Source organism: Paralichthys olivaceus, chromosome 16 (assembly GCF_024713975.1).
Source record: "Paralichthys olivaceus isolate ysfri-2021 chromosome 16, ASM2471397v2, whole genome shotgun sequence".
NCBI classification, from domain to species: domain Eukaryota; kingdom Metazoa; phylum Chordata; class Actinopteri; order Pleuronectiformes; family Paralichthyidae; genus Paralichthys; species Paralichthys olivaceus.
Window position 1 is genome coordinate 18,813,445 of NC_091108.1, and position 107,764 is coordinate 18,921,208.

The following is a 107,764-nucleotide window of genomic DNA, read 5'->3' on the forward strand; positions in this document are numbered from 1 at the left end:
CCTCATTTTCAGAAGCTTACAATATCTGCAGAGTTACAGATTATGATTAAATTACAAATCTGCATTTAAAATGTGTTTAAAAGATTTTACAGAGGCAGCAGAAAGAGTTGGTGAGATTGGTTCAAAGTCACGTGTGTGCTTGTTAAAGCTCACATGTATGTTGCAGTCCCATTGGTGTCACCCTCAGCTGATTCACTTACACCTGTCCACATCTATTTCACTCTACCATAACCAACTATGATGCTTCTAATCTAACCAGGTTAGGCAGAAATGTTTGTGAATGTGAGAAGATACACTAGTGTTTGTCTCACGCTGTGTTTGCCGCACATGTCTTCCTCTCTTTATGCAACACACAGCACAAAACTTTTGCATCAAAGCCAACAGAAACACTCACACACACACACACACACCCCTTCATGCCTGCTTTTCTCATGGGAGCCAGTCTTTCTCTCTTTCACTTAATTTTCTTTCTCTCCCCTTTGCACACACACCCACTCATGCTGGGTGACACCCATGCGCACACACACAAGGTCAAAATTTGTCTTTCGCAATTAAATTCCCTCTGTATATACTATCTTTCACTCTCTCTTGTTCATACACTTTTCTCAGGCACATAAACACACACACACACACACACACACACACACACATAAGCTACAGTTGCATCACTAGTGAATTACGATGCCGTTCCGCGTTATTAAACATGACACTCGGCCCAGATAATGGAGCCTTTCTTCATCTCAATTTGGAAGGCTAATCTTATTGCTTTGATTAGCAGCAGCTTCATTTGCATATCAAGGCCTCCCCTCCTTTAATTCCTCCATCACAAATCCCCCCTTTATAGCTGCAGATAAAAGGAATCTATCTATATGTATCTTTCTTTAGAATCTTCTCTCCCTCCCCCTCTTTCCCTCGTTCGCCCCTTCCGTCTTGTTCATTTGTTCATATCTTTGTTTTTTCTCGTATTCCTCATCAGTTCTGCTGAGTTGTCTTCGATTCGCTCTCCAAAAGTCTGAGACCACTGTGGCGTACATCTGAGGATCATAAAACAAGAGCAGAGGCAAAAGTGTTTATTGACATGAGGTTATGGTCAATAAAGTCAGTTACTTATTATCTACGATGATTCACACTTTCAGGGATTAGAGAAAAAAAGGAAATGTTTCACCAAATGATGAAAGTGCAGTTTACTATTAAGGTGTAACCACAAGGTCACAACGCGACAATAAACTGTAAAAAAATTGTACTTTGCACACGTTTAACTGCCGAGAGCGTTTCTGTTTGGAAGAACTTTGACATGAGCAGAGAAAAATGAATTTAGAGAGAATTATAATTCACATTTCAGCATATTACACATAACACTTTAATATTAATTTCAGTAGATATACTGCAAGTCATTATTCTTCAGCCAGGAACCAAAATGCTACACAACTCCATAAACACTGCCATGACTGTCAACACACCACTGAGATTTATATCTATACATGTGGAATCCATGTTTATACAGAAATTCACGTCATTTCATACATTACATACATGAAATAAGCTGCATGCAGAAAATACGAATGCCTTGTCCTGCAGGTGGTGATGATCACTATATAAAGACAACACCCCCTTCCATGTCCAGTCTAACAGATGTCATTTATTAGTCATTTATTAAAAGTGGTACAAACAGATTTTAGGAGGATCAATATACAAATTCTAGCTCAACTTTAAAGTAAACTCGATGACCTGAAGCTATAAGGAAGTTTCCCTAACTCAGTGAGAAACCTTGTTTTTAATGAAAGCTTCACCCCGTGAGGCCCGTGGACAGCTGTGGATGTGAAGCAGCCCTCACAGGAGATGTTTGGAGACACAAACAGGAGATTAAATTAAATCTGAAACCACAGAGAACCAGGTAGAAGCTGCACAGCACTGAGAGCTGAACCAAGAGAGATTTTATTACACGAGAAGTGAGTGTAGTATCCAACACAGTTTACAGGTCAGTGTTGGAGGACTGCAGCTGTGCAGCTTGGTTGGATAAAGTGTATCAGTTTGCACTAATGGAAAACCCTGTGCAGTTAAAAAATGCCCATTACAACGTGAACTAATATATATTTTCATTACCTGTGTGTTATCTTCACACCAGTTATATCATGGGAGTTTTACCCACATTATCAGACAGTACACTATCACAGATATTGATGCTAATGCAGGGAAGAGTCATGTCCTAGCTATGTTGTGACTGCATACAGTAAAAAATAGCAAAATTCAAGCATTCCTTTTTTTTACGATCTGGTTGAAATACAAGTGATTCATTGGTATTTAGCAAAATGATTTGAATCACTACAATAACTGAAAGAAATTCTGGGTATGAATGATGGTATTGATTCAGCCACTTCACCTACAGTGTAGTATTCAGGAGTATTCATACATGAATGCAGTGTTAGCAACTAATTACACACTTGAGGCACCAATAGCTACATTATGCATAATGACCCAATTCAGAATTATGTAGTATTATTGATACATTCATGTAGATCAGATCATGTAGACCTACTTTAACTACTTTCTACACTGCTATACTGCTGCTATATATTCATTTTTAATCACTCTCAATCTTCAATATTAAAACATTTATTAGTTGATTGTATTTTGTAGTAATAATAGTATGAATGTAGTTGAGTGAAAAGTAGAATATTTGCCTCTAGAAGATGTAGAAAGCAGAAGAAAATGGACATTATATTGTACCTCCAAAGAACCTCAACATTCTACTAAAATACTTTACTTGAATACATTTATCCTTAACTCGCCACTGCCTACTTCACACCCTCTACCAGTCGGCCACAACTGCTTCTCTTTAGCGAGGCTATGATGTCAGATGGTAGAGATGATGATGATGAATTTCCTCTGACAAATCGTAACCTTACAGAGTGTTTGCTTTCTCATATCAATCCAACAAAATGGACCAGACCACTACTGTTCCATTGCGAGCCAGAGAGAAAAAATGGAAATTCCTTGCAGTGTCCATCAGTGCTCTTTTAGTATCTTTTGTCATATCAGCAACCGTCTCTGTGATGCTTCTTTAAGACAAACTGACACTTTGGAACATTTTGATTCTAGCAGCTCCACAGCAGCAAAGAAGGGTCCTTCAAATGGTTAACTTTCTTAGATTCGAGCTCACTCACAAAACATATCTGCATAACATTGTTTCATTTAGAATGTGGCCTTGTTGAACAACCAAACTCTACAAAGAGTGTTACATTTATCTGGGTTAGTTGCAGCAGTAATGAGGCTGAGATCTGTCTTTTTTGTCACTGTGAGCAACATAATGCATCCGTCTTTCTTTTTCTGACAGTCGCCATGAGGCTTGACGGCGATGACACGGGTGATTCCCTCACACTGACCATGACCTGACCGTCTCACAGCCAGGAGGGAGGACCCTGAAGGACTTGCTACTCTAGTATTTTATGTTATTGTTTTCTATTGTGGTGAAGATTGGCACAAAATAAAATTAATAAATATGGCTTTATTGCTTATATGAGTTGTCTCATGCGTCAAATGAAATAGTCTCTGTGAAAGGTCCAGAGGCTGAAAGGCCCCTGCCCCTTTTCTAGAAGGTCAGGCAGTCAAAGCACTGACTGAACCTGGTGACACATCACGTTGTGCAGCACAACACACACGCAGATTGTGCACAAAAAAATCTAAAGGTACGGATCATGTGAAATCTGATGAAACAGGGTTTTTTTAAACTGCATTTCATCACTTCAGCACACTGACCCCATGTGCGAGTGTGTGTGTGTGAGAGAGTGAGCAGAGACAGTAAAGAGCGAGAGATAATGGTCTCTTTTATAGGATGTTGGCCAATACGATGTTTTATGTATCTATAAAGACCTTCAAGGCCATGGTGACTTTTCACAGGGCAGAAACACTATCAGTGGTCTGTGAAAATGGCTGCATTGTGCCAGATCGAAGTTAAGTGCAGCATCAAAAGCTTTCATCTATTCACAGTTTGGCAGAATTGAAAGCCTGAGGTGCTTCAGTCGTGTAGTCACCTTAATGGACAATTTTCAGCATTACACTGAAATTCTGTTCACTGTGTGGAAATGGAATGTGTTTGTCTTAACGGAAGACTTGAGAAGTCCTGATTTTATTCAACAGTCAAAATTATTTATTTTATCTAAAGGACGAAATATTACTCCTCATTGTGTGTTTTGTTATATAGATTTAGGTTTATGAGGTCAAATTTACTTTACCTACTTTACATACTATTTTAACACTGGTAAGAAAACCAGTTATTCAATTTTATTAGTCCCCAGAGAATGACATGGATGTGTATTCATACCACTGAATTACATGTAGTTGCAAAAGATGAGGTAAAATGATCAAATAAAACAATAGATAAAAAAGATAAAGGAATAAAAACAATTAATTATCCCCCATTATCCAATTTAAACTTTCTTGAATATAAAATTATGCATCAGGTTGTAATAGCATATATGCAATGAATGCAGTTGTAGTACATGTACATGTACATTGACCCAATCCCAAGTTGTGGCTCGAATAATATATTTGAGAGCCCATCAACTTGTATTAGTTGACTGGCAGCTGTTTTCATTCATGCTGCTCAGCTACCAGCTGACAAGTGGAGTTCAGTCGTGTTCATGTAAATGAGCTGGATGCACATTATTACAATGTAACACTAATATTATGCTGATACCTTCAGGCCCATGTCATTTGCCATTAGCGCCTTATAAAAATGATGTGACCTAATTAGGAATTTACTTTGACTTCCATTTATTGTGGACAGCCTAACCAAAATCTTATCACGAACCATAACCAGGACTGTTTCATGTTTAACCTTAACCTCATTAGGACCGGAAAATGCGCGCGCACACACACACACACACACACACACACACACACACACACACACATAAGTCTTGTATACTGTGCATTGTGTACGTATTTTAACATCTCCATGTTGCCTACAGGTACAATACACACAGCTTCCTATAGATAGCAACTTCATTACATTTTGCCCGGAGACTTAGAAACCAATCATTACACCTACAGGATGTTGCAGATGCAAAGATAACACCTGGCCACAGGGTTTCTGTGCGTCAGTTGCACCAGGCTGTGGTCAGCGAAAGTAAAAGACCAAAAACAGCAAACATGCCTTAAATATGTCTCAAAAACTAATAAAATACATAGTAGCAGTTATAAAAGCTGTTGCAGCTAAATAAATCAAATTTATGACAAATGCATTACAAATTGTTGGTTTTGCCCCATCCTTTACACAGACAACTTTATTATGAGTTTGTATCATTAAATAGGGTTTTATTTTTGTCACAGGTTCCTTCAACCTTCAGGTCCACAGGATGGTGTTATAATACTATTTAGAATAGAAGATTTGTTTGTGTTGTTAGATGCAAAACTCCCAAACAAATGTGCAATCATTTAAATTAGACACCCAGGGTACGTGATGTTCTCGGGTCCGAGGCAGTTGCTCAACTTGTAATGCAGCCATTAACAAATTCCAATGAAAATATTTATGTGTACAAATGTGTAAATTATAAAAAGCTTGTAAAATAACTCGTATCAGTGCTAATCTATCTATGAATAAAGATTCAAGGTCTAAGAATAAAGACCTTGAGTAAGTACATGGTGATCTCATTACAGATGAGACCGTTCAAATTCTAAAGATAACAAACTACGTCAGATCGAGGGATTAACTCTCAAACAAAGCTCTTTATTTAATTTTAGACTGTGCAGCAGTAAAAGTGGAGGATGTGACCATAAAGCCATTGCAGGAGAGTTCATCGACCTAGAGGTGAGGTACCAGCTCGCCGTGATGAGCAGTCAGCTTTTTACTCACTGCCTCGGCGCTCCATAAACACCCGTTTACGCGGGTTATTGCCCTCTCTCTCGTAGCACTCAAAAGATGATGTAGTCATCATCTTCGGCTGTAATTACCCTCTTGTGTCACCACATGCAGATGAGGGAGGTGGCGTGTGGCGTTCAGTATATAAACAAGGAGCAGTCTCAGTTCCAGTACCTTGCTCTTTCCCTCAGCTTGTCTCATTATCTCGGCTCACACACCTCCACCCACCAAAACTACCAACATGTCTTTCGCTGGAAGATGGGAAACCGAGACCCAGGAGGGATACGACGAGTTCTGCAAGCTGCTCGGTGAGAATGCAGACCAGAATCTGACAACACATGCGTTTTACTCTCTAGACCAATCAGAGCTATTTCAAACCTCACGCTCCTCTTGTCTTTCTGCCCTAGGTATCCCCGATGAGGTCATTGAGAAGGGCCGCGACTACAAGCTGATCACAGATGTCACCCAGAACGGCAATGACTTCTCCTGGTCCCAGATCTACCCCACAAACGCCACCGTCACCAACAAGTTCACCATCGGCAAGGAGTGTGATATGGAGACCATTGGAGGAAAGAAATTCAAGGTAGGAGGGAAAGAATCCAGATTTATGTGCAGGGCAGAGAAACAAGACCATGACAGTGATGATAAACCCAGCAGAAAGCAACAGGAGGACGGATGTACCCTGGTTACCTGACTGATTGTAACCTGTATGTTTTCAGGCCACTGTGCAAATGGACGGAGGCAAGCTGAGTGTGACCTTCCCCAACTACCACCACACCTCTGAGATCAGCGGGGGCAAGCTTGTTGAGGTAAACACACGCTCTTATGCTTTCACTGCAGAGAACCTTTAGTGTGATGACAGTTGCTCTGCTCAGCACCTTACAGAGAACATTACAGACTATAATGTTGTATTTCTGCAGCTGGGGAGCACCTTTAGCTTAAACTGTCTCAAATATAGCATAGTGCAAAAGTTATTGTTGTGCAAAACCTTCTGTTTCCATTCCAACTCTGGCTTTTCAGAAAAATTACATTTGAGTATTTGGAAGATTAGGACAAATTAGGCACAAACTCATAGAAAAACATCTCTTTTGATGACATGCTTAAGTAAAGCAAGGCACTGGAACAACATGTTTCCATCTTTAATAATTGACTTACTTTTTCGTCTCCTTCCAGACCTCCAAGGCTGGTTCTGTAGTCCTGAAGAGAACCAGCAGGAAGCTCTAACTGCTGACTGACCCTTGACCTCTGTACGAGTTACAACAGTGACCTCAGAACTACTGCAGTTAATAAACTAAGGCAATGAAAGGAACGTGAATGTGTGTTTCCATCTGCACTTTCTAGTGTGTGTCCATGTGATTGTGAGTGGGTGATTTTTAGAACATATGTAAATTGAAATGTTTTATGCCAGACTTAAGGAAAGGCATTGGATCAGTTCCATAGATTAAAAGGAGCCAGTGGATCCAGCCTCACAGGAAATGACAATCTAGGTGTTTTCGGCCATGTTCCTAACTGGCCAAATTCAAAGTGTGTTAGAGGTACAGTGTGTAGAATTTAGTGATATCTAGTGTTGAAGTTGCATGTTGCAGCTGAACACCCCTCACCTCACCCTCTCCTTCCAAACATGAAAAAGAACCTGTGGCAGCCTTTAATTGTCATAAAAACTCAATAGGTGTTTGGTTTGTTCAGTCTGGACTACAGTAAAAAGAGGGCGGCCTCCGTAGAGAGGACCCCCTCAAGGTGTTTGGTTTGTTCAGTCTGGACTACAGTAAAAAGAGGGCGGCCTCCGTAGAGAGGACTTCCTCAATGTAAATATAAAGTATTTAAATATAAAGGGCTTTTTCTAGGGGAAAGAAAACTACAACTCATACAATTTAGATGAAATGAACTAGTGAAAACATCATGAGAATTATTCTACATTAAATTTCTGCCAGTAGATCCCTTTTCACCTAAATCTTACACACTGGACCTTTAAATTATCACAGTGGACCTCTCTTAGTGCATTGGTTCACACCTGGCATTGGAATACTTCTCCACATGTGTTTAGAGTGACCACTTGTGATGGGATCTCACCTCCCCACTTTATATGCAAACACGTACATAGTTTCAATTTGCAAAGACGACAGGAGTCAGTAATGCACTTTAATCTAGTGCAAAGTCTGCCAGAAATTAAAAGAAGGGGATAATACAAAATAAAGCCTGTATTGATTTCTTAAAAAGAAATTAATTCAAAAGCTAAAACAGGCTATCATTGCCTCAAGCTATGTATATAGTTGTTACTCACATTGTGCTGAATTTAAAAAAGTGTGTCTGAGGTTGGGCCTGGTTTACCTCATCTCACATGCTATCAAATAGCTCTCTGAGATCCAGTCTAATAAAGATGCATCCATTCAACAGATCTTTTGCAGAAAGGACAGAGAGGACATGATAACGTTTAATACAACTAAACAATAAATCATTATAAATACTAAAATAAGCATTTCTAATCAAGAAGTCTCTGGAGAAAGGATACTCCATCTTCTCTTAGCCGTACACTGTTTCACACAAGTCAAACATTTCTCTACATAAAACGCAAACCGTCGCACTTTATGTAGATGCATATCTGCATATAACTGCTGATAAATTAAAAAAGTGGATGTCCTATACATTTCAGTCAATGCGTTCTGCCTCTTTTTGTAATCACAAAGACTGTAACCCTGCTCACACATGAGTGGTCAAACTACTGATTGGTCTTTTCCCTCGCCTACTGATTCTGTCTTTCTCACCACTGAAACATGTTGCTGGGCTTTAGCATCAAGATTCTAGGACAGACAAGGTTTTCTTACTCATTCACTGACCTGCCAGTAGCACCAAGCTCAGTGCTGCCACCGGTGGCTGCAAGCTGTATAACAACAGAGCAATTGATTAAAACAGTATCCTGAATACATCCTCTGCATAAGAACTACTACTACGACAATTTATAGTTTTTTGCCTTTGTCTTAGTCATATCAGGGTCGTTCTACCTTTTTTATCCTCCTATATACTCATCATCTATTCTCCTTTCCTGTCCTTCTTTCCCACCATTCTTTCTTATTCCGCTTTGCTTTCCTCCCCTTTTATTCTTTTCACCCTTTTCTCTCTTTTGTACTTTCCTCTCGCTCTGCCCCCTGTTCCTCTTTCCGTTTTGCCCTTCAGTATTCCCATTCTCTCCTGCCCTCTCCCCTCGTGTCCTCTCTTTTCCTCTCCTTCTTGTCTCCCTCCACATCTCCTCTCTCTCTCTGTGGCTTCCAGCCAAGCAAACAATCAGTTAATTAACCAGCTCATTCCCAGGATCATTGTAGCAGCTCTCAGAGGAGCACTGCAAAGGCTCTCATGTCTCTAAATTTACAGCTTCATTAAGTGGACCAAAGTAAGGTACATATCTTTTGTATAAAATTGCCAGACTACAGCCTCAGTGCATTTGTGTGTGTGTGTGTGTGTGTGTGTGTGTGTGCAGTCCTGGCCTTGACTCAAGAGCTGGTGACTCCATAGCTCCCTAATGAAAACAAACCCCTTTTTTTGCCTCTGAGGTGGCGATTGTTTTGGTGTAATAATGAGACGTCCTCTCTTGCCAGCATCGATGCAATCAAGATCTCACGCTCCTGGAAAATTAGGGTTGGAAGGCAACAAGCAAGGTGTCATTTGGGCATGTTTGTGTAGCTGCGCACTGCTGCAATCATTCTGCAATATCACTTCCTTTATCCTCACAGACAAAAAGGCCTAATTGGCTATTTCCAAGGCTACTGTTTCTGATTGGCCATTCTGCCTCTTTCTGATTGGTTTCTATCAAGGCAACCCAAAGTGGGGAGAAAATGGCTTGTTACCATCTCCAGGTTGTGTTTCTCTTCCTGTTTTGTGATTTGCACCTCCATGCACACTTGAACCATGCTGTCCTCAAAGCATGGTTTACATGGTTTTGCCTATTTTAGTGTAGATGTGTTTTCTATTTTAGAGAAATGTATGATAATGTTAGAAGTCATAAAACTAGCCTAAGATAATAAAAACAACACTGTCAGAGCTGTGGCTAATATGTATATTACCAAAATACACATTTGCCCTCTGAATTTTTCGCTTTTGCACAAATTGTGTATGAAGGATTTTTATCCTTCATACACAAAAGGGGACAAATAAAAAAACCTCTAACTTTAAACCTCTAACTTTATTGAGCAGTCTTTCCATTTGAATGGATGTAAAGGAACCAGTTCACTTTGTTAGTTTCCTTGAATTATCATTATGGTTATTATTATTATCAACAGCAAAATGAATGTCCTGGCAAAACTACAAGCAAACCTGTGAGCCACTTCCACTTCTATTTCTTCTTCTGTTGTTTATCGCTGTCTCAACTTCCTGCAATTGATCCCCCCCCAAAAAAAATGTTTCCACACTGCAAATGATCCATTGTTCAGTTTGATCCAGAGACCAGTTATTTTGGTTTGACAAAATTTTGGTATGTTGGTCCGAGGCACCTTTAGCAACTGTTAATTTGGTTTGGACTAAACTGAAAAGTCCAAAGGTTCAGACCAAGTAGGTGGGTGTGTAAGCCCCCTAAAGTTGATCTTTGGTTTGTAGAAATGACTTTCAGATTTATCCGAGAGAATGTGCACTGTACTCGCAGTAAAGACATGTCACTCATTGCACCCTAGCAGCCTTCACTACTCTAAGAGTCTGCTCACATTAAGCCATTTAAATCTACAAAGTGTCAGACTGTGCCACAGCAGTTTCCGAATGACTGCTGGTTAATGTCGTGTTTATAGGCCGTGGTTAAAAAGCTGTTTCAACTCTATGAGAACCTGCAGTATGGAGACAACTGTGTTCTTGTGTCTCACAGTCCACGAGATCTCCAGTTAGTGCTTGACGTCACCGTCAACACAATCAAAACGCAACTAATCTGCCAATGGAGCGGAAACATCCCACCCACACCTTCACTGTTCACTGTTACTGGTGATTAAGTGTCCGTACTTCCATCACACACATATCTGGAGAGTATTCTCTGTGAACACAACAAGTGCAGAGCTGAATCCAGCAGGCATCAGCCACCTTTGAGAGACTCTGGCGCGGTCTTTGAAAACAAGAATCTATATCTTCGCACAAAGGTTTAAGTCTCCTCCCTGCAGAATACGGAAGAGGAACCCAAGCAGGGCTGGCGCTACAACTACCCCCAAAATATTGACACATGTCCCACCTGCACTAGAACATGTAAATAAAACTATCTAGCATAATCACATTCTGCATGTTAGCAGCTTCCTTTGTATCTGACAGCATGAAGTCTACTTCAGTCCGGTTCATGGAACAGACCCGTAAATCTTCGTGTTATTTTTCCCCAATTTCTGTAAGGGGAAAAAAAGTTTTTTGCTGTTTGCTGTCATTGAAGTAACTCTATCATTCTCCAGCTCCAATTTCAATCACAGAAGCTCAAATCACAGTGCTTTAGAGGATACACAGAATAACAAGACACAGATAGACAAAAAGAAGAGTGATTCAGTCGGAATGAGTGAGGAATTGAGACAATAATAAAAAGTAGAAACAGCGAGCGGGAGAGAATGCTCTGGGTAGGATAATGAAGGGGTGACATGCCACAATGTGATTGGCATGTTAGGCATTAATAACCTGGAATTACCTGTAATAACCATGGTAACACTGGCAATTTGCTTGAAGATCTCCTGTCTTGGTGAAAGGTGGTTGGTCCAATTGGATGGAGGAAGAAAACCACGGAGCTCAATTTAGTATTATACTGTGCATTTTCAGCCTATAGCTGTATTCTGTAACAAAGAACCCACCACTTTCCTCTCACTGAGTTTCTATTGTTCTTTGGAGTTGTTCTATTAACTAGCACAGAAGGAAATGTATTCCCACTTTTGAGAAAGCTTTGTCCGACTTTCTCATGTGTTTCTCACAAAGTGTGCAAGATGGTTCGTACCTGAGCAAAGCAAATATGAAATTGCAGCATTTCAGTGTTTCTTCAGAGTCCTCTTTGTCCATACAATGAATCTGAAAGCACCGTTAATTGCATTGTATTGTAAAGGGATTAATATGCTTCCAAGAAAGTGGTTGTTGGATTGTCTCAACCATAATAACATGACATCTTTCTGACCTCAGAGGTGCGTATAATTATCATCGTAACTTTCTGATAATGTCGATGTTGTGTCGAGATTGGATGTCAGCAGGATATGAGGCGTTCTCTCAGCATACTGTTGTCACGTTGACTGTGTATACACACATGAAGTGCCATGAATGCCTCTGCACACCATTATCAACCTAAGAATGGTTAGCACGTCTCTCCCCCTCTATGACAGCAGGCTCTACACCCCACCTTTGAGTGGTGCTGTCTGGAAATGCCATAAACACACTGACCCTCTGGTCAATATGCTTGTCAGACACAACTTCTTAATTGTGACATCAGAAAGCTAGGGGGAAGACAAGGTGTTCAACATGGTTTGATCCTCCTCCGAACACTTAGGACGATATTAACAATGAGCATCAGTCATTGGAAGCCCCCCCCCCCCGCACGCCTGACCTACCCACCCATCCTCTTATAACACTGCTTTTAGTCCCAATGCCCCCCACGGCATCTCAGAGGTGATCTGACCTTAAGCTGGTGGCTGTAAGGACAATTGAGCCTTTGCTGTCAAACCCCCTGGACCATGAAACATCCCACAACAGAAGAGCCACAGTTGAAACTTCAAATGAAAACGTCCAGATTCTACAACAGTATTGACAAGTATAAGGGCCATTAAAGGGATTTGATTCTTATGAGAATAATATTCAACTGCGCGTTCTTGTTCAGTTCTACTTTACTGAGTTTCACAAATGACAAAATACTGAAGAGTGTTAGAGTCCGACCTCATCAGCTCCACATGAACTTTTTAGATTTTTTTAGTTTTGAATTTTGAAAAGATTGAGAGCCTATTCTGAAGAAAGAACTACTTAGACTTGGAGGAATCTTCTGTAGAGGAGGAACTATTTGGTAGTGGTCTACAGATTGAGACAGAGGATATCGGCGGTTACATTTGAATGCTATTCAAAAGAGTTGCATGGAAACAATGAGATGAGTTAAAGATTTTGGATCCAGTAGTGGAACTCTGGCAAGCACAGCCTCTCATTGCTGCTTACTTCCTACAATATTCTCTTCTTCATTCTTGTAATATCATGACATTTTTCTCATGAAATTATGACTTAATTCTCGTAATATTACAACTTTCCTCTCAATTACAACCTCATTCTCATAATATAGCAACTTTAGTTAAGTTAACTCAAGTTGCGTTTTTTAATTCTCAGTTACGATGTAATTCTTGTGATATTAGAACACTAGAATTTGTATCTTCAATTTCACTCCGATACTCTGTTATAGTTTTTAAAGTTGTATAATTTTTTCTTTTTTGTCCCACTATTTCTTTTATACCTTTGTTGCTTGTTGTTACACTGACTCTGATTTAACAACCTTTCCTTGGGGGTGTGAACAACCTGACTTATAATAACCCGATGGTAGACGGACAACCTGTATCAGCACGTTTGATAAGATTCTGATTTTGACAGACCAAACATCTTTGACATCGTGTCAAAATTTCTTATGGTCATATTCATGTTACAACGTTCATGAAAGCAGAGCGCACACAAATGTATTCTGCATTAAAATTCTCGTACTGTTTACTGCGTCTGCTCCTTGTCTCCATCTCCCCTCATTTGCAGCTGTGTGACCTATGTGTGTGTGACAGACGACCTGCAGCTCTGAAAGCATGTAAATTAATGCAGGGCTATACTTTATGAGGGGGTAAGTGCAGACCTCAATAGCCTACATGACTGAAAGCCTGAGTGACTCGATGTAAGGTTGAATAATGTAGAATGTGAATGTAGGACTGAATAGCACAGTTGTGCCAGCACGTTGACAGTACCCTCCTTTATTCAGGGAGCGCCCCCACCACCTTTACTGCCAACCCACTGTTCTCTTTAGTGCTGCGTCTAATGACTGAAAAATGTCATAGGAATTCTTTATGATTAACTCTGATTATTGAGCTGTTTGCAACAGAGGGACTTGAAGGTGGTGATTTTAGAAATTAGAGAAATGAAAGACAAATAAAGATGAGTTGTGGAAAATGTTTGAGTGAGGACTTAAGATGACTGATAAAAGACTCATCACCACATTATTCCTATGAAGTAAGAAATGCACATGGTGGCTTCTGATCCTTTTTGAACGATTGGTAAAGTTTTCCCCAGTGAAAGGTTTGGATATGTTGTTGTGAATGTGTCTGACTCCTGACTATTTCCTGCTGCATTCTTCATATGTAAAAGGAAAACTCTGGAAAATGAAAAGTTCATCTTTGTCCGTATCATCAGACACATGATGCACAGTTGGAAAACATCTGGTTTTAATATGAACTGCAGCTCTGACCCTGCTATTAGTTTTCGGGTGGATATTCAAAGTGATTTTTAGGTCCAACCCTCTGCAAACATTTAAGATTTATTCAAGAACTTCGTTCAAGCAAGTTCTTACTCTCATACGAGACCCAAGTGCGCTCAAACTCTTGTTCTGCTTTCTTGTCAGCCATCAGGCCAGCCAGTCATTTATCCCTCCATCCAGAGAGGCTGCCTTCTCGAGCCCTGCAGGCCAGCACAGGGCCTCCCTCCTGGGGACAGTAGTCGGCTTTGTTCCTGTATCATGCTTTGCATTCCCCAGACCTGCCTCGGTTCCCTTACATGCCTGCTCCGTGGGCAAGCAAGCTGGCCAGCCTGCATAGTTGAGGGACCAGCATCCATCCAGGCTATAGCCTGTCAGCCATCCATCTATTCATAAACAGAGCGGCTGACTTCTTGTACCCCCCTGGCCCAGAACAAGGACTCTCTCTGGGGGACAGTAGTCGGCTTTGTTCCCCCCCTCATGCCTCACATTCCCCAGACCTGCCCTGTGTCCTCCACCCCAAGGCACTGGGCACTGGGAGGGGCACGGGCCTCTCAACGTCCCCACTTCCCTTTCTCTTTTTGATATTATCACTCTTTTAACTCCCCCCTCCCTCCACAGCTCTCCCCAGTAAGCTTTTACTAATGGCCTTTCTTGATCTTTCTTTCTTTTTTTTTTCCAAGCCATAAAACTTACAGTTAACAACCTTGTCTTTCCTCTCAAGTCCTACATCCATTCTCTCCCACACCCTCCAAAACACACCGTATCACTGCTACTCTCACAAAATCCTCCTTTATAATTGATTTGAAGTAGCTGGACTAGCATATCCTGAGTGTATATAAACCACAGTTATACTTGTTTATTATATATATATATATATATGTTATGTTATACAACCACATAGTTTCACTTTCTTCTCTTCATTTCTTTTTCTAAAAATACTCTAAAATCCACGTTTCCATCCTTAGATCAGTTATTCATCAGTCTGTGACGCTGGTCCACCCTCCACCAGCACCACCTCCTTTTAACCGCTCGCTCAACACAAAACACAAAAACCTGATGCAGCGCCAGTGGCTGTCTGTACCTACAGCCCACATCTATTCACCGAGAAGAAGGGTGGGGGTGTAGGCCATAATTAAAGATGGCGGCCTTGCCGCCGCACAATGGCACTGCACAGAGAAGGCTTTTATTGCATGTATTTTTCTCAACAGGAGAGTGGGCAGTCAACCCTCTGTGAGCATTTAATTGGTTTAACAGCTGGAGAGGAGGAGGAGGAGAGATGGAGGGACGAGAGGAAACAAAGACATCGGAGAAAAGTGCGAGTCACCACGTTTTAAAATGTGTTGTGTCTGATGTTTATAAATTTATCAGCGGCAGTGTGACTTAAGATATTGTGCATCAGAGTGGAAATTGATAATTTGCAGCCCTGTCACTTCCCATCAGCACAACGTTCATTAGCAGGCATCCACATTCTGACCAGGAGTGAGTTGCAGCTGCTGGAGGAGAAATGTGGCAGGCGTGGGCTCATTGGCAGGTGACATTTTCCCTGCAGCATCAATGATACTATTATTATTTAAAAAGAAATACACAGAGATTAGAACATGTAAGGATGTGATTCTTTTTTTGCAGGATTTTATTACAACCATGGCACATTACTTCCCACCCACTTGTGAAGCTGTGTATGTGCATTTCTTTTTTAGAGGTTTTGTTTGCGTGTTCGCTTGGGTGCATGTGGGTGCTGACAAGTGTCTTTGTCTGTCCTCTTCCAATAAATGAAAACTGGAGCAGAGCCTTGGGGCAAGGTGAGGCCACGACGTTCCTCTGGAGGTTTTAACTAATGGAGATCCAGTGTTTGGTTGGTGGACTGGCCCTCAGGGGCTTGGTTGGGGATTAAAAATGTAATCCACTGCACACATTAAAACACAGAGATGAGAAATTAAAATATAGGTTGTAAGAGTCCACAATTCTTTACTTTTGCTGCCATATTTTGATATCCCTTCCTGTTTTCAGCAGCACTATCATGATTAATTTTTTTTCCAGATTTGGTTTTTGTTTCTGCTCACCTGTGAAAAATATGGGATCATATTTTAAACATAAACCCTTTGGGCATATTTTCCTCTAAGTGGAGATTGGGTACCCACGTTAGACTCTGTTGCATCCGTGTTTAAAATGAAACAAGACAACACTGGGGGATGATGCTCAGTTGCAGGCAAACAGGCTGTTACTGAGCTCATGTCAGTATAAAGGTCTTATTCTCTGTTAATCTCATTTACTTTGCTTCTAGAGACAAATACATTTCTGATGTGGCTTAACAAACACCAAACATCTCAGTGTCACAACAGACCTGGAGTAGTACATCTTGTTCAATGAAACCGAAAAATGTTTGGAGCTGAAGGACGTTTCAAAGTGACTCATGTCTACAACTCCAAGAAACCCTGCGACGGATTGACACTATAGACAGCAGGCTACTCTTTAACACATTCATGAGAAAGGATTTAAACCACAACTTAAAACAAAGCATCATTAATCAGTTTTAACCACGTGGGTCTGTTAAAGTTTTCACCAGCACCTGAAGAAGATACTTTAGCTCTTTGGACGTTATGTATCATTTGATGTGGAACCAATTTTTCAAATGTATTAGATCTTACAAACCAAAAATAAGTTAGAAGTCAATTTGAAAACATAATTTAAAAACAGAAAATCACTGAACAAATTACATTAAGACTACACACTTTTACAAGGGTGATTTCCCTTTCCCATTTGCACTTCAATTTCCCAACCGTTTTTCCTTTTCCTATTAGCTGTTCAATTTACTAAGTCAATTAGCTTCTTCTTTTAGCATCTTCATTTAACCTCACCATGGGACTTTGGGCCTTGTGCTGGTAAAATAAGGGGAAACAATACAAACTAGAAAGCCACTCAAGCCAAGGCCAAACAATCCACATGACTGTTTAGTTCTAGTTCTTGTGTGTTCGGTGTGTGTGTGTGTGTGTGTGTGTGTGTGTGTGTGTGTGTGTGCGTGTGTCGGCAGAGAGTCGAGTCAGGAGAGTCTGAAGGAATCTTGTGAAGAAAGATTTTACCAATTTTAAAAAAGTATCGATTATCATGTGGTGATCAGTGTTGATATTGTGGCGGTGGTCATAAACTAATCAACGAGAAGAGACAAAATATGACGTCAGCTGAGTAGGAGTTCCTTCATGTGTGGCGCAGGACAGACTTGTGTTCACACTGCGAAAAGAATGTGGACACATGTGGCCCAGACTACCTCCAAATGTGGTCTCTCGTGATCGGATCTACTTCCAATCTAAGTGTGTTCGCACCTATACTTAGAGCTTTCCACTTGTGATCGGATCAGTAATACCACACCGAGGCCTCAGTCTGTCTGTGTTAACTTGTCACTACTCTGGTAGCAATACACTACTACTTCCTGCAGTTCAGTATTTTCCACATTACGCATCAGAAGGGGAAGTAACAGTTCGTTCCAAAACAGACTTTGTAGAGGGTTTGTAAATCATTAGTGAAAGTTGGGACAGTTGTAAGAATAGTTTGCATTAACTTTCAATTCTTTATTCATTGACAGATACATCCATAAATAAATACTTGAGTGATCCCATGGAAAATGTATTTTCATTGCTACAGGATGAAACATTTGTCAATCCCTGAAATTACTCTCTTTCTTATGAAACGTACCCAATTTTCAGTTTTTTGGTGACAAAAACTACTTCACTACTCATATATATGAAAACATTGGTGTGTTCTAAATCTTTGGACTTGGGGTGTATGTAAACTATAAAAGCCTCCCTATTGTCCTCATGTCCCTGTGTGTTTATTCATCAGCATTATATCCATGATGGTAAATCCACCTTGTCACTCTCAACCGTTAGCTTTAGTGGAGGTCTAATGGGCGAGGTGGGAGGCTGCGTGGATGGAGGGATAGATGGTAAACATGTGTGATGTGTTGAGAGGGGATTTCCCACAGCCACACTCCAGAGACAGAGGAGCTTATTTCACACTTCATTTCATTCTAATATCTAGAAACAGCACAGGAAAACACACTTATACACAGACACACACTCGAGTACACAAACAAACAGCTCCTTAATATATGCCAAATGTGGGCAAACACACACACTCTCACACACACACACACACACTCACACAGACACATGAAGCTATAAACATAAATTTCCATGTCTGAAGATGGATCCATGAATTCATCTGACAGATATCTACACATCTAACAATGTAGCATAAGTAGGAGGGAGGAAATCAATGAATGAATAAAAAGAAAGAAGCACACGGTTATGTTCTAGCAAGGTGTGTGTGTGTGTGTGTGTGTGTTCAGCTAATCTCTAAATAAAAATGTTGTTTGTGAGCTATAACAAAAAATCAATACAGCGCATCTCCTGACCTGTAAATTGATCCTTTTTGAAATTGTATTAAAGTTTTCTCTGAGGTGTTGCAATCGTGCTAACAGACACAGCGGAATTAAATTATCTTTATCTAATATATGATGGCAGGGAACAAAAGCAATGTCTGTACAATTTCTGAAGGATTATTAATAGAATTACTGTCACAAGTCTTCTTGATGGAAACAGTTACGACAGTGTCAGGTATATCTGAATTCGAGCAGGTCACATTTAAGTTTCAGTACAGAGCGGTGGTTGAAAATACCACGGACAAGCACGGAGCGTGAGGTAAAGAGCTGAAGCTGGGACGCAGGAAATCCATCCAGGCAACAAGATATATTTCGAGTGCAAGCGCACCAATAATTCACATTTCAGTCTATTCACACTTCGATAAGGTCTTTGTTCTTCCTTTTCAGATCCACAATGAAGGCAGATCAAAGTTTAATTTGATACTGTGTTTAATCATCAATCTATTAAATCACGTTATCACATTTCATGCAGGAGCAGAGGAGGGGAGTGGGGGAAAGAGAGGGAGGGAGGCGGGTTGGGTATAGGATGGATGCATTACACACAAGCAGCATCTTTATCCACTATTCCACCTCTGACGGCTTTTCTTCAGCTCCATGCAGGAGCCCTGTTTCTTATTCTTCGTCCCTGCAGTCTCCACCTCCTCACTGCTGCTTCTTTGTTTCTTTTTGCAGATTGTTGTCTTTCTTCTTCATCTTATTTTCCTCCTGCTCATCCTCAGCTGAAGAGCCTGCAGCTCTCCTCCTCCTGCGCAGTCCTGCTATCTTAGTTCTTCTTGCTCCAGAAGCCCTCTGTTTGCAACTCCTTCTTTTCAACTGTTTCAGGTTTACTCTGAAACAAGCTCCTCTAATCCAAAGAACCATGATTCCAAACAAAATGTTGAAGTTGAACCTGAGCTCCTCCTCTGCTTGGCTTGCCTGTCTTTTTATGGTATCCTCTTTTTTTGGTTTCCTCCAGTAATCTGTCATCTACGATTGCACCTCTCTACGCTCTCCGCACTGGGATGAAATGAGGCTGCTAACTCTCCAGCGTCTCCTGCAAGAAACCATTGGTCAGTCTTGGGCTGATTTCCTCCAGGATGGCACACTTCTGTTTCAATGCAGCTCTTTCAGAGGCCATATTCAAATTCTCTCCTTAGCTGAAAGAAGAGCTTGTCTGAGGAAGAACGCGTCTGAGCTGGGACGCACTCCTACAGATGGCACATAATGCTGGAGATACTGGAGACTGTTTCCATTCTGTAGTGAATTGCATTAATATACAACAAGTGATACGCCAAATATGTCCGATCCTCCCTGGTGGCGTAATCAGTCAAAGCCTTTTATAAAATGATTATTGCCACTTTGTTCATTAAATTGTGTAAATTACAAGTAAAAGCACAGAATCCTTATGGCAAAAGAAATGGTCAAATGCAGAGTGTTTCTTTGTATGATGTCCAATAGATTGTATATTTATAGCAGCGGCTGTGACTCAAGGGTAGAGTGGGTCATCCACAAACCAAAAGGTCAGTGGTTCGATCTGTGGCTCCTCCAGTCTGCATTCTAAATAGTATAGTACAGTGCTTGTGGGTGATTGGAGAGTATAGTAATAGTATAGTACAGCATGGTAGAGTCGTATGAATGTGTGTGAGAATGAGTGAACTTGTAGTGTAAAGAGCTTTGACTGGACAATTATAAAATATAACATTGCATCATTCTTTATTTCCTATTCGCAAATGATTGTAATGGAGTAAAACTATAAAATTCCCCTTTGAATCTTTTTGTCTGAGCTCCAAAGTGTTTAATAAGTATGTAATGTATGTAAATAACTTGTAAAAATATTGATGAAAAAATAGTTTGTGTAAAACTCGTTTAAGGAATGGACGATTGGGTTTATTCAGTGGTTAGACCAAATATGAAGGAGAAAGGGCTGCAAAAGTTTGTTCTGCAAAATATCCACATAAGTGTGTACAGAGTATAAATAGATAGAATTAAAGGAATGGAGATTTGTTCCAGTTATTAATCTTGCTCTGTTGATAGTTAACTAATTAGGATAACATATAGCTTTCATTGTGCCATTGTTTGCGTATGATGTACAAATATAAAGGTAAATATGTGTATTGCTGCTTAAAAGATTATTCTCCTCTCTCTCCCTGATCTATACCCCAATCAGGCAATCTGATCACACACAAACACACACGGTGGGGCACCCATGTAACAAATGAAAACATAACGTCCGTGTGGTGCGTGGAAAATAAAATGTTCCTAAAATAAAAAGCATAATATTTTAGATTTATTTCATGTTTTTTCGAAATTGTTTTTCAAAGTTTTGGGTTTGGTGCATTTTTAACTGCTTGATCTTGTTGCACTAAACTGCAATGGTTTTAATAGTAAACTACTGTCAGTGAGCAACAACCAGTGAGAATGCAGCACATTGAGTGTCGTAAACCAATAACACACACACACACACACACACCCATGCTGCCTGTCATGTTTCACTCATTCATCCATCGTTGAAAAGAAAAAAGAAACCATTTAAACACAGCTTCACAGCTGAGCCTGATTGGATTAGTGTTGTTTGGGATCAGTTTAGTCGTGCACACCATATGTCTGTTAACACACAGCCACGCACAAACTCAAGTGTATGGTGTGTAACAAGGAATTTGTTCACCAACGAGTCATAAAGCCGGGAATGGCTTGAGCAAACCTTTGATGATTATTAATAATTCAGTATTTCAATATGCTGAAGCAGAAGAAAATCTGCTCTGTAATGACAAATACGGTTTTGTCAAGGTATCCATCATTTCATCTCAATCCCCAGCTCATGGTTTCTTCACTGTGTCTTTTGAAGGGACTTGGCTTTTATTGAAAGCTTTTATTTTTACATGTTTTGCTTTTTCTTTTATCACACAGCTGAAGTCTTTCACAGTTTTGCTGGGGTTTCAAATAAAGACATTGTCATATGAAGTCAAGCAACTGAGATGTCATGTTTCTATCCATGGAAAGAAATAGATTCGATACAATGAATCATAAGCAATGAGATGTGTTTCATTTAGTAAAACAAGCCATACATCATATGAATACAACAGTTTTTAACCCTTATCACCAAACACTCGAATCTCTCCTCTCCAAGTTGACATCTTCATTGGCGTCTTCTTTGTGTGTTTCACCTCTTTTTCAGCTTTAAATAATTGCATTCTTCCAGTTTTGTGTCTGTTGCAGGTTAGAAATGTCAGCAACACACCTGTTCACATTATGGTTTTCATACCTTTTTCTGCTGCACTCTCACATGAACTCACTCTTTCATTTCCTATAGGCTATAAGACTAGCAACTAATAGACATTTGCATCCTAACATGCAGCCCCTCTGGAAAATTATAGGAAAAGGTCCTGAGTTCATTGATCGTCTGAAAGCAGTGGACGCAGAAGAACTACCTAGAATCTTTCTGAAGCTATTGAAATTGCTGGGGTTGTGTTAGTCTCTCAATGCGCTACACAGAAGTCAAAGTTCGGCAAAGGTATACAAGGTTTTGTGCCACCTGCCACAGTAAACACATTCTTAACAGTTGGAAACATGCATTGTCCCTGTTCTTGCTCAGCACATCTCTCTCTCTCTGCTACGTCCAGCTCGCCACTGTGTTTCAGAGGAGGGAGTCATTAGTTAACTGAAGACAGCCGAGCAAGTCGTCTCACCTGGCGCTGGCCTCCTCGATAACATGGAGGATTTGTTTTGTGCAGAGAACCACCCGATGTGTTGTGCATGTATGAAAGGCAAACTGCAGGTAAAGTCCGTACCAAATCTCTGGACTTTAACTGCAGGTCATGTCTGACATGGCTTCAGAGGTTTATAGCGATGAGTGGTTCAGGCATGGGTTGGTTCGACTGAGGTTCTAGACTGAGCTGGACAAGACAAGACGAAGCCGAACAACGTGAGCAGGCAAGTCAACCTAAGGCACATGCATTGGCCTTTACACACAATTGTGACTTGGAGTTTTTTATACACTTCATGCATGAGCAAAATTGTGATGCTCACAGTGCCGCTATGAGAAGTGTCATAATGTTCATCCTCTGAGGACAATAAATATCTGTAAAACTCTTCCCATCCAACCAGTAAATGGTTTTCCCGGATAAACAAAAAAAAAAATACATTGCCAACTATCAAATGGAAACAAGATTTAATTTTAACTTTTACTAACTTTTCCTGGTCAAACTTTTTTCATTTGAACACTATACCACTTTATACCACAACGGTGTAGGTCTGCACACACAGGCTTTTTGTAGGGTCAAGGAGATACTCCCTCAGATCGAGCGTTAGCCTTCCGGTAGAGTGTGTGTTGGTGCATAATACTTTGAATGTGCTGTAACTGACATATTCTTATTTCAGTTTTTATGTACTGCTGTTGGAAATGTAATTATTTCTTCTTTGAGGAACAAATTGCTGTCTCAAAAGCTGGAAGATGTTTGAACTCAGGTCCTGACAGAACATTAACCTGAGGCCATTTCCTGTCTCATTGAGTAAGGCCTCTCCTTCAGTGTGGTTTCCACCAATAAAAACATAAACACAGGAAAACACTTCATAGAACATGTGCTGAACCCAGGGACCAAAACCAGGGCAGAGTCCATAGAATTTATAAGGTGATTGGGGAATTACTTAAAAGATTCATTTTCACAGGACTTTTTTTATTTAAAAAAATTAAGATTCCTTTTTATTAAGGCGAAACAATTCTCAGCAGAATCAGACTCTACCACCATTAGTAGATGACTGCTGCATGAGAATCTTTTCTCTAACAACTTCGTTAAACCGTCACAGATTGACAGTCAGTAGAGCAGCGCTTCACAGCAAAAATACTTTCAAAGAACTTTGTTCCACTGGATCACCTGCGTTCATCCAACATGGAGAATATCAACTGCTCAGGAGACAAAGTAAGTTTTGTTCTTAGCAGGAAAGACTTCAGGTTAAATTGTTTTTAGTTTTATCCACAAAACACAATTGTCATTTCTTTCTTCATCTTACTTTACTGTAGTTTTACAGACTTTAAAAGCAGACGTGTGTAAATGACAAAAAATCATTCAGCTCTGTATCTTTGAATATTTCTGAGGTTAGTGTGTTTTGTGTTTTTACCTGTTATATGTATATTTGTGTCTTTCAGTCATTTGAACAAATGCAGTCTTATAAAACTGCCCAACAAAATGGCTGCAGCGTTACCAAAATGCTGCAAGCCCTCCGCCGAGCCCTGCTGGACTCAAAGAGGGAGAACAAGGAGCTTGCTGCTGAGAATGCAGCTATGAAGGAGCAGGCAGCAGAGATAACTGCTCTGAAAAAGCAGGCTGCACAGAACACTGCTCTGGCTGCAGAAAACGCAGCATTACAGAAGCTGGCTGCGGAGAAGCTTGCAGCTATGCAGAAGCAGGTGTCAGAAATAACTGCTCTGAGGAAGGAGGCAGCGCAGAACATTGCTCTGGCTGCAGAAAACGCAGCATTACAGAAGCTGGCTGCGGAGAAGCTTGCAGCTATGAATGAGCAGGCAGCAGAGATAACTGCTCTGAGGAAGGAGGCAGCACAAAACCCTGCTGCAGCTGCAATACAGTCTGCTCTGAAGAGGCAGCTGACAGTTCAGAATGCTGCTCTGGATAAAACCCTAGACTCTTCTGTCTCACAGTTGTGTCAGGTCAAAGTTGACTTGGCCAACATGATGGAAGAGTTGGAGAAGGAGGTCAGAGAGATTCAGCTCCAGCATGTGGAGAAGCAGAAAGTGGAAACTCAATGGAAGGTGAAATTCCAAGCTCTGCAGAAGAATTCTGAGGAGCGGCTGAGGTGCAGAGTCCTGGAACAGGAGGCCAGCTTCCAGGAGAAGAACAAGAAGCAACTGGAGGAGATACAGAAGAAGAAGGCAAAGGAGGAGAGAAAAGAACTGAAGAAGAAGGAGAAGGAGGGGAGAGAAGGGACAGAGAGAAGGAACATGTTCAGTTTTCTCTTTACATGCTGGCGCTCGTCCTAATCTCATTTTTCCTCTACTTCAACCATCCCCTCATCCTGACTCCACCCCATGAGACATGAGAGTACACTCTATATATGTGTGGTTGTATATATGTGTTTCTTGTGCTGGGGGGTGCAAAGAGAATCTGGACAGTCAGGGCACTATCAATCCAAACAGCGGTCCATAACCCATAGATCATCTATACACAACCCCCACCATCCCCTAGGAACACACATACACACTCCTAGGACATCAACTCAAGATGCCCTTTGGACAGTGTGATGGTTAGCTGTATTAACAGGATGGGGTGTTGGTTGGTGGGAGGAGGAAGAGAGGACGCAGAGTGGAGATGATAAAGTGTGGTGGTGAGATGGAGCAGGGAGAAGAGGGCGACTGAGGGTAAAATGATGGCTCAGGGCAATGAAGATGGAAGTGATGGCTGAGGTGAAGAAGAGAGTGCAGCGAGGCGATGATAGAGTCAGACGCTGGATTTTCTCCTGTGTACCCTCATGATATGCTCCATAACCTCTGAAATGAGAGATATGTCCTATACTCGCTGAAATCATTATACTTCTTCCTGCCGACTTCTTCGCAATGCATTACTTACAAAACATGTCTGAAGACTTCCAATAGATGTTGAATTGTACAATACAACTTAATGCACTCTTGTTTTCGGTTTGCACGTTGCACGTCCTGTATCATTGTACCATGCTGTATGACCCTGCCGCAGGTGCTCTTTCCTCTCCCCCACTGACCTGCCCTCACTTTGCACGTTGATGGTGGACACCGTCACTGATCAGAGGTTCTTGGGACTCGTGCTGTGCTTAGCGTTTGCTTTGGGTTTCTTTGGTCTGCTCTGGATTTTATGAGACATGTATTTAAACAGAGCAACAGAGACAAGCAGACCCTCCTGCAGACAGGAGAGAGGTTCTTCCTGCAGATTGTGAAGCAACACAGTGTTTTAACTTCATTGCAGTGGAGGCGACACCACGTTCGAAGATTTGTTATAAAGTGTGTATAAAGACTGTGTGTTGAATTAAATGCGATTTATTGTTTTGTTTCAGTTTTTTGCCATGGTATTGAATTGGGTAAACACTAGATTAAAGATCTTTTGCTTTTGTGTCAAATGAAAATTTCATTTATTTCTGTATCATTGTGATTGATGAACTCTGGTGGGACAAATATAGTGGGCTATACATAGTTTAGATATAGTGACTCATATACAATATATGTGCAGGTAATGCTACTATGCTATTAACCAAAACTACATTCTTTCACTGACCTAAACCAAAATGCTTTCATTACCTGAACCTAACCACAGACTGGACTGTGGATGCATCTGGTGGATGCTGGACAAATGAGTTATACACCTGATGTCCACCCCAGAGACCTCCTGGCTTCATTCAGTATTTCACTAAAAGGAATATTCAGCCAGATATGATGTTACAACCACCATATAACTGACCCGGTTTAGCAGTATGCCAACACGGTCACTGACCGCTGTGTGTACAATCGTTGATGCCAGCAGAACAAAAACAACAGACCCAAGGCATAGTTTTAACAGTGTTTTAAATCTGTAACACTCAATATTTGCTGAACAACAACCATGGGTTAAATGACTATGTGTTAAGTGAACCGTGTCACCTGTGGTCACAAACGCACAGAATGATCTGTGGCCTCAAAATAAAACAGGAAATGAACCAGAAAACATTAGAAGGGTAAAGGAGCAAAGAGAAAAAAAAACAACAGCAGAAACAAAAAGTCCAACAAAAGATCGAAACAGAAAAATTAAAGGTCTCAACTGCAGAACCATCATCACTGCCTTGTAACTGCAGGAGGCAATAATGTGTTGGATGCCAGGTGTACAGTTTAGAATGATGTTGTCCCAACACACAATACACTGAAATACTGCAACAAATAAAATAAAAAAAAAATGTAAAGGCTCAGTGACGTGCTAGCACAAAGGTCCTGTGTACAAACTAACAAGCTGCACTGATTTGGACACACTCATAGATATTTTGTTCATCAACATATGCATTATTTATTGAGAAATCCACAGAAATGTTGAAAAAGCTCTGTCTAACAATATTAAACAAGGTTATAAAGACAATTGTGCTTCCTCCTTCTTCATGGAATCTGCTTCAAATGTTAATGAATCTTCCTTGGTCCATATTCAATATGCAAGTTTAAACAAAATCAGTTCAGTAATTTGTATGTAATCCTGCTAAAAGACAGACAGACAAACAGACGGACATTCTTGGCAGAGGTAAAGATATGACTTCCACTCACTTTGGAAAATCTCTGCATTCCTGCTGTTATCAACAGTAACAATAGTAGTTCCCGGTGGAACATTTCAGATCAAACATCCAAGGCCTCACGAGCAACCTTGTTCAGAAATGGTTACACACTCCAAGTCATCGAATAAAGATCTTTGGTATTCATCTAAGTTTAAATGCCAGTTAAGGGAGTTCTGTCTCAAATTCAACATTGAAATATGATCATGTGAGAATGCGTATGAAAGCCAGAGTAGAGACAGGAGGTTTGTGCAGGACAGATCAAACTGGTGAGACTGTTCACTTGATAAATGTTGCATGATGAGCACGATCATTAATTTACAGCAGGGCTCTGTGATGATGAAACGCTGCCTCAGGTGGACTGAAGGAAACTCCCAAATGTAAACACACAAACACTGAGGCATTAGCATACAGGTGCACGTTCTCTCATGCAAGCACAGGCAACCACTACCTATGTATCTGTGCATATACAGTACACACAGAAGCGCACATGCAATTTCACTGCCTGTCAGATTTCATTTTCCAGATGACCAAACAGAGAAAATACATTTCATACCTCTGATTGGTTAATTACTCTCTGTTTATGTGTGTTTGTTCTGTAGAAACCCACATTAACTTGTGGCAGAGTGGTTTGTAGAATGACCTGCAAAAAGATTTAACAATGCTGCTGGTAGGCTTCTCCCAGTTTGATAGATATGTCCAACAATTGATTCAAAATTAAATGATTGCACTCAACGCGAAAGTGAATTGTAGTTAATTGTGGTTTTATTAAGTCAATTATGTCGTCAGGGTTGAATCAGAATAGGTTTGTTACATCATTAATAGAAAAACCATTCAGTTCAAAGTATGTGTTTGACAGACATAGGCGACATTGGATCTTAATGTGGCTCTGATCAATAATCTAGAAATGTGGCTCTGATCAATAATCTAGAAATGAGAGCATGTGAATTAACAATGTAAAAACTGTGTGACACGGTGAAAGGCTGGCTCACACTGTTGAGTGTCTAGCGTTGTTCCGCTCTGCTTTACGGAGCTGTGAGCTCATTGTGTAGCTGTCCAGTCCACTACACAACAGACAGACACAGTTAGCGACTAACTAGTTGGTGATCTTTGTGGATCATTTAGCTGCTAAAGAGCCACATATTTCCCTCAGGTGTTCATAGAGACTAGAAACCAAACCAATCAGCAAGCTCGTGTTTATCCGCTCTTGCAGAAGGGTTTGGTCTTCCATTTAGACAGTTTTCCATCTGAGGCAACATCCATACGATGACATTTTAGTTTGAAAACAGCTTTTTCAAACTAAAACAATCTCTTTCCACACAAGTATTTTGGCTCTGTATTAGGTTTAATCCCCGTCCACATGCCTGAAAACACATGTCACATGACCGCTTACATACGCTGGGCATGTGCTTGCTGGTGTACAAAGGAATTACTTGAATAATAACTCCTCTTCTACACATGGAAGCAGCTGTATTATTGTAACAGCTGTTAGCAGTTAATGTGATAGGAGTCTGACGAATCAGCAAAGGCTACATGTGATCGAAAACACCCAATCAGCGAGCATCGTTGTTTCCAAACATCTGTTTTTGTCCATCCAGACTAACTAGCGCAGGAGTTTCCAAACTAAAAAGGCCCCAGCAGAGTTTACAAACCTCTCAGTTTTAGTGGTTAATACATTTGCAGGTAAAGTGCTTCATTTTAGTTTTTACTCTGCCACATGTTTTGTTTGCTTATTGCAGTTTTTAATCGAGACTATTGATCACAGTGGAAGGCTGTGGCTCAGGAGGTAGATGGATAGAGACACCACTGGCCAGAAAATTGGTAGTTTGATTCCCCGTTCTATAATCTCCTATAATCTGTTATAATCCAGCATTATGTAAATGGTATGTGATAGAAACAGCGCTGCACATAGGAGTGCTGTATGAATGTATGCATTTTATTATGTCGATAAGGCTCAGCGCAATATAAATACAGCTTATTTGTTTTAGTACGCTCCAGAAATAGAAAACCTAAACTAACTGGATAAAATGTAAACAATGTCACAGAGACTTCCAGGTGTAAAACACCCCAATACATCTTTTACATGTTTGAAGGTAAATCTGCTAAAAAGAGGCTATTGACTCCTCCCTGATTTTTTATAAACTACTGCATCATGTTCAACATGCTTTCTAGCCAAATTAGCACGTTCACCCGGGTGTCACGTTTCCATAGCTGCTGATCAGATCCACAGACGACAAAAAAACAATGTCTACTTCAGAGTCCCTTGACCTGGAAATTGCAGACAAAAGCCAGATGTTTGTGAGTGTTACTGGGTTTTTGCCCACATAAGAAATTAAGAGAAAAGTGAAGAAGCTCAAGTCGAATTCAAGTGGTCGAAACATGGTGTTTCAGTTGCTGCTGTAGCTGCAAACCATAGCTACATTTCTAGGAGATTCTCTGCAGCTTCGATGATACTTTCCTCAGGTTCCTCAGAGACTTGAATCAGCACACAGCAAAGATCGCTTCCCCTCTTGTTATCTGATCTGCAATGCTAATCTGCTGAGTTTGTTTCCTGTCAATGAAATGTTTATTCTCTCAATACACTTAATCCTGTTTGAACATGCAAATTAGATATTGAGGAACAACACATGATATACACACAGATATACACACATACAAACAATCAGAAACATACAGGGGGTTTATTCAAACAAGCACCATGAACACCACACACTCCACTCGCTATCACACACACACACACCAGACAATTCAACTCACATGAGTCATTTGGTTGATTTGGTGGCTGATGAGACTATAAGGCTGCTGTGTGTGAAATCAAGTCCCAACACACTTCACTTCAGACACACTAGCCCTGCAACTGTTAGAGACATCACACACCCACACACACACACACAGACACCAATCAGGGCCCAATGAGCCCATACTGAGTGAGAAATGGGCTGAAATGGGAGAGTTGGGGGTTGGAGAGAAAGAAAGACATGATTGACACTGATTTCTGTAACTCTGAAGTAATGTCTGCATTTTAAATATACCGTAACCCTCTCTCATATTTGGTGTCAGGCCATTTTGTTGTAATGAAGCCGGCTGAAATTCAGTGTCAGCTTTTACCTAAACATGAATATTTCCTTTTAGTTTCACAATATCCTCTCCAATCAATTTACTTGTGATAACAATTTTCTTTATTGTACACGTCCCCTTCTGCCATCTCAGTGTCTGACTCCATCATTATCATGGTCACTGCTGAGTTGGAGCAACAAGCAGACAAACCTCACCCTCTCCTTCCAAACATGAAAAAGAACCTGTGGTAGCTTCAGTTGTCATAAAAACTCAAAAGGTGTTTAGTTTGTCCAGTCTGGACTAATGTAAAAAACATGGCAGCCTCCGTAGAGAGGACCCCCTCCATGTAAATATAAAGTATTTAAATATAAAGGGCCTTTTCTGGGGTAAAGAAAACTACAATTCATACAATTTAGATGAAATGAACTAGTGAAAACATCATGATGATTATTCTACATTAAATTTCTGCCAATAGTTCCCTTTGACCTAAATGTGCTTCAAAATAAATTGCGGTCTGTAATTCAAGTACAATCATTACCAAATTGGATTACTTTGTGAAAGCAATTTTTTTTTTTTATTCAAATAGGGGCCTGCTTTAATGCTCTCAGCCAAAAGATCCACTTTGGTATTTGGCATTTCTCAATTCTCTTTACATGGGACTCAGATTCAGCTCTTCCATCCTTCCTTTTCTTCCCACCTTTATTCTCTCCTCCCCTCCCTCCCCTGACCCACAGTTTGTTTTTCAGCTCTTTCTCCTGCTGGATGTCCCACTGGGGGCTGAGAGTCTCCACAAAGCCCTGGCACCCAGAGTGAAGGAGAAAAGGTCTGCGAAAAGAGAAAAGCGTAAAGAGAAAAGGCGAGGGGAAAATAGAGGGTGAGAGGTCGCAGAGGAGGAGAGAGGCAGAAGAAGAGAGCAAGCAGAGGGGAGCGCTGTAAAGCGGGAAAAAGAATAGAGGACAGAGAAAGAGCGAGGAGAAGACTTGAGGAGATGGTGGATATTGAGAAAAGCAGGCAAATAAAAGAGATAGTCTGCAGTGAAAGGGATAGAAGAAGAGGTGGAGAAAGGAGGCAGGAGGGAAGATAATGGAAGGAGGACAAAGATGTGAGGAGGGACAGAGGTAGAGGCCAGGAGGGAAGCGGGGATTGGATTTGACACAAACAAGAGTATCCAGCAGAGTAGAAAGGTGGAGATGAGAAAAGGGGGAAGAGACAGAGTTGATGAAAAGAAATCAAGCTTTGAATAAAGAGGGAGGGAGTGAGTCAGTTGCCTGGAGCCTGTGTGTGAGTGTGTATTGTAGGAGAGCGAGGGTCATAAGAAGCTGCTAAAAGGCAGAGGTGCCACCTCTGCTGAGGAGAAGCCCTTCACAGAACATCTCATCAGCTGAGTGTGTGTGTGTGTATATGTGTCAGGAAGCAATTTGGAGAGGAAGTGTTTTCAGGCGCAAATGGTGCACTCATGAGTTCGCCATCGGTTAGGTGATTGCACACTTCCCCTCACCCTTAACGCAGACGCATATATACACACTCACACACAATGCACACACACATACACACACACACACTCTGTGTCTGGCCAGTCTGCAGCCTGTTGACACCTCAGACTTAATCATCACCTCTGTGTCAGGCTGACAAAATGTTCTGCTCTGATCTGACTCTGTCACACACTCGCTGCGTTTACATGCACTTAAGAAAAATCTTTCTTATCCTCGGCTTTCTGGTGCTAACGTCATTTCTTTGATGTTATGTAAATGAGACACCAGGTGTCGGGCACTTAACAAGGTTAAAGGATTAAGTAAAACCTCATTAATAGAAGTTGATTTCTGTTGGAATAAGGTGGTGGTAATGCACCTAAAAGTGGTTTGCCATAAAAACTAAAGAAGGATTCTGTGAGATTCCATGTCTCTGGAATCTTCACCGTGAAACTGTTTCCTACAAATGTGTGTGTGGATTCAAAATCGCCTAAATCTCTCTGTAGTCTTTTTAAAATTGGAGTTGAAAATCCTGTGGTGAGCATCAGGCTTTACACGTGTAGGAGACAAGCTATTATTCAAACAATCTGTGTACACATGACACATGAGTGGCCATGTGATATGTGTTTTCAGGCGTATTAGCTTGGATGGGGATTCAAACTAATCTGGAGCCAAGAAGCTCGCGTGGACAGGGATTATTTCATAGTAGTAGTCCATACAGCCATCTTGTGTATTAAATCGTGTAGCTGTCTTGAATATGTTATTGATTATATGAAGGAACACCACTGTGAAACAGCATTCTCTGGGGACCATGAATGTCTGTAAAAAATCTCATGGCAATCCATCCAGCAGATGTGTTGGCGTGGTGGACCGAACAACAGGCCCACATTCCTATCCCTATAGCCACGTTGGCTAAAAATGGAGAAAAAAATATTATTATAAACACACAAAAGAATTTAGGAATTTAGATTAAAATAATGTTTACTGTTACAAAGTGCTTAACAGTGAGACAAACAAAACAAAAAAAGCAACCTACTAAAAATCCCATCAAAAACAACCTAGAGTGTATTATATGATTCACTAAAAAGAAAAGGATGCTTTTTAAGAGGGATTTAAAAGATGGAACAGAGTCACCCTGGTCAGCTCTGGTTGTTGAGGAACTTTCGTATATCCTCACACATTACTCTATAGTTAGTTCTGGGTCAGGTGAGTCCTATTATATTACATTCAATCTGAACACCATTAAGAGAAGAGTGCCTGTCTAATTCCACAGATCCTCCTTTCTCTCTTTTAGCAGTACCCAAGGGTCAGGTTATAGAGAAAGGACCAACCAACAGAACAGTGTAGTGTCTACACTCAGGGACTTTCATATCTGACTCAGATGCTCCAGACAGAGAGGCACCAACTTCAACTCTTTTAGTATTTCACCAGTGGCAAGATGTAAGAACACAATGTGTTTTAGGAATGAATAATTAAACTTAACTATCCAATAGTATGCAAACACCTGCATGTTGCATAGAGAGTGACAGCAATTCTAGCCATTCATGGATGTGCTGTTAGCATGGGTGACACAAGTAGAGGGAGATATATGGGGATACTGGGGGAGACATCTTCGGACTTGGGGTTTACAATTGCTCATGTTACTCTGTCAGCGTATGTATATTGTTCCACCTTCTGGTCTCCTTGATGCATCAAGTCCACATTAAAATCTTCTGCATAAGACATCAGCTTCTGCTGAGTTCACCAGCTTCCACAAAACTTCCATAACACTGGTCTCCTCAGGCAAGTCAGTCAACTGACTTCAGCTCAAACTGCCATGGCTCTATCACCTTTGTGTCTACGTCTCATCTTTGGAACAACAAGAAGAAAGGCCTCCGGTGATCTCAGGGGAGGGGAAGGGTGGGAGGACAGAAGGCAGCACAAGGTCAGAAATATAACTCAGGGCGAGACCACACTGAGGCCACAGTTTTTGGACTTTAGTACATGGATATACTTTGGATTGTAGACGGTAGACACTTTGTGTTCTTAGTCTTCTATGTGGCTTCTGTTCAGATTTGTGTTTTAATTTCAAAGCCCTATACTTCCCTGAAGCAATGTGAATCATTTCCACGATAGAATTACCAATCTCGCATACTAGTTACTGGTTTGAGGGCAAAACATTCCTGAAGGTTTACCTGTCAAGCTCCCTTGCAAAGATCCACCTTGAGGAATGTGGCAGCAGTGCAGGATTACAGGAAAGATCATTAGTCTTAGCTCTGTACTTGTATCCAAAATACTGAAATCCCCTTCAGTCACCTGTTTTCTTGTGTACAGGTGATTATAGTGACTGTCCTGTCAGCACACCTGCAATCCAGAGGTCAGGTTGCCCCTTAAAACAGATTTGATTCCGGATAAAAGGAGGAAAAAGAATTTTCCTGGAATTAGGACTTTAAATGTGTCTATCTTGAAGGTTTGATTGCTATGAAGTACCCACTATCCTCTGCTATCAGGAGCATGGGGGCAATTAAAGAGGGGCAGTACGGCTCATACACGACAAGAGGCCACAGGGCTACGCAATGACCCATCTCATGTCAAGCTGATTCTGAAAATCTGAATTTGCTGGCACTTCTTGTGAGGAAATTTTTGTGTTGCCATAATTTGTCACCTCTCAACAGTTACAGACTTAACAAGATGTCAACTTTGGATTTACAGCGTCAACAATGTACATGAAAGTTATTTTGTTACTCTCATCCCCACACTAGTGTATAGAAATGATCGTCTTGAGGCCTGAAATAATCAATTTCCTCCTTCTTCAGCTGTCATGCCCCTGCCACCAGAGCCAGTGGCTGCAGGCATTACGTTTTCAGGTTGTCAGTCCATCCATCCCATTCTTGTCAGCTTCTTTGGTGCATTTCTTAAAATTTGGTGCAAACGTTCACTTGGGCTCAGGTGACCTGATTAGATTTTCCTAGATTTACTGTGAATTCACAAGCTCATCGTGACAAAATCTCACCCAAATGCCAGGAGTATAAAATCATGAAGTGATGACATTTTGTATCTAAAGGGTCAAAGTTCAACTTTGCTGTGACATCATCATCTTCTGCTAAATTATATTTTGCTATAACTCATTCTCATAGCTCAGGGTTAGAAGATCAGAAGAATTGATTGAATCTATATTTCCTGTAACGTGACTGTTTTGTGAAAATATACAACCATTTGATATGCTCATTTAGAGAACAGAAACAGCACAGACTTAACATGAGGAGACCAAAACTATCTTATATTTGTTTGAAGCAATATTAGCATAGTTGTCGTCCAGTACAGTCCAGGAAACAGACATAGAGCATGTTGAATAAAACAGGATGTGGCGACAGGAATCAATGCCAGTAACTCAGTGGGATGTGACATGAAAAAGAACCATCTTGGGAATCATTGACCAAATTGGACGTCGGGAAAAACCCATGCGTCATTGTTCTGTCAGCACTGCACCTGAAAAACACCAGTTTTTATGACAGAACTACCACAGGTTCTTTTTCATGTTTGCAAGGAGAGGGTGAGGTGATGGGTGTCCAGCTGCAACATGCAATTTCAGCACTTGATATCACAAAATTCTACACACTGTACCTTTAAGATCCTGCTTGGAATTAGTAATACGAACAACTAATGTCACTAAAAATGTCAAATTCGAATAAAGACCTGATCAGACCTTGTTTCATATCACCCCCACAGGCTTATATGAGCCCTATCAGATTTGTTACCATTGCAACTGAGCCACTGGGAGTATCCACATTTCCAAACAACATAACAAAATTAGGGCCCTCGTGAGTCCAGAGGACAAACACAAGTAAAGGACAAGAAACCCCTTTGGTGGGGGTGTCTGGTAGCTCACCTTGGTGACAGGATGCCCCATATATTGAGGCTGTTGAGGGACTCAGTACGTCCTGGATTCCAACAGCGGCTGTAGATTTGACTCCAACCTGTGACCCTTTTCTGTGTTTATTTCTCTTTTGCTCCCGTTCATGCTTAATCTGTCCTATCAATCTAAATATCCCCTATACACAATACAGAATATGAATCTGACAAGAAAAGAGTAATACTGTAATTCACTATATGTGCAATAGTTATGATGCAGGTCTGAAACCAACTGAGCTTTAATTTAAAATCAGGTCAGTAGTTTATGAGCCTTTGCATGTGACCAAACACACTAAGATCCAGGTGCAGATCTATTCTCTGTCCTGCTTATTTATTTACAGCCTTTATATCGTTGTACAATGAGGTGGGGCTCAGACAGGAAAATAACTGCGGTAGAAAATAAATTGAAACGATTACAGGCAATGGTGCAGAGAGAGAGAGAGAGAGAAAAGAGGGACAGAGGCCGAGAAAGAAGAGGCAGATATTTTTGCTCTATTGTCCCCCAGTGCTGAAGCTCAAGTGGAGTGTTTATGGTGAGGAAAGAGTGTTCCCGAGCTGTCAGCCCCTTGGTTAGCCAAATTCTGGGAGACAAAAGGTGTGTATGCATGTGGCTGTGAGTCAAGGCCAGCACACACACACACACACACACACACTTTTTCTGTTGAATGTCTTCACACTGTGGTGAACCTGTTTTTTCCCCTGCTCACACATATCTATTTCTATTTTCCTACCGCTCTTCAGGACATAACTCTTGTCCCTGGAGGAGTGTGTGTATGCGTATGTGCATGTGTGTGTCTACTCTGAATGTGTGTGTGTGTATAAGCTCCACAGTGTTGGCCTTAGAGCAGCTGATGCCTGCTGAGTGAGTGTATGGTCGAAGTTGTTGGGCAGTAATGCAATATTTTCTAATGTGTTAGAGAAAAACAACTTTGAGAAATTCCAAAGTTCTATTCAAATGATATGCGGTAAATATTGACCACAGGTATTTGTGTACATTCAGTCGCCTTGAGGAGTAGGAGGGCGTGTAACTGTGCTTCTAAGATTATTAGTTCTTTTAATTAAGTCGTTAACATATACCAAACTAAAAACTCCTCCATCCTTGTATCTTGAGGCCCTGTCTTCAGAAGAGTCCAAGGTAACAGTCGTCTTTACAAACTTTACATTAATATATTGCTCATTGTGCATTGGACTTATTTGATGTATAATCTTAAATACATTTGAGAAAACTGTCCCTCCTAGAATACAATAAACTTGTGTTTGAATTTGGATTTTGTTAATGAAGTAAGACAAGTGAAAAATCTACAACGAAAAATCAGTGTAGTTAAATATAAAGTGGTCTGTCTCATCACAAAAATGATGCTGACAAGATCCTGTTCAGCCTGGCATCTCTATATAGCTTCAAAGATGCACTGCATGTGAGAACACAAATGTCTGAGTCAGTTTTCAGAACTTTTCCTGCCAGCCGCCTTGTACAATAGGTGAGGCCATGTGAGAAAACTCACAGCGAGTGAGTGGGCATGTCGAAAACGTGTTTCAAGATGATAAAATAGGTCCCATACATGTAGAAGACAAAGACTAAAGGCCAATTCATGCTTCTGCATTGAAGCTACGCCGTGGCCTACAAATAGAAGTGTACCCTAGGTAGAGATCTACGCCGACGTGCACCTCCCCAACAATGTAACTACGCATCGAGCTGACACAAGAGCAGTGATTGGTCCACTTGGTGTGTTTCTGGACATTTTTCAATTGAGTTGATTGGAACAAACCCAAACTTGCTTTCTTTTTTTGTGGCATTCATGTGCCATTTCCACAGCGAAAATCACAACACCATTTGTCTGCAGCATGCTCCTCTCCTCGCCCAGACATTTTCCTGTTCTTGCGAATGTGTCTGATCCGGACAATCTCCTCTTATCCTTCATTCTTCAATCTCCTCTTATCCTTCATATGAGAAAGGCAAACTACGGGGAACGTCTGTGAATGTTATATTTAGTAAACGATCACGTTTAGTTTTCTAACTAAATAACTTTACTACATGTTTTAATTTTTAATCAGCACATTCAAGTTCATCTTTGTGAGCTGACCAGCACAAATACTTTTTTGGGCAGCAGAGCTGACCACAAGCTCATTGCCTTGCTCAATGGCAGCTTCTCTGCATCATATTTCTCAGTCTCCTCACCTCACCTATAATCCCTGATCTGCTCTCTGAATCCTCATAGATGACGCACAATCCTCAGTCTCCTCCCCAATCTGACACACCACGTGTTTACGTCCCCAGGACACTGTGCGTGTGTGTGTGTGTGTGTGTGTGTGTACACGTCTGCCTCACACAGGGGTATCTCCTCACTTTAAAGCACCTCCCTGTTCTGAGTGATAATGAGAGGGATTACACACAATGGACCCACTTTTTTCTTTGGAGTAAGGGGGGAGAAATAATGGGAAGGGGAGTCTTAGAGAAACAGGATATGGAAAAAATTATAAGAAGGGCTTATACAAGGGGAAGAAAGAGAGAAGAGGGAGTGACTGCAACAGCAAGAAAGAGTGATTGCCTATTGACTTGATGAGAGAGAGGATGCATCATTATATAATTGTAAATCCCAAAAAGATGGGGTGTAATAGCTTTCTCTCCTCCCACTGCTGCTTTGGTAATTTATCCCTCTCTCTTTCCATCCCTTTCTACCTCCCTCTTTCACCCTGTCACCCATCAATCTTTTTCCAATTACCTGCTCTGTCTATCCACAAATCCATCATAATCATTGCCATGGTAACGGGTTGCATCCTCCATTGGCTTTGGCCTATTGTTCAATATAATTGTATGCCAAAAAGCAGTCTTTAGCGGAGGGTGGGGAGTACATGGAGAGACAGATCTGAATATTGTCTCTGTGGTTGATGACTACAGCGTCTCTCCCTCATGTGTTCTAAAGAGTCAACTTCACAGGAGATAGTCTGTTTCAGTTCAACCATGGCGTCCATTCATCAGACATTTTCCTTATTAGCACTTGTGGTGATAGGCTTTATCCCAGGCTTATGAAACATTTTCTCTGCTTGTGCAACTGTCCATACAAGGCCAGTGAAAAAACTAAATGATAAGCATTTGTTAGGAGCAAATGTAAAACAAAATATAACGGCCATATTGAAGAAAACTAAATTATGAGAAAGTTGTATCAAAGAAAAAGTCACCACATATTATGATAGTCATTGAGAAGAAACTCATAATATTATTAGAGTAAAGTTGTTATATTAAGAGAATAATCATAACATCATGAGCTAATGTTGTATTGTTATGAGAATAGTCGTAATGTCATAACAAAAAGGTTGTCTTTTTACGAGAATAAGGTTGTAAGTTTGCCTGAATAAAGAAGAACCAACCGGGAAATAATCGAGAACCCATGCTTTCACTCCTAGATCCCAAATTTTGATTAAATAAAATGATGACTTATTTCTTATGACATTCAGAGGGCTCTATTCTGCACCACACGAATGAGAGAACATTCTCTTAAAAAAATCTATCAGGGTGGTTTGATTTCATGTAGCTTTTTGTAGGTTAATTGTCACGGTCACTGGTGCTGGCAAGGGAGAACCCAAAAGCACGACGATAGGCAGGCAAGTTGCAAGGGAAGATCCGTTTATTCAGTCCAAGAAACAGGCAGAGTCAAAAGCAGGAAATCAAAATCAGGCAAACAAATCTGTCAAGGGACAGACAGGTATCCAAAGTACAAGAAGGCAAAACAGGGTCAGAACAAGAAGGCAAAACAGGGTCAGAACAAGAAGGCAAAAGTGTAAATACTGGAGAGCTTAGCAAAATACAACACAAGACAATCTGGCAGGGATCAAGTGAGAATGACTGGAATATATACTGAGGAACTGATGAGCCAATGGACTGCAGGTGAGGAGGTGGGCGGGGAAAACCAGGTGAGGGAAATGAGATGATTGCATGGCAGAGAAGAAAGGCAGGCTCTGAAATGACAGGAGAGATAGTGATGAGACATGGAACCAAGAGAAAAAGACAAACAAACTAAGAGGTTTTTTTTCTCCACATATGGCGCACATGAGCTCTTTTATCAGACAAAAAACAACTAAAGACGACAGGATGAAAGATAGAAAACAAAGAGGGATTCAATGAAAAGAGAGGACGAGTCAAATTAATCTAACAAACACGCACACTGAGGGGTAGAGTGGTCGTCCTCCAACCAGAAGGTCAGAAGTTCAATCCCCAGTCTTCCCATCTGCATGCCAAAGTGTCCTTGGGCATGCTGCTGAACCCCAAATTGCCCCATAAAACAACAAAAAGCTTTGAGTGGTCATCAAGACTAGAAAAGCACTAAATAAATACAACCATTTACCATTACAGTACCTGTTTTATTTTGTATTATGCTCCTTGTGTGTCTGTAACTTAACTTCCTGTCTTTGTCCTGTTTCACACCCCTGTGTGTCTGTTCCTCGTGTTTCACCTGTGTTCAATTATATACACAAGGGAGGCAGGGATAAGTGTTCGTGCTTCCCTTTGTCTTTGTCAGATCGTCGCATTTAACTCGCCATCGTCATTCACTCGTCAACATCTTTCTAAAAGGGGGGTTTCAACATCCAGATGAGTTTTTTTCACTAGGTTTGTTTATTTCTGCCCTAAATATTCATCAAAAAATACATCTGAACACAATTTGTTGAACTTTGTCTCCGGTTCCGCCAAGTTAGCTATTTGGCTGACACACAGGAACCAGGTTCATTACACTGGCAGTGTGCAGCCTGTGCCAGTAATGGTGGGACATCTGAAAGCACAACTCAGAGTAGAGTACGCCTACTACAGTTGTCTGACTTTTAGTCATATATGGGCTTATGCTCTCGGGAGCTGATTATTAATCCCCAATTAGAGTTTTTTTTTATTGTTTTTTAATAAAAACAACCTTATTTATTTACCTTGTTTTGCATTTGGTGGATGATGTGATGAAGCTCTTGTTTGTTTCCAGTAATGTACAATAAAGGGAGTTTGAAAACCGTCATTCCTCGTGTTTACTTTTGATCCTGTCACCTTGCTCCCTTTTTGCTGTTTTTTCTGGTTCCCCGTGTTTTTTGGTTTGTGTATTTTTTCAACTTTTGCTTTGGAACCTTGTTTTCTACAAAGACCATTCGTTTAATTAAACACTTTTGTTTTGCTAACTGCGTTTTTGGGGCCACCTGTACATCTCATCCTAACAGATCTGACAACATAATTATTTTTTTTTTCACCCAAGGAGCATCAGACCCCAGACAGACAGTCTTGGAGGGATACTGATGGCTCCACTGGCACAGCCACCAAAATGATCAATTTGTTCCCAGCAGATTGGTCCCTTTCCTTTGTTTAACACATCATGCTAAGTGATAATTGGTGCTTTGTGCAAAACTAAATCTTTTGTGTTGTGGTTTTATCACGTGGCTATTATATTCCTTAATTTCCTATGTTTTGTGAATGTTTGAATGCAGCTCACTGAAAAACCCACCAGCCAACACAAGTACCGGTGCAAGTTACTGATTGTCTCATACAGTCTGATTCACAGCAGACATTTTGACATGTCATAGAGTTCCAATCAACTGCATCAGTTTCCAGGACTCACTGTCACAGTCATTTGTTACTGGGAGACTTGAACTGAATAGAGTCATTGTTAATGTTATCAGTAACACCTTTTCCTACAAGGACATGACAAAACGTCTGCAGCAAATAGAGGCCTATCCAGTGCATCCATCCAAGCTGTAACCGTCTCTTAGCACAGAAGCCAACAAGACAGCTGTATATGAATACAAATCAGTTACCATTCATCCCCTAGATATATGTTGCTTTCTTGCACTCATGGCCCACAGTCTTCCCAAGCAACAGTAACTTCCAACAAGACAACTTGCCAACAGCCATTTTCAGACATGTCCTGTGGAGGATCTTTGGAGAATTAGGTCCAGACTTTCTCCACAATTTACATTTCACACATGCACAATGCAGCAGACGATTCTGTGCTCAAACACAACAAATCCTCCACAGGATTCAGGTGAGAGCTGGTGCAGCAGGCAGAGGAAGAACATAATGATATTAATTCCACTGACGAGATCACGTGATTTTATTTACAGCACATTGACACCGGTGTCGGCTCTTATCACCACAAACTCACTTGACATCTTCATTGGTGTCTTCTACGTGTCTGGCTCTACTTTTTCATTCTGCAATATTTGTTCTTGCTGGCGGTGAATCTAGCGGGGGATCCACTTCTGTGTTCTCACTTTGGCTCCTACGCACTTTCTGTGGACTTTACACTTGGGGGCCAGGCCGAGAAAGTCCAGAGCTTCTCACTCACACTTTTGCGTTCGCACTTACACCTTCTCTGGAGAAACTGCCGGCGATCTCTGGCGTTGTCTGAAAAAGCAGTCGAAAAGTTAAAATGTTTAGTGTGTAGAATTTTGTGATATCTAGTGAAGTTGCATGTTGCAGCTGAACACCCCTCACCTCACCCTCTCCTTCCAAACATGAAAAAGAACCTGTGGTAGCCTTTAGCTGTCATAAAAACTCAAAGGTGTTTAGTTTGTTCAGTCTGGACTAATGTAAAAAAAATGGCGGCCTCTTTAGAGAGGACCCCCTCGATGTAAATATAAAGTATTTAAATATAAAGTATTTAAATATAAAGGGCCTTTTCTGAGGTAAAGAAAACTACAATTCATACAATTTAGATGAAACGAACTAGTGAAAACATAATGATGATTATTCTACATTAAATTTCTGCCAATAGTTCCCTTTCACCTAAATCTTACATACTGGACCTTTAAGACATTGATTACAACTTAACATAGTGTGGTTATACTGTATCATTTAAATCATCAATCTAAGTGCAGTAATACATTTTAGTGTTATCCACAATACTATAGAGTTTTACAGCCTTTAAAACTTGACACTTTTGGAGACACTGTTGGCCAAACTTTAGTTTGCAAACTCTGGGGGTTGAAGCTCCCTCTGATTACCGCAATCACCTCTATCACAAATACAGATGAAAATACACCAACACTACAATATATTAGAATAAACTGCATTGCACAGTGTGTTAAGTAGTTTGGTAGACAAGGCAAACCTGCAGTTGGCGCACTGTTGAACACAGTTTAAGTGGGAAACCAAACATATAATTGCGTGGATGGAGTGTGGACGCAAGAGCGGACAGCTTGACAGGATTATATCATTTATCCAGCAACACGCTCTGGAATCTATTGTTTTAGAAAGATCTGCAGCATGTGTGTTGGCAAATGATCAAATCACAGCTTAGCAGGCGGTGGTGCAGAGGTAGAGGACTCAGTGATGCAGAGAGCAGATACAATCTTTAAAACTGTGAATTTATCTGCCTCTCATTTCACAGCCCAGTCATAACTGTCAAGTTTGTGCATGTGTACGTAGAAAATGACTTTATGATAATCATGTTCCTTTCGGATACCCTATTGACAACATGCTGCATCATCCTTTACTATTAGATCTACAGCAAAGTTTGTAAGTTAGATAAAACGATAATGATGTTTAAAATCTCATCCAAAAACTGTCAAATGTGGTTCCTCTTGATTATACACTACCTTTTACAATATTTCCACAATACCATTATAGTTACAAAATGCAATAGACAGCAACAAGATTACTTTTAACTGTTTGCACGTGTACGACTTACTTTGAGTAACTTTCGTTGTAGATTTGAGCTCCACAATATTGCACAATTACTTTGAAAGGCTTTAAGTTGTGGGTGTAGCCTCAAATATACAAGCAGAAGGCTCAGTCTCCTTGTGAAATAAGCCTCAGCCAAACTGTTAAGTTGACAGTTGGCTCCAAACCCTCCCTGTGGCCTGCTGTGGGAAACAGACTGCAGTGCTGCGCCCACTCCACCAAATGTGTATTCTCTGAACGGGGGTGGCTGATATTTACAGGACACGTGATGGTGTGAATTTAATTTGCAAAACAGTGACATTGCGATTTGCAGGGAGAGGTTGGGGTCGTTATCTGCATCAGTCTGAAATTCACACATCAAGGACCTTGCTTTCACTTCGAGAGGAAGAGTGAAGGAGCGAGCGAGTGATTTACAGCAAGAAGGAAATGACAGGAAAACACCATCAGGAGAATTTGTTGGCTTATTAATGTTAATTGATATTTACAATGATTTTCACCTCATTTATCCACCAGTGAATAACAACTAGTCATGTGAACATAAAGCATGCTTGAATCCTGTAGAGAAAATAGGAGCTGTAGTGCCATGCTGATTGGAGACTGGAGTGTTTTGTTATTGTGTTGGTTAGTGATGTGTAAAATCCTCCACCTACCAACAATTTAATGACCCTCTCTCTCTCTCTCTCTCTCTCTCTCTCTCTCTCAACTCTATGCTGGCTCTGTCTGCTCAGTCATAACAAGTCACACAGACATATAGCCACAGAAACAGGAAAAGGAAAGATTTGACTTTTAAAATAAAAGTCCTGCTGTTACTCACTCATTCATTCCAACAAACCAACGATTGCTGAATATCTTACACATTACGTATGAGATTTATATTTTTGTGTTTGAATAAAAGATATTCCTCAACAGAAACAGGTAACAAAAAATGGGAGCACTTGTTTGTCCGCTGGCATGCCAAGTGCTCCGTGCCTCTCTTCAAGTCTAATTAATCACTGATACTATTGACTTAATAGTCCAAAAAGGCTGTGAGAAGACAATGGTAGTAGGGCCACATGAAGATGGTGCCAGCAGTGGAAGTAACAACAGGGCAGGGCCACGCTACAACAGATGATAAAAATAGCTGCAGCTGTGGAGAGTGCTGACTTTTCACAATGCAAAACATTATCTTCAGGTCCAGAACAATACCACACCCACATCCAAACTGGGTGTGGCATTGGTGAGTTATGTGTTAGGTTTATATTGTCAAGTGTGACAAGAAGTTGAGATTGTATATAATCAATGAGCAGCGATACCTGATTGTTGTCAGAATGGATAAAGATGAATGAAATGTTGAATCGGAAATAGCTTTGTTGAGCTGGCTCATGTTCCGACAGTAACCATCTGATCAGTGGGTGTTGGAAAAATGGTTAAAAAAAAGGAGGGTGTGACAAATTCAAGGTCCAAGCTTTTTTCAAAATGCTTTCACAGTCACTATGACCCGAGAACGTCCTATTATACCTCTTTCACACCAAAATTAGCAGAAAGACGATTAACTCCTTTTCCCCCCAGTGTGAGACATCACTAACACAACTGAGACGCTGTCTCATCTTGCTGTCATGCCAAATAGCACTTTCACCTGGGTGTCATGTTTTCATCCCTGCTGATTGGAGCTGATTAAAACCTATCTACAGTCTTTTGAACTGGGAGTGAATACAGATTAAATCCATTCCATTGCAGACAATTGCCAAATGTTTTTAGCAGGTGTCATTGCGGTTTTTGACCAGTGGAAAAGTCTCTGTAACAAACTCCTGTAGAGAAGCATGGAAGTAAGAAGAACGATAGAGAGGGAAACCCAAGACGGAAGGTTACATAAGAATATTCTCCTTTACCTCAGACCTCTATTGTTAGTCTGTTGGTAAGTTGTAAATATGAATGGGTCTGGAAAGATATAGGAATGTCATTATTCTGTCCATTCTAGGGGCTGCTGGGCTCCTGTACTGGATTGCTAAGCAACACTATTCAGCATGGTCAGCTTGCTTTATCCTGGATTTCATTCAGATTGATTACAACTAAAATGATGAATAATTTTGTCCATTGACTGAAACAAAATCAACAGCTATTGTGTAGAGACGACACTTTTAGCGCTGTGAAGATGCATTTGGAGCGGCTGTGGCTGAGGGGTAGAGCAGTATTCCTCTAACCGGAAGATCGTCAGTTTGATCCTCTTCCCCATCTGCATGCCGAAGTGTCCTTGGGCAAGATGCTGAAATTGCCCCTCACGGAACAAAAAGGTGCTGCTAATAGATCACTGTATGAATATGTGTGTGAATGGGTGAATGGAAAACTGTACTGTAAAGCACTTTGAGTAGAAAAGCGCTTTATAAATACAAACCATTTACCATTGACTTTTTATAGGATATCGTGATTAATTGTTTGCAGATCAATCAATATTAACAATAATCGTTTAAGTAAATATATAAAAATAAATTTGATCTTATCTAATCTTCACATCCTTGAAGCATTCTTAATTTTGATATTATAGGTTATCCAAGAATATATGAAAAACATAATTTTCATTGCACAATAATAAATTGATTGCTACAATACAATTTCAACTTTCACATCTTGTGAGAAACGTTGATGAAGAAAGTCTATGGATCTAAATTAAATACAATCTTGTGTCAAAACCAAAACCATTCGGAATGAAATATCTCGGTTGTTGTTCTGGTGTTTATTCAAAAGGCTCGATAAACTCGTAATAACCATAGACTGTGGTAATAACGAGTTTTATTTTGAAATCTCAATCGGAAGTCTTGATTGTTTGTTTGACACAGGCTGACAGTGTGTGTGTGTGTGTGTGTGTGTGTGTGTGTGTGTGTGTGTGTGTGTGTGTGTGTGTGTGTGTGTGTGTGTGTGAATGTGCGTGTGTGGTTTGTGTGGGGGGGTGCATGTGGTGTGTGTGTATGTGGGGGGTGCATGTGGTGTGTGTGGGCGTGTGCATGTGGTGTGTGTGTGTGTGTGTGTGTGTGTGTGTGTCTTCCTGCTGCTCGGTGTCCGCTCACCGTCCGTCTCCTCAGTGTTGATCGGCTCGCCATGGCGGAAGGACGCAGAGAACAGCCGCCTCATCCCCTCTTCTCTATACCACCGGCCAGCAAGCGACCCTGCCTGCGCCCTGCACCGCGGGGTCCCGGGCCGGGGCCCGGCCACGGCATGCCCAGCTCCCGGTATCGTTCCCCAGAGTCCCTGCTGGACTGCGCCGCCAAGGCAGTAGCGGAGAAGTGGGCCTTCGAGAGAGTTGAGGAGCGCTTCGAGCGGATCCCGGAGCCCGTCCAGCGCCGCATCGTCTACTGGTCTTTCCCCCGCAACGAAAAGGAGATATGCATGTACTCGTCGTTTCAGTGCCGAGTCGCCGGCGAGGAGGGTCCGGTGGCGGCTACCGGCGGCGCTGGGAGCGCCGGCTCCGGAGCAACTACCGCCGCTGCTGGTGGAGGATCCACCGCCGGTACGACAGCTACCGCGGGGGCAGCCGGAGCGGTGGGAACCGGAGACGGACTGCCTTTTCGCCGCGGTATCCGGCTGCTGGAGACCGGCTGTGTGGAAAACGTTTTACAAGTCGGTAAGTGGAACATTATACTGTAAAAGAAGCGACGCTGTGGGGTTTGTCGGCTCAAACACCACGGACCGTCCCCGGGTGTCACCACCGGGGCTGCTGGATCTATTCGGGCGATGATTGATGGAAGTTTTCCCTGCTATCGTGGAAAGTGTGTAAAACGTCGGTTTTCGGCGCAAATGAAGCTGCACTTGCTTCTCTGTCCCTTTTTATTTCAGTTTAACTTCAGAGGAGACATTTGTTGTCGAATTACGAGTTTGATTTTTCTTTCCCACCCCGGGTCCGGGTGAAACGGGAAGCGGAGATGAGGTTGCCTGTTAGCTTAGCCGCGACCAGATGCTGTTTAAAAATTAAAGGGCTTCTTCCCATTGTGGCTCCGGAGCTCAGCCGCTGGCTCCCGCGTCTCTCCCCGGTGTTACCTTCAGTTTACTCGCTGTATAATTTGGGCTTTGTTTTTTTGTTTTAAATACAAGAAGCCGTGTTTCGCGCACTACCAGCCCCGTTCCTCCGGAGCTCCTTGGCCGGGGCTGGCTGGAGCTGTGCGCCCGGCGGAGGAGGAGGAGGTGGGCTGTGACAGACGCGGATACAAAAGAGCCAGCGTTGTAGCGTCCGGACTTTATTTGTGTTTATGCGGAGAAAAAGTCGTTTATTCTCGGCTCACAGTCGGTTGGCGGTGGCTTAAGCAGGAGACAAAGGCGGTTATTGGGTCTCTTATTATGATTAATCCAGCGTTAATCCGAGAGAGAAATCCCCCACAGTTTTGTTTATTCGCTGCTCGGACCGGACAAAGAGCGCAGGTCCTACAGACACACATCGGGACTGTTTAATGTTGGGTTATTTTTTTAAGTGAATCACATATAAACTGTGTATAAATCCGGTGTGGCTGCGCTTGTCCGCAGCCTCTCAGCACAAAAGGCTTCCAGTTGAAAATGATCGATAAGCGTCTCGCATTTCCAGAGCTGCAGAGACAGAGAGAGAGAGAGAGAGAGAGAGAGGCTGTTTCCAAACAAAGGGCCATTCCGCAAAGCTCCCTCTGCCATTCACTCTCATTAGCTTCATCCCCTGCGCTCCTCACGCTCACCAAACGAGCCCAGACACCAGGGAAATTGATGAGATGAAACCGATGGATAGTTTAAAAGAAGAAAAAAAACTGCCTTTTATGGTCACTGGCTGTATTTTTTCTGCGGCCATATGGTGCGAGAGCCACTGGAGCTTGTCTGGGGGGTTTCATGTTGCTCCAGTGTAGAAGACACAAGGGGGGTCGACTGCTGCTGCTTTGACTGCTCTATGTAATTGCATCTCATAAATGCTCATCGATTCCTCCCCCATGTACCTCGATGAAATGTGAGACGTGTGAATATGAAAGTGGGATCTGTTGATAAAGTTTTTTTTTTTTAATTTGATGTTGTGGTTTGCAAGGAGAAGAAGTTTTAAAAGTCAAACATGCTTTGGTTGTTTTGTGTGGATTGCCTCAAGGTCTTTGCACAGTATGCAAAGGGTTGACAAGAAATGGAGGTTGGGTGTTAATCAATAAGCAGATTGTTTTCGGGAGTGAAATATATTATATGAGTGATCGGATTAATTAATCGTGACCTATGGTGGCTGGCTCAGGTGCTCACTATAATCATCTGATCAGTCGGTAAAAAAAGTCTGAGCTATTCTATGAATGTATTGCTACTTACTAAAAGTTTCCCATCTTGGTGATAAACTCCTGTAATGAAGTTTGGAAGCAAGAACGGTAGCTTTTTGAACTCAAGACAGAATTATACACCCCAGAATATTTCCCTTCTCACCATTACATGAGACTTATGTTGTTTGGCTGTTGGGAGGTTGTAAATACAACCACTTCTGGAGAGATCTGGAAAGAGACAGTTTGAGTCTGCAGGGAGGGAGTTGGTATGCAAGAACAAGTAGTTTCTAAAGTCAAATATGCCTTGACTGTTTTGTTTCCTGTCCATTGCCACAAGGCCTCACATTTGCACAGTATGCAAAGGGTTGAGGGAAGGGTGCTTGCAGAAGTCAACAGAGGTGAATTTCTTCCACCACTTCTACAGAAACATATAAACTTAATGCTCCCAGGTGGAATCAGATTAGTAGATCCAGGGAATTAATTTGTTAATGCTGCTGTGTGCATCTACAGAGCTCCATTTAGAAATATCGGTAAAGTCAGCAGAACTGCCACTTGGTGATTTTGGATGCCATATCCAATGGTTTCAGTTAAAATTTAAATGGTATGGAAATTTTAAAAAAACATACATTTGTGAGCAAACTCCAGCGAACCCCCCAAGGTCACTCATAGCCGGCAGGGCACATGGTCCTGCTTATCTGTCAACAAAACACAAGAGGGGCCACATAGCTGTGTGACACCAGGATAAGATTGGGTTTGTTCTTCACTTTGTGGACCATGGGAACCAGTTTACTTTGTCAGGTTTACTGACTGGCTTATCAGAACAATTGTTTTTTTTCCTTTCTTTCATTCGTTCGTTCTTTCTTTTCAGAGCTGGCTTAAGATAGGTTGATCAACCATGCACGGCGCTTATACACAATGCGCTCATTACGGATCGTGTTCCACACCTGTAAATTACAGTCTTAAGACTGCTTTCACCTGACATGGCACAATATAATCACCACTTAAAATAGTGGCAGTGCTTGTTCTTAAGAAAGGGGGATGGAGGTGCCTCATGTACTCTGTAATAGGAACTTGCCAAGGAGCGATTAGGAATGAGACCGGGCTGCGTGCTGACACATGCATGTTGATGCATGGTTTGAAATATGGCATCTCTGAGTCGCAGGCTGAAAATCTGGTGTTAAACCTTTGAACCTTGTGGTGTGCATCGTTATTAAGTTAGACCTGCAAAGAGCTTTTCTTTTGAGTCACTTTTGAGAAAATATAATTTTCTAAATAAATCGATCTATGTCTAATCCCTGTCCATACTAGCAAGCCAAACAGAGATCAACTAACCAATCGCACACACTGGGCATGTGCATGCTATTGTACACTGTCTACAACAGTGTTATTGTAGAATTGTCCCAGATTACTTAACTAATAGCACTTGTCCAACACACGAGAGCAGTTGTAACATCATAAAATACAGAATTTAACCGCATAACAGTTTGTAATTGATTATCCAGGTTGCGTTCTCTTTTGGAAGGAGCAGCACAGGCTATGCCATGATTGAAAAGACCCAATCAACGAGCCGTTGTCAGTGTCATCGTTTCCAAACATCTTTAATTAGCTCTAAACCTCCAGAGTAGTGTGGATGCATGGTGTATAGCAGAGCTGATGCATTTAATGCTACAACTATAATGGTAGTTTTGTGGACAGTGTCAAGTTGAGATGTGTCGGCTTGAGTTGTTATCCAGCTCTGTATTGTGTTTGTGACTTTTAAGGAAGTTAAAACCACAATTTCCCACTGGTATTTGTAAGGTTAACAAATAGCTACGGTTGTCGGGCACATCTGACTTAATGAGAATTGAGAAATCAAAATTACACAACCGTGATGCAAGAAAGAGCCAGAAACACTGAAGACACTCAAGCGATAAGATCACGAGCTAGACTATCATAAGATGTCATTTTTTTATTATTCCTCACAGCTATCACAAGCCCAGCAGGCGCTCCTGTTCCTGTAAAACTCCCCTTTAGACTTGTTTTTGTCCCACTTTGTCGGTAAGGCCTAGAGGCTGATCTGGAATTGCTCTTGTTTTTTCAGGTAATTACTAATGGGATCTGGTGGTGGTGGTGATGGGGGGAGTCTGTGATCTGCTTTTCTACTCTGCAGCACTCTGTGAATTCAGTGTCCGGGTCACGGAAAGTTTAAGACCCGACTATAGGGTGTGTGGAAGGAGGAGGACAACGGTTGCCTGCTGGAAACACAATGGTGGAAAAAGGTTTAGGCAAGACAAAATAAATTGTAGCGATGCAAGGTTATATCATATGTTCAGGAAAAAATGGAATGAACACAAGATAAGATCTCTTCTTGCTTTTTGCAATTGGGTTATAATGAGGTGATTTATGAGAAGATAGTAATTTATTACAAATGTAGAATATTTACCATTGAGGGCATCTGTGTGTGTTAACAGTTACAAAATGAAAAGGGGACGTGTTGTCCCTCAGACGGCCTCCAGCCCCGTACATTACCAGTAAAGGCCCCTCGTAACGGTAACAGAGGAACTGAAGGGACGTGAGCTCATCAACAACTAGTCTGCCCATGTGTTCATAATAATCTACTCCTCGCTCCGAGTCATAATTAGAATAATCAAAGCTAAGCGTGCTTATATTTGTAACCCCCCCCACCCATCTTGTACACACCACATACACACACACACGTGCGCCCACTTTGCCAGAGCCTTATAAAGTCCTCAGAGAGCGGGAGGAAGGGATATAAGAGGAGGGAGGGAAGAGGGGTGGTGGTGGGGTTCTTTAGCTTTGAGTCAAGCTTTGGGATTATTGGGTCATGCTTTGTTACCCAGCTGTAGAAAACCCCCTTGTTCACAGAAAGAGGTGTGTGTGTGTGGGAGGGATCTGCGCGTATGTGTGTGCACGTCCTTCATCTCCACGACGTTACATAAAGCTGTAATGGGTCCCCGACGTCTCTTGAAGCACCAGTGACAAAGCGAAGCAGCAAAGTTGAACGGGATTAAACTGTATGGGAGAGTCGGGCAGTGGGCGGAAAACACACACTCCTGTGATGCTTCTCTCACTGCAAACGTCTCAGGTTCTGGAATTAGTCCTTTAGTCAGAGGCACTTCTCGGCACTGCTGGAAATATGTCTTTGTTTTGTCTGATAATTGTGTGTGTGTCTGGAGGCGTTGGTGACTGGTCTCACTAGGGTATCCTCAAATGTGATTTCCCGTATAAGAATGGCTGGGGGGGTTCCATGTTGTTACCATCAGTTGCTCAAATGTGACTGATGAGTGGATTCACCTCCCAGTTTTTCTTCTCTCAGGGCAGAGTGCGCTTACACCGCTCAGTTCTCATCTCTTGACGCTCTCCTGCTCTTACTTCTACTTTGTCCTCTTTGTTTTTCTTTCTCTCGTTCCTTAACTGCTTATCACTCATTCATGAATCTCTTTACGTAGCTTCATGTCTGTTAGTTATGTTTCAACCTCTTTTATGCTGTGCACACGCACTCCCCCTTTATGACTCTGTAGCTTACATCAGTCAAAGATGACTCGCCCTTCAATCTTTTTCTGTCTGTAGGCTCCTGCAAACACAAAGAGCTGTTAGTCGGCCAAAGAGAGATCTTAAAGTTTTTCTTCTTCTTTACTTTCCTGCTGTCATTTCGACTGAAGCCGGTTGAGGAAGTGTGAGTGGTTTTGATGAGAGGACCGAGGGGGGAAGCTGGAGAGAGTCAGTCATTGATACTGAGTGAGAAAGAGGTCAGACAGTTGACAGCAGTGCTCCGAGTGTGAGCCTCTGTGCTGTTACCACACCGATAGGATGTTGGCTCATGTTTTTCTGGGAAACTGAATACATTTCACACGTCAGACCTCTGTATGAGTCAGCAGATAATACTCTATGAATATTATTGCTCTTTTGCACTGTTTGCTCTTTGGTCCCAGTCAGGGAACTTGAAAAAGTCTGAAGTTATTTATCAATAGACATTGATAGAATCCAAATATATATGACATCAACATGCAATTTGGAGAATGATAGAGGATGAAATTGCCATGTCATTTACAGTTATGGACATACAGTGAACACAGTGGTGCATTTAGCATGTAAAAGGCCTGATATTTACCCCAGGAGTAAATGACCATGTATGTTGTTTTGTCAGATGGACAGAAACAACTGAAAGAATTAATGATGAAGTTTCTCAGTATCTGCTGTGTACGTTTGCTATCTCAGTAACTTAATAACTTAATCAAGTGCCCAAAAAGGTAAGTAAAGCCACCTTAAAAATGTTAGTTCTTTTGCTTTAAGTCTCATTGTATCTAAATTAATTTCATACATATATTTTTCTATAAGGGCTGTGGATATCCCCGAAATCTCATTTATAGAGGTAATTTCCTATTTAGAGAAAGATATGTATATTTGTTACCCCCTCTCAGGAAATAATGTTGTGATCAGACATGTTAATGTTGCTGTAATCTATGACTACGACTTCTTTTCTCCCTTAACGTTTCTATTGTAAAAACTATAAACATACCTGTGTGTAATTGTTTGGCCTTGGCTGAGATTTGCACCCATCCATTACTGTTTAGTACATTTTACATTGTCTTTTATCCTGTTAATGTAAATGAATGTTATTTGGATTTCCGCCTTCTAGTTTTTGTTGTAAACCACATTTCTAACTTGGTTTAGTGAAGTGCTCGACGAAAAAGCTCTTGCGACTTATATGCACATCATTGCTGTCATGTAAAGAATTGTCAACTTGTAAGTGCTTTAACCTTCACTGCAGAGGTATAGCTATGTATGAGCATTCATTTGTGTATTGGTTCTTGTACAGCAGAATCCATTCTGAGACACAACTTTAGCCACTTAGCGCACACAGGCATTCATACACACACACACACACACACGGGGTCCACCCTCAGCTCTTCCCCAGCACACAGCACAGACAGACAATATTTAATCAGTGTAATTAATTCCACGCCCGCCACACTTGAAAAGAGAAAATCGGTAAAACAAATCGTCCCCACACTCTTATTAGCTCTCGGAGAGGCTCGTGAAAGATGAGGCCATTAGGAAGATGCTCTGTTGTTGTATTCATCAAGGGGAGAGGCACCTGTTCACATGCATGTGTGAGAGAGGGTGTGCGTGATGACTGATTATATAAAGTCATTAATCAGAGGTGGTTGTTCGAGTGTTTCCCCCACCAGATAGCAAAGCGACCCTTACATTTACATGTTGGGAGAGGAATAGGAATCTTCTTTTTCAGTCGTGTTTCTTATGCTTGTGTCCAGTGATGGTGACGTGACCTTCCTTTGATTTGCGCTGATTAACACTAATTTCTGATCAATTTTGAGTGCCTGTCGAGTGGTCTGTCGTTAAGACCAGCAAGAAAAAACTGAAAATTAGCAGTATCAACACTGTTAATGTAGAAACCAACAAATTCCAATACATTTCCACATAATTATTGAAGAAGTATGTTGATAATTTCTTCAAAGTCAAATAATTGTAGAAGTGTACAATTAAATTCTCAAGACCAACTTTTTCTGACCATAGCACAATGTTCTTCTTAAACCCTTCTATTCGTTGTATCCTTCAACATGTGCAGCTTTTTTTTTCTTCCCTGTGTCTCTTTGTCCTCATATGCTTTCTGTTCAAACCTGGGCTCAGGTGTTTGAGCGACATTTTTGCTGCGATTTCCAGCCATGCCACTTCCTCTCTGGACTTGTTTGCGATAATAAAAATGGCATCCTTTGCTGTTGATGCTGTTTGCTCAGTGCCATCCCTCAACAAAATAAAAAGAGAGTAAACACTCCTTTTTTTAACAACTCCTGTCCTGTTTGCTTCACTATCCTGCGTGTTGGTTTGTGTGCCCCCCCCCCACTACCACCTTTAGTGCTTTTACCTTGGGCGGTGGGTGTTCGGTTATCAGCAGAGATCAATGGTGGCCTTGTCCTTTTAGCTTTTGAAGCTGACAACCGGCTGTATTCAGTTATTACACTGTTCCACACCTGTCTTTTATTGGCCTGTGTGTGTGTATTTTCCATGGAACACATTTGGCCCCTGTCTGTGTTTCTGGGAGAGGCAGGACTTAAAAGAGAAGGCCGAGGCCTGCACACTGAACTATCGTGGCCTTGTTAGGTTGTAATTGCCGAACAAATGTTGGGGAGAAAGCACAGAAATGGACAGACATGGAGAGGAAGTGGGTATTTTAAATGCAAAACAGACCCAAATCAAACTCTGTCAGCCTCATCAGCTTCAGGGATCTTTGATAGAAGGGAAATACTATATTTTCCAGACCACTTCATGTAAAGTTATCTCCTAAACCACATGAGATTAAATGACGTATTTTCCGAAAAAATAAAAGCAATGCCTGGGGTGAGGAACATGGCAGGAGGGGAAATCCAGGATGACTTAAATGGGGGAGGAAAGCAGTGACAGGTAGCATTGTTCAAAAAAAAAAAGAAAACCTCTTGGGGGTAGACCTATTTGTAGACGATGGGATTCATTATGTGAATTTGCACATGCACCAACCTAAGCCTAACTAGTCATGCCAAAGATGAAGTAAGTGTCTTGAACTTGAGGAAGTTTAAACCTCAGTCTTTGCCAAAAGCCAGTTTAACCCAGACGAAAAACATAAAAGCGGCCTTCATTTTATTGACCCCCCCAACCCATTTTCCTTCCTCTTTTTTTAAATTGGTGTTAGAAGAAGAAACAGCAGCTTTATTCTGTTCATCACTGTACAGCTATTGATTACTTGATGGTTGGATGAAACTCATTCAAGCGTAACTCACATTCAAGGTGTGTGTCTTCTATTCTCCTCCCTTCTATTGGCTTCAGGCGATCTTGGAGGCGCCTTCAAACTTAAAGGGATAGTTTGTTTTTTTCCCATGACGTTCCTGCAGTGATATTTCTATTGGGTTGCAGCTTTTCAAATAAAAATGAACTGCAGAACATAGGACCAGCTAGAAAAAACAAGTGAAACATTACATTACACATTTAATAATGTTCAGATTAGTACAGGATTACCTTTTTTTTATACAGATCATACTCAATATACTTTTTCCATGCCTCATTAGCTGTATTTATTTTAATAGTATATTTTGCCATGTTGCGAACTGCAAATGTACGAACTTTGTTTTGTTTGCTTAAAAGACTGGTGCCACTCACATGCCTTTATGATAATATAAAGCTAAAGCCAGGCAAAGCTTAGCCCAACAAAGCCTAAAGACTGGAAACAAGGCTGTGTCCAAAGTCCACTCAGTACCAGAAACCTTCACAAACATTAGCATGAAACAAGTAGATTTACTGGCAGGCATACTTTTTAAACTTATGTTGAACTAGCTATTTAGCGTGTCTTCAGTTTTCATGCTAAGCTAACTGGCTGCTGATTGAACCTTCGTATTAGTTGATGAGGTGGTAGTCATCCTATCATTCAACAAGAAAGTTGAAAAATATATATTACAAAATGCTGAATTATTCCATTAAGAATATGCTCAGCATAATCCAGTAGAGTGTGACTCTTCCAGAGCCTATACGAACCAAGTATACGACCTGTCTTAACTGCCCCGATTCTTGCTGCACTTTGCCTAAATTGAAAACATCTGAAAACATCAAGGTAGCGTGATATAAAAAAAAGTCTATCTATAGTACTGTCAGGGTATACCAGAAATGTGCTGCTGCTCCCACTGCTTGAGAACAGCAAGCCATGAGAATGACAGAAATGATAGATATGGCTGATATCAAGATTATTACAAACAGGCAAACACTTCAGTGTTGTTATCTGTGTATTTTTAGTTTCAGCTGGTCAAATATAGCTTGTCCTGACTCTACACCAAAGATTGTATCTCTTTTTTAATTCATTTTTCTGCCGGGCAGGCGTTCTGTCTCACTCGTCCTGTGTGCTAAGAGAGCAGTCAAAGAGCAGACACAGAGACTACAGCATAGCACTGAAAAGATCAGGGATTCTCAGAGCCAATTAGATTATATTTGACCTTTTACACAGCACAGCATTGTCTGCTGTGGGCACTTAGTTTGATCTGTGTGGCAGAGCAAATACCAGTGGAACCAGTTTGGGGGTACTGCACTGTGAAGGCTGTGACCTTGTACATATTACAGTTGCGCTCAGCATGAAACCATAACACTGTGTATGGCGGCAAATTGAAAGCAGCCACTTTAAAGAACCTCAAAATAATGTGATCATCTTTCCTATATCAACATCTGTGGAATCTTGAACATGGTGCTCTACTCAGTGTCACTTCTAATTGAAATTCCTCTTCTTTCTGTTCCCATAATGCCCTGCTTTGTGTTAGCCAGTCCTGCCTGTTTCTTGATCTCTATGCGGATGATCTCCATTGTTCCTTTGAATGCAGTGAATTCGCTGCATTAGTGTGTTGCCCATCTCAACTTGAAATGACCAGTCGTAGATCACAGAGATCAGACACAGATAGTCATCACTCTTCTCTTTGAGTCGACACATGGTTGTGTATTACAGTGAGTGCCTGTATCCTACGTGCTTCCCTCATCTCTGCAGCACTCAAAGGCCCTCACAATAACAGAGCTATTATTGCCAACAAGACAGACGAGGGCCCATAGGACTCCATTGTGTGTGAAATAACCATCATGGTTGGATTAGGAACTCTTTCCTTACATTTGGTCGTCTTTGATCTCAGGAAATGAGAGTCAACAACCGTGCTGCATGTCCATTTCCGTTCTGCACATGTGCAACTCGGTTTTGTCATGGCCATCTCTTTATAGCTGTGTCGTGGTCCTTTCAAATGAAAACCATTCATCTGTCCCTACCTGCATTCCTGTCTTTAATAGTTAATTTGTAATTTGTCAGCGCTGATTTATTCGAGTGATTGGATCGATGTTGATTGCGAAGGTTTGTCTGTCCCTGGTCATTCTGTTCTTTTTGTCATTCTCTTTCTCTCTATCAATCCCTTTCCCCAAATGTGTGGATGAGGCTTTAAAGGAAGCACTTAGTGCTAAAAGTACGAATAATTATATCACTTAGCAACCAAGTCCCCTATTATGGTGATTCACACTGTCAGTGTGCATTAGCAAATGGAGCAGGGCCTCCTGTGTGGATGAAGTATTCTGAGTCGTTCACTGTATGAATCTGAAATGTGACCTGCCCCCTGTAGGTTCAAAAAAATCTCAACCGCTCCCATTTCTCTTTGCTTCAAGTATTCAGGTCCACTTTATCTCTATAGCATTGTTTACAGCTGCTATGTGAAATAAAGGTTCAAAATGAGGCCAGAAAATATAAGTGTAAATATGAAGGTCTTTTGGGAATTCGTTGACAATGCTTTCAGTTGATTTTCATAGTATTTCTGAAAATAAAATCATCTTTGTTGTTTTAACAATTGCATGCTAATGTATTTCAACCAATATAGAGACTTGAAAATTGTATAAACAGCATATCAGCGCCACAACTAATAGACAGTAACATCTGGCTTTTGTCTGCAATGTGAATGGATCGTCATTCACTCTGGGCTCAAATGACTCTGCAGTAGAGACAGGTTTTTTCAGCTCTGGCTTCGGGATCATCCAGGTGAACACGCTCATTTCTTCTCCGAAAGGAATACTCCTCTTCTTGTAAATGGATAGTTGTCAATCACCTTTTTAGCATGTTTAACTGGGACTGAAAAACCTGTACATATCTAAATATCAAATTATTAGAATAATTGAAACTATAATCTGATCCATATATCTCTAAACCAGCTGGAAGAGGAAAGAATCATGTCATGCCGCGTTCCCCTCAGTGTGACTCACCTATCTGTTCAGTAAGAGGCTGGTGGGTCATGCAGCTCTATAAACAAGCCAGGCGACCAGCTGGTTGGACAGATCCATCATCCTATCAGACTGAAGAGAGGAAGATGGCTCCTCAGCACTTATTAATTGCATGGCATGTTGACACGAATCACCTCCCTGTACCTTTTCTGGACATTATTTTCCTCAACGCTCCCCTTCTTTCTTTCCTTCTCTGCCTGCCTCCCTCCTTCTCTTCTCTTTCCCTCTCTTCCTGCTCGCTATTAACAGCACTCTGTGTGGGTTTCTTTAGTGGAAAACCTGCTATGGCCCATTAGGCTGCAGTCTCACCAACAAATGAATGTTAAGATGACTGCAGAGAGGAGGAGGAGGACAGGAGGTGAGGATGATAAAGGGCCAGGGCAGGGATGGGATGGATGACAAAACAGATGAAGGAAGGGGACAGAAGAGAGGGAGAAGGGGGTGTGAAGGAAAAGGGAAAAAGGGGGGAGTGAGAAGGTGCGAAGCAAGGAAGAGGGGAAGTACATAACGAATCTGTCACCTCTGGCTCTCCCCTCCCCCTTTACACACACACACTCAGCAGTCACAGAAAAAGCCAAAGAGGAGGGTGGGACCTCATTAGGCTCTCAGCAGTCCATCACACACAGGGAGAGAGAGAGAGAGGGAGAGAGACTACCACTGTGCCCTGTGGTGGGGGAAGGGGGTTGCCCTTAGAAAAGAAGGGAGCAGAGGAAGGAATGAAATTGAATTGATAGGAGCAGTCAAGTGCAGCCACACACACACACACACACACACACCACTCCTCTATGCAACATGATTAATGTGGTCAACAGCCGTGAGGATAAGTCTGGTCAAGACCTCTCACCCTCTTACACGCATGCACACACACAAATGTTGGCCTCCTCCACTTTAAGTGTCTCTGTGGCCTTTTCTGGCTCGTCTGTTCACACACCCTCCTCACCCCAACCAGCCTGCTGTACCCTTGCTACACCCAAACAAAGATAGAGGAGACAGACAGGCAGATAGACACAGAGGACTTTTTTTTTTCTCCTCCCTGTCTTTGTCCAATTTTATTACACTGTTAAAAGCCTGGTATCCATTCAGTGTCAATTCTAAAGGTCTATTAAGCTACTGGACACTGCCGGTGTAGATTTCTCAGTTTTAATTAAAAAAAGTTCTAATGCTCACTTAAGAAGAAACATTTTTTATCAATAGACATCGTGAAATTAATGTCAACGTAGAGGAGCTGGTCAATGAAATAATGAATTAAAATGATTTGTCAAGTTCAGGTGTAAGTTTTGTGTCAAGGTTGTATTCCTTCACTCTACCCGATAAGAAGAGATACATTAATTTAATGTGTCCACCACAACTGTGGCTACAACTAAGAATAGATAGAACAATCTAGAATAACCATCTCTTTCATAAAATGCCCATTGAAATTTCCCAGAATGCATATTAGTTTACTCTCACTTAAAACTAATAAAACAATTTTTTTGTTGCTGATTGATTTTCTGTGGATTATCCTATTAAATTAAATCGATGTTTCAGCTTCAGTCACAGTTGACGTCAAACATTCAGGAGGTTTGTTTATGATTGAGTTGCGAGGACAATAAATGCACATAGTTCACTGTTGAATTTTGAAACCCACTTTTTAGCAAAACAAATTTACTGTCAAAATTTCCATCCACAGCAGTTTAGCTATTTGTGGTAGTATTTTATTTTATTTTTTTACAATTTGGGCTCTATTTGGTTGCCACTTAGGGTAATATGATTACAGCAAGGTTTCCAAATGGGAATGGAGCCTTGGAAATATCATGAGATGGAATCTGAGCCGCATGTAGACATCCTCTTATCACAAAATTACTAGTTTTAGTTCTTATGGAACACAGACAAGGAAAATCTCAACTTTAGGAAACTGTACAACGTCTTTTGACTTGTTGCTTTGAAGAATAATTGATGAATAAATGATTGGCGACAGTCTAGTTTTTTAATGTAAAATTGATTCGAGAAAAAAACCCGGCAGACCTACAGATGCATTCATGTCTGATTGTTGAGGGCACAACATTTATTAATATAATTTCCTATTCTTGACTGTGCCTGAGCCCAATGCTGTTACTGAACTCTGCTGCAGGCTGAGCAGACAGACACACTCACACCAGCAGATAGACGGCTTCACAGCTGTAAATATATTTCTGCAGATAACGTAATGAGCAAATGGATCCTGGGTAAAAACCTGTCTGGCTAATGCAGCTGTTTGAGACATTACCTATGTTCGATGGCCTCAATACGCTTGAACCCAAACCACTTAAACTGTCAATTTAGATGAGGCCAGTAAACTGTCCATCACTGGAAGCACATAATAGGTTACTAAATGTCCACTTTAAGGCTGTGAATTATTCCCTACTTACTTTGCTGTGTGTGTGTGTGTGTGTGTGTGTGCGTGTGTGTGTGTGTGTGTGTCTAGTTGTCACGGTGTAACAGGATTAGGTGCCTCCTCCACTGCCTTACACCAGGGAAGCATTGCACTATTTGTGTTTATGCGAGTCCATGTGTGTTCAGGGGTCCACGTTGTACTTTAGTCCCTGGGGGTCTTGCTGTGTCCAGTAAACCAGGAGTCCCAAAAGTGTAATTTCTGTGAATGTTTTCAAAATGTAGATTTTATTCTGAAAATCATGAATTAAGTGTATCTCTATTTACTTGCAGTAAAATCCCATTTACATTTATTATGTAAATTTGAAGTTGTTTTATTTCTTTGACCTTTCCTTGATCTGTTTGATTCGTTTGTAAATTCGGTTGAATTGAATGCTAAAAATCTTATCAGAAATTCTGCTCCCTTCTTTAACTTTTTGTTCCTGCCTCAAACACACAAAAGCCTGATCTGTGTATTCTTTTCTTTTTTGATTTTAAAGTCTAATTTTCACCTAGTTAAATTTTGCCTCAAAAAGAGGAGTTTGTGGCACACTAAGCACTTTTTCTGCCACGACAGCAGAAAGGACATCTTTGTGTGTGTACATATACTGTGTGCGTGTGTGTCTGTGTGTGCGTAAAGCAGTGTTCAAAGTGTTGTGAGTTATCAGTGGGATGAAACACCACTGCTGTAACAATGGGATTAAAGCTGTGCTTATGAAAGAAGTAATTAAACGCTATCTTATCTCATCTGCTTCTAACACCAAAAAGCACTTCAATATTTTTCAAGTTTTTCTCCTCCTCCACTACTGCAGAGGCATCTGCAGGTTCCCAGAAGGCTTTGCTGATTGGTTGATGCTTGACCTGTCCTTCCATTGGTCAGCTAAACCTGTGAAACGTACATATGCAACACATTTTTTTTTATTCATTTGAAAAAAAATCCATTACTTGCTGATATTGAAGATAATAAAAGCATTTTCACATTCTAAAAAAGTGTATTTTGGATTGGTTGCAATGTGGTAAATGACTGTAACATGGAGCTCAATATTGATTTTCATTATTGATAAATCTGCCAGTTGTTTTCTATATGAAAATTAGTAAAAGAAACGCCTGTTCCCTCCTAGAGACTAAACTTGCATCTTCAAATGTGTAGTTTTTCATGTGACTGACATTCCAAAGCGCAGTGATATACATTTTACGGGTGAATGCTACCACAGAAAGGAAAGCAAAGATGAAAGACACAGGCCCTAAAAGATATAAGCTTAGATAGTTGTCCTCTTCTTGTTAATTGCTTCGTTCATTGCTCCTGCTGGTGTCACACTGTTCAGAATCGTTATATTCTGATGGCAGAGTCACAAATGAGCTGATTTAAACCTGTATTTTGTCATCTTCATTGACACCCATGAACACCCACTCTCGACCCTGTTCATGCCCACCTCTCCTGCTCTTTGCCTGCTCCCCTTTTGAATTGAGGTGAATTCACTGCTTTTAATATGTCCAAGACTTAATCATCTTTCCTGTCTTCATTCCGAGTGGCTGAGAGGAGAATAAGATGGATAAAAGAAAAGTGAAAAGATTTAGCAGTGGGGGAGAATAGCCGTGTGATTGCATAGGGTTTGTCTGGATAATTCTCTCTGATTGGCGTCCTTGTGTCCTCTCTCAGCGTCAGAGCTGCTACATAGCCTCGACCTGGCCTCTTTGTCCTTTGTGTTATCCCTCTCTCCCTCCTTCCTTTCTTTCCTTCCTCTGTCCATTAGAGCCCAAGACTGACTTTTTCCTTGCAGTGCGTCATTAAGTGATTGTGTTTGTGACCGGGCCACTTTTTGTTGTGATTTATGGTTTAAGATTAGGATTAACAATGATAAAAACTTTTGGAAAAGCAATAGACGTTTTAAATTCAGTGAAACCCGTCATAGGTAGAGAATTTTCCTTCCAACTGATTGTGATGATGAAGCCAACTCAATGCACGGTGGCTGCCTGCATACAGCAGCTGATTGCAGCCTGTTTTCAGCACGAGCCTTTTTGCAGTTGGAGCGTATCCCAGAGTCGTGCAGATTGAGTTTCACTGACCTGACCCGGCTGCTCTGCAGCTGATGAGCTTTTGGTGAAAGACATTTAATCCAATTTTGAATCCAGCTGTTTTGTCTTTTCAACCTTTTAAGAGAAGTGCTTTGTTGATTGATTAAGTTAGTATTTGATTAGTATGTTCCCTTTGTTTTTGAGCCTCCAAATATGTTAGTCACTGTGTGATTATTTATTCACGCCTTAAGTTGCATCATGAACAGATCATCATCAAAAACAACAGCGGAGAGTAGACAAAATGTTCTAAAGCCTAAACCTACAGATATGTGGCCCATGATGGGCTAATATGAGTGTCAATAAGTGGAACTAGCTGAATGCAACATATGGAATGTTAGTATAGCTAATGTCTTACCAAACAATTCCTTTTTACACATCCAGCAGTCACAGAGCAACATTAACATTGATTTGAAATCTTGTTTGTGGCCACTGGATGGATTTAAATCCAGTATGCACTCCCTTTCACATCTGCTTGATTTTCTACAAACTCCTGAGAAAAGTATCCGACTCTTTATTTCCTTAATTCTCTACCATGGTCACAACCTACTTGAGCTTCAGTGCAGCATGGGACCTCAAAAGAAAATATGCAAAAACTACAACATGCAAGTCGAATTGTATATTTTCCGTCATTTTGAATATACTGGCTCAACTATCATAACCAGGGTCCATTACCCTGTGCAGAGGCTGTGCGGGATGCAGCGAGCAGGCACTGCCTGGGTTTTAGGGTCATGACAGAAAACAGCAGAGACCCCACAGTAACAGATGCCTGTTGATATACATAACTATCAGCTGCTTCACTTGGGGCTGCCAGGATATCAGCCCAAACACTCGTAAACCACATCGACACACACACACACACACACACACACACACACACACACACACACACAACCCTGTAGATTTAGTACAGTCTCAATTTTGTCCCCATATAGACTAAACTAACAATATTTAACTACACACACACATACCCTTGCCCTCCTACCCATATTGTATACACTAACTGACCCTGGCCTACACCCCTAGGGGGGTTCCCATGCTATTTAACCACTGCTTTTGTTGCAGGGGTCTATAGCCGAGTCTGGCACACCTTTTAACTTACAAAGACCATTTCATTTGGAAGCCAATGGTTACTGAGGCCTTGGGGCACTCAGTGTGTGTGTGTGTGTCGTGGTGGGAAAACTAAAAGGCTGTGATCAGACCCTCCCCTTCCTGCTCTTTTCTTTCCTTTTTTCACCTCGTCTCCACAGTCAAAGCATCCTTCAAGTTGGGCTTTTGCAGAGTCCAGTGTTTCTTCCCTAAAGCCAGTGTTTTACTGTTGCCTGAAGAATTACGCAAATCAACAAATGAAACCTGAAGCAGCCCACTGTGGCTTTTCAAAATGAGGTTGCTATGCGTGCTACTCAGTGGAGGCTCCATTTGTCTGACTCAGTATTTTGAGTCTTTGAGTCTCCGAATTAACAACCATGTACACGTTTTTAGTATGCTGCCAGGTGACTGATACAACCAGCTCACTACACGGCAGCAGAGCAGCAGTGACTGGTGAGTAGAGGGGTTGGAAGAATGCTTTTGATATCACACACACCACAAAGCCAGCAAAGAGTCATTTTTCCAAAAGCCAAGAAAGGCCGCGCAGGGCCTGCCAGGACCGGCTCAAAATGCTGTTGGCTCTTAGTGAAAACCAGTCATTTTATTATCACAGGAAGCTGCATTTCCCATGGCAACAAGAAACAGAGATGAACCCTGTGACATCTTTTTAAATATGGAGGGGCAGCACTGCTGGTCCTCCAGGCCAAAAAATAAAGGCTGATGCTGGAAGAATCTCGTCTGTTTTTCTTTTAAATCAAAACGATGGGATCTGGATCAGGACATTTACATACACTTGAATAATTTGACTGTAATCAGATTAAGGCAACAATCTGACTGTGGGAACTCTAATATAAAGGCCTTGGTTGGATTAGTTCCTAAGCTCATGATCTGCATTTGCATAACGTGATTAAGACACCTAGATTTTTTACTAATTACAATTACTCATGTTTTTGCATGGTGCATCTTGAATAATGCAAAACTATTTGCTACTCAATCAATCTTGGAAATAATGTAAAATTGAATGGTAATGATTCTGATAATCAATTAAACCTTTTAAAGAAACTTTTTTGACATGATTAATTTAATTGGAAGAGTAAAATACGTTAAAATAAAGTTGGAGCCATAATTTAACTTTAACATTTTATTATAAATACAAATCGAACAGCGAACAGGGCTGTGCTTTTATATCATGACCTGCTCTTTCACAACAGTGTTTTAAAAGGTGCCACATAACTATCCACCATCCTCTACAGTCAGATTTACAATCAGATCTGTATTTTTGTGGAATCACCTGCCCTAAATATTTTATCATCTCTTCCTGCTTAACCCATAACTGATTAGCTAAGTCAGGTGTGGTCTGCAAGCTCTGGATTAGCTGAATACTTTATTAACCTAGTCAGGTGAGGGCAAAAAAGGTGGGATACTGCATTTCAGGGGCCCCAAAGGAAGACTGCTCTACATATATTGTATCATATATTATAAGTACTTCTATTATAAAATTTGATTAAAAAAATGTTTTGATATATTATATACTTGAATGAATTATCACGCACCCCTCATCGGTCCCCCTCACCTTTAGCCTCTCTCAATTGTCTGTGTTGGTTTTACAGCCCTGCAACTTGGTTGTTGTGGTTTAAGACACATCCATACTACTACTAAGTTTGAAAATGGAGCTTTCAAACTAAAAATATCTCCGGCCACACAAGCATTATGACTCTGTATCGGTTTTAAACCCCTGCCATACTTACGCGCCAACTACTGAGTAGCATGGGCGCCAGGCGTATTCGTAGCAGAGTTGATGCGTTTTCAAATGAGAATGTAGTATTGTGGATGTAGCATCAGCCTCGCTGCTCTCATCGGCTGTATTTTTCACTGAAACATTTCCAATAAACCAGCAGCAAAAAGCTACATGTGATGGCTATGGCAGGTGCAGTTTGTCAGCACTGAAATGGGCTTCATGTGGCTCTGTAATGAAATGAGCTTCAAACATGCTATGCTGTAAACTAATGTGGTGAATTAGTCATCTGGTTGTAGCTTGCACGTGAAGATGTGAGATCATATTCATCAGAAATTGTCCAGACTGATTAACACTGTGTAATAGACATGAATATTTTCTTCCATGTGTCTTTGTAGTCATGTCTCCTGCCCTGCTCCCTGCGGTACTGTGTCATAGCTGTCTGCTAACTTGAGGGGGAGTTCCCCCGTTCGTCTGTCTCTTCTCCCTCAGGTCCTCACACTGAAAGGACCTCTTCTTTTGTCATAAATTTAGTGTGTGTGTGTGTGTGCGTGCACAATAGGACAGGCTACTGTGACATTTCTATTGAGTTCAAAGCAAAGAGAGGGAGTGTTTATGACACTAGAAAGCAACTGTAAGATCTGAGTGTCTGAATCGGTCGCTCTTTCTCACACATGGGCACACATGCACATGAACACGTTACACACACACACACACTCTCTCTCTCTCTCTGAACCTGCCCAACCCCACAGCTTGAAAACCTAGAGCTTCTCTTTGTGGTCCATGTTGCTGCTACTGCTTTGAGTGGTGTTTCGTTCCTAGCTAATGATCACCACATTGACTTCCTATTATAGAATAAGAGTCAATGGGGTTTTCCTTTTTCTAAAAGAGATACAACAGAAGATACTTGAGCTGCAAAGAGGGCTAACACACACAGACACACACACACACACACACACCCTGTATGTACTGTTTCTGGTGTTTGTTCCCTGTGGGGTTCACTTGAGACCAGGATGTTTTTGTGTCAAAGGAAAGATATTCCCATTCACACATGAGCTGGTGTATGAGATGCACAAGTGTGGTCAGCCATTGCATGTGTGTACATGTGTTAGTGTGTCATGTTCTTTGATGAATATAATAGAAAGTGAAACATCCACCCCACCATCACCATATCTTTCTTTTAATATCTACAGTCCAAGCCAAGGACTTTCTCTCGCCATCCTTTCCTCCCTATCACCTGCTTTGATTCCTCTTCTTCTAAACCTGAGAGGTTGTGAAGGGTGTTTTCTCCGGTCAATCCATCACTGGCATCCTTCACTGATCAGCCTGCTGTGCACACAAGAAGCACATGAGTGTGCACGGCACACCCTCCACTTCTGTCTGTGTATCAGAGTCAAGTCATCTTTACATGTTTTTTCCAATCTGTGGATGAATATTGGTGATTGTGTATGAAAATAAATGATCCTGTCAGACCTGAATATGAAATCCCCCTGCCAATTTAAAGGGACAAACCGCCCTACAAATAGGGTTAAGAATAAACATGGAGTAGACTGTCTTCAGCCCTCTGTGGTATGGGCATGTTGCTGCAGAGCACTGCTGAGATGATGAAATATACTGAAGGAATACCATTTGAAGGCTTATCAAATATAGTATATAAGACACAACACTGACTCAAAAGGTATTTCACCTAGAATGTGTACTTACATGTATTTGATTACCCCCTTCAGTGTGTTGCCCAATCTGATGATGTAGGCTATAACAAGAGTTAAGTCAACTTATTAATGAAAACACCTCTTCTGTACTAATACATGTATATACAGTCTATGACTTATACCCAAGATTCAGACATGTCACTGAATCTTTTGTGGGTTTTTTTTGCTGCTGTTGGTGTAAACTCTACAGAAGGAACTGAGGATTAGACTTCCATTTGCTTAATCTGACTAAATTCTTTTGAATGCAGCGAAATGTCATTTCCAAATGAACCAGTACATTTATGCTCAGCAAGTTAATTAAAGCATGAAACTAAACAGATGATTGAAATATACAAAATCCATATAACAAACTCATTGCTGTACAAGACTACTTCTCTGTGGACTTTCTACATGCTCTCCATAATTTCCACTGGGAGTCTGATTAGATGAAACTTTAATGGCCCCTGTGGGTAAAGTGGGTCTGATCACAGATTTACCCTGCACATCACCATACTTTACATTACATTTAGCACTTAGTTGAGGCCCTTATCCAGAGAGACCTATACGCTGTTTCTAGTTCATCACTGTTAAGTAAAGTGTTGCCTATTTTCAGTTTCAGTAGAAAGCACAGCTTTTACCCAGAGTCGTCTTCTTTTTCTGTGGAAGAGTGAAATTACCCAAAAGATGAAAAAAATGCAAAGAAAAGGTGCTTCACTTCTTCCTTTGTCATTTAGCTTAGGCTACACTCTACCATTCTTTATGAAAAGATAGGAGATAATGACTTCCCACAAATCCTTGTGGCAGCAACATTTTATTGACCCATGTCAATAACATCCTCTGTCGCATATTTGCATATCTTGGTAGAACTGCAATTGGATTATTTTTAGCATAAGTCTTCTCCTGCACATCTTTCCTTGAATGATGAACAATGTTCAGAGTCAAGGACAAATGGTTGGAAAAAGACTTGGTCATAATCTTTTAGACTTGTTTCATAGAAGACTTCATAGCTATGTGTGGAGAATCCTCCCATTGTTTTGTGATAACTTCAGCAAGAGCAGACGGGCCTGTGAGCTCACTGGCTTCCATGCAGGGCTGTCGCCGAGCACTGTCTTTCCGAGCTCTATTCATTAATTCATTTCTTATTGGGACGAAGATAACAGGATTAGTGCTCCAAGCATCCAGGAGTCAGCAGGGAGGGAGGGGGACCCCTTAACCCTCCTCCCTCCCTGCAGACAATAGCTGTGTGTGTGTGTGATTGTGTGGGCTTGTGTTTGTGGCCTTGCCAGATGGGACCAGTGCTTCTTCCAACTAAAAAAATCAGTTGTGTGCACACACACACGCGCACACACACGCGCACACACACACACACACACACACACACACACACACACACACACACACACACACACACACATTCTCCAGCTCTCATCCTCCTTCTTCTGGTTTGTGTCCAATCATTCACTTCTCTCTATTGTCTATTGGCTTCTAGCAGCAATTTCTCGACAAAGCCAAGAACCACAATGTTTTTGACCAAATTCTGTAATAACTATTATTGTTAATACAAAATTGGCAGAAAGGAAACTGCTAGCCCTTTGTGGATATGATAATCAAACAGAGGCAGTCATAGTTCATTTAAATCTTGTAGAACAGTGAAGTAGCGCAAAAGAAACCTTTTAATGTATGCATGGGGGGATGCATATATATGAATATAAATGTCATCAAGCTTGAATTTCCAGTAATAAAACTCATATAACCTACTTTTAATATATACACTTTTGTGATAATGCATATATAATAATACAAAAAAATAGCACATAATTCAGATTGTGATTTTGATATTGGTTGCCATGGCAATGACCAAAGCTTTAGGCTTCTTATAGTTATTAGGTCAGTTCATAATATGATGTGGTGTGATACTTACAAAAGGAAGTGTACACTTCAAAGTTCCAGCCCCATTTGCATAAATGCCACCCTTCCCCTTTTTTGCACTGTAGAGCAGTCTTCCTTTGGAGCCCCTGAAATGCAGTATCCCACCTTTTTTGCCCTCACCTGACTAGGTTAATAAAGTATTCAGCTAATCCAGAGCTTGCAGACCACACCTGACTTAGCTAATCAGTTGTGGGTTAAGCAGGAAGAGATGATAAAATATTTAGGGCAGGTGATTCCACAAAAATACAGATCTGATTGTAAATCTGACTGTAGAGGATGGTGGATAGTTATGTGGCACCTTTTAAAACACTGTTGTGAAAGAGCAGGTCATGATATAAAAGCACAGCCCTGTTCGCTGTTCGATTTGGCTCCACCGCCTTCTTACACATCCTTCAGTCGCTACCGGCCCTCCCTCTGTACAGACAGTCTATAGCCTCCTCGCACTGTTACTGTGGAGAAACCGACAGTGTGCGTCGCAGGAATGCAAGCAGGCACACATTCCTACGCACACTTACACACACTCTCTCTCACAACCACCCAGTGTCCTGCCAGCTTTGCGGGTCATTGTATTTGGCACGTGGCCACTACCTCCCCTATGTTGCACACACACATGCACACACATACTCGCCCCCTGCCTGACTCCTGCCTTGGCAGACAGCTCCTGCTGAGTAAGGAGGCCCTCACTCTCTTCCTTTCTTTCTCTCGCCTCGATTTACTTTTCAGGCTGGCCCTTCTCTCCCCACAGAAGTCTCATCTCATCCCTTCCCACATATTTAACATCTCCTTAACCTGCAGAGACTAAGTAAACCCAAGGCACCCCCCCCACCCCGACACCAGCCCCCATCATTCAAAAGGTTTAACTGTCAGTTGCATTGCAGCAGAGCTAAGCCGTGCCGCATGCTTTTGAATTGACGCATTGTTACTGGATGTGAAGATTTAACTTTGGCCATTAGTCATGTCTTTATTCTCCCGCTGGCAGTAATGTCTCAACAGCTCAGAATTAGAGGTGGGGCATTGGGGATTCAGACAGCTACATTTAGCCTTAAGCTATAGATGATGTTTCACAATGGCAATTTATGGCCAGGATTGACAAATCCCTTCACAGTGACTCGCATATTAATTACAGATGCAGGCTGCTGCAAAAACAAAAGTGTGGCTTCAGACGAACAAGTAGAAACTTCAACATACAGAGGCTCTTGTTCTTGACCATTGTTGAAACTCATTCACACCAAGCATGTTGGCTGTTGATGCAGGGATATGTAAACTGAATGACATGTGAGTCACTGGGACAAGCGTTGAGCTGTTTGCTTACTGCAACAATACTTACTGTACAATGAATACTGTTCTCTAAGCCACATAGATAATAACAGTATTTAGTGCTTTGTGAAAAATGGGGTGGGCAGGGTTATTTTTTTCAACCATCATGGAGTCCTTTCTGAGCTGAGACTGCTTTTACATTCTCAAAGGTTGTTGCTCGTATGAGAATTATGGTCAAATCTCTCCCTACAGCTCATTTACTCTTTAACATGCTTGCAATGAATAAAGAGGAAGTCTTAAATATTTTAATACTTACTATCCAACTTGCTAGGTTTTCTGCTCCAATGAAGCCAATTTGCATTCGATTGACATACTCTAAATTGCTAATATAAAAGGTTCAGTGTGTACGATTTAGGTGAAAGGGATCCATTGGCAGAAATTTGATGTAGAATAATCCTCAGGATGTTTTCACTAGTTCATTTCATCTAAATTGTATGAACTGTTGTTTATATAATACTTTATATTGACGTCGAGGGGGTCCTCTTTACGGAGGCCGCCATGTTTTTTTATAGTAGTCTAGACTGAAAAAACTAAACACCTTTAGAGTTTTTATGACAACTGAAGCTACCACAGGTTCCTTTTCATGTTTTAATGGGGAGGGTGAGGTGAGGGGTGTTCAGCTGCAACATGCAATTTCAACACTAGATATCACAAAATTCTACACACTATACCTTTAAGATACTTTAGACATAAATGCCAACCTGAACTTGCCCTCCTTGTACAGTTAAATAGTTTTCATCTTGTCCTATATAATAAAGAACACAGCACTGCAAAACCAAAGGGGATTTAGTCGGAAATCATTGATGGCCCCTGTCTATATTTTGTATAAGTCTGAATTCTCTCTTGCTCAGTGTTTCATAATTATAGCCAGTGCATGGACCTGCTACCATGACTGAGACAGAGGCCCTTTGCTGATAATTGGCCTCTGATCTGTTCAGCCAACAGTCCTAATCAGCTGTTGATCACATGGAACAATATTCTTTTGTGCAGGAACAATGCCCTTGATAATGCTTTATCTGCCTCTCAATGGTTGACAGTTTGAGTTCCACTGAAGAAATGTGTACAACACACGTGACGATGTACTTTATGCAACCAACATTGTGACTACCATGCCACATTGAGCCATTTCTGTGGACTCCAGGCTGTCTGTCTGTGGTCAGATTTGAATATTTGAACATTATTTAACCTGATAACCATTATCGAAAAATATCCTCAGATATATCTGGTTTCACACCAACTCTTCAGAGTGGCTTTCGAATGTCATTGCTACAGATTTGTCTACAGTGCGCCTTGAGTCAGGAATTAGTAATAAAGTATAACAGCGAGTGAAAATGGTATTTGTCCATTTAGTAATCGAGCCTGGGAAAAACATTTTTTTTATGGGCAAACATGGGAAACAACACTAGGCAGAAAATGAAGGGACAATGACAGACTGTGCTTGCACTATGGACTGTATTATTAGTGTTTGTCCTTCATGAACCTAGAACTCGCTGTAACTTGGCTCACAAGTTCAAACCAGTTTTCAGACTACCTGGCACAAACTTGAGGTACATGTCTGTCCCAACTATTCACCCAGCTTCCTTCACAGCTGCTAGCTGAGTTTCATTCAAGTTCTTCTGTTTCTTTTCCAACTCTTGTTTCCAAGTTGAAAAGAGGATCCTGTTGTGTTTCTGTTGTATAGCCGGCACTTTTTCACCGGGATCTGTGGAACACAACTCGTTGTAAGTTCGAGGCTCTCCATAGCTACCCTTTTCAAATATACCTGAGAAGACGGGGAGAGATTGTGTGTGTATATTGGTGTGTGTCTTCAGGTCTGTGTGTATTTGTGTTTCATTGTCATGCCAAGGACAAGCAGCTATGTCCCGTGCCAAGTGGTGCCAAGCCAGCTGGCTGTCGCTCATGCTTTTGTTTTGTGCGATGCTCTGTATTCAGCCCACGACACACATTGTTGTGAAGAGCCTTTCACTTGCTCTCCCTTCCTCGTCCCCTTTGTGGGTGTGTATGTGTGTGTGTCTTATATTGCAGTGACCTTGATGTGGGGCAAGAAGTAGAAACATGAGTAGGCCAAAAGCAGGCAATGGGAAGAAGTTAGAAATTAAATGTTGCTGCATATTATTACCTATTTAATATTCCCTGGTGTTTGACTTTGAACATACGCTCTGGTTTTGTCTGTTGTTACACCTCAGAGGTGAAGGGGCACTGCTGGGCTTTGTGGTCAAATTCTGCTCATCTGTACATCGTATATGTGCCGTTACTCTGTGAGCTCTCTAGTGAAACAGAAAAGTCAATATTCTCAGATTGATGTGTTTACAAATGTAAGACAATGGACCATCTGAAGTGCACATTTTTTCTCTAAGAAGTTTAAATCCATGCTTGGAAGATGTCTTTTGCTGGGTTGTCAAATAACATCTCAAAAATGTTCCCTGTCAGAATGGACAGAGCTGCAACCAACTACGTAGAACTTTCTGTTACTGACCTTTTGATTTATATGTCCAGATGTTTAAATATGTGTAGGATTTGACCAGATCCTGTAGTTTATTATACATTTAAATTCTTCATTTAACTTTTGCTGATACCAAAAGTGTTGGAAAGTGCTGAGGCCACTTTGTACATTGAAGTTGCAAGCGAAGTCCATCCTTGTGTCTTAGCTAGATGGTGAAGCGAGAGCAAAGAGTCAGAAAGTCCACTCAGCATGTTGAAAAGATGATTTTGTAACAGCACCTCCTGACTGCTGTAAACTATTCCCCCTTTGTGAAGCAGTACATTGATGTAGGAAACAGTTAATTTCCCATGTTAGCTTCCTCCATTTTGGACTGATCAGCTCTCAATCCTTCAATTGTTACTATTGATAAATGCTGGAAATTCACATGCCATATTTGACCAAAGTTGTAAATTTATTTTGGCCCCATAAATGAACCCCTTGATTGCAGTAATGCCAATGGAATGAAGTGATTTCACTTTAAAACATCACCATTTTATATGCTGCTGCCAGTCTTGAAGAAATCAGAAGTGAGTATTTTACAGCTTTATTGTTTTTCATATTACAACAAAAACTTTAATGCTGTAGTCTTATTTTGATATCCTTTTCCTTCGGCGCTATTTAAATGTCTTGGCCTTGGTGTTACAACATCCCTGCCAATAAAACAGACCAAATAGATTGGACTTGAACTGCAGTTGCAGAAAGAGAATATCTCAAAAGAAGTTGATTGGCTGGGTAAACCCCTGTGGTGACCCATGAGAGGATATGTTAAAAGTGTCTATCCATGAATATTCATGAGTGGAGTCCAGCCCCCACTTTCCAGTCTCCTGCTACCTCATGTGTCCATAGCTGTTTTTAAATCTACATAATTTGGGTTGAAGTGCCTTTCAGATGGCCTTCCCTGTTCTGACACTTTCCGGAAACCAGGGAGAGACACACTTGTGTGTGTGGGTGTGGTGCACAAACAAAAATAGATTGCTGATGAAAAGAGAAACCAGAAGGTATGAGAAAGAAATAACAAGGAAGAGAGTAAAAGTCATGCAAAGGAATAGTGTCACGCACAGGACTTGGAGGAAGGACTCGGAAGCAGAGTTAGGAGAGAGCTGATTCAGCTTGGGTGTTTATTCGTCAAACAAATACAATAAAATGGAGAACAGAGGGCGCCTCGAAAAAGAGGGAATGATTACAAAACTTACAAATAAAAATCCTACCTTCTGTGAGGGGATAAGGGAAAAAAGAAAACAACACTTAACTAAGTTCTACTCCGACTAGGGAAAAGCTATGAAAATTAGTTACAAATCTCCTCCTGAGAAGGAATAAACTACCAACATTAACCTAAACAAAAACTCCTACAATTAGGGAACAGCTATAGCTAGTTACAAGAAAGTAAATCTCCTCCTAAGAGTGAAAAAACTATGAACCTTTTCTAAAATAAAACTCCTACAACGGGGAAACAATACTTCTAAAATATATAAACAAAAATCTCCTCTGAAGAGGGACAAGATGTCAAGATAAACTAATCTACACTAACCAAAGGAGCTATGAAAACTATGAGGCAAAAGGCCAACAAAAAACACTCTTAACGAGGCAACTGTGATGAGACGAAAAGGCTGGTGATGCTCGACAAGGGACAAGACACACTGGCACAGGACAAAGGGGAGACGCAGACTATAAGCACACATGGAGGTAATGGGAAACAGGTGAGTATAATCAGGATCGGGGAAGACAATCAGACCGAGGCACATGAGGAAGAGCAAGTGACCTGAAACGAGAGGAGAGTTACTTTTCAAAATAAAACAGGAAGTCAAAATACAAACATGGAGACAGACAAAAAACTTAACTTGACCTTTAGTGTGACAGACGGAGTGAGATATGGTGGAGTCATTCTACAATTATGCTGTGGTTTTAAAAAAGCAGAAAGCAGTTGGTCAACAAGATAAGAACAACATTAGAAAACAAAATGATAAAACAAGATCAACTATATTATATATCCATTAAAATTAAAGTTGCTCATTGTGTGAGATAGTCAGAGAAACTGTTGACTGGCTTCAGCGTCACTGGGAGGGTAGACAGGAGACTTGGATACTTTGTGCGGTAAAATCTTCTATCACACCCTCTTTGTCAATCAGCCTTACCAGAGTTTAGCATCATTCTCCATTCGCAAACCATTAGCAATGCTATTCTCATTGCCAGGTAGTCAACACAGAGACAATATTAATGCAGTATCTGGTATTAAATGAGTCTCCAACAATGCATGTTGGGATAGGCTTTTGTTTTTGGTTCATAATGTTATTTAAGAATTATGTCACTGCTCTCTATCTTTCTCATCTTGTCCGTCCAGTTTGTGTCATCATGAACTTGTCACTACAGATGCATCTGCAATTGGATTTGAAGCATATCTGTACCTCAGATGTTTTATTTTTCAGACGGGAAAAGAAGTTCTGCATGGAGTTTAGGGTTAGCCTCACTGGAAATCTCTAAAGAGGAGATCTAAATGTGTATGGAAGTCTGATAGAAATCATGTCCAATAAAATCTGACTTTATTATCTCTGCTTTTGATGTGATCAAGCACATATTAAGAACAAGGAGACCATGGTCCAACACAATTCATAAATTCTATCATGGCTACATGTTTGGGGTTTCACAATATGTATGAGCCACTTCATTCTGGGACAGTTGATTACTTATTATAGAATTAATTTCACTGTAATCCCTTTTAAATTGTAAATAATTTAGCTCTTCAAATCCATGTACATTTATCATAGTAATAAAGAAATGTACAACTGATTATCGTTGACATAGATATCAGTATCAATCTAATGTTCAGCATGCACAGTTAAGACAAAAGGGTATGTATATAGCAGAGTAGTATGATATATCATCTAGCTATGTTGCTGTTCATTCTGTAGCAACTTACAGTTTCTTCTCTTCAAGGTTAGTCTGCTCTCCTAGGTAGTGGTGAGATAATCAGTTCAGACAGACAACAGCACAACCTTTAAACTCTCTTCTTGAAGGCAATGTTTGAGTTAGTACAAAGTAACTAATGTATTAAGATACGAAAGATTGCTTTAGAAGGTTTGTGTGCAAAATTCTGGATGCAACTCACTCCTAGTTCTGATTTTGGGTGTTAGTGGACTGGTTTCAGATGCTGTTCAATGATCCAACAAGCAGTGACCCCCTTAATCAATGAAAGACCCAGGATGGAACCTTGAGGGACCCCATGTTACACCAATGTTAGCAGAGGAGCTATTTAATATAATGGCACTGTTTATGACTGTTAAAACTTTTTCATAGATATACAAATTTTACAGTATCATACAGTCCAATATGTAAATAACAATATAATAAATGTAGTACACTCTGGAGTTTCTTAGTTGTGTTTACTTTCAGGTAATTAACAGTTGAATGAGAGCTGTAAACTGCTGTTTCTGTAGTCAACATGAAAGCAGTTTGTATATTTGTCATCTGTAAAGCACAGGTAGTATTAAGTGCAGGCGTGGCTGTTTAAAGACTATTATTTTAATAACTTTGTCAAAATAAATTCCAAAGCATAAAAGAATGTAGGTCGAGTTTGCCTTCCTTTAAGAGCCTTCACAATAGCACTTTTCAGTGCCAGGGGGGAAATACCAGAAGGTTGGGAATGGCTGACAAATACCGGTGCTTCATCCTCCTGACAGCTGCACACTAATGAAAAGTTGACTGATTCAGGGTCAAATGAGCAGGTTGAGGATTTGAGTTTCATTGAGTTTCTTTGTGATTTCTTCATCAACAACAGGTAAAGTAAACAAATAAAGGGACACTTGTTTGGAATTGACTGGTCTCATAATACCAATGGCAGTTACAGCATATTTCTTTATGGTGTCAAGAATAAAGCTCTTGCTGGCTAAAATCTTTGTGAGCTGAAACATACTTGAGCATAGAACGAAGCAGACATGCAGAGTTCAACTGTGCAGCTTTGAAGGTTTTTATCTTGAAATATCTTGAGTCGGAGAATCATTGGGTAAAGCTTTGCATATAGATGAAAAACGCAGCCCACCAGAGCCACACATTCTCATACACACCTAGTATATACAGTAGACATGCACTCACGCACACATCCAACTCTAGCCTCGGGGTTGTTGTTACTAGCCCTTCATTGTCCATACAGAGGGGATTGGAAGGCTTGCATCACTGTTGGTTTAATCTCAAGCCGTTCCTGCACTGCGTGAATCCAGGCTATTGTGATGAGACGCGATGTATGTGTGAGTGTGTGTGCATGTGGTGCCGTATTGAGCCAGGACAGCAAGTACAGCCCCATCCCTCCTATATATTACCAACTCTGTGATAAAGATCCTCTGTATGAAGAATGAAGATGGCAGAAAGAAAAATACATCAAGAAAAGTAGTTTATTTTAAAGTACATTAATGAAGAGGGGAAAGTGAAAAGAGCAACTGAAAGACTGAACAGAGTTAGTCAGAGAATGGTCTGCCTGTCGTAAAGGTCTCTCACCCTCTGTGTGGGTGTGTCTGTGTGAGTAACTGAATGAATATCTAGCAACTGGAAACCTTTTCTTTTGTAACTCAAGTCTCTGCCAGAGAGCATTGCGGAACATTGTTTAGCATCCTCCCCTCCTTTGTTGTGTGTGTGTGTGTGCGCGTGCACATGCATAATGTGTGTCCTTGTGTGATAGTTGACATTATCAGATGATTGCTCCCACAGCTCGTCCCTGTGTGTGCACGCGCATGCATGCCTATTTGTGGTTATGTACATGACAGATGACATTATTGTGTTTTGTGTGTGTGTGTGTGTGTTTGTGTGTGTGTGTGTATACAGCTGTTTGTGTGTTTTGACATTTGACATTATTGGACTATTGCTTGTGTGTGGGTGTGTATATGTGTGTTGGTGTGAATACTTTCCATTCAAATGTGGCCTGTGGTCTGACGACAAAACTACCTCATGTTTCACTCCTTCACTTGTTGTTGACCGAGCTAAACAAACCTGTTTCAGTGTTTTCTCATATTGACATTGACTGATTTGCAGCTTTGTAGTTTGCAGCTTAAGCGTCTGTGGTACATTTTTTTTGGATGTGTGGGTTTTTGTAGCTGGTCTGATATCGGTATATACAACTTTCATAAATGAAATATGAGTAGTCTGCACTGAAAACATCATATTTCTTTAAACCAATCACACTGTTCACAGTGACACATTGTCATATCAAAATAAAACAAAAAAGGTCACATTACAACATGAGTATGGTGAATTAAGGAAACAAACATTGTGATGTCTCCGAATACTGAGGTAGTGATGTCTGGCTGCAGCGAGAAATAAATGACTTCCTTTACAGAATGAAGCTCACTTTATGTTAACTCTGATCCCAGCTTTAAACAGCTGATTCAATGGAGTAGACCTGTGTCTACTATAATGCAGTGCTGACTTTGTGAACAGAGCTTGCATCAGTCACAGTCTATTTGAGTCTGATTAATAGTGGACAGCGTTTACCCACTTGTACTGCATTACATTTCTCATATGGTGTGTTCCATTTATAGTTCCTCATTTCCTCTCATCATTTGTCTTATCAGTTAATGTTCATTTCAGAAGTTAGGTTTGTCATTATTTATCTGCCTGTCCAAGCAAGCCAGCCCACCCCCTCCATCCATCCATCCCTCCATCCATCCTCCCCCTCTAGTCACTGCTCTCTCCCTCTCCCTGGGCTTCCTTCGCAAGGCCTCCTGGCTGCTGCCTGCCTGCCAGCCGCCTCTCACCCATTGTGGGCTAACAATGGCAGGCGAGGCCCCAGCCTCGAGGCCTACAGCCTGGGTCTTAGAGGGGTTGTCGGGGTGGGCGGTGCTTATGGAGGAGGGGGTGCGCTTGCCTGTGAAAGGCTGCCTCTATGGGGGCAGCCAGTAGGCAAGGGAACCCTGAGGGGAGGTGGGGGACCAAGAAAAAGCAGGTCACGCCCAGATTAAAATTCAATGTATGCCCCCTGTACGACTGTCTGCCTATGTCAGCAAGCTGGCCTTGGTACACAGTGCATATTTGTGTGGGTGGGGAAACTTTATTCAAGGTGCCATGCTGTGATGAGAGAAAGAAAGAAAGAGGAGGAAGATAAGACCAGACATTAGAGCGTCAGGAATAAAGACTGGGGGGAGTGGGGAGAAATGTGTGTGAGTGGATAGGAAAAAGAAGGAGGTAGTTTTCAGTGTCTGGTCCCTCATCATGGCTTTGCTTCAGTTGTTTTGAGCTCAACACACCTTCAGGGTTTTTGTGTGTGTGTGTGTGTGTGTGTGTAGAGGTGTCTTCTTAATGGGGTAACAGCAGAGTCATAATGTATGCAAGAAAAAGCTGATTTGGTGATGCATGCTTCCTTTGTGTTGATGCTGCTGCATTTTGGGAGGGGGGTCTCTGTGTGCGCACACACACACAAATACACACACACACAATCCAATCCCCCTCTGTTTTGGGCCCCATCCCCATATGGTGGCTTGGCTTGATGAGAGCTTGATGAAGTCAACCAGAAGTCCCCCACCCCTGTGTGTGTGTGTGTGTGTGCGCAAATCTGTGATTGCTTTTCAGCTAATGGATAAATGAGAGTTTCGCCCTTGCAGTGCTATTGTGTATGTGCGTGTGTGAGAGAGAGGGGAGCGAGAGCATGTGTGGATCGTCAGCTTGTATATTGGCTTGCAAGCTGTTTTCATTATATTTCATTATTCATGTTTCATGCATGATTGTGCAAGTGATCAGCTCTGTTGGGGTGAAGGCTAATCAGGGGGTGGAAAGGTTTCTAAAGACAGACATACAGACAGTCCTACAAAACCTGAAATGTCACGACCTTTGCGTTGGACAAAATATTTCCCAGAATGTACTGAAAGAAAAAATTATCTTGTGGAAGCGAAACCAAAGCATCACACGCAACATACAGTTGGTATTTATTTTCAGATTTGCCAACAGGGATTGAACTGAGTCCATGTCTGAAATTTCTGCCTCTTTGTTCGATATGAACCCCCGGTGAGACTCACTGTTACTATGGCAAATGGGCAGCCAGATTAACCAGTAAACCAGCAGCCTTTATTTTCATTTCCCTGAGTATGCTCAGAATTCAAACAGTGATTAACCTTCAACAAAACAGAGCACCAAAAATAAACCGTCTGTAAATGTTTTCAAGTCAGAGAGTTTTTTTTGTACGGCTTTGTTTGTCAGAAGTAAAGCTGAAACATGCCAGCCTCTGCCATGAGACATACTGTACTTGCTAATTTTGTGTGCCTTTGCAGCACGGTTTTTCTCCAGAGCCTCTCTAAGAGTGTCATCTGCTTGACAAGCCAAGGTCAATCTTAGCTCATTTTGAAAAAGTCCTTGAAGTTACTTTTGTTCAGTCTATAGATATTGATTTGGCTGCTTTCATCAGATACTGGCATCAGATAACTGTACAAAAAACAAAACACTGATCAATGAAGCTGGATTTGTGTATCAAATGTTCAGCTTTGTGCTCAATTGTATTTGTGCACAAACTACAAATACTCGGCTTTGTACGTCCTGCCTCTGTGTATGTGCATGAACGGCGCTGGAGTGAGCTTTTGCTTTCTTTTCTCTTTTTGTTGCTACCTCGTCATTCCTTATTTTGTGTCCGCCAACACAGAATGGAGCCATTTTGTCTCCTTCAGTTCCTGAAATGAAATATAAGCCTCTTAAATGCATACTTATCTTGCCCTGCAGACTGCGCTTGAAGAACAAACACACACACGCATGCACGCACACACACTAACTAAAGAGGCATTGTGATGCCAGCCCCTTGTTGTTCCTAAGACGGCGGCTGCATGCATATGGCAGATGGTTGTTCCTTTGCTTTGCGTGCCGCCATATTAAACAAAAACCATGGCTAGGGCCACGGCTGGTTTAGGAAAAGGGCAAAGTGCGAGAGAGACAGAGAAGGACGAGACAAAAGAGCAGCAGAGGGAGACAACAGGCTTGGCATATGTAAGCAGGAAATACATGCGTGTAAGTGCGCATATGTGCGTGCATAACCACATTAATGTTAGATGCATTGCTTACAGAGATGCACACAGAAAGACACACAAACATAATCAGGATACACACATGCACACAATCAGGAAACACACCAGACGAACAGTTTGCTGTAGGGAACGATCTATACATATGCGTTAGCAGATAACATGTGTATGTTGTGTGTAGTGACTGTTTTCATGTGTATGGGTGGTTACACTTATTGCAAAAAATTGTTCATGACATCAGTTGTATGTATGTTGTTATATGTTTACTCATAACTGTTAATGCTAATGTTAAATTGTTTGTTATTTAATGAGGCTGTCCCAGATAATGTTTGTTTGTTAATTAACAGCATTTTATCGGTAGTTGCCTGGTAACAATATATTAATGACAAGTACACTGATCTATGTTAAACATTATACTTGTCACACTGACATATTTAATTCCATAACTTGTCAAATTTTCCACACATGCAGATTTAAAGAGGAAGGCTTCATCTTGCATTTCACTGATTTGTAGCCTCCAGGCATATTAGCGCTCTTCTGCATTTAGCATCTTATTTACATATTGAACTCTGACTCTATGTTAGGATATTACAGTATTGTTGTATTTGTTTGCGGTGGGAATTAAAAGTGCTACTGAATTGCCGACCTTTTGTACATCCAACTCTACTCCCAGTTATCGATACTTTGAAACTTTACACCTGTGATACTAGTATGTTGTGAAGCAAGTTTCCATCACGCCCCATGCTGTGTGTTGGTAGGTTCATATGCCATCACCTTATGCCTCAAGGGTTGGGCATGGAGTACAATCCAAAGCCAGAGGAATGCTGAATCATAACTGGAACCCAAGTTCTCCAGCAGGCAGTGAATGTAGGTTTTATCACATGCAGGGGAGTGATGCGAGCCTGTCTCAGTGTTTGTAGCTTGATAAATAGCTTTTCGCATGCCTGGGTTAGTGTAGCCAGACAAGGTTGCATGCAACATAATGTCTTTACACTTAAAACAGAACAAACAACAGGCCAGAACCCCCCAGAACTCTGCCCCCTTATCAACAATTTAGCCTTGGATTGTCATGGTTTACGCTGGAGCTGATATTTGTGTATGACAAACATGTACCAAGGCTCTAACTCTGCTTCACCTCAACCCAGCTTCAGCTTTGTATTCCTTGTCATTTATTTATTGTGTTTGCATGCAAGCTCTACTGCTCTCTGCAGCTGAAAGCAGCATTTATGGCTTTTCTCCTCTCCAAGTAACCTTCATTCCAGTGCCGCACACGCTCACATACTGTAGCATGAATCGACCAAGTGGCTCTCCATTAACAGCAGCATGTATGCAAGTCTTGAATTGGACCACTTTGGCTTTCATGTAAGATTGCTTGCTTTCACATCAGACAGATGAAGTCCTTGATTGAATTTCAGACGTTGTCAAGGAATGACGCCATCCCCCCTACATCCGCCCATCCATTCCCCTTAGCTTTTATCTTTAGCAATATACCTGTGTGTGTGCGTGTCAAAAACAGGACTAACAAGCTTCATCATATGTGCTCTTCCTCATTCTGATGATTTTGATCTGCCTTTGTGCCTCTCTTTATCTCTTGAGCATTTTGCTGAACTTTTTTTCAGAGTAATCAGGTTTACATCAAGCTCTACCTTCTCTCCCTCTGGACTTATTTCTCTCTATTTGCCCCATTTTTCTTTTTTCTTGTTGCTCTTTGCTCAATCAGGTTGGGAACTTGGGGCTGACACGTCAGCCATTTGCTGATTTCCCCCCATGTCAGCTCTGTCAGATCTGCAGTTTTCTTTTCTTTTTGTTTCTACAGCGGCACATCAGCTGACTTCTTTTTTTTTCTCTTCCTTGTTGCCTGGTTCTCTCCTCCCCTGTTGCAACAGAATGGAGCAAATCAGGGAATCAATTCAGTGTAATCATGACAAATGAGTCCCGGTGGTTAGCAAGGATTTTTGCGCATGTGTGTGTGGGACATGGGTGCTGGGAAATCACAAATGAATCAATCAACTGTTATCGCATCAGCAAACACTGTAGGAGGGAGAGATGGAAGGATGGATGGGTGAATGATGGATTGATGGATGGATAGATGGGCAGAGGGGAGGAGGAGATTGAGTGTACTGTGTGTGTGTGTCTGTGCATATGCACGTCTGCTGTGCAGAGATGGATGGCTGATTGAATACAGGCCCATGTGGGTGTCTTGTGTGTGTGAATGAGAGCAAGCAGGGGGGTGCTGTGTTAACCTTGGAGCTGTCAGAACAGATGGGAGATGGGAAGGGCCACAGGCTGGGAGGGATATGTTGGCTGCTGGAGGAGGATGAATCCTCTGCTGGTTTTGAAAAGGAGTATTGAGATTAGAGAAGGGATAAAAAGTGGGATTTTTTTCTAGTGGATGAATTTCTGTAAAGGATTGAGTTTCTTGATCACAGTAAATAGTAATGTGTCATCGACGTACAAAGAGTGAGGATACAGAATGACTGAATTGTTAGGTTTGAGCAAACTGAGGAGGATGAGCCAGTGTTTCACAACGAGAGTGCGTGTTTTGGTTGTGTTGAGTCAAAATAGACAAATTCTAATGGAAATTCTTGCCATTGCACCAAATCACACTGAAAAACATCATCAACCCACCTACAGTGTCTTTCAAGTGAAATGCAGTGTAAAGGTACCATAATAAAAAGCAATTAGCATTAGACCAATTGGTTTTTGAGGCAAGTGCTTTGATAACTGAGAGTTTGAAAAAAGATACCAGTTTATTTATTTTTGATTGCCAAGGTTGTAAGACTCCTAATGTGCAAATCATGTTATCGGTTTCAATAGTACACATATAGTAAGCATTATCAATAAACTGTTTATGACAGTTTGACTATTTTACATCAGTGCTTCTTGGTAGACAAACTATGTCCCTGCCACAAACACCATGTCTTAGTTTAGGTTTCACTATCGAAAGATGTAGCCATCTTCTCTCTTGCAGCCGTTTTTGGACCAACAATGTTGAAGTTGAAGTCAACCCCCACTTGTAGATTCAAGGTCGTGTGGAGACACAGCTGCAGTATTTTATACATGTGGTAGCTTGAGGAGAATAGTGTTTGTAGCCAGAGCTGCAAGAAGCTAGGAAGTGACAAATTATTGAGAGGAGAAATATAATGAAGGCGGATGATTCCTCAGAATTCAATCGCAATTCATAAGGTTCAATAAATATAATAAACAGAGATAATCGAGCATCTATGGGAGATAGAGCAGCTTTTTTAGCAGCTACAATCATCAAAATATCAAATGAGGAAATCGATTTGTAAACAAAAACTGTTCTGTAGGCTCCTGATGTACCTATATTTGGTTTTCCTTGAATTTCACTCCAATCCATATTACTTAACCAACTGAGAGAAGCAGTGATCCTATGTGGGTGGCAAAATGAAGGAGTAGTTTTTTTGCACAATGTGTGTTGCACATACCGCAGTGCTGTGGGGGAAGAAGAAGAATAAAGATATTCTCGTGTTAACTTTAAAATGCACTCTGAGGGGTGGGTGGGGTTTGTCTGTCTGTCTGCGAGGTCTGTGGTGAGGCAGGGGTTAAATAAGACTATCCTCTGTGTGTGTGTGTGTGGGTGTACACGCTCACATTGGCTCAGCGCCCAGCTCAATCTCCCCAGCTGATTAGGGGGTTAATGGCCTATGAGCATGGGGAGCTGTCTCCCTCCTGATTTGCTGACTTGCTTATGTGTGGGTGTGGTTTCCATCGAGTGGCAGATGGTGTACAACCAGGAGGGCGGGAGGCAGGGTAACGTATATATATATAAATATATATATATATTCAAATTATTTGTGATTTTCTTACATACATCAATAGAGCAGCCGAGCATGATTTCATCCACATCTGTAAAGAGACACCTGTATTATTATATGTTGCAATGTCTTTCCCACATGTATTAAAGTAGAGTTTGAAATGCAAATAATTCAGATAAATCCACTCCCAAAATCTGAATTCCCTCATTTGAGAGGTGGGTAAACCACTGTGGTTTTAAATTCACTCAGTTCTATACATAGCACATTAAAAGTGTGACCAAGTGTTAATAACCACAAATGACACATACATACACACTTTGTTAGTGATAAAGATGTCAGTGGAACACATTGTGTGTAGGCTTTCTTGGCAAGCATGCCTATCTACATCAGAACAGACAAAAACACATAACACACACAGACTGAACCAAGCCACTAGCAAAGTGTGTGTCCGTGTGTGCATGTGCGAGTGTGTGTGAGACAGAGAGATTAGTGTAGTCTACTGTAAATATCACTGACTTGTTTGCATCGTTTGGTCTTATGTGCTCACTATGACATTAAGAACAGAGCAGACAGGTTCTGAAAAGGTAGTTTTGTTCAGTGTGTGTGTGTGTGTATCTGTGTGTTTGTCGGATGCAGTATCTTTTTTTGTCAAGTGTTTTTTCATCCCCATCTGCTGAAGACACACAAAGAGGGAGAGAGTGGCAAGTAGTCCTCATGAGATTGGCATAAAAGAGAATGGGTACGTTTTTCATTGAGCTATGGGACTAGATGCATGTTTATGAATGGGAGAAAGAAATAAGAAATCTAATAATCTTGTCAGCCATGGAGTAACTCAAGGTTCTATCCTTAGTCCCTTTCTATTTGTATTTTTAGTTAAAAAGCTTGTTTGTTGCTTGGACTTTAACCCATAAACCTCTCAACAGTTGCTTATGTCATAATGGCTATTTTTCTACTAAAGTGACAAAAAAGATGTTGCCATACATTATATCCTGCCATGCCTATGAGACAGGTAGAGTCTCACATAAAACTTGGTAAGAATGTCCATGTTGCATGGGAAGAGTCTTGACTGAGACATGAATGCCCAAAAAACAGCTATCTTAACCTGATAACTAAACCCAGGATCCCTGCATGTTCTATGTGGGAACCTGGCAAAAGAGAGGGGAGGAGTGCCAGACAGACAAACTATAAACTGTGTCTGAGCCTTTTTAGACTTGATTGAAAGTGAAAAGAGCAGCAGTGTCACCATCACATTCATCCCGTGGCCTGAGCAACAATAGGCTTTAACCTAACAGATACAGACATAGAGAGGGGGGGGGGGGGGGGGATTTGGTCCATAGTCGAGAGAAAGAGAGAAAACAGCTCTCTCAGTTGTGGGAGAGATTGAATCCTGAATGTCATCTGCCATCAAAAGTTTTGCACTCATTTGAAATGCTATACTGGATTTCTGGAGGCAAGTGCAGTAATGACTGATGACTGACAAGAACCTATGTAGACAGCTTTGAGAGAAGATAGCTCCCAAATGTTCCCCCGATGCTTTTAAGAAATGCTCTCCTCCTGATTTTTAAATGATCTCTTGGCCTCCGCTGTGAGGATTTTGCTACCGGAAGATCAAATTTGGACTCCATTACACTAAGCTGTGGTTTGTGCAAATATGCTGGACAGGTATATCTATTATAGAGACAGAGGAAAGGAATGGAAAGCCTTTCTTCTGACATTTATGATATTACCATGTGGTGCAAGACACAAAGATTAGTTGGACAGGCGAGCTCAGTAGGGGAGAGAGATTTCAACAGTTTGGAGGACTCTTTATGTCTATCACTGGCAGATGCATCAGCTTCTCTTTCTCCAGCTGCAGTCTGCTCTCTCAGTGTCTGACTCATCCTTCCTGTCATAGTCAGATGCCCTGTTAGACGCAGTGGACAGTTGGTGCTGGTCAGTCAATGTCTTAGAAATTAGTTAGTTGACACTATTATTTGTGAGAAGGCATGTGTAGTTATGTTTCAAGCTAACATGTTTGCCAGTTGTGATGGATGGCATGAAGCCAGCTGGGTCAGTTTGTCAGAAAGTCGGTCAGTGGATCAGTCAGTGGTTTTCATGTGGTTCTAATAATTGTTGAATAGGTTTGCTGGTGGGTAGTTCAGATGGTTTTGCCACATTCAGACCAAAATGGGATTGCACAACAAAAACTGCAAAGGATCAATGCTTCCTTGCTTTACTTTACTTGTAATCATCAATTCCTTCATTGTATTTTGTCTTTGTTAAGTAAGTGTACATGTAGCAGGAATTCTGCATGAACACAGGCCTTCTGTCAAAGTTATTTCTGGCCAAACGCAGTCTTGTTTATTGTATCTATAGTTCAGTGTTTTCTTTGATTGTCAGCAGTGTTGTGAATTAGTTTGAAATTGTGGATAGGATTGGTCTCGGTTAAGAACCTATCCTTTGTGTATTTTGTGTGACAGTGTCTACATTCAACAACATACACCAGTCTCTTTTCAACTCTTTATGTAGACACCCCTTTAGCTTCTTTGTTGTAGCAAGTTGATTGGATCTCATGTATGTGTGTTTTGGTTTGTGTGTGTCTGCTCTCAACCAACATTTGGTTTGGATAAACCTATTGTGGGATTTTGCCAAGAAGAGATGCTTTAACACAGACTTATAAGGCTCCTCTACCATGCATGCCCATACCCCCGGAATTGAATCATTGTCTGTGAATGTGTGTTTTCATTTTTCTTTGTTGGTTTGTCAGGACTTTAGACATGTAATAGTTTTCAGCCCATGCCTAAAATGACCATATGATTGCTTTCCAGTTAGCTTGCTCATCCTCCTTTTATGTTTCTTTCTCTCTCCTGTCTTTTGAACTGTAAAAGCAACAGTGAGGTTGCTATGGTATGATGAGATATAGTAATCCATTGTTCACACACACACACACACACGCACTCACATCTCACCTCATAAATAATTGACCTGTCACTGTAAGACGACAGGACAGACCAGATACACTCTCTCCTTCTCTATTCTCTGTTCTCTTACATTTCTCCTCTCATCTTGTCTCCTTTAGCTTTTTGCGGAGTCACCATATTGGTAGTCAGCCTGCAGTTTGTCCACATGTACTTTTGCTTCTCCTCAGTTTTAGTAACTGACCTATAGACTAATTCAACGTGCCAAATTGGCCAAACAGCTGCTTGAAATGGCCAACTACAACCAACGATGCCTGACATACCACAAAAAGTACAAACAATGGTCAGCCCCAGACACTCAACAACACGTTGCGTCCAACAGCAGACAGCCTACTTGGTGTATGAGGGCTGTAAAGATTAACTTTGCAAAAGCATAGTTACAGTCAATCTATCAACTATCCTTGATGGTCTGGGGATTGTGGATACTATGTGTGGGCAGGAAATGAATACACCATAGCAACCTCTTTTCACTGCACAAACACAAATGTTAAGAGACATAAGGAGAGAGGTCGAGAGAGTATCAGATGGCACAGTCCCTTGGTGAAGACATCTCATTGAAATGTGAATTTTGTACTGAAGTTTCAGTCTGTAGGTTTGTAGAGGCTCAGATTACCACAGATGCTCTGTCTCTCCCTTTCTAATGCTTTTTTTCTACTTGTTAGTCCACACATGGAATTTGGGTAGAAGCTAAAACGAAGACGGTCGTTTTAGATCATCATAAATACCCATGGAAAGTCAGGGACATGGTTGTGTTAATAACTGCATAAAAATGATTCTAATTAAAAAGTCAGTCAAGATGAACAAATGCATGTTACCTAGCTCTTTATGCTGCAATAAAGTCTCACTTCTTTCCCCTTCTTCCTTGTGTCTTTCCAGGCTTTCACCTCAGTGGCACAGTAACTGAACCCACCACATCATCCGAGCCAGAGGTCACACACAAGGTGGCCATCAGCTTCGACCGCTGCAAGATAACCTCAGTCACTTGTGGCTGCGGGAACCGGGACATATTCTACTGTGCGCATGTGGTGGCACTGTCTCTTTACCGGATTCGCAAGCCTGAACAGGTAATAATCACGATACACAGTATTTATTCTCTTAATATTTAGCACCTAATTTATACAGTTTAAAGTAAAGTTTTCAATATGCATCAAATATAAACATAGATATATATATATATATATATATATATATATCAAACATACACAAAAACAAGTAAGTCATCTGAAGAAGGCAACTCAAACATTTACATTCCAAATTAGAACTAAAGCAAAGTTAAAGGGTGAAAAAAATCCCATATTTTTAGTTTTTCAATTTATTTTCAAATATAAGTAAAGCTCTACGATCACTTCACTCAGCATTATTTGTGGTAAACTTCTGTAGCCTTAGTTATGTGGTGCAATAAGTCTAGACATTATGCAACTTCACCGAGAGGAACAGCTTTAAAATCATTGGCAGAAGCTGATGTTGCTCTGAAAACGTTACAGTGTTGCTTCAAAGCCTTAAAGTGTTTATTGAGTGTTTTTGGTTTGATTAGAGAGTTCTTAAATAAAGACAGAAGGTATAGACTGACACTTTACAATAAGAAAAGTTGCCATGTCATGCACCAACACGTGTGTGTGCGTGTGTCTGATGCAGGTGAAGCTGCGGCTGCCCATCTCAGAGACGCTGTTCCAGATGAACAGAGACCAGCTGCAGAAGCTGGTCCAGTATCTGATAACAGCCCACCACACTGAGGTGCTGCCCACCGCTCAGAAACTGGCTGATGAGATCCTCTCCTCTAACTCCGAGATCAACCAGGTTCATGGTGAGAGGACAACGTCTGAGCCAAAATGTTCAGTCTGTGTTTGATTTGATTTCAAGCAACAAAAAGTGTGATTTCTATTGTAACTTTTATGTAGCACCATCTTTTAATGTCAGACAGGTAGACCAGTCAATAGCAAAGTTTTGCTGCCTTATCTTAATTCTTGAAAAGTTTTGCTTTGTGAAGATGCTGTCCATCCCTCTGCAGTGATATCTTCACAGCAACAGGCCAGGCTTAAAAGCCTCCAGACTTGAAACATGCTGCATGCAAGCCTACAGGCTGTCATACGTCAGAGCCCCTGATTATTCTGGTGAAGCAGCGAACCCAGCTTCAAATGGCTCGTTTGATTTCTCCGTTCCCACTCTCCAGTCACCACCTCCTTCCAGTGGCAGGGCTATGTTGAAGAAAGCAGAGAAATAGGAGTTGAATGATGAAATGGATGCTGCAGAGGGTAAAAAGGAGAGATGTGTGGAAAGGAAGGGGACACTGAGAGGAAGAGACAGGAGGAATGGCACTCAGGGAAATGGGAGGGAGGAGACGGGAAGGAGTGGAGAGATGAAAGGGCCGGAGAAAGTACGGAGATGAAAAAGAGGAGGAGAACAGAAATGGGCGTGCATCAGGGAAACGACAAACGAGACACATCCTTTCACCAAACAAAACTCTTTATGTTTCTCTATTTCATCCTCCTCGCTAAATGTTGACATTCTCCAGCTCTCCTGGCCAGGAAGCCCCGGGCTGTGTTTCCTCTCAGCGAAGGGGGATCATGAGGGTTGAAGTTCAGTGGATCCAGGAGCGAGGCAGCCTTTGATGGAGGAATGTTGCTGTTTGCTGCAGCGTACTCCCAGCCAGTTGGAAACACATCTCTGGGCCTTCCTCAGCTCACTTCCTGCTAGATCAAAGCAGCTCCCCCCCTTCAGTGCACATCTACATTTCCCTGTAGTATTTATCAGACGCACACGCTCAGTGCGGAATAGAAGAAAAATAAAGTTGGACTTATATCCCCGCAGTGTATGATTAGTGTTGAAAGAGCAGCCTTTTGTAAATGTCACGTTGGTGCACTTTAAGTTAAATGTTAAAACAAATAGGTTTGAAAGCAGTGAGTATTGGCAACGATTTCGATGACCTCAGAATTACTGATTTCTTAGTTTTGCTGTCAGGATGGTTATTTATGACTCGCTCTCAGCATTGAAGGAATACACCTGGGATCAAATTTCAGTAACGAGCAAAGGAAGCTGTGATTTTGTGGAGCGACTATCTAAAAGTAATCTCCATTTTCCATAGTTACCCTCTGTTTAATTCTTTCTTGGGTTAAGAACTGGGAATAGGAAGGAATGGAGCGACCCATTGAATATAAAGACGTGCCTTTGCTTACAGCATCTTTGATTATGTGAGAGGAATGGTGATGTTGCAGTGAAACTATGCCTCTGTCTTCAGTTTAATTCAGTTTTTCATGCAGTTCCGTGTAGTATTGTGTGTGCCTATCATTAAGTATGTCTGTGTGTGTGTGTATTCCCAGGTGCACCAGACCCAACCGCAGGTGCCAGCATTGACGATGACAACTGCTGGCATCTGGACGAGGATCAAGTCAGGGAGCAAGTCAAACAGTTTCTATCCCAGGGAGGATACTACGGCTCTGGGAAGCAGCTCAACTCCATGTTTGCTAAGGTACACATCGCTGCTTCCTACCTCTGCTTCAGTATTATAGTATGTATATATATGTATTATTATTAATGCCAAGAAACCAATGATTTTAAAATATGTAGAAGCCCATTTGAACAGACCAGTGATCATTTTGAAACTATAATAAAAGGCGTCACATTTGTGTGATAAACTCTTACAAGAGAAAACAATGGTCTATATGGAACACATCAGAATAATATTCGAATGGGCCTTAACTGTCACTGCTAACTTTCCATTTCATTTCCAGCTTTTGCTGGGTTTTTTAAAGCACTTGTTCTTTACAGATGACCAGGATTCACAGATGACTGTGCCATTTTGTGTCCATTCTGCAATGATCTTTTGTCTCCATGTGAAAATATGATTTCCCACAGGGAAATTACACAAAAAAGAGTCCTGAGAACAGCTCAAGATTGCTTTAACTGTATTATTCAAACTCGAGGCACCAACGGGTCTTTAATATGGTTAAATATAACCTTGCAAATCTTCAAAGTCAGTGTAAAGGTTTTGTAAATGTGCTTTCCTAGTGCTCTTTGATTGAAAAGAGGCCACTAAACACAACCTTTTATCTGGTAAATCTCTCCATTTCAATGCTTAACTTTTTCTTTCATTTAGTTTCAGGTGGGATTGAAATGGTTTTATAACATCTTACCGTTTGCTTTTGAACTAGAAGATGATATGCTAGATGTGCTGGATGAGGTGTGTGTGTCAGACATCATGCTCTCTGGTTTCCATTGTGCCTGGATTTCAGGCACATCCCTCTATCATGAACATTCCAACCTGAGCTCCCTTGGATTTTTATTCGCTTCCTAGTTGAATCAGTGTGTTTATGTTTCGCCTCAGGAGATGATGTGGCTAATTAAATATTCAATGCATCTCAGATTATGCATAGAGTTGGGTATCGTTGTTTCTGATACCGGTGCTAAATTCGTATTTTTTGAAACGGTTCTGTTGCCTCAACTTTGCCAGAATAGATTATTTTTTCCTAAAAAAAGTCTGAAATGATGATTGATGATAAGAGAGGCTTTTTTATATAGAAGTAGAAAACTTTTTTTTTTACATTCTAATGACTGATGTACTACAAACAGTGACTCTAACTGTGCTTTGCGGGTCTTTCCAGGTGCGGGAGATGCTACGAATGCGAGACTCCAACGGCGCCCGAATGCTGACGCTCATAACAGAACAGTTTATGGCGGACCCTCGTCTGTCACTATGGAGACAGCAGGGCACAGGCATGACGGACAAGTGTCGGCAGCTGTGGGATGAGCTGGGTGAGCAGAGATAAAGAAAAGAAACGTGCAGAAATGTTTGTTTCTGATTTCTACATTTTGGTTTTTTAGTTGTTTCGTAAGTCAGTGCCAGTCAAACAGATCTGTCCAGTCTGTCTGTTACTGAGATGAATATTCACCTCGACAGGTTAACACTCAGTCACTAAGCTATTAGGTCATCCAGTCTGTAGCTTCTCCTCCCGCTCCAGCCTCTCTCCTCTCTCCTCTCTCGCTCCCTGCACTGAGTGAATGATAAAGGCTTGCCGATCAATACGGCTGCTCAGCTTCTCCGCAATCAATCTCAGCATTTAAGAGGTCAATAAGAACACTTCCTGGGTGAGCGAGGGAGATCATGTCACAGAGACAGCGAGAAAAAAAAACAGCCTCGGCCAGAGTTTGTTTTCTGATTATTCATCTAAGACGCAGATACAGTTTGAGGTTCATGTAGAACACTGGAGTAAAAAGCAGTAGGGAAGCAGAGAAGGCCACCTAGCTGTGATGAATTAAATGTGATTATTTATAAAACTGAAAATAGTTGTTGGTTAATTGTTGTTTTTACTTTTGCAGTTACAATCATAATTTTGGATGTATGATGTTATGACATGCGGTATATTAATTTTCTGTTATATAACATATAATTTTTGTTTTTTTTAGAGACGTTATATTATTTTTATACAGTAATAAGGAATTCTTAATTGAAGACTGACCGTGTTTAGGTGCAGGTCAAGTCTCTCATTTAGGACCACACTACCTTTGTGTCCTCTATACTGACCTCTGCCTGCCCTCATTTCCCCAGGTGCACTGTGGGTGTGCGTGGTGCTTAACCCCCACTGTAAAAGTGAGGAGAAGAGCAGCTGGCTCAAGCAGCTGAAGAAGTGGGGGGACATGGACGTCTGCCCGCTGGAGGACGGCAACTACGGCAGCGAGCTTCCGAACATCACTAACGCTCTGCCGCAGAGCAACCTCGCACAGGGTGGGCACAGACACACACATGTACTTTGTGTTTAAAATATAAATGCAAACCAGAATTATTTTGATCTCGATGGGACAACTTGTCACGCTGACTGATCCTGTATGTTTTGTCTTTTAGACTCTGTGTCCAGGCCGAGGAGGACAGTGTTCAGCCGGGCCATCGAGGCCTGTGACCTTCACTGGCAGGACAGTCACCTCCAGAGGATCATCAGCAGCGACTACTACATGTCCCCATCCTACCAGAGAGAGGGGGAGAGCCTGCTGTTCAACCCACAGGGTCTGCCGCTCTGGCTCGGTAAAATCACAATTCATCTCCCATTTCCAGAAAAAAGTATTCGCTCTCTGCATTGACACTCTGTTATTCATTCATTTCATGCACACAAACACACACGCTTCCTTGGCAACCTGTGAGATTACGAAAACTTAATTTTCAGGAGGAATGAGTGTTCCTGTGGTACATCCGTATACACACAATCTCTAATTCCACACACACACACAAACACACACTCTAATTCTGCTGATATTGAGGCCAGTATCTGCAGTAAGCAGCTTCCAGCTAAGATCTGTCAGATTCTGCAACTTAAGCCAGCTATCAGACACGCACCGGCGTTCTGCTGAGCCCGCAGTGTGTGTGGGTGTGTGAGAAAGGGTGTGTGTGTGCAATTACTTACTACATTCTATGTCCCACAGTGTGAGTGTTTCTTTGGTTATGAGTGAGAGAGGGAGTGAACAAAGTTTGGGGGAAAAAGCCCTTTTCTGATCTCTTCACGTTCATTTGTGTGTGTGTGTGTGTGTGTATCATTATGAAGCTGTTCTGACTTCACCTATTATCACTGTCAACCACACAGACCATGTGCCAACAGCATGCGCTCGCGTCGATGCCTTGCGTTCCCACGGTTACTCCAGGGAAGCCCTGCGATTGGCTGTTGCTATCATCAACACACTTCGCCTCCAACAGCAGAGACAAATGGACATCTACAAACACCAAAAGAAAGGTATCACACACACACAAACACAACATACACACACACACCTATCGTGCTGTTTCTGGAGCGACAGTACCATGAGCACTCGTTTTACATTTATCTAAATTCTCCCCTCTCATCCTCTGTCAGAGCTCCTCCAGAGGGGTGTGACCTCCACCACCAACCTTGAAGGCTGGGTTGGTCATCCCTTAGACCCGATTGGCTGTCTGTTCATCACTCTCACAGAAACCTGCCGCGTGGATGACGACAACAGCATGGACACCGGAGGTACAAACATGATACTGTTTCTCCTTTTTAATTGAGTTTTTTACTCATATTGTGATTCATTAAGTAGCACTGAATACGTTTATGGGCGTTCTGCTGAGTGGATCCTGTGAAATCCCATTATCTCCGGAGCAGCAACAAACTCTATTTTCCTGTGTTTCTGAGTCATTCATGTGTTGAGTTTTCATGCATGGAAAGCAGTGTCTTGACTTCAGCACATAATTAAATATATTAAGATTCAAATCATTCATCCTCTGCGTGTACACAACATAATTGACGTGGTTCTAAGATACACTACTGTCCATTAAACCAACAAACACTTGAGTATGAACCTCAGCAAGATGCAGACTCAACCATGAAACTCCTCCCAGTCTCTTCACTCAACGATGTGTTGATCAAATAGCTCAATTTAAGAAACACAAGGTATAATAATTCCTGACACACTTACCCAGCTGGTGCAGAGGTGATGGGGTTCACCAGCAGTGACTCATTAGACCACACACGCAATGTTCTTACATATGGACCAGGCACCATTGTGCTGCACACAGCCATGAACTAGCAGAGCATGAATGGATTGAGCTGCAACACCCTGCTCATTTAAACCAGTGTGTGTGTGTATGTGTGTGTGTGTGGTATGTATAGAATCCATCACCATTTGCATTTCTCACCCTGCCCAGGGCCTTTTTTGCACCAGTGGCCATTGCCACAAAGCAGAATAGGGGCTGGGTTTTCCCATTGTCACCAGGCTAAAGGGAACCATTGTCAGTTCAAACAATACAACGACCACTGGCACACTCATTTGTGTGTGTGTGTAGTGTGTGTGTGTATTGTACTAGTGTGTGTTCTTAAGACAGAGTGAATGATTGTCTTTTGTTGTTTTAGGAATTTGAGGAGAGTGGTATGATTATTTTGTGTGTGTGTGTGGTGGTGGGGTTGCGTTATTTCCTCCCCGAAGGCAGCTGGGAACGTCCATCAACATGGGGGGTGGAACCAGCTACATGTTAGCCAATCTAAAAGCACTTTTCTGATCTTTTCAAATCAACCAATCAACAGTTGAAATGGGACCAAAACAGATTTTATGCTGGGGTTTAGTCTGTGAAACCAGTTTACACTTTTTCCTAGATTTCTACAGACACACACACACACACACACACACACACACACTGACATAGTACATTCCCCTTAAATCCGTGGAATAAACAGGATTGAGGGGATCTGTTGCTCAGAGGGGATTTAAGCAGACTGATGAGGTGGGGGAGAGACGGACACAAATGTGCACCAATCAGCAGCTGAGCATCTGTTCTTACTTGAACAGCATTGGTGCAGGGTTGGCAGCCATATTATGATTTGTGAACACAGTCCACTATGTATCCCACATTATATACAGCTTTAATCACTCCAAATTAGATAGACCCTGGCTGAACCAAGAACCTTCTGGCTGTGACAGTGCTCAGCACTGTAACACCATACCGCCTCGGTCAAACAACAATGCGACAAAAAACCTTGTAGAAGCTTGTGTGTCATATTTTGACTAAAAAGTTTGAAAGGCCAGGAAACATTATCCAGCAGATCCCATTGTAATCATTTTTGAACAAAGAAGACTGGAAGCTTCTGGGAGAGACCTTTTTATTTTTAATTTTTTCTTCAGATTCATTCCCTCATGCTCCTTCACAACACCAGTATTATGGAGAAAAAAAGCTGGGTGTAGTGTGTCTGCAGCTCTTTCTGGGCTAGTTCGTGTCAGTCAGATGTGACAAAACTGATGCAGTGGAGCTGGTGAGGGATCGATTCACTGTTTGTATTGACAGGGGTAATAATTGCAGTGACCCGTAACCCTCTCAGTGTACAGTGATTAGCCAAACATGATGACCACCCCTGCCTGATGCACATTTTGGTGCATTGCGTGCTGCCAACGGCTTCAACCCACCGACACATGAACAGAGTCACTCCCTGTGCCACTAATGTTGCTTACAATAATTACCTCACTGACTGAAGGAGAATAAATCTGCCGCACAATGTACATTGTAACTAACTTTATTCGTTCTTTCTTTTGTTACTTTGTTTCCACCTTCAGAGGGAGAACCCAGACCTCCAGTCTACCACCATGTGCCAGTGTGGGGTAGTCCTGATGGTGGGGAGTCGTACCTGACTCTGGCTTTAGAGGTGGCTCTCATGGGTATGGGCCAGCAGAGGATCATGCCCGAGGGCCTTTATGCTCAGGATAAGGTATTTCTGAACCACACACTGTCACATGATGATCTGTAGTAATAATGTAGTTGTGAACTATCTAATTTTATTTGCCTGAAAGAGAATATAGTAAAGTCAGGCTGTTTGTCAGTGGGTAACACAAGCCGCACCCTGTGGGCAAAATCCAGAGAATTAGCTTTGGAGTTTACCCAGAGTTTGCCTTTCACACATGCACAACACAATGGGGGGGGTTTTCTGTACAGACGCATTCACACCAGCAGCAAATTCCCTTGAAGAGGTGGAGCAGCCATCTTTTTCACCCAGAGATATTTGTTTAGTTTTTTCATTTGCACATCTGTTGCGCGTTAGAAGCACCATCTACCCCCCAACTCGCTTGTGGTGAATCCAGCGTGGGATCCCCTGTTGTGTTGACACATTGAACTCTCCTGGATTTTTATACAGACATTATACCAGGAAGTCAGGTGGAGAAAGTCTGCAGAGACTGCGGAGCGTCTCACTCGGACATTTGCGTTCACACCTGCACCTCCTCAGAGATAATATGGAGGCACTGCAGAGTTCATGTCTGAAAGCAGCTGACTTTGTTCTTTGCAGACAACAGCAATCACTGTTATTCTACATCTATGTCTTTGTGTAACACCTTCACTGCAAAAAGAGACAGAAGGTCGCGTCATTTTGTTCCCAATAAACAGAAAGCCACAGTACTTCATTTCAGAATCTAAGCAGTATTTCATTGTGTGAGTGGTAATCTCCTTTAAAGTGCTTATCACAGCTGCCACAGACCTTAATGTCATGAGAGTCAACAAACACACTAATGTTTTACACAAGAATTACATTTACACCCAATTAAATCAGTGAAAGGACTTTTTACCAGATCACTGAAATAAAATCAGTTTCTGTTGTTTACTGTAACAATAGAGAAGCGCTGATGCAAGAGTTTGAGGTGAAGTGCTGCAAGTCCTGTAATTCCTCAATCTTAAAATCCCTTCTTAAAGGGTATTTAAAGTTTATTTTTGTTAAATCAGCTTGGTTCTATTGTACCTAGATTATGTGAATAATTCTAACATGATTCAATGACATTACTGATTTGAAATTAATCTAAGTGCATTGGAAACAGTAGGACGTCACTAACAGTGACTGTTTAATTTAATGTTTGTGTTGTGAATGTGTTGAAGGTTTGTCGTAACGAGGAGCAGATCGTTGCAAAACTTCAAGAGCTGGAGCTAGATGAGCTCCTGGTTCAGACTCTTCGGAAACAGGCCATACAGCTACTAGATGGTACGAAACACTTGCAATGCAAAATTTCATAAGGGATATTCACAAATTTCTTTTGGTGGACATGAAATCATTCATTTATGTTGTGTTCTATCTTCGTTTACTGTGTCCTAATAACATCTATCCTGAAGTTTACACCTTTGCAGAAAAAGTGTTACTGTAATATAAATGCCAGGATTATTCATATTGACCCAGTATTTGCAGAGATATACTCAGGTGCCTCGGAAAAGGCCAGATTTAAAGAGGCTAAAGCATCTAGGATACTGTTTTCTACTGATTTCTCTCAAGATTCTTATCTCATATTCATTTTTTCAGTTAATGAATCTGACCACCTTTAAAAATGAACCCTTATTTTGTTTTTCTCCTGGTGTAGCTGGTCCCTTCAGCGGTCTAGGGGAAGTCATCCACAGGGAGAGTGTTCCCATGCACACCTTCGCCAAGTACCTCTTCTCTGCCCTGCTGCCACATGATGCTGACCTGGCGTATAAGGTGGCTCTCCGTGCAATGAGGTCAGTCTCAATTCACGCTCAATTTATTATTAACAAGGATTCCAGGTCTTTATCGTCACCTTACTCGGTACAATGAAATTGTAAGAGGCTTCTCTCTCCAAGATATTATTTATACATATAACACACTTATATCTATCTATACATGCAGTTAGATATGTCGTTGATGTTAAATAAATGTTAGCTTGGTCACAACAAATGGTAGGCTTTATGTTTTGATGTTGGATACATATTCAAATGAATATGTTATTTCTTTTTAAATTATTGCCAGAACCTAAATTTCCTCTACACTGGAATTAAACTTAAACTTGTTTTTTGTAACAGTGACTCTGAACCATAAGTTAATCGACCCGATTATCTTTCCCACAACTATATGCTTCTATGCTACACGTAGCAAATGCTCCAATTACTGACCTCTTACCTTTGTTCAGATTTTCTGTTTTACTTTATGGTAATTTCTGCAGCTGCAGTTTGCACTGCTGCCGAATTGCACTTTTCACAATAGCAGATGTTTTTAATTATTTATCCACCCTCATGAACTTTCATGCAGATGGGATTTATTGTAGCGTTGTAGCATCAGGCTGCATGAATTTCTTGCACAGAATTATCAATGTGCACCTGAGTGTTAAGAGCCACTACAGGCGGCCATCCATTGTGGTGGTGGTCTCATTTATTTCAGCCAGCCTATTTACCAGTAAGTCCAAGTACTATGATCTATCATGATAGCATTTTGCATTCTTGCTTGAGTCAGATGGGAATACTGTTCCCGTCTTTATCATAATCCAACCAGCTGCTGGCTCCAGTTTCATATTTACTGAACAGAAAACTGATCTTTCATGTAACTGTTCAGTGAGAAAGGGAAGAAGAGTATTTTTTAAATTATTTTGTTTTGATATAGAATGAATTCACTTTCAGCAATATTCAGATTTTATATCATCTTAGATGTAAGTACAGAGAGTGAGAACTGTAAATATACACAGCTGTGTGGATTTATGTGGCATCTTCTTTCTTCTTTGGATCTAACTGTAATAAAATAATTTGACTTAAAATTTTATATTGGATTTTCTTAGGAAAACAAACCTCTTTAACATCATTCTTGTTGTCTGCGTACCGGTTATACTGTACAACCTGACTAGTAATTGTAGCCATTAGCCAGTAATTTTTTTCCTGTTTTCTTTCTATAAACTGTTGTTTGTGTAAAACGAGCCACCAATGAACTGCTGCCTCAGTGTGTGCACAATGATACAGATACCAGCACATAAACACTGAGCCTGTGGTCGGAGCTGCATAGTTAGCTGGAGAGGGAGACAGACATGAGGGAGATGGCGGCCACACAGAGCCGGGCTGCAAACAGCCGGCTCCACTGGGCTAACCAATAAAACACAGCAATATCTTTCTCTCACCCTCACACACACTGTTTTTCTCTGATGTTTCATTGTTTCACATTGAGCCACCGGTTCATGTAGTTCTCCCCATGTTCGCTCCGTCATTGACCAAAGGTGTGTTAAAAACTGTTGTTGTGTGTTTCTGTCAGGCTGCCGGTGTTAGAGTCATCAGGAGGCTCCGGGGACGTGGGCCACCCTCACCATGGCATCTCCATAGTTCCAAGTAGATACCCTCGCTGGTTCACACTGGGACACCTGGAGTCACAGCAGTGCGAGCTGGCCTCCACCATGCTCACCGCTGCTAAAGGTACCATCAACACATCCACAGTTTCATAGCCCCTCCTCATATGTTCTTTCACTAACATTGTTCTTGGTAATGATTGATTTGTGTATCAAGGTATCAGTTTCCATTTTCCTTTGCCTGCAGGTGACATGTTGAGATTGCGGACAGTGCTGGAGGCCATCCAGAAAAACATCCACTCCTCTTCCTTAATCTTCAAACTCGCCCAGGATGCTTTTAAGATCGCGACACCTGCAGACAACCCGCCTGATATAACCTTACTCAACGTAGCACTGGAGCTCGGCCTGCAGGTACAGTGCTGGTCACACGTCTAAATAGGGAGCAGTTTTCTTGAACTTGTCATTTCTGCAGTTCTCTGCAGCCTCACTACAAATTAACAGAGAACATTTCACACAGCGTCTTACTATTGTTGCTGTGAAGAAACCACATAATTGAGCCTTTTGTGGCAAACACACTGAGCGCAGAAACTGAGCAGCAGTGTTTCTGTGGCCTCACCTGCCTCTTATTCTTTAAACCGAATTTCTGTCCACAATAAGCCATCAGTGTACTTATGAATATACTTTAGATACATCTGTCCTAACTGGAGTGTGGTTTGCTAAGCCCTTTTTTAAATATTTAATCAAGCTGAGCTAGTGAACATTTGCAAAGCTGCCTTGATAATCCTATAAGTTTCTGATGAAACAGCATCCGAACCAGAAAACATCATCATCTCCTCGTGTTTGTTTACAGGTGATGAGGATGACTCTGTCCACACTGAACTGGAGAAGGAGAGAGATGGTTCGCTGGCTGGTAACCTGCGCCACTGAAGTCGGTATGTGAAGCCTTATGATAATGAGACTTATGCAATAAGTTCACCCTCCGTAGTGTTTTAATGTTTTCCACTCATCTAAGATTTGTACTGTAGTTCAGTGATGCAATGGCACCCAGGGGTGAATCCAGGGGCGGTGCCAGGGAGGCACTGGCCCCAGCTGAAATCTGATTGGCCCCTGGAGTGCCCCTGTCCTGTCAGTAGTCTCTTGTTGGTAGTAGTCACATAAACTAGTCACACAGTAACAATTCTGCCAATAAATAAAGTCATAGTAACAATACAATTTGCTAAGGTCTTTTGATAACTTTAATTTAATTTTCAAATAAATAGTATATGATGTGTGGCTTTGCTTAAAGCTATAGAGCTAAAAGTAAACAAGGAATGACTTGTATATGGGCTTTATTGAATGAGGAATTGTTCATGGATATTGTGTTGTATAAATTATGGCCCCTGATTAACAAAAATCCTCGATCCAACACTACTGGCACAGTAGGGGCTTTAGTACTTAAAGCTATCTTGTCATGTAATCACATTAACAGTGTTCAGAGCTTTTAGTAAAATTACTTAAAATCTTGCCCTTGTGCTTTTCTTTTGAAGTTTGAACGTACGATGTGACTGAAGTCGACATGTACTAAATTCAGTTGATCTGTCAAGTGAGTTGTCTCCAGAGCTCAGAGACAGGATTGTGTAGCGGTACACATCTGTGGAAGTCTCCAAAAAACCTACCACTTTGAAGGTTTTCAAGAACCACAATGACTACCATCATTCTTAAGAAGAAGAAGTTTAAGAATGACTCTAGCTAGAGCTAGAACAAATCAGTAGAGAAGGGCCATGGTTACAAAGGTGACCAAGAACCCAATGATCAGTCCAAAGAAGATTGGAGAAATTCTATGTATCATGGTCAGGGCTCCAACTGGCAACAAACTTAGAATTCAAGTCAAGCAGTTAAATCTTAGATTGATCAGAAGAGAGAATCTTATTTCTCACAGTCTTAGTCCTGTAGGTTCCTCCATATGTCTCTGACTGAAGAGAGGCTTCTGCCTGGTAGCCTCTATCACACAATTTACATTCTTCAATAAATGTTCAATCTTTCTTCTTCCTCAGGTCTGCGGGCGTTGGTCAGCATCTTACAGAGCTGGTACACTCTCTTCACACCGACCGAGGCCACCAGCATTGTGGCAGCCACCGTCATGTCGCACAACACCATCCTGCGCCTCAGCCTCGACTACCCCCAACGCGAGGAGCTGGCCAGCTGTGCGAGGACCCTGGCCCTGCAGTGCGCCATGAAGGACCCCCAGAACTGCGCTCTTTCAGCTCTGACACTTTGCGAGAAGGACCACATCGCCTTTGAGACGGCCTACCAGATCGTGATTGACGCAGCCTCCACGGGAATGACGTACTCCCAGCTCTTTACCATTGCAAGGTATATGGAGCACAGAGGATATCCCCTGCGATCGTTCAAATTGGCTTCCCTTGCCATGACCCATCTTAACCTGGCGTACAACCAGGACACACACCCAGCTATTAATGATGTGCTCTGGGCCTGCGCACTTAGCCACTCTTTGGGTAAAAATGAGCTTGCAGCCATTATTCCCCTGGTGGTGAAGAGTGTGCATTGCGCCACTGTGCTGTCTGACATCCTGAGACGGTGCACCATGACAGCGCCGGGCCTTGCAGGCATCCCTGGGAGAAGGAACTCTGGGAAGCTGATGTCAACAGACAAGGCACCATTGCGGCAGCTCCTAGATGCCACAATCTCGGCTTACATCAACACCACGCACTCTCGACTGACGCACATCAGTCCGCGGCACTATGGAGAGTTTATAGAGTTCCTGAGCAAAGCTAGGGAGACTTTCCTGCTGGCACAGGATGGCCACATTCAGTTTGCCCAGTTCATAGACAACCTGAAACAGATCTACAAGGGCAAGAAGAAACTGATGATGTTGGTCAGGGAGCGTTTCGGCTGACCTCATTCCTCCCTCACGGGGATGCTCTCCCTGGGAAGAAGTTGAACGTATTTGTTTCTATTTAAGTTTTTTAGATTCTTTGTATTTTTTACTTATGTTGAGCCATTTGTTGACTAAGTCATAAGTTTTTGTCCCTGTTTTGTTGCTTTGTTTCTTGAATGTGAACCAGGAAGTGTTTGCAGTACATTGCTCTACTTCATTGAGACTGCAAATGGCTTGAAATGTCAAAGAAAGACCAACAAAAACAAAGCATTTTACCCACCAACTAATGTTGAATCGATGATAAAAAAAAAAACGTCAAAGATTGTGATGACAAATAAACTAAAAGAACTTTGTTTTTCAGTGGCACATGACGATATGAAAAACCAAATGATTTTGTTGGATGGGGTACATGCTTTGAGCCATAAGACGCTTTCATCTGCGCTTAAGAAGAAGTGATTTTAAAAGTGGAAGAGATATGTCATTCCAAGCAAAAAGAGCCACTGAGGTGGAAAACACACATAGTGTTGCTGTCATACCTCGACTGTATTATTGGTCAGCTTTAACTTCTCTTATCAGAAATGGCCTCTTGTTCCATTCAGGGCATCTTAGAGTAGAGAGGACAGAATACAGAACTGCACACGTGTGGTCTCTCTGTAGACGAAGTCAACACCAACAGGCTTAAAGCCACTCTAGACTAGCTCCTATCCTCTACCCCTGCTGGTCAGCGCTTTTCATTATCGATATCTCCAGAGGGAGAACCATGTTGCTTCAGAGGAAGCATGTTCCCAAATCCAGCAGCCTTAGAGCGACATTATTCAGCCTGTTCTCGCTAAGGTAGAGTAGTAGAGGTTCCACATGCACATTTATTTACAGTATCTTTCTTATATCCTCCTATAAGATCATTGAAAGTGACAAAAATACAACCTGATGAACAGTGGGGTCACAGGAAGCCCATCTCTAGAGATACCACTGCACTGCTCTTTATAGCTATTTGTGGCCAAAACCTTTTAAATCTGTACAACTCCATCGATGACTTCTCACATGCTAGATCAAGATTTAGTCATAAGCAATAGTAGTCGAGTCTTCTTACATTTTTATCATCTAGTGGCATTGATTTCTTGTATTCTGTTAAGAAGCCTGTTGACTTCAGTGACTCTTGGGGATTGACTCTGTCTGTAACTAAAGTCCTTTTTCCATTTCCAGAACTTCAGTAGGAACTCAGGAGGCCTTTTTTGTTCCACACAACTTGATATAGGAACCTAAAAACATTAGCGCACAGTTCCAACCCACAGCCCGTCAAACATTCAAATTTAAGCCAGCATGATCTGCATTTGAAATAAATAATAAAACTATGACATAACAAGGTAGACATTCTACCTGCTAGGTCTAGTCAGATGAAGAAAATTACTTTCATCCAGAGGGGAAAAGCCATCTAATGTTTCCATGAATTTATATATATATATTTATATATTAGAACCAAGTTTAAACCACTGATAAGGCTCACTTGTTAATATTTTTGTGATAGCAATCGAACAAATAATTGAAATGTGATAGAAAACCCAAACTATGCTCTTTCCCTCCCCTCGACTCTATTAACCATCATGTTAGGATCAGCAAAGTAAGTGTTCGCTAGAGCAACTGTAGAAATCAGTTTTGGTGGTTAAGGCACGATATACTCATGCAAAAAAAAAAAAAACACAATTAGTCAATATTTGTTCATGAGTGGGAACTGAAGAAACTGCACTTCCCATTCCTAGTATGGCTGATATACTAATAGCAAAATGACCATGCTAAGGAAAAACTTTTTGTGGTTTCAAATCCATGTTATTGCCGAACCTCTAAGTTCCTACAGATTTTAGATCTTTATGGAAAAGGGTCTATAGTTACTAACGCTACTTTGCTGTGTATGCTACTGGTTGTGCTTATTCCGGACTGTGAAAATGAGTGGCCATGTCAGAAACAGTGCACATACAAAAAAATACTGTATATTTTATGTCTTGATGACGTAAGCGTACATATTTGAGACAAGATGCCTCGGCACAGGAAGTTGTTTGTCTTATCGGGGGCCGTATAGGTCCCCTTTCTTTTCTAACCAAGTGGCATAATGTTGTTAATGGCAGTGTAGAGTACAGCAAGCGCTTGAACTGGTCTTCGTACTAGCACTTCACACAAATACCTCTTCAGTACGTTCCTGCCTGCTTCAGCATTTATTTATTGATTGTTTTGCAACTTTGTGTGACTGAGTCGGAATCGCATACAAAAAAACAGAACTGGACTTAAAAAGGAGTAAAAAAGTCACAACAGACGAGTCGGCCTGTCGACGGCAGGAGGATAAAAAGAATAAGGTTTTTGAATGGAGGAACATTTTCTTGTCTGCTTTTACATTCCATGAGAGCTACCTTCACCCGCTACCCAGGTAGTCAGTCACAGCTCTGGGTCTTTTATTGTTTTTTAAATCTGAAGAAATGCAGATAGAAGAATGAGGAAGATGAAAAAAAGGAAAATTGAGCAAAGGAAAGAAAAGTAAAGAGAGGCTAAACTCAGTTCTCAGGGACATCACTTAAAGAAACAAAACAAAAAGTAGTAGCATTAAGCATTTAAGATATTGTAAATATTAAAGTGTCAATTCAGAAAATTGTAAAGTTATAATTATTTATGATAAGTATGTTATGTGTTTGGTCTTTTTCTTTATTTTTACGTTCCTTTCGGCGAGGGTGTACTTGAATAGTTTTGGACCGGGTGAATTTGATGGCGTTTTTTTGTAAGAGCAAAGACTTCAAGGCATTTCTCAGGTGCTCCTGTGTACATTTCTTTCAGTTTGTTTGGTTTTTTTGCTATAATAATTATTGTTTGTGTTTTTTAATTTTTTAGATTTGCAAAGAAATAAAAAAAAAAATCTGTTTTCCAAAAGGAGGCATGTTATTGGGGAGTTGAAGAAAATGAGCAAGGCATTCATTTGTAAACAGATACGTTCTAAACCTGACTATGCAGAACCACTTCGTTGGTCTTGTCACCTCTTAAAGACGCCCCCCGGAAAACCTGCCCCGGCAAAGAGGACGAGACGGTGTTGGGGGGGAGGGCGGACAAGGACAAGACCCAGCATGCTTGTATTTGGACAGTGCGCAGTAGCCAGCCTGCACTCACTGCAACATTTAGAGAGAAAAAAGAAAAAAGGTGGAAAATGCCTTTCTGACTGATCAATGTACAAAGATTATTTTTGCTTATCTTCTTTGTTGGTTTTTATTTAATCAGGACTCAAGCCTTTAGTGTCTTCTCAGCTGCAGTGTGGCAGCACCGCAGTGAGACAGAACATAAATACACAAGAGTCACAAACAGCAACTGTATGAACAATAGCGATGGCCTGTGAATGAACGTGTGTTCATTCCTCATTACCTGAATTTGTTTTCTCTTATTATTGCTTTCTTGACTCCCTTCAGCCTAAAAACTGATTTCATCTTCTCTAACTCTACTTTTGTCACCTTCTATCTTTGTCTAGTTTTCCTCAGTTCATCACCCTGTTCACTCTCTCACAGTAAGGGTTTTGGTTCCATGGCGATGCGACGACGTGAACAGTTTTCACTGCAGCCACTTCCTCTGTTGTCCGAGAGCTCTTGAGACATCGGTGCTCTGCAGCAGCCTCGTGTTTTCACAAATACACTTCACGGGTTTCATCTTTTGTTGCTGCGAAATTGATTGATTTCTTGGCTACGACATTGGTATGACAAGAATGTTTCCTTAAATCATACGTGAAAGGATTTTATTATTTTTTTAGCTGTTGCTTTACCTGGAAGTGCATAAACCTACAGCATTAGAAGTGATTCCTCTCTGTGTTCACTGTATCAGCCTCTTTCTTTCTCTCCTTCTTTCTCTCTTTTTCTCTTTCTTTCTGTCTTGCTCTCATTCTTGTGGGGAGTACTATCTGCTCGTAGAGATCTAGTTCACCGTCTGTTTGGTTTTGTTTTTTGGATTTTTGTAACTTAAGGGAAAATGGAAAGTGTTTGTTGCCTCTTTGTGCTACTGATTATGAAAAAGGTATTTCCAGTATTTGTTGCCACAGAAGTATGATAGCTTATCATCGACACCGTTTTTTGATTTATTTTTGAATTTGTAATTTCTTTGTGCGACTTCTTGAGCTACTGTCTATAAAGCGAGAATTTATTACTATTTATGTAACGCTACTACCATTTTATATTGATTTGTGTTGGAATCTCAGTGCTTTTCTATGAATAAAGTGTGAAACACATTAGAGGGACTTCTTCATATCTATGTTGGACCAAGATGCAGGTTCTCATTCTCTCTCTCTGTCTTCTTGTCTCTCTAAGTTTAGAGTAAGTCTCCATGAAATCAATGTAAGTCAGTGTAATGTCCTCTTAAGTTGTGTGTGTTGATGTGTGTGTGTGTGTGTGTGTGTGTGTTTTTGTGTGAGAGAGCGAGATCTGGGACCTCCAAATAGAAAAGCAAATTTACTAAGTGCATGTACATTTACTTATAAGCTGTATATTTTACCTCTAACTTTTTTGTACTCTAGTATTTACACACACACACATTTATATATATAATCAAATTCAAATCAATGCTTAGACCTAATCCAGTCCATTTCACAGTGTCAGCAAAAAGCCTTACCTTTACCCACAATTCATTACCAATACAATATGCTCCCACACATCGCTCGGCACAGAGAGCTACTCTAGCTTTTTATTCTTCTTAAGCAAAGACAGTAACAAGCTAACTTACAGATGTGGTGATATATATCATTGAAAGCATGTTCGGTTCACATTTACAATGTTACAGAGGCAGTACTTCAGTGTGGTGGTCAGTATACCTGTTGAGAGGTTAAAGGGGTAGTTCACGAAACACTTATGGAGTTTCAGGGGTAAACAGTGTTGCAGCCAAATCCAAAACAATTAAAGTAACTGGGGTATCACTGCTTCAAAC

The 107,764-nt window shown here is 41.3% G+C and overlaps 2 protein-coding genes and 1 long non-coding RNA gene across 3 annotated transcripts; 2 read left to right on the plus strand and 1 right to left on the minus strand.

The window, feature by feature from the left end:
* Nucleotides 1–5,858: 5,858 nt before the first annotated feature.
* Nucleotides 5,859–7,175, plus strand: LOC109642083 (gastrotropin-like). Its single transcript, XM_020106744.2, is given in 5 exon segments — nt 5,859–6,040; nt 6,042–6,168; nt 6,268–6,443; nt 6,580–6,669; nt 7,034–7,175. Coding segments are annotated over 5 exon segments (516 nt in total). The 5' UTR covers nt 5,859–5,968; the 3' UTR covers nt 7,085–7,175.
* A 34,376-nt stretch (nt 7,176–41,551) lies between these two features.
* Nucleotides 41,552–46,197, minus strand: LOC138405072 (uncharacterized). The gene is made up of 2 exons (XR_011238738.1): nt 46,056–46,197; nt 41,552–41,736 (listed from the first exon to the last, which is right to left on the minus strand). It is a non-coding gene; the product is annotated as an uncharacterized lncRNA (long non-coding RNA).
* zswim5 (zinc finger, SWIM-type containing 5) lies at nt 45,987–107,072 on the plus strand. The gene is made up of 16 exons (XM_069511070.1): nt 45,987–46,609; nt 88,309–88,496; nt 89,068–89,236; nt 90,750–90,898; nt 92,031–92,181; nt 92,975–93,151; nt 93,269–93,445; nt 93,999–94,145; nt 94,266–94,403; nt 96,475–96,626; nt 97,781–97,883; nt 98,254–98,389; nt 99,921–100,078; nt 100,199–100,362; nt 100,802–100,883; nt 101,985–107,072. Exons 1-16 carry the CDS (start codon nt 46,087–46,089, stop codon nt 102,845–102,847), a joined length of 3,477 nt encoding a protein of 1,158 aa, XP_069367171.1. The 5' UTR covers nt 45,987–46,086; the 3' UTR covers nt 102,848–107,072.
* The last annotated feature ends 692 nt before the right edge of the window (nt 107,073–107,764 follow it).

Bases quoted from the DNA above. Each gene is read 5' to 3' on its own strand.
- zswim5 (XM_069511070.1), top strand. From the start codon at position 46,087: ATGGCGGAAGGACGCAGAGAACAGCCGCCTCATCCCCTCTTCTCTATA. The intron at 94,146-94,265 runs GTATCACACACA...ATCCTCTGTCAG, and splicing joins CTACAAACACCAAAAGAAAG to AGCTCCTCCAGAGGGGTGTG. The intron at 100,079-100,198 runs GTACCATCAACA...CTTTGCCTGCAG, and splicing joins CATGCTCACCGCTGCTAAAG to GTGACATGTTGAGATTGCGG.